Genomic DNA, 105,171 nt, shown 5'->3' with positions numbered 1-105,171 from the left:
GTCACCATGGTAACTGGTATAGTAAACCCGTATTTTAGAAGGTGTCAGTACCGTATCATTGGGAGTTTTTTGGTAATCATGTCAACCTGTTATATAAAAAGTGTGGGAACTGTCTAAAAAAATGGGTTTGAAACCGGTTAAAAACCACCATGTTTAAGTGTGTGCTAACACAGCTTGTTTTTAGAGTAAGTATTAATAATGGCCATTGGCTAATTATTCCAATGTTTTCTATGAACTCGTCAAGTATTGCAGTATTTGGAAGATGTTTGCTCTGTGTCATTGGTAGATCTAGTGGTTTAAACAGCAACCAACTTCTTTAAATTGTCTGATTTTAAGCATTATGCGTTGCATTAGAACTTGAAAGAAGTCCTGCAGATTGTGAGAGTTAATGGTCTCAGATAAACAGTTGGCGACATTTTTAAGTCACTAGTAGATTGAGTTGTCTGAAGAGTCACATTGGTAATCTGTTTATAACCATGGCAACCATTTTCAATAAAGAATACTTAAAGTAGTGAAACAACTCGTGGACTTTCAACTCTGTTTACTCTTCAACTGAGGTATTCTTTTGGTCAATTTACGGGATCAATTCCACTAAAACTTGTTTTCTAGTGTCATATAATTAATTATGTTTTCCTCCATTTCAGCCACAGACCATGAGAACGCTGGGTTTAATTGTCAACCTGTTGCCTGGTTTGTCTGAACAAGCCGATTTTGTGACCATCCTACAGGTTACACACAGCTAAACTATACTTGATTTTGCATGAATTAATTATTTATATGGTTGTATCAATCGGAACATTTCGGCCAGTATTCTACAGAATTTATCTCGAAGCTTGCTGGAGATGGCCGAGTTGTTACGAGTGTTAGTTGACCTGCAACAAGCTGAAATACGTTTCATCTTAAAATTTCAAAATAAGTTTTTTTCGGGGCAAAATTAAAGCAAAAGGAAGTTAACGTGTTTAGTATCCAAGACCTTGTCATACATGTCAAGCAATGGATGATTTCATTCAGTTTTCATTGGGACATAACTTGCTGCTGACTATATGTTTTACTATAAGTCTGTTTTGGCTTGTTGTGATTCATGTAATTCCTCCAAATGATATTGATTGCATTTAGAGCTTACATTTAACAATTTTACTTTTTTTTCTTATATATATTATGTTCTTTGAACACACATAAAGATTTTATGACTAAAGATAATGCTATTTTGTTAGATGCTTTTCGGTGGTTACTTGATATTTATCAGTGAAATAAATATGAAGTTTCACTGTATCGAACAATTAAATGAAAATAGCGCAAGCGCGCAGGACTGGGACACACTTTCAACGATGTTGTTTCCGAAATGATGTTACGTTTGCATACAATTTTGCAAGGTTTTCTGAAAAAGTGCAATGAGAATACAACCTACATTTTCAGCCAATGAAATTGCGAATATTTAATCTTTAAGTATTTAGATTAACCATTAACAGTTTTAACTTACGCATGTATTTAAAAGTTCGCCTACTGCCACTCATCCGATACACACTCCCTGTGTCAGATTTTGCGTTGACAATGTGTCAGCCAATGAGGTTGTATTCTAAGTCAGTAAGATGCCATGAAGTAATATTTTAATAACTAAGAAAAGCTTATTTGCTTCGATCATTCCGCCAATTCTTAATCATTAAGATTTTACTTCACGTTATGTAACTATTACCTAACTGTCAATCTTTATCCGTTTTAGGCATTTAATAAACAAAGAAAAGAAATTGTTTCCGAGTAAGATAGCAAAATATGTCACTTCATGAACACCAAAAGTAAACATTTCCCGCTCGGCTACTCTACTTGTGAAATATAGTTTTTAACGCTCTCTCGGTAAAATATTTTACGATCTTACACTGAAACAAGCTATTGTCAAATATTATATTTATCACGTGTAAAAGGTGAATATATGGATCAGTATCAATATCTGCAAAGCAGGGTGTACATAGTTCTATGCGTTTTACAAACAATTTCAGAGCTGACGGTCATCTTTGAGCATGTGGTATTTAAGTGTGTTTTTTATATAAGAACTTTGTTTTGTGTAGCAGAAATGGTTCACAGACACTCAAACATGCGAAGTATTTGGAATGCAGCTTAAACTGAGAACTCGGATCGAAATGATTGGATATTCAGTACATGGAGTAGGTGGTTACAGCGTCAGGTTACCCACTACAGGAGATCAGTCGCCTGTCCCAGATGATTTACAGACAACCACATAGGGACATGATTACGAACTATTGTTGTTCAAACAAGTATCATAAAGTCCAAGTCTAGACTCCGAGTCAGAAAACAACAGCACTTTTATTAAATTACAAGGTATCTTCTTCATTCTATTCATTATTGAAAAATTAAAGTGTATTATTGAACAATTTCGAATAGTGGTCAAATTCAGCATCTAATAAACTCAACTTGCAAAAAAAGACACAATGAATTGAGGACTTGCAGTTTTGCCACTTGAGTCTGAACTCAGACTTGAGACTGTTCATAAGCTTAGTCTTAATAACTGTAGCATTGGCCATTCAAGATTTTCGAATACAAATCGCTACCTACGTTGCCATAGACAATACGCTAATGAATAGCAAAGGGCATAACTAGCATTACTGCTTCAGCGAATAATGTCCCTAGCTTAACCGAAAAATCAAGAACAGACGAGCATTGGCGGTCGTTCTGCAGCACATTTGTTTTTTGTCAAGATAAAGGCAATGATTTGATGACAAACAAGGATTATAAGCCATAAAGAGTTTAAATATCTTAACAACGTGTACAGTTGCGTAGCCTTTATATTGAATAACCAACGTTAGTTTAAACTTAATTTAAGAAAATAACCCGAGTGTTGATACAATTTGCCAGTATACAAAATAGAATCACCGAGGCATATCTCTAGAATAAGGTAAGACTACTAATATGATGTTTTAAAAAAAAATAAAGGTCATACCAGAATTTAATTACAGCTATTGTTGTTCGTCACATAAAAGGGCACGGCAAATGTTAATAGCAAATTTTATTTTATTTGAATGTATTTTTATGTTTAACTCATTTGACTTGAAAGATAAGGAGGTAAAAAATAACATTATTTGTATCACCCTTTTAGATATTTTAGCTATGTGGCGACAAATTCCCAACTTGAAAAAGCGCAAATATTTATTTATCTGAACACAAATCTGTTTTGTTTGATCACTAAGGTAGAATGAGTTAATCATAAATAGGTATTTTTTGCATCAATTTATATTGTGCTCCTTTATCAACCTATAGTGTGCCCCTTTATCAACACATATTATGGCCCTTTATCAGCCTAAAGTGTGTCCCTTTTCCCGCCTAAAACCCCTTTATCAACATATAGGGTGCCCATATCTACCTATAGTGTCCCTCTTAATTAACCTATAGTGTGTCCCTTTATCAACCTATAATGTGCCCCTTTATCAGCCTATAGGGTGTCCCTTTATCAACCTATAATGTGATTCTTTATCAGCCTATAGGCTCTTCCTTAATTAACCTAAAGTGTGCCCCTTTATCAACCTATAGTGTCCCCCTTTATCAACCTACATTGTGCCCCTTTATCAACCTATATTGTGACCCTTTATCAGCCTATAAAGTGACCCTTTATCAGCCTATAATGTGACACTTTATCAACCTATATTGTGACCCTTTATCAACCTATAGTGTGCCCCTTTATCAACCTACATTGTGCCCCTTTATCAGCATATAATGTGACACTTTATCAGCCTATATTGTGCCCCTTTATCAACCTATAGTGTGCCCCTTTATCAACCTATAGTGTGCCCCTTTATCAACCTACATTGTGCCCCTTTATCAACCTACAATGTGACCCTTTATTAACCTATAGTGTGTCCCCTTTATCAACCTATAGTGTGCCCCTTTATCAACCTATATTGTGCCCCTTTATCAACCTATATAGTTCGCCTTTATCAACCTATATAGTGTGCCTTTATCGACCTATATTGTGCCTCTCTATCAACCTATATAGTGTGCCTTTATCGACCTATATTGTGCCTCTTTATCAACCTATAGTGTGCCCCTTTATCAACCTACATTGTGCCCCTTTATCAGCCTATAATGTGACACTTTATCAGCCTATATTGTGCCCCTTTATCAACCTATAGTGTGCCCCTTTATCAACCTATAGTGTGCCCCTTTATCAACCTACATTGTGCCCCTTTATTAACCTATAATGTGACCCTTTATTAACCTATAGTGTGTCCCCTTTATCAACCTATAGTGTGCCCCTTTATCAACCTATATTGTGCCCCTTTATCAACCTATATAGTTCGCCTTTATCAACCTATATAGTGTGCCTTTATCGACCAATATTGTGCCTCTTTATCAACCTATATAGTGCGCCTTTATCAACCTATGTTGTGCCCCTTTATCAACCTATATAGTGCGCCTTTATCAACCTATATAGTGCGCCTTTATCAACCTATATAGTGCGCCTTTATCAACCTATATTGTGCCCCTTTATCAACCTATATTGTGCCCCTTTATCAACCTATATAGTGCCCTTTATCATCATATATAGTGCCCCTTTATCAACCTATGGTGTCCCCCTTTATCAACACATATTGTGCCCCTTTATCAACCTATATTGTGTCCTTTTATCAACCTATATTGTGCCCCTTTATCAACACATATTGTGCCCCTTTATCAACCTATATAGTGCCCCTTTATCAACCTATATTGTGCCCCTTTATCAACACATATTGTGTCCCTTTATCAACACATATTGTGCCCCTTTATCAACCTATATTGTGCGCCTTTATCAACCTATATTGTGCGCCTTTATCAACCTATATTGTGCCCCATTATCAACACATATTGTGCCCCTTTATCAATCTATAGTGTGCCCCTTTATCAACCTATATTGTGTCCCATTATCAACCTATATGGTGCCCCATTATCAACACATATTGTGCCCCTTTATCAACACATATTGTGCGCCTTTATCAACCTATATAGTGCCCCTTTATCAACCTATAAAGTGCCCCTTTATCAACACATATTGTGCCCCATTATCAACCTATAATGTGTCCCTTTATCAACCTATATTGTGCCCCTTTATCAACACATATTGTGCCCCTTTATCAACCTATATTGTGTCCCTTTAACAACCTATATTGTGCCTCTTTATCAACCTATATTGTGCCCCTTTATCAACTTATAATGTGCCCCTTTATCAACCTATAATGTGCCCCTTTATCAACCTATAATGTGCCCCTTTATCAACCTATATTGTGCCTCTTTATCAACCTATATTGTGCCTCTTTATCAACCTAAATAGTGCGCATTTATCAACCTATAATGTGCCCCTTTATCAACCTATATTGTGCCTCTTTATCAACCTATATTGTGCCTCTTTATCAACCTAAATAGTGCGCTTTTATCAACCTATATAGTGCGCCTTTATCAATCTATATTGTGCGCCTTTATCAGCCTATATTGTGCCCCTTTATCAACCTATATAGTGCGCCTTTATCAACCTATATTGTGCCCCTTTATCAACCTATATAGTTCGCCTTTATCAACCTATATTGTGTCCCTTTATCAACCTATATAGTTCGCCTTTATCAACCTATATTGTGTCCCTTTATCAACCTATATAGTGCGCCTTTATCAACCTATAGTGTGTCCCTTTATCAACCTATAATGTGACACTTTATCAGCCTATAGTGTGTCCCTTTATCAGCCTATAATGTGACCCTTTATCAACCTATATTGTGTCCCTTTATCAACCTATAATGTGACTCTTTATCAGCCTGTAGGGTGTTCCTTAATTTACTTATAATGTGCCCTTTTATCAACCAATAGTGTGTCCATTTATAAACCTATAGTGTGCCTCTTTATTAACCTATATTGTGTCCCTTTATCGACCTATATTGTGCCCCTTTATCAGCCTATAGGATGTTCCTTAATTATCCTATAGTGTGCCCCTTTATCAACCTATAATGTGACCCTTTATCAACCTATAGTGTGACCCTTTATCAACCTATAATGTGTCCCTTTATCAACTTATATAGTGTGCCTCTTTATCAACCTATAGTGTGCCCCTTTATAAACCTATAATGTGTCCCTTTATCAACTTATATAGTGTGCCTCTTTATCAACCTATGGTGTGTCCCTTTATCAACTTATATAGTGTGCCTCTTTATCAACCTATGGTGTGTCCCTTTATCAACTTATATAGTGTGCCTCTTTATCAACCTATGGTGTGTCCCTTTATCAACTTATATAGTGTGCCTCTTTATCAACCTATAGTGTGCCCCTTTATAAACCTATAATGTGTCCCTTTATCAACTTATATAGTGTGCCTCTTTATCAACCTATGGTGTGTCCCTTTATAAACCTATATTGTGTCCATTTATAAACCTATATTGTGCCCCTTTATCAACCTATAATGTGACCCTTTATCAACCTATAATGTGTCCCTTTATCATCCTATATTGTGCCCCTTTATCAACCTATAGTGTGCCCCTTTATCAACCTATAATGTGTCCCTTTATCAACTTATATAGTGTGCCTCTTTATCAACCTATAGTGTGCTCCTTTATAAACCTATATTGTGTCCCTTTATCAACCTATATTGTGAACCTTTGTCAGCCTTTAGGGTGTTCCTTAGTCATCCTATAGTGTGCCCCTTTATTAACCTATAGTGTGCCCCTTTATCAACATACAATGTGACCCTTTATCAGCCTATAGGGTGTTCCTTAATCAACCTATAGTATGCACCTTTATCAACCTATAGTGTGCCCCTTTATCAACCTACAATGTGACCCTTTATCAGCCTACAGAGTGTTCCTTAATCAAGTTATAGTATGCACCTTTATCAACTTATAGTGTGTCCCTTTAATTGTCAGCCTCACTTTACCCTACTCTAGCCAAAAGGATATGCGGTCGGTAAAAAGCCAGACGGAAGGAACTGTGGCCATAATCACCGTCGGCAACCCAGCCTTCCCAAGTAATGTCGTCGGTGTGAGGCTGCAACAACAGCAGCAACAGCAGCAGCAGCAACGACAACAAGTCCCACACAGCGACCGATCCGGCCAGATTAGTCTCACACCATCATCCTATTGGCACCTTTCTTTGTGTATGCGAAAGGCGGACATATGCCTTTGAAAATTAACTTATAAACAAAAACTATCTTATTTAGATAAATCCATGTATTCTGATATTTTTATCGTTGTTTAGAAACATTACCACAAAGGCTCGGGTAAGTCATTGGGTCACACACCATTGAACCGCTATGAATTTTAATGACGGTAAAGTTGGAAGGTAGTTGGTAGTTGGTAGTTGGGGATTCGAATATTCAACTACTTACCAGTTGCCAGTTGGGGATTCGAAAAATCAGAGTTAGATGTTGTTGATGTGTATATGAAGCTTCTCGACTATTTCAAGTCGCCAGTCGGATATTCGACCATTTCCAGTCGATTAACCGCGAATGTTCAACTGCAAACCAGTCAGTAGTTGGGGATTCAGACTACGCCTATATATATATATATATATATATATATATATATATATATATATATATATATATATATATATATATATATATATATATATATATATATATATATATATATATATATATATGGTTTTAAAGGTCACATATGGGAAAATTAATCGACAAATGTTTCTTTATGCATGTACACATATGTATCTTTACGACAAACACTGTTTTAATTTACTTTTATTCGTATATTCGCCAGTCGGATATTCGACCATTTCCAGTCGATTATTCGCGAATATTCAACTACTTACCAGTCAGTAGTTGGGGATTCAGAATATGTCTATATATATATATATATATGGTTTTAAAGGTCACACATGGGAAAATTAATCGACAAATGTTTCTTTTGGCATGTACACATATGTATCTTTACGACAAACACTGTTTTAATTTACTTTTATTCGTATATTCGCCAGTAGGATATTCGACCATTTCCAGTCGATTATTCGCGAATGTTCAACAGAACACCAGTCAGTAGTTGGGGAATCAGATCATGTCTATATGTATGGTTTTAAAGGTCACATATGGGAAAATTAATGGCCAAATGTTTCTTTTGGCATGTACACATATGTATCTTTGCGACAAACACTGTTTTAATTTACTTTTATTCGTATATTCGCGTGTCGGATACTCGGCCATTTCCAGTCGATTATTCGCGAATATTCAACTGCAAACCAGTCAGTAGTTGGGGATTCAGATTATGTCTATATATATGGTTTTAAAGGTCACATATGGGAAAATTAATGGCCAAATTTTTCTTTTGGAATGTACACATATGTATCTTTGCGACAAACACTGTTTTAATTTACTTTTATTCGTATATTCGCCAGTCGGATACTTGGCCATTTCCAGTCGATTATTCGCGAATATTCAACTGCTAACCAGACAGTAGTTGGGGTTTCAGATTATGTCTATTTATATGGTTTTTAAAGGTCACATATGGAAATTCGACCGCCAAATATTTCTTTCTACAAGAACAAATATGTATCTTTGCTAAAAAGATTGTTTTAAATCACTTTTTCTCGTGTATTTGCCAGTCGGACATTCGACCATTTCCAGTCGATTATTAGCAAATGTTCAACTGCAAACCAGTCAGTAGTTGGGGATTCAGATTATGTCTTTATATATGGTTTTATAGGTCACATATGGGAAAAATTAATCGACAAATGTTTCTTTTGACATGTACACATATGTATCTTTGCGACAAACACTGTATAAAATCACTTTTTTTTTGTATATTTGCCAGTTGGACATTCGACCATTTCCAGACGATTATTCGCGAATATTTAACTGCTAACCAGTCAGTAGTTGGGGATTCAGAATATGTCTATATATATATATGGTTTTAAAGGTCACATATGGGAAAATTAATCGCCAAATGTTTCTTTTGGCATGTACACATATGTATCTTTGCGACAAACACTGTTTTAATTTACTTTTATTCGTATATTCGCCAGTCGGATATTCGACCATTTCCAGTCGATTATTCGCGAATGTTCAACTGAACACCAGTCAGTAGTTGCTGATTCAGAATATGTCTATATATATGGTTTTAAAAGTCACATATGGGAAAATTAATGGCCAAATTTTTCTTTTGGCATATACACATAATTATGTATCTTTGCGACAAACACTGTTTTAATTTACTTTCATTCGTATATTCGCCAGTCGGATACTTGGCCATTTCCAGTCGATTATTCGCGAATGTTCAACTGCAAACCAGTCAGTAGTTGGGGATTCAGATTATGTCTATATATATGGTTTTAAAGGTCACATATGAGAAAATTAATGGCCAAATGTTTCTTTTGGCATGTACACATATGTATCTTTGCGACAAACACTGTTTTAATTTACTTTTATTCGTATATTCGCCAGTCGGAATTTCGTCCATTTCCAGTCGATTATTCGCGAATATTCAACTGCTAACCAGTCAGTATTTGGGGTTTCAGATTATGTCTATTTATATGGTTTTTAAAGGTCACATATGGAAATTCGACCGCCAAATATTTCTTTCTACAAGAACACATATAAATCTTTGCGACAAAGATTGTTTTAAATCACTTTTTCTCGTATATTCGCCAGTCGGACATTCGACCATTTCCAGTCGATTATTCGCGAATGTTCTACCATCCAGTTTGTATTTGGGGATTCAGAATTTTAGCTGTTTATGGTTAAATTGTACACATGCATGGAAATCAAAAATATTTTATTCGTTTACATATATGTATCATTGTGATTAACATTACTTTCATTCCACAATTAATTAATTGGTTTAATTAATTGATTAATTAATTGTCCACAAATTGGCCACAAGTTACTATGTCGTGGCCTTAAGTTACTTAGTTTTGATCTGAGGATACTAAGTTGTGGCCACAAGCTACTAAGTTTTGGACTCAAGTTACTAAGTTTCGGCCACAATTTTCAAAGTCGTGGCAACACTTAACTAAGTTGTAACCACAATTTACTTAGTCGTTGCCCCAAGCTATTAAATCGTGGCCATAAGTTACTAAGTTGTGGCTGCATGTTTCTAAGTTGTGGCCACAAATAACTATGTCGTGGTCGCTAGTTACTAAGTCGTGGCCACAAGTTTCTAAGTCGTGGGCTCGAGCTACTAAGTCGAGACCACGAGTTACAAAGTCGTTGCCTCAAGTAACTAAGTTGTGGCCTGAGGTTACAAAGTTGTGGCCTAAAGATACTAAGTCGAGGCCACTAATCACTAAGTCGTGGCTATAAGTTACTATGTCGTGGCCTCAAGTAACTAAGTTGTGACCTGAGGTCATTAAGTCGTGGCCTTAAGTTACTAAGTCGAGGCCCCTAGTCACTTAGTCGTGGCCATAAGTTACTAAGTTGTTGCCTCAAGTTACTAAGTTTTGGCCACAAGTTAGTAAGTTGTAGCCTCAATTCCTCAATCATTCTTGTGGTTCGGTTGACATATTAAGGAAATCTCTATATGTACAGCTGTCTGTGCACTATGTCCAACAAGCTAAAACGACTTCACACTCTCATTTCTGGGCACTCGCTGAATGAAACCCCACCCCGCCCCGCCCCGCCCCCCCCCCCCAGTGTGAATATAAATAAAAACATACACTTCAGAATTTTCGGTGGCACGATTGATATACGCTGGCAGAACATGTTGCCATTATCTTTCTTTCTTTCTTGACTTCCGGCTTGCGTTCGTACCTCACCCCCGGGAAAAGAAAAAAAAATACGCAGCACCTTTTTGTACTTAAACGGATAACTACAGTATTCTATGGATCTCCTGTCAACAATGTTAGTAATTTTAATTTTAATTCTGTAGGAGGGCCGCATGCCTGAACTAAATAACTTACACCTTCTGGATCATGAGCACTAAAATTATGAAGACAGGTAAAACCTCAATCTCAAATTCTTCAAATTTGACCTTTCATAGCATTTTTTTCTGAAATAAAGATAAACACTTCATATACGTTTTTTATCCGAGTTAATGGAGATACATATGCGTGCTTGTTTAGTACTAAATCTGGTTGGTAGTTAGATTTTCGCGAACAACCGATTAATTTTCCCATATGTGAACTTTAAAACCATACATATAGACATAATCTGAATCCCCAACTACTGACTGGTTAGCAGTTGAATATTCGCGTATAATCGACTGGAAATGGTCGAATGTCCGACTGGCAAATATACGAGAAAAAGTGATTTTATACAGTGTTTGTCGTAAAGATACATATGTGTTCATGCATAAAGAAACATTTGGCGATTAATTTTCCAATATGTGACCTATAAAACCATATATAAAGACATAAACTGAATCCCCAACTACTGACTGGTTTGCAGTTGAACATTTTCGAATAATCGACTGGAAATGGTCGAATATCCGACTGGCGAATACGAATAAAAGTGAATTAAAACAGTGTTTGTCGAATCCCCAACTGGCAACTAGCATGTAGTTGAATATTCGAATCCCCAACTGGCAACTGGTAAGTAGTTGAAAATTCGAATCCCCAACTACCAACTACCAACTACCTTCCAACTTTACCGTCATTGAATTTTAATTGTATTGTAAATTATGATGTTCACGTTAACACTTTACCATTCCGGAGTCATTTAGTTAGTCCTTGTTCAGTCTTAGCCCTCGGTTTGTATTCACTTACTTCTTGAGTTTCAGACTCAGCAAAATGAATTCATAAATGTTTCAAAATATTATAAACTTTAACAAAATTTGTGTGTGCCTGATTGTAGAACAGATTTATTGTAACGGAAATAATTATATACAATAGTTGATTTTTGTTATTTAATAAAAGTTCTTTTCTGAGTATGCGTCTGGACTTTGACTTGAGACTGTTTGATTTAAAAGGGCCCTGGACAGGTGTTTGTGCTGAGTATGAGTCTAGACTTGGATCTGAGACTGTTCGATTTACATTGGCCCTGGACAGGTGTCTTTTCTGAGTATGAGTCTAGACTTGGACCTGCGACTGTTTGATTAACATGGTCTCTGGACAGGTGTCATTTCTGGGTAAGACTCTAGACTTGGACTTGAGACTGTTTGATTAACATGGGCCCTAGACAGGTGTCTTTTCTGAGTATGAGTCTGGACTTGGACTTGAGACTGTTTGATTAACATGGGCACTGGACAGGTGTCTTTTCTGAGTATGAGTCTGGACTTGGACTTGAGACTGTTTGATTAACATGGGTCCTGGACATGTGTCTTTTCTGAGTATGAGTCTGGACTTGGACCTGAGACTGTTTGATTAACATGGGCACTGGACAGGTGACTTTTCTGAGTAAGAGTCTGGACTTGGACTTGAGACTGTTTGATTAACATGGGCACTGGACAGATGTCTTTTATGTATATGAGTCTGGACTTGAACCTTAGACTATTTGATTAACATTGGCCCTAGACAGGCGTCTTTTCTTTGTATGAGTCTGGACTTGGACCTGAGGTGTATTATTTGTCAAGTAAAGCGCTCAATAAGAAGAGTGCAGGTAAGACAAAAAAAAACAAAGAAAACACTCTCGAACAAGATACACGTAAACCTCTGGCATTTTAAAAGCATTATTCCATTATAAATATGTATGTGTATACTAAAAATGTCTTTTAATTACTTCAGGACAATAATCGCCAACTCGATATGACTGAGTGACTGCCCAGTCAGCCCGACATTAACCCTGGATAGAGCGTCTTTTAACATTTCACTCACGCTGAACAGCAGCTCAGGACTTCCAGTACGGTCCACGATATTCTAGAAAGTGCTAATGCATAACAAGCTGAAGTAGATTAATTAATTACGCCAAATTCAATACTATGACTTGATTTTACTGAACCCAAATCAGTTGATCATGATGATCAGGATGATATTTTCCTTTAGTTAGAAAGTAAATATTACACAAAATATACCCAAAGTAAAATATTAATCCTCGCCCAATCATGTTGTAATGCATCAATCAATTGTAACCACGCCCCCATCCCCAGGTCCGGGGAATAGCGGGGACTTTGACTTTCGGTCTAGCCAATCCCGGGTAAAATTCCCGTCTTGGGGGGACAAACTGCTAGCAAAATTCCCCCGCACCCGGAGATACCTAAGTAAGGCCCATTTCCCGCTATTTTCGGCGCAAAAACCAAAAACCACCGCATTCACTCGGCACTTCGGGGCCGCCTGGAAGGTAAAAACACAGCCCATTTTCCCCGCTATCCCCGGTATACCCCCGGACCTGGGGGGGGGGGGGCGTGGTTACAATTGACTGGTGCATAAGGGATTAAGGGTATATCGAGGAATTTGGGCACAAAACCTCTTACATAGATTTTCTAGAAAGGTGTTATGCCTTTTTAAAACAATATGTCCATGTTATTGAAGAATTTTAAGTTATGGCTAATGAAGTCATAGAGTGAAGTCAAAGTGTAGTAATCCACAATTGTTCCTGGCTGTCCAGGTATGACGTCATGAAGTGACGTCAAAGTGAAGTAATCCACACTTGTGCCAGGCTGTCCTGGAATGAAGTCATAGAGTTAAGTCATAGTGAAGAAATTCACACTTGTTTCTGGCTTTCCGGGTATAAAGTCATAGAGTGAAGTTAAAGTGAAGTAATTCACACTTGTTCCTGGCCGTCCAGGTATGACGTCATTCAGTGGGGGTATAGTAAAGAAATTCACACTTGTTTCTGGCTGTTCGGGTATGAAGTCGTATAGTGAAGGTAGAGTGAAGTAATTCACACTTGTTTCTGGCTGCCCAAGTTTGACGTCATAAATTGAAGGTATAGTGAAGTAATCCACACTTGTTCCTTGCTGCCCGAATATCACGTCATTAAGTGAATTTATAGTGAAGTAATTCACACTTGTTCCTGGCTATCCGGGTATGAAGTCTTTAAGTGAAGGTATAGTGAAGTAATTCACACTTGTTCCTGGCTGTCGAGGTATGAACTCATTGAGTGAAGTTATAGTGAAGTAATCCACACTTGTTCATGGCTGTCCAGGTATGACGTCATAGAGTGAAGTTACAGTGAAGTAATCCACATTTGTTTCTGACTGTCCGGGTATGACGTCATTAAGGGAAGGTATAGTGAAGTTATTCACACTTGTTTCTGGCTGTCCAGGTATGAAGTCATAGAGTGAAGTCATAGTGAAGTAATCCACACTCGTTTCTGGCTGTCCAGATATGAAGTCATAGAGTCAAGTTATAGTGAAGTAATCCACAACTGTTCCTGGTTGTCCGGGTATGAAGTCATAGCGTGAAGTTATAATGAAGAAATTCTCCCATACATACATTTTACTGACCGTTCCAATGCGGTACCTAATAATCCTTGATAAACACGCCTAGTTTTGTTATATAGTATTTATGCAATGTGTTGTTTGTGAAGTTTTGTGATGTTGTTCCACGTTTTTTGTTTGTGATTTTTAGTTTTTGTGTTGTATGTCTTTGGCGTTTACCCAGTGCCATTAAACGGGGTTTATGTTTAAACATTGGCTACTGAGCTTGTTTCTGTCGTTTTTCATATAAATATTGATGGAGTGATGTTATAGTGAAAAATCACACCAGTGAAGAGATTCACACTTGTTCCTTGCTGTCCAGGAAGTCATTTAGTGAGGTTATAGTGAAGAAATTCACACTTGTTCCTGGCTGTCCAGGAAGTCATTTAGTGAGGTTATAGTGAAGAGATTCACACTTGTTCCTGGCTGTCCAGGAAGTCATTTAGTGAGGTTATAGTGAAGAATTTCACACTTGTTCCTGGCTGTCCAGGAAGTCATTTAGTGAGGTTATAGTGAAGAGATTCAAGATTCACACTTGTTCCTGGCTGTCCAGGAAGTCATTTAGTGAGGTTATAGTGAAGAAATTCACACTTGTCTAGGGGTTAAAGGAACTCGAAGTTTTATAATTTCTTGTCTCAGAATCAGCTAATTTTAACATCAATGTCTTCAATTTTCGTCATATTCGATAATCCCCAATAGAACAGATCTCGATTCTTTGATACACTGTCAAATATTTCATTTTTCTTAAAGTGTTTGTAAAGCATTTAGTAATAAAACATCGATTTTCGAATGTAAATATAAAAACTGCGATCGTTTTCCATGTCAATGTCTATTTTAAAGTGAGTCGCTCATGGTTTGTAAAATGCACTTGTTTTAATTACGAAATAAAGTGAAGACTGTTAAAAACATAAATATCAAAAGCTGGAACAAATTCAGCAAATGTTGATAGTTGCTCAAATATCGTCTTTGAAGACGACACCTTCCATTAGCGTTTATAACGCGATTGAAAATTAGTTACGGCTGTGGTGTTGCGTGATTGGTTGACTGACATTTGCAAGTGATGTTATCAATGTATCATTAACAAGTCGACATATCTGCCACTATTGTTAAAGTTCCGGCGGCCGTTTGGACTAGCCCGCTGTTTTCTTGACTTAACCGGCGAGGGTTCGAAGCCTACTAAAACGTAAATATATATTCATATTCTATAACTGTATTTGTTTCTGCAATTTCGGTATCATAGAGTAAAATAATGATAAAGTAAATGTTTTCAGATGCATTTCGGTGATTTCGTGGGAAAACTAATTTTTGGTCCAAGAAAATGAGCGAGTCACTTTAAAGTTATTTTAAAATGCTTCTGTAATCGGGCTCCTGTATGGGTCTTTGGTGTGCGTTTGTGGGTGTGTGTGTGTTTGTGTGTGCGTGCGTGCGTGCGCGTGTGCGTGTGTGTGCGTGCGTTTGTATGTGTGTGTGTATGTGTGTGCGCGCACGCGTTCGTGGCGTGCGTGTGTGGAAGTTTTTCCTCGAAAAGCAGACGATCTACATCAACCCTTTAAAAATATAATAATATTGAACCTCAATGTTTTTGCGAAAAATGCCAATCGCATCAACTCGGTCATCTCCAGCAATCTTCGAGATAAACCTCGTAAATAGTAGTACGGATATGTCATATCGGCCATCTCCAGCAATCTTCGAGATAAACCTCGTAAATAGTAGTAAGGATATGCGAAAGTGCGATGTGGTCAAATAGTATTTGTTCACGGCAGATCATGTTTCATATAGAGCTTACTTTTTCTCCTAGGCTGTGGATAAACCAACTCAATAAATTTGTCCGCCTGCGCTTAGAAAAGTGGTCTGGTGATAAACGTGTCCGCTTTCTATTATCATCATCATCATCATCATCATAGTCGTCGTCGTTGTCATCCTCATCCTCATCATCAACACCATCATCATCATAGTCGTCGTCGTTGTCATCATCTTCATCGAAGTCGTCGTTGTAATCGTCGTCACCATCGCCACCACCATCATCATCATCATCATCATCATCGTCGACATCATCATCATCATTGTCGTTACCACTATCACCAGCACCATCAACATCATCAAAGTTAGCATCATTCTAACACATTCTTATCCCAATCGTATTAAATACAAATCAAAAAATATTTTCAACGTTTTATGATAACTTCTTCAATTATAATCACATTGTGTGACATGTTAAATAATAGGCCATTGTTTATTCTATTATTTAGGTAATTAAATGTACTTATTGTTTGGGTACCTCTTAGCATTTGTCCATACATGATAGCATAATGTTAATTGTATGTAATAGATCATTAAACGAAAGAAGTCAACGTGTTATTGGTATAGTATATTTCTCTAATATAAAAAACAGTTGAGCTAGAATGACATTGTGAATAAAGAAATAGCTAAATATTCCACATTAATAAATAATCCCTTCGCGAAGTAAATACTTAAACATTAATCCAAATGACATCAATTTGAAACAGAAAATGAGTTCATTAATTAAGCGATTCTTTAAGTCGATCAAGTTTAATAAACCTACTATTGCACATGTTGATTACGGACTTTTGTGCTATAATTAAAAAAAAACGTTTCCATTCATGTTCAATATATTTAATAACACCAGCTCCAACGACATTGCTGTGTACAGTTAAATCTATTTTAGGATGCATGTTAATACACAATTGTAAATCAAATTAACTTTGAATACACATAAAAAGTGGTTGATAATAATTAGTTCGTGGAAAAGTGACATATAACATATTTCTATAATTAGAATGACACTTTCATTGATTGTTTCACTGTTTTTCATCAAACATGAATTCCCATAATCGATGCTAACATTTAACTTATTGTTCGCATTTTGGTGAATTTGAAATCAAGCAATTCACACGTATCGTCAAACTTGAGAACCTTGAATGACGGCGAACTGTCCATATGTTCTCGGATGTCTTTCATCTCACTGGCAGGTTTCACCGTGCAGTTCTGCATGTTGCATATAATGGGGTGTGGTATGTTCTTCATCGACTCCGCACCGCCCCCGCTGTCATTGTCACTTCCTCAAGTATAATATCGGTGATGGAGGCTGGAGGGAGGAGGTGGAGCTCATCTAGATATGTATGCTCTATGTCAAGGCTTTGTAACTGAGGGAGACTTGGTAGTGTATCCACAAGTAACTGGACATTATTAACGCAATGTAACTCAACACGTTGTAGTTTACTCCACCTTTGATCGTGTTTAAATAATCTAAATATGTACATTTCAACATTCGATGATACACCATGTAAGTAACATGTTGTAATATTTGTTGGATCAACCTGCACACCTGTTGTATTGTCTCCCCCTATACCCAGATATTCCAGCCTGTGACACTGGGACAGGTCATACTGCCCATCACGGTACCACAGTTTCACTGCTTTGAGGGAATCGGAGGAGGATGTGATCACCTCCTGCAGCTCTTTCTCATTAATTTGATCATTGCATTCAACGATGTAAAGTGACTGAATACGTTCCTTGTTTATCATCATCAGCTTTTTTAACACTTCGACATCCATGTTTATATTAAGAATCCAGAAGTGTGAGAGATAGAGCGGTATGTCATCATAGTTGTTCGCATTGGCTTCACAGTGTCCGGAGATAATCAGGTCCTGAAGTAGTTCACCCTCTCTATTCATTCGGAACTCCTCGGCCATTTTTTTCAAAAACAACCTCGGATGTATGCCGGTACATCAGTTGAAGTAGTTCGTAAAATTTTGAATTATATCATTAATTAATTGTAGTGTTTTAGAGTTGTATTTATTGATCTAAGTTTAAATTGATTGCCATTGAATTGTATTATTGCAAACATAAATAAGAATCCCAAGAGTTAAGTCACAAAGTTTAACTGCTAAATAAAATTACTACGCGATCTACTTGCGGCGGACTTAAACGTACCACTTTTTGAGTATGTAAACCGTCCAAATACATCCGAGGTTGTTTTCGATAAAATGGCCGAGGAGCTCCGAATGCCTCTCTATTGTCGATTGATGGTTGGAATGGTGGTATAGAACTATTGATCCATAAAGACATTTTTTCACCGAGCTCGGGCTTCATTCCACATATGAAAATAAATGTCTGAGAAACATCTCCCAAGATATTTTGCTTATTATCTTGTTTGTACTTGTTTGATAGCTGACTGTAGTCGTTTTCATTTAAACATAAATGAAGAGCCGCTAAAAACTCTTGAAGTGTTTTATGAAAGAATGAAAAGTGAGATGATCTCTTGATCAATGAGTTGGATTTCTTCTCCGTGAGTAAGCCTGACTTCAATGCAAATTCAACCTGCTTCCTGCTTAACAAAGCGTTGACTGTTTTGTTGCTGAAAACAACAGACGAATCTCTGCACTCTGAATACAAAGTTGTGTATGCTAACTTTGCCAGCGCAAGGTAAACCATGGTATTTTGCATGAAGCATTCATGTTCATTTAATACAGATGGTAGTTCAATTTTCGGAATTGTATGCTTCCGTTGCATATAACTACATCTACACGATAGCATGTTTATCACGCCAGCATAAATGTCACACTTTGAATCGGTTAACGACTTGCCCTCGAACCACAGGCACACGAGCTGGGTGATACTGATAGGTGCTGAGTTATTAATACATCTGATTTAATTCATGTGTGCAAAAAATCAGCATTTTCTCAATCCAAGTAAGATCACCCTACGGAATATGAGTTTTATATTATACTTTGCTTATTTATTTCAGCTTTGTTTCCATTAAAACACCATGACAATTCAATCTGTAAAAAAACATTGCTTGTACTGTATAGAACTTTGTGGATTTTGATAATTGTAAAGTTTCTGTAGAAACTGGTAAATATATATATATATTAAATTTCTTTTTGCGCCTGCATCATAAGCCTTTTTATTAGAGCTGATCGAATCCCTTCGTAGTTGGTTCAATTCAAACCCTGTAATAAAATACAGAAATTGTGTATGGCACATGAAAACTATACATTATTTTCAAAAATAATTTGAAAAATCGCACTTATTCCAATTTTAAAGTCTTTATCTGAAACATCATACCTCATAAGCCTTTGTTTGCTCAGTTATTGTTTTACATGTTGTATATTGAGATGTATTTATTTGTTTAATTTTGAAATTACATTGTATAGGTAAATTAGCGTATTTATGTGTAGATTTTAATTTGATTATTTGTACATATAATGTAGATTAAAAAGTTTTGACACGAGAATATAATACATGATTAAAATATGAAAGTATGGTAATTATTCCTTTTCTTATAAGCAGTTCACATTTCATGTTGAAACAAGTTCAAGAGGGAAGAATAATTTAGATGAGCGAAAAATGACCCACGTCTATTTTCTATTGCAACGTACCCTGACATTATTTCAATTAAGTAAAAAATATATAAGTAGCGGTGCAAAAGTTATTGGCGAGGGTGTGTATTGACAATACTAGCTTAAGTAGAAAAGACGCAACAGATCCTTTCAGGGATAAACACATGCACTGTTTGTTTATGTTTAGTTGGGTTTATCAAGGTCTGCCCGCGCCCATTGGCTGCATTATGGCTTGACCCCGCTGTGACGCCATCACGACTTAAATTGTGTTTAAATGCCTTAAGTGACATGAGATAGAAATGACAACAATTCGCAGTCAGTCCAGACATTGGAAGACTTGAAAAAACAGAGTGAGATTCAAGAGATCCGGGTGCGATACCCTAGCTCTTTGCGAAGAGACCTCTTGGTTCTTTAACGTGCTCGGTGTAAAGCACCGATACACGGGACACATCTTTTCTGGGTTGAACCAGTGCTGAGTACACCACGTTTCCAAGCACTAACCTTTAAATGCCAAGCGCCAGGGAAGGGAGCTACTTGTACCAACTTTTAACGTCTTTCAGTATGACGCGGACCGGGATAGAACCCACAACCCCCCGCTCCGTAGGCGGACGCCTTCACCACAAGGCCACGGAGACGGTAAAAAAACCATGCACTCGGGGTCGAGTGGTCTTAAATCATTGACCCTAAACCTCCACATGGAGACTTTTAATGCGTAATATATATATATATACGTGTGTGCGTGCGCGTGTGTGTGTGGTCGTGAGTGGGAAGATTTACATGTATGGCTACCTCAAATAAAAGATGTGGAAAACATCAGGTTTCACGGAGCGGTGAGGTCATATGTCTTTTATTCATGTCGGAAAATAGCTCATTGAGCTAATGTTTCTTGTTAACACATACCCGACTTTTAAGAAAGATTCTTGTATCTTGTCAATTTTACAATATTCAAGATTCAAACATATTGTTTCTTGTTACATGATAAGTTTAATTTACATTATATATCACGTGACATAATCATTTCTAATCAATTAATTGCATATTAAGTTACTCGATCATTCAATGATGAAAGTTTGTAGAATGCGATAGAAAATGCGAAGAGATGGTGAAAAATGGTGTCAAGCACAATTCAATCTTTTAAAATAATTGTTAATTGTATTGTTCAGACAAGACTCGCCATTTTAAACATTAATGATTTGAAGCAGACGGTCACTGCCGATTTGTAAACACAAGAAAGGTGGCACTAACACAACCAAATACATCACTTTTTCAGTATATGTTTTGAAAGTTTATTTGTAAAATATTCATGATGAAAATTTCTTTGTAACCCACAAAAATATGTTGATGCTTTATTGCTACGTTTACCTATCATGTCTACGATCGTGACAAAATTCGCGGAAACCGCCATTTTGTCAGAACGAATTTCGGAGTTATTTTATCAATGTACCATGTTTTATAAGTGATTTTTAAGCAAGGGCAGTGATTTTTATTGTCATTTTAATCTAAAACTTCAGCATATTAAACATTATTTCACCAAAGACAACTAAATTACAGCCAGGCTGAATATAACATTCGTACCCAGTTCCGATTGTACCAAACTAAGATTCGTCCCCTACATACTTGTTTTTTTGTGTATTTAGTTGATTTCTTTTAATGTTTAACTGCCTTTGTTTTTTTTCTATTCATTTAACAAGATTTTAGGAAAAATGTGTGACATTAGACTTAAGAAGACTCCAGACAAGTACAATCATACTACCACAGACAAAGAGACAAATTTTAATTTTGATATTCAAACACACCCTTCTAAATTTTGAGAGAAAAACAACAACATCTTGTTTAAGTCTGAAAATGATGGAAAATGATTTAATTGAGTATGAAAACAAAACAAATTCTAGGGGGAAAACCCCCCTCCCCCCAATCGCCCCTATACGACTCATGTAGCTAGCTTGCCCTTTTCAAAACTCCACCCTGCCCTTTTCAAATCCTGGCTGGAGCACTGTAAGTATATAAATTAAAGAGAAAATTAATAAACATATATACGCATGCATTAATAACAATATCAAAAGGTTAGACTGCTACATGTACGTTATTCATCCATGTAAGAACAATTTAAATCAATTTCTATTATTGCACTACATTGTTAACAATATTAGAACGTATAACAAATGCTTCATGAATAAATTTACACAACCGTAGGAGAACATTAGTATTATCTGTTTGCAAAAGTTCAATGAAATTCACAACACTTGGTTTTACATCTAGGAGGTTTAAATTACATGATACTCATCATTATATAATTATTTACAGTAGCGTTTATTTCCAAAACCGTTTCTTTCAATTTATTAAACCGATTTCAATAATGATGTTTAAATATAAAAAAATAGGCAAATTACATTTTAAAACTAGGCTGGCACATAAGACTACACTTAATTCAATTTTTATTATGAAGTTCTACATTATGGGAGATAATCGTTGCGTTGAAAGGAGAGTTACTTTTTCTTGTGTATTATTATTTCTTTCCGGTCAATTTCTGTTTTGTGAGTTACCTCCCATACATGAAACGCCAAGAATATACTTTAACGTTGAAGAGGAACACTGCAGACAGTTCCTTAATTTAAATAATGTAAGGAAAAGAAATTGCTCTTGATTTTTTCAGACAATATATTTATATTCATTTCCATGAATCAGAATCACCTATAAACTGAAATGAAATTGATTGTCACATTATTTCGCGATTATCTTTTTATTTCCGATAAAATTAGTTAACAGAAATTGTTGAAAATGAAACGTAAGATTAAGTGAAATCTGTCAAAATTCTTTGTTCACAGTAAATTTGAAGTCATGAAGCAAAATGCCAAATGCCATAGTTAAAAAATGTTATTGTGTTCACATGTGATCTTATCAATGTTTTTCCAAATGCAAAGGCGTTAAGAGCAGCGGCAGCGTGGGCAGTTTAAATATTTCAAGGATTCATGAAAAAATAAATTTGCCTTTTTATGTTGTTTTTTATATAATATGCCGAAAGACTGTTGCAGCCCTTGATACAATAATTTTTCACTAAATATAGTAATATAACTTGTGTCTGGTGTAGGTCACCTTGTAGTCTAAAATAATAGACAAGTTATATGGGATTCTTCCAATCCCTACCAGTAGGTGAGTAGTTCTTGGACACTTTTAGAGGTTTTATCGATAAAGTATCCTTATTTTAAAAGATATATGATATTCCAATGTTTATAACAAACTTCAGCTCTTCTTCTGTTGAAATAATGCAAAATCAAGTGAAATTAAACAACTTAAGTGCATTCTTATAGGCTCCGAATGTGGTGCTCAAAAGGGGTTAAATTTTAGTTTGACAGAAGTAGTTCTCGGACAATCCCTTAAATGATCAACAAAACTGGGAAACATGCGCTGAGGTGATTTTGTTTATTTAAAATATTTTTAAGTGGAATTTTCAAACCAGTAGCCATTGTCGCCATTTGCGACAAAATCGCAAAAGTGGCGACAACTTTTCAAATTTGGCGAATTTATGGCGACAACGATTTTTTTCTAAAATATTTTCTTAAAATGACGTAAGTGGTGACCATGCGGCCTGCATGATAATCGATTCTGTCACTGTCATAAATCAAGCGCATCTGCTGGTGCGACAACAAAAATTAATCCGATAATTAGGGCAAGCAGTCACGACCCAGTCAACACCTCGCTAATTATTGCAGAATTTTATTGCTTTCACGGATAAACAATGACATCCTTTAACTGTTATGTCTCTTATTAGCAAACAATTTTAATATTTAGCTCAACAGCCTTGTTGTTGCGTAATTATCGTGTTAGTTTTAAATATGCAAATCATAGAATTTTATGTTGTCGGAAAGTCACGTGATATGCAAATTTCATAATGACGTTTACGCGCTAAAAATAGACTTGCTTTCGGTTTTGTCGCAATTTGTAATTGCTATAAATGCAGCATTCTAAGAGTTCAAAAAGTGTCAAAAAGATTAACAGAAATCAAATAAATAGGATTAAACCCCATTTGATAAGGCTTCTAATATGTTGGCTGGAGTAAAGAGTAGGTAGACAAATTTCTATTAGGAAAGTTATGGCCCTAGTTTGACAATGTATATTTCTTTGAGTTTCCATTTATTTTAAATTTATCTCATAAATTCACAAATGTATTCTTTTATTGTATTCAGGCATTAGACTGAAATCAACATATTGATGTTTATGTCACATTTTTTGCAATATTTTTTTATTTATATACTAGTCCATATACAATGAATTTTGTCAACAGAATAACAATTTGCTATTAATATCTTGTGCTTCATGTACAACAAAATGTTATGATTTGCACGACAATGTGCTAATGAAATGCAATTTAAGGCTCTTAAAATGCTTAAACCCCATGAGCTTCAGGGGGCCTTGGCCCCCACAAGGGCGCTGCCCTGGACCCGTAAGGGGCCTATCGCGGCCCCCTTAACCCCCCGCGAAAAAGTGGCGACAACTTTTTAGAATCCAGGGGGAACCCTGTATATCTGATTATGTTCCATTAAAAACTAATCTAATTGTATATATATACATATAACAAGAAACTCATAAAAATGAAATAAATGGTATCTTTTTTTAGCACATGTGTAATGTAAATGCTCGACTTAACATGAATATTTTTGTAAATGCAGAATGTCGTCTGCATCAAAAAAGAAAGTATACCAAACAAATCAATTAACCAAACTGTTGCCCGTATTTGAAGTTGTGCTTTTTGCGCATGCGCACTACAATTGTGATTCCCAGCGGAGGTAAAATGTGATTTTGTAAACAACTGGGAACTTGGAATTTAAGGTCTTTTAATCCTTACCTAATGAAAAGATTTGGTACCTGTTGAAAATTTTCAAACACCTGATCGATTTAAATCAGGTGCTTGATATGTAACTTCCAAAATCAGGCGAAAATCAAGAGTGTCCGAGAACTACTAGTGTCCGAGAAGTACTCGCCTACTGGTAACGTCTAAATGGGTTTGTGCAAACACAGGTTTTAAAAAAAAATAAAAAAATTGAAATTGTATTTAGAGAAGTATTTTATGTTTGAAATAGATAATAAAGGTTTACATTTATATTTGACCATGTAAGTGCAAAGATATTTTACACAAAACAAGCATTAAAGGCATTAAAACACAGGATTTACCTTTCCAAAAAAATGAAACTTGACTGACACAGACAATTATGCCAGGACGTGTAACAACTCGACCATCTCCAGCAAGCTTTGAGATAGACCTTGTAAATACAATTGTGACAACAAGGCAATGGCCTTAGTGTTCCGATTGTTGTAAAACTGAATTTGCAAATTTTTACCTGTCGCAATGTTACAAACAGTATTCAGTTACATCAGCCTAAACCTTGATTTTAAGCCTCTTATTTAAATAAGCATTGTAATTCCCCATTATAACAGGTTCAAATCTTCTTGGTTAGATGTGTCCTACTATTATAAATTACAAAAAAGAAGCTAAACATCAGGTCAAAAAAGTCAATATTTCGGATCTTAAGTCATATATTTTTTTCGCACATGCCTCCCCCAAAAAACTCATTTCCGGTTCGTCTACCCATGAAGCAGCTAGATCTTACTCTTTTTATTCATCTTTAAATTAAAGATACAGTACGGTTATAAAATATAACGAATTGTACTACAAGTCAAACTCAGACACAACATTTATGCAAAAAACGAAAGTAGAGTTCTTGTTATTGGCAATGTTAAACTGAGCAGAAAAAGTTTAAATTAACATGATTGACAGGAATCACTTCGCCAAAAAAATACATACCAAAATTTGTAAGGTCCGGACATTTCCATGAAATTCCGTCTATTAAGATGTATTAGAGTACGAGCTGAATTCGGAACCTTACTTGTTTTTTCATCTTTTAGGGAATCATGTGCAATCAGGGGTTCACAAATAGTGATACACAGATTAACACGCTGAATAATCATGATATAATAGTTAAAAATAACTCTGAACATTTATTAAGAAACTGAAAGTAAATTTTCCGAAAGTCAAACGTAGCCGACTAATTTTTCACTGGACATTGTGACCGACGAAAACAAAAGTCAAAATGGAAATATTCCGAACATGTCCGACTGTCCAACGGACATTTACATTGTCTGGTATTTAGATGTGTCTCCATCAATCTCCGTCAAAGGAACCACCTATTGTTTATAAATGCATTGCAGTGGACAATGTCACATGCATGTATGTTACTTTGTGTTTTTGTCGGTTACTTACCGTTATAAATCTTTCCTAGAAATGCACCAGATCGCACCATTTATATAAGTATTTGTAAAATTTCCCCCTACCCCTTCTCAAACCAGCCCCTTCCGCCTCCTCAAAGACATACGGTACCTATGAACCTGCAGTGGGGAAGCGGCAGGCATATACACTGATCTAGGGGACTTGAGAAAGCTGATGATTATAACAATTCCGTTGAGACTGTAGAAAATTATCATGGGCTTAAAACTAGCAATAAACCTTCATGGGCTCTTGGTCTACTATTGCTGCAGATTTTGCATGGAGACCCCCCCCCCCCCCTTCCATAATGAGAATTGAATAAACATGGCATTTTATAATACATTAACAATTTAAGTATTAGGGTAAAAATTTACTTCTGTCTTGCAGGGATTCTCGCCGTTCCGAAGCTTTCTCCCGACTGAAACCATACTGTGTTCAGCTGACTAGAGAACATACTCGAGAAAACATTGCAGAGTTATTCAATGCGCTGCAGGCTGTGGACAATGTTTTCCTTCAAGACCTCCAGGAATATGTGATCTTTCCACTGAGGATAATTTTAAAACAACCAAAGAAATGGTATTATAAGTTAAACGTTCTCTTTAATCCTTTTATTGATTCTTCCATTGCACTCGCTGTTTTGGAAATAAATTTATATAACAACAATAATATTCCTTGGGCGTATAACAGTAACATTAGTGTGTTTTTTTAAATCAATAATGATTCAAGAAAATGGAGCTGAACTTGAACCCCCTGAGTCAGAGCTGGAAATGCTACACTTCTTTATAAATATATTGAGTTAATTTGATGTGATGTTTTGTGATGAACCATTCATTTCCTTTGGCCCTTCACCATTAATCTTCAGGCCTCGACATTAAATGACAACATTTGTATTCTAGTTCACAAGATCTGTACCTGGACCTGTACACGTGTATGGAGTATGTGTTGGGCCACACTCGCATCACCAGATGGGATTTGTTCCAGGACATATTTAACACAGCCACAACAATGCTCTCGTGTCCCACAGACCAGAGCAAAGGTATTACATGGTTTACAACCAGGCTTTATTCTTTCGGTCTGTTTCATGTTTCATGATATTGTCCAATTACTCCGTAAAAATCTTATTTTCTTTATCTACATGTAATATAAATAATGGATAGCAAGTTAATAGCCTGAAAGTCTGAATCAACAAACTTTTTATGGTAAATACCAGGGGTTCCATTAAGAATTTAAAACTGGAAGTAAGAATTTCCTGACATTCAATTTTGGAAGTTTTTCACTGAAATGTGGAAGTTTAAGTATCCAGAATACAATATCTTTTTCAACCATTTTTCAACAAGTATATCAAAAATCAAATAATTTGCAACCTTAACTTGCCAAATTCACACACTTACGGTATATTATAAAAATTTGTTTTACCTAAAACAGTTAAACTGATTAAAATTGTGAACACAAAAGCAATATTGACATAAGGTTTTGATATTTTGAACTTCCAAGCATTCAGCTTTGGAAGTTTTCTTCAAACTTATGGATGGAAGTATTTGTACTTCCAAAGGTTCAATTTTGGAAGTTTTAACCCATTTCTAGGGAGTAATATACTTCCAAACTTCCTTTAACGGAAGCCCTGAAATACGGTTTGTTATATACTTATATATTAAGACAGGCTATAACCTTTCAATAATAATAATGTAAAGTACATAATTAAAGTTTGTTCAAGAAGATTGAAATTTTCAATTCATGACAGAAGCCAGCTGACAGCTCTATAATGTATAAGATATAAGATTTGACTCTATTTTCCAGTTGCTAAACTAAGTGAGGAGCTAAAGCTTGCAATTATACAGACATTGAGGACTTTGGTGAAAAACTCTGAATGCAGGTAAGAGTAGACAAATCTAGCCAGTATATGAGCTGAACTGGTCTTATATCTGATGATCCTGTACCTAGCCAGACCATGACCAAGCCAGACTATGAGCTGAACTGGCCTTATATCTTATGATCCTGTACCCAGCCAGACTATGAGCTGAACTGGCCTTATATCTGATGATCCTGTACCTAGCCAGTCTATGAGCTGAACTGACCTTATATCTGATGATCCTGTACCGAGCCAGGCTATGAGCTGAACTGACCTTATAATTGATGATTCTGTACCTAGCCAGACTATGAGCTGAACTGGCCTTATAACTTATGATCCTGTACCCAGCCAGACTATGAGCTGAACTGGCCTTATATCTGATGATCCTGTACCTAGCCAGTCTATGAGCTGAACTGACCTTATATCTGATGATCCTGTACCGAGCCAGGCTATGAGCTGAACTGACCTTATAATTGATGATCCTGTACCTAGCCAGACTATGAGCTGAACTGACCTTATATCTGATGATCCTGTACCTAGCCAGTCTATGAGCTGAACTGACCTTATATCTGATGATCCTGTACCGAGCCAGGCTATGAGCTGAACTGACCTTATATCTGTTGACCCTGTACCTAGCCAGACTATGAGCTGAACTGACCTTATATCTGTTGACCCTGTACCTAGCCAGTCTATGAGCTGAACTGACCTTATATCTGATGATCCTGTACCGAGCCAGGCTATGAGCTGAACTGACCTTATAATTGATGATTCTGTACCTAGCCAGACTATGAGCTGAACTGACCTTATATCTGATGATCCTGTACCTAGCCAGACTATGAGCTGAACTGACCTTATATCTGATGATCCTGTACCGAGCCAGGCTATGAGCTGAACTGACCTTATAACTGATGATTCTGTATCTAGCCAGTCTATGAGCTGAACTGACCTTATATCTGATGATCCTGTACTGAGCCAGGCTATGAGCTGAACTGACCTTATATCTGATGATTCTGTACCTAGCCAGTCTATGAGCTGAACTGACCTTATATCTGATGATCCTGTACCGAGCCAGACTATGAGCTGAACTGACCTTATATCTGATGATCCTGTACCGAGCCAGTCTATGAGCTGAACTGACCTTATATCTGATGATCCTGTACCTAGCCAGACTATGAGCTGAACTGACCTTATAACTGATGATTCTGTACCTAGCCAGTCTATGAGCTGAACTGACCTTATATCTGATGATCCTGTACCTAGCCAGACTATGAGCTGAACTGACCTTATATCTGATGATTCTGTACCTAGCCAGTCTATGAGCTGAACTGACCTTATATCTGATGATCCTGTACCTAGCCAGTCTATGAGCTGAACTGACCTTATATCTGATGATCCTGTACCGAGCCAGACTATGAGCTGAACTGACCTTATATCTGATGATCCTGTACCGAGCCAGTCTATGAGCTGAACTGACCTTATAACTGATGATTCTGTACCTAGCCAGTCTATGAGCTGAACTGACCTTATATCTGATGATTCTGTACCTAGCAAGACTATGAGCTGAACTGACCTTATATCTGATGATCCTGTACCGAGCCAGTCTATGAGCTGAACTGACCTTATAACTGATGATCCTGTACCTAGCCAGTCTATGAGCTGAACTGGCCTTATTTCCGATGACCCTGTACCTAGCCAGGCTATGAGCTGAACTGACCTTATATCTGATGATCCTGTACCGAGCCAGGCTATGAGCTGAACTGACCTTATATCTGATGATCCTGTACCTAGTCAGACTATGAGCTGAACTGACCTTATAACTGATGATCCTGTACCGAGCCAGACTATGAGCTGAACTGACCTTATAACTGATGATCCTGTACCTAGCCAGTCTATGAGCTGAACTGGCCTTATTTCTGATGACCCTGTACCTAGCCAGACTATGAGCTGAACTGACCTTATATCTGATGATCCTGTACCGAGCCAGGCTATGAGCTGAACTGACCTTATATCTGATGATCCTGTACCTAGTCAGACTATGAGCTGAACTGACCTTATAACTGATGATCCTGTACCTAGCCAGACTATGAGCTGAACTGACCTTATATCTGATGATTCTGTACCTAGCCAGACTATGAGCTGAGCTGACCTTATATCTGATGATTCTGTACCTAGCCAGACTATGAGCTGAACTGACCTTATATCTTATGATCCTGTACCTAGCCAGACTATGAGCTGAACTGACCTTATATCTGATGATCCTGTACCTAGCCAGACTATGAGCTGAACTGACCTTATATCTTATGATCCTGTACCTAGCCAGACTATGAGCAGAACTGGCCTTATATCTGATGATCCTGTACCTAGTCAGACTATGAGCTGAACTGGCCTTATAACTGATGATTCTGTACCTAGCCAGACTAGCAGCTGAACTGACCTTATATCTGATGATCCTGTACCTAGCCAGTCTATGAGCTGAACTGGCCTTATATCTGATGATTCTGTTCCTAGCCAGACTATGAGCTGAACTGGCCTTATATCTTATGATCCTGTACCTAGCCAGACTATGAGCTGAACTGACCTTATATCTGATGATTCTGTACCTAGCCAGTCTATGAGCTGAACTGACCTTATATCTGATGATTCTGTACCTAGCCAGTCTATGAGCTGAACTGACCTTATATCTGATGATCCTGTACCTAGCCAGACTATGAGCTGAACTGACCTTATATCTGTTGACCCTGTACCTAGCCAGACTATGAGCTGAACTGACCTTATATCTGATGATCCTGTACCTAGCCAGACTATGAGCTGAACTGGCCTTATATCTGATGATCCTGTACCTAGCCAGACTATGAGCTGAACTGACCTTATATCTGATGATTCTGTACCTAGCCAGTCTATGAGCTGAACTGACCTTATATCTGATGATTCTGTACCTAGCCAGTCTATGAGCTGAACTGACCTTATATCTGATGATCCTGTACCTAGCCAGACTATGAGCTGAACTGACCTTATATCTGTTGACCCTGTACCTAGCCAGACTATGAGCTGAACTGACCTTATATCTGATGATCCTGTACCTAGCCAGACTATGAGCTGAACTGGCCTTATATCTGATGACCCTGTACCTAGCCAGACTATGAGCTGAACTGACCTTATATCTGATGATCCTGTACCTAGCCAGACTATGAGCTGAACTGGCCTTATATCTGATGATCCTGTACCTAGCCAGACTATGAGCTGAACTGGCCTTATATCTGATGACCATGTACCTAGCAAGACTATGAGCTGAACTGACCTTATATCTGATGATCCTGTACCTAGCCAGTCTATGAGCTGAACTGGCCTTATATCTGATGATTCTGTACCTAGCCAGTCTATGAGCTGAACTGGCCTTATATCTGATGATCCTGTACCTAGCCAGACTATGAGCTGAACTGGCCTTATATCTGATGATTCTGTACCTAGCCAGTCTATGAGCTGAACTGGCCTTATATCTGATGATTCTGTACCTAGCCAGACTATGAGCTGAACTGGCCTTATATCTGATGATCCTGTACCTAGTCAGACTATGAGCTGAACTGGCCTTATATCTGATGATTCTGTACCTAGCCAGACTATGAGCTGAACTGGCCTTATATCTGATGATCCTGTACCTAGTCAGACTATGAGCTGAACTGACCTTATATCTGATGACCCTGTACCTAGCCAGACTATGAGCTGAACTGACCTTATATATGATGATCCTGTACCTAGCTAGACTATGAGCTGAACTGACCTTATTTACTGATTATTCCTTTCTCCTGCTTGCCCTTGTCCAGAATAACTGGCCTCAACAATAATTTTATACTGAATGAAAATTGGGACATGATAAAAAAAAATAAGAAAGCAGTGCTGGAACTGAAAAAGCTGTATGTATGCTTTGTTAATTAAAAATCAATAGAATACAGCTTCTTATCTGACCCATGTTTTTATTAGAATTTAAATTAATTTTTCAGCCAATTCTCTAAAGGTCAAAGACATGTTTTAACTTTACATTACATGTTAGTCGCAGATTTAAAATCTTTTTACACAGTAGAAATGAATTGGTTAAAGGGATGTGTGATATTTTACTAAAGTAAATTATTAATTACAGTGTTGTCCAGCAGTTATATACTCTACTGTGCTTGCCACTATTGGGACATTCTGTTTCCCTTCTACTCAACATAGCGGAGATAGAGAGGGCAAGAAATCTGCGCATACTGGCAATGGAATGTCTCCTGGACTTCAGTCAGGCAGACACCAAATGTAAGGGACCTTCATCTAGGCTCAGTCATCGAAATTCGTCTTTTGGATCATCAAGCCCAAATTCATATACTGCTGCTTGGCAATACATTTTTGAACAAGCCCTGCTGTATAAAACCCAGAATATGAGCAAGCCAGGAAAGCATTTTACCAGTGCAGGACTTGCGGGCTTGTGCTTAATTCAACCACTGTAGGCTGCAAAAAATTTAAATGAACCCACTGTACAATATCATCTGGGCTGTGGGAACAGTCCCACCTTAATATTATGCAAGACAAAGAATTTTGTCACCTGTTTAATCTGACTTGGAATCCTTGAATGTCTCCTGGACTCTCGCCAGGCAGATTTGAAATTTAGGTTCACATAGTCAATTTCTAAGGAATGTGTAGAGGAATGCATATAATAATAGCTTTCCATTTTGGCATGTGTTACTTTCAGGTGCTTTATTACCCGGGCTAAATTATTACAGAAGCATCTGCAGATTTAAGATTGAAAAATTGATAAATTATGACTTTTTGGCTTTGGAAAGGGGTATGATACTTTTATTATGCAAGTAACATAAATATTTCTCATCAAACTTCACTCATAATTCTGCCTAGACATGTCTTTGGGTAATGAACAAGGTGTCCCCGCAAAACAGTTTAAACTACCTGAAATTATAGAAGGTATTAGTACAGTCTTGTATGCACCCCAGCAAACTGAATGTATTTCTGTTCACTTATGTTTTTAGTAAGCCAGTGTATGAAGGCAGACATAGGGAACATGTACGCATCATTCCTACCGGGGATATCTGTGACCCTGTGTAAGATTATCACTGGGGACACAAAGCAAGGATACGCTGTAACAGCAGTAAGTTATTATGACTTTAAACTGTTCTGTATGTCGGTTTTGAGATAATTGAGTCTATTATGTAGTAATTAAATCAATGAAACTTAAATTAGAAAAATGGCTGAAGTTAATTTCTTAAGCGGTTTATAAATACCAGCACATGGTAGCACATTTGTAATTAAAGATGTGTAGGATACATGTTATAATATTGAAATACATTCCTATATGCTTAGTATGAGCCCGAAATTTGTTTTTTCTTCTGTCTCTAACCATAGTGCAATAATAATAAAATTGCCACCAGTACTGGTTTCTATTCAGAAAAGTGACTTGAGCATGATTTTATTATTATCTATCAACTTTCGACACAATAAGGCTAAAATAAACTTAACTAAAAGATAAAGACGAAGAGGTTTGATAGTTAATGTTGAGTTCTTCTCAAAAGTGTATAATTTCAAACTTAAATGCATTTCTCTTGCTGTTTATTTTGCAGAAGGCGATCTATGTGTGGATGCGGATCATAAGCCTTGTATTGGATGATAAACTGCTGGAACTCTACTGCCAAAAACAGGCCAAGAAATCACAGGACCAGAGTGAGTACAATTTCATAGTCTTGTTGTTATCCTATGACACTAAGTCAAATACCATTCAATATAATTAATTGAAACTGGTTAAGACAAAATGTAGGGTGCATAGTAAACCCTATAAATTCCGACCTTAGAAGAAGTCATGACCCTTGTTTGGTGGGTGAAGACCCTCCCAGTTTTGCAATAGCGTTTGGTCTAGAGTGCACCTGTGAGCTCTTCTGTTGGTGTTTTTTTAGCCTTCATGTCCTCGATAGCGTGACAGTTCTTGTAGCGCCAGTGGTTAATCCTAAAAACAGGATTGAGAACCTTTATCTTAAAATAATTGTACTGTTGAAAAGATTGTACTTTGCTATGACATTTACATCAAAAAATGTTGGAAGTACTTTGAACTAAATATACTAGTAGATGACTTTGGAAACCTTTTCAAAAGGAAACTAAGACCCTTGACCCTGCTTTGGGCATGAATACCTCTTCATCATACCACCCAGATATTTGTTTGGATTGACAAGCATTTAGTATTTGAATGTGTTGATTTAAATAACTCGTAAGTGTCACGAGATATGCCCCATGGTCAACTGAGTGAAACTAACAAGCATCTTGAAGAGGTCTTGTTTAGAACCTCTCATGAAGTTTTGCAGTAAACCTTTTCTCGATAAGTGTTGAAAGAAAGACATAGATGATAACCTGCTGGTCGACCATTTCCTGGACATATTTCTTGAGATAAGCCTGTTTAAGTTACAGGCCACGTTGGTTATTAATGAGATCATGTTGGGGACCACTGGTGAAACAGGTTTGTATTCAAGTGGCACCAAAATAACACTCCATGTTTGTTAAGGTTTAAACAAATAAAACGTATGACATATGCAAAGTTTGGAATTTGTCCAAATGCAAATACAGAAAATATGGTCAGGGGTAGTCCAAAACGAACTGATTATAAAGCTTTTAATATATTTCAATATTAATAAATTTCAGAAGATCTGGATGATCGCCTAGCCGGCCTGATAGTGACACGAGACAGCACCTGGCTGTCCACTACGAGCAGTAATCTGTGTGTACTGGTGAAACAGGTGACCAACGTGAGGGCCCACTGTAACTGGAGGGTGAGACTGGGACTGGTTGAGTGTGCCGAGCATCTGCTGCTGCATTGTAACAAGTAGGCAGGAATTTTGTGTATCTTTTGTTTTTGTAGTTAAGGCTATCACTCAGCTTGAGGGGAATTTATATGACGTGAATGGGAGCTTTGCTTGGTATGGTCAATTGTTGGTAGTTGTTTATACGAGGTGATCAGACATAACCATTTGTAAACATAATTGGATACTTTTACTTATGAACAAGATATAATCTCTTCAATTGAATAGTTGACAACAAGCTATACATGTGTTATTTTGGATTGGGATAGTCCAAAGAGGATTGCCTCAGCTTATAAGAAATAATAATCAAAAGAATAGGTGAATTTATAAGTATGAATGTTTTTTGTGTCATAAATAATAAAATGATACATTTCTGGAGTTGAGTGACAGCAAAATTCAGAAAAGAAATGTGTGTTATCGCAGCAAAATTTGGAGAAAGAACGACCACACAATGATTATAAGAAAAGCCATCTTCAGTGTACCAATATATATATATATTTATTTGTATTATTTTTTTTTATTATCACTTCAGCTCCCTGAAAGAGTGTGTTCCCCATTTTCTTGAGATACTGGTTAGCCTTATTGGTGACGACTACGCCAAAGTGTCGGAGGGTAGCCGGCATGCTCTGGAGTTATTTTCTAGCAGTCAGGCAGTTGACCAGCAACATAGATTAACAGAGATACTGGAAGAAAATCTGCACAAGCTTGCGACATCTCTCCCTAGAAGGATACAGACTGCCGGTTTGTCAATATAGTTCATGATCTGTCTAACCCAAAAGCAAAATCTGGTCATTATCAAGTGGCTGAGTCTAAAAAAAGTAACCCCCCCCCCCCCCCCCACACACACACAATTTTTTTTTTATCTTGCTTGTGAAAAATGAGTTTTTGGTCTAGAAAAAACTGCAGGAATGTCTGTGTTAAGAATGAACAGGTAGTAAGATCTAGGTTAGGTTATTTCAATCATTAAAATTAGAATATGGATAAACGAGTCTTGATTCCATGTACGTTTGGCTTGAAAAATTAATTATCAGGGCCCAAAAATCTCCAAAAAAAAGAAGAAAAAATGACCATGCTTAATTGTATGACTAAGCTTATCTGTGTTTTTTTTCAATTAGCTAAAAAATGTAACTTAACTTAGTTTTACACAAAAAAGGGTTATCTTAAACATAATTTCCTTTAAAAGTCTTAAAACTCATAAAAGGAAAATATTACACATGTATTTCATATTATATCAAAAACAGCATGTTGAGCTTGAAACTTTTATAAGGAAGTAAGTTTGTAAGAGATTTGGACCCATCTGTTAGAAGCTTAAATTTTAAACTAGGCCGTCGTTTGTTTTATGTATATGCCTTCATGAGGGATTGTTCAAATATCTACTATTATGGTCAGGTAGTGCACAATAGGCACATACGTCTGTCTTAACTAGGATCAGCATGCAGGATATGATTTTTAAAGCACTGGCCATTCAGGCCAGTGGAATTATCTATTTTTTGAAAGAAATTCTTAAGGCGCATACAGATATTTTAGTACAAAACGCCAGAAAAGGCAAGCCCACGGGTGATGGAACTATAATTCTTATAGGCCGAGAAGAGATTTTATAAGCTTCAGGCTGCTGTGTTTTGCATAGAATCCAAACTGTCTAATGAATTCTCCTGACAATTTTTCTGGAGTGAATAGAAACACTAAATGTTAAGTGAATGCTTATTTTGTTTTATATTTCAGAGGAAGAAGACAAGTTGGCATTGCTGAATATGTTGATTGGGTATATCAGTATTCTCGGTAAGTCTAGAAAAAGCAATCTCCTAGCATTAATGAAAAATAACCTGGTTATAAATTGGTGAAAACAGGCAGTCATTGTTGTCTTTAATTTAATGTTGTTAACCTGTTATTTCTGTGTCATAAAAACAACAGATTTTATTTGATCTTCATGAAACTTTTTCAGGTCATTTGTCAGCATGACATTTTAGACCTATTTGAATATGGATCATTAGGTCCAAAACTAGTTCACTAGGTCTTACATTATCATAAAATTGTGTGAAAAAGTTTCTAATTCCTTTATCAAACTCATCTGTGTTCATTCAATCTTCAAGAAACTCCTCAAAATATTTCTCAGCATGATTTTGAGGACCAGTATGAAAATAGGTCATCTTGTGTCCTAAACTAGGTCAGACCAGTGTGAAAGACCAGTGTGAACAGCAGCATTTATTTTTTTCTCCATAAACATATATCCTGCTGTAAAAAAGCGCATAAGTCAAAATAAAACTCTGACTTAATTGCAGTCTCTGCATTTACACTTGTATTGTAATATGGTTTTATTTAACTGGTAAAAACTAATAAATCTAATTATTTACAATGGGCATAATAACAAACAAAACCATTAACATTTTATAATCTTTATTGAAAGAAAAGATTAATTAACAAGACATTATTTATAAGCACTGAAGTTATGTCATCTTTGAAACTACTCATTCTAGCTTGACTACACAGAAAATACATAAAACATGGTATAAGAAGCTGAAATTTCTCAAAATTTTAAGGTTAAGCCACTTCCCATTTTTTGTTGAAGAAGCCCCATATCTACATGTTTTTTAACCTCTATTTCACAAGGTAACAAGGTGAAGAACCTTCTCCTGTCTTTGCCACACCTGAAGAAACTTTCCCTGGCACTCGTACAGATACTAGAGATGGAGTGTTCCGATGTGAAGATCGTTGAAGAAAGGACAACAATAACTGGCCATGGTATACAATTAATATAAAAATGTGGAGGTTTGTCCTATGGTAGTTGTTATCACACATATTAATACACGGACTAAAAAAATGATAGGGTCAGCGCCTATTTAGTAGGTAGTGTCGGGTAATCTGAACCGAATGCTGAACCGAATGTAATTTTTATTAAAGCCTAGTTGATGAATTATCTCGACCAATATTGTATTTGGGGCACTTGAGTTTAAATCTGGCATTATAATCCAATTTTGTTCCTTGTTTCATGCGTGGTTTTCTGATTGAAAGTTCCATGTATTCCTTGAAATATACATGACAATCTTGATATTTTTAGCAAATATAACATCAGTGGAATACACATGACTTTTTATTTGTTACTCTTTTTGACCTGCTCTTTCTGAGGGCTATTCCATAATAATAATTGCCTTCCCCCATGGGTTAAATAATGGAATAGTTCTGATGGGTTTGTTTAAATACATCACTGTTTCAGTATCTTGGAGGAATATCTTACTTTTAATTTTTTAACAGGCAGCAGTGCGATACCAAGCAGCAATGTCACATCATGTGGAATAGTGCCCCCGAAGAAATACTTCAAAAGGTTCACCAACGAGCGTATATTTGACCGTGTTCGAGGGGTGTGTCAGTTGCTAGGTTACCATGGTGATGTGCACCTGCTGGTTGACCATTTCCTGGACATATTTCATGAGACAAGCCTGTTTAAATTACAGGCCACGTTGGTCATTAATGAGATCATGTTGGGGACCACTGGTGAAACAGGTTTGTAATAAAGTGGCATTCTCTTTGTTGGTATTAAGGAGGCATTATTCTCGATCCGTGCCTGTTTAACTTGTTTAAAGGGACTAGACTCCAGATGATACAATTGAAAGAAAAACAGAAAATTGTCAAAAATGTACATAAAATTGATATTGTATGCAACAGATTGAATCTTACTTACTGATTTATCTCATCACTAACTATACATGTATTTTTTGCGCGTTTTTCCAATATGAAATTTACTGGTTTTGTCTACCACATAAATCCAAGTAACCTTAAAAATAGCGTCGGTACACGTATCTGTACTAATCACTTGACTTTCACATGCTTAATATGCACACCATAAACTTGGAAACTGTTATATGCTATTTTTAAACAGGTAAACTCAGCTAAGACAGTGACAAAATACTATTTTTATCATGTAAAGTGATGTATTATCGGCCTTGTACATGCTTGTATTGACAATCCATTGTTTGTTCCGAGAAAATGCTGTATTTGCAGATTTTGGGACAATCTGGTGTCCAGTCCCTTTAAAGGATCAGTAGTTTGTCCTCCTAGTCAAATTTGTTAACTTCACATTTTTGTCTGCCCACCATCACAAACATCAGAATTAGATTTTCAGTTAAACCAGCCTTATATATCTTGATTTCAAGACTTTTTTTAAGGGAAACAAACCCTGGCTATGAAAAATAAAAAATTTGATTATGGTAAGCTGGGCTTACATTTAAATTGTGCTGGGCTTGCAGGCTTGAGCTATTATCAATGCCCTTAAATTAGAAAGGCTACAGGTTTTAGAAGTGCCAGCCCATTTACTGTCACAATATATTACAATATATCCTGAATATCTTTTTTCAGCTTACACAAATAATACGAAGAATGGAAGAAAATGGCAGAACCACAGCAAAGATGAGCTATGTACTGTTGTCAGGTAGTCCTTTTCTAAATTGTTGGTTTTTCAAAGCTGGAGAAAACAATAGTGATATACAAATATTAACATTGAACTTTTTAACACAATAATAAAAGTCAGGACATGCACATTGTCCCATTGCATTATTATTAAAAGCTCCTTAATCAACAGTAAAAAGTTGAAATATGTCTTAGATTAACAAGTCTTATTCTGGGGCTTGGCATGAAATATTTTCAACAAATATTTATTGTGCTAACTTTGATTACTGTTTATGTTATGTATGAAAGGAATATTAAAATGATATTATTAAACAGATTTGTCCAGATTCTGTCCTGCATAACACTGATAATACAAATGTACAATTTGAAATTCTTAAATTAATGCCTCACAATGTATTAGGTCGCTTAACCTGACTCAAAAAATGGGAAATGTATTCACAAACATGTATACTTATGATGACATGTTAATGGGTTAGATAAAAAAGCAATTTATAGTTAAATCTGTTTTATTGCAGAATGCTTGTTGACGAATATTTGAATCCTGCAAACTTCGACCTTGTCACATCATTGACTACAAATACGGGGGCGAGAGTTCAGACGCTTGATCAGCAGCTGAGGTCTTTGGCTATTACTTTACCCTCCCCAGTACAGGAAAATACTGCAGCAAAAATGAACAGAAATATCCTTCAGATATCTCTATTTCTAGAGGGATTTGGCAACTTTGCAAAAGTGAGTGTATCAAACTTTTGATTCTATATGTATCATGCATGTTGTTTATTAAAGCTGCACTTTCACAGATTGACCATTTTGACAACTTTTGGTACTTTTTGTCTTAGAATGGGCCAAGTGGTGTGTAAATGTCTGAAAACCAGTGATACAAGACGTCTTACAAATGATCAGATCTAGTTTTTTAATTTATGTTAAAAAATTGATATTTATATCTAAAGTGTTACAAACGCTATAAGAAAAATGAGTTTATGGGCAGATCTCAAACAATTGAGATCTGTTGTATTGTGAAACATCTGATACGACTAAATTGAAGGCAATGCTACCAAAATCAGCTGATTCCAAGACAAACACTTTGTCAAAGTCAAAACTGTCAATCTGTGAGAGTGCAGCTTTTAGGCCATGCCAGATTTTGGGTATGTTAAGTGTCATTTGGCTGGTAGGGTAGGCTACAATTATAAATAATTGCATTTAAATATGAAACAAGTTAAGTACCATTTCCAGGAAATTATAAATTTATTTGCTATAAAAATTGTATCAACCCACATTTAACTTTGTTTTAAATGGTTACATTTAAACTGTGGTCTGTTTCAATAAAGGTTTTTGTCTTAAATTGAAGTTATCGTAGAGCCATATTTTCATTATTTTTGCTACATAATTTTTTAATGAATTTTAAGCCCATATAAAATAAACACAAAATTGAGGAAATACAAAAGTCAGTGTGTTGTCTTTTGTCACATTAGTACAGATTTAATTTTTGTAGAAGTTTCGACTAAATTCTGGATTTCTTTTTCAAGAGCCTGTTCGATAAATTAAACAGATATTAAAGCTGCACTCTTACTTTAAAATAAGATTTACCATTGCATATACCAATCATGTATTTTATCTTCATTTTCAGCTATATTGTTACAATCTTGTTATCAGTAATTCATATGTTCAATAAATTTATGCATTATTTAGTAAGTAGTTAAAGGTTTATCTCTCATAGTTTATGTTTGTAATACATGTGTATGTATTGATTTAAATAAGAGTGTCACTTTAAATTTAAGAAACATTAGGGCACTTAAACAATTAAGCTCAATAATCCACATCTCACATACAGATACTAAAGACGAGTTTTGAACCCCACCTGATGTCAGTGCTGTATCCAACGTTGGAGAAACTTGGAGATGAGACAGCATACATCAGCAACACAGCTTTCATTGCCCTATGGGACATCTGCCATGCCTGTAGATACAGGTGGGTCATGTTTGGTTTAATGTGAGTTTAACCTCGTCTCCTTTATGCCCCCAAGGAAAGCAGATATAGTATTCTCATGGACAATCTGGGTGCGTCCTTCCATTACTATTTTGTCTATGCTGTAACTTTCGTTTTTAGCTCGACTATTCGAAGAATAAGGAGAGCTATCCTAGTCACCCGAGCGTCTGCGTCAGTGTCGGCGTCAGGCGTAACCACTTATGTTAAAGTTTGCGTACCACCTCAAATATTTTCAAAGTCCATTGACATATGGCTTTGAAACTTTGCACACTTCTTCACCATCATGCCCCCAACCTGTACAAAGGAGGAGGTAACTCTATCAAGCATTTTGACAAAATTATGCCTCTTTTTCTACTTAGAATTTATGTTAAAGTTTGTGAACCACCTCAAATATTTTCAAACTCCATTGACATATGGCTTTGAAACTTTGCACACTTGTTTACCATCCATACGCTGAAAAGCGGCGGAATAGTCGAGCACGCTGTCTCTGTGACAGCTCTTGTTTCATTAGACTTTCAATCAATATTATCAAAAATGTACAGTAGCACGGAAGGTGTTTTGCGCACAACATTTATGCTCACACCGTTGAGAGGTCGATTGGCTATCTCTGCAACAACACCATATTTGGGGCATTTTCATGTTTCTTTCACAGCTTGTTTTAAAAAAACAACGGTGATGGAAATGCCAATGACTACTTTCAGATCCATAGATGAGCTTATCAGAGAGAACGCTGACTACTTGATGAACTCTATCTCCTTACGCCTACGACACTTGGACAGAAACAGACGATGTCCCTTGGTCTTGAAAGTCATGTTGCAGTATAGCAGTGCAGAGTTACTGCCCCTGATTGATGATACGGTACAGGAGGTAAAAACTTGAGGAAGTTCTCTGTTTACAGTAATGAAAGTCAGGATATTGCCATAGAAATTGTTAAAGGAACTATTTCATGGTTTGTAATTTTTATAACGAAGTAAAGTGTGGTAAATCATTAGGAGTGTTAAAACTAAGATACTGCTGGCTGGAACCCTTCAACAAATGTTGATTTATGCTCAAATATAGACATTGAAGTCCACAATTTTGAAAAGTGTTAGCAACACCAAAGGCTATAACGTGATTGGTTGATTGACATTATCAAATCATGCTACCAATGTGTTCAATAAAAGTTAAAATATCCATCAGCTTATGTATTAGTCCTTAGAAATGGTATCAGTTTTCTATTTTTTTTATTGACTGTATTGGCATGGGTTTGCTCCCCACCACTACCAGTATTGTTTTTTTATACTTCAATTGTATTTTTTCTGCAATTTCGGTATCAAAGAATAAAGTAATAGTAATATAAGTCTCCAGATGGATTACTGTGAAAACTCATTTTGGGTGCAAAAAACATGAGCGAGTTCCTTTTAATATTCTCAACCGTAATGGAATAAGAGTTTAAAACGTAATTAATAATTGCCAATTTCAAATCTGAATTTGAAAAACTTTAAATCCGACATATTTGTATGGTAAAATGTTATTGATACATTTTATTTCAGATTCTTGATTCCCTGGATGACAACTATGCTGAAGAAGCTGCATTGTTTATGGGAGTTTTGAATGAGCTAGCAAAGGCAGTGGTTAGATGGTATCCTGAGAAGTCTGACCGTGGGAAAAGCAAAGCTGGTATAACAGGTGTTTCTGCTAATGGTAGAACTGCTGAGAATGATGCTAATGGTGAAAGGAAAGGTGCCACTAAAGGTTGCAGTGAATGTGGTGTAGTGTTAAATTTAAATGGAGAATTGACTGATACCTCTACTGATTATTTGACTGAAGCACAAAAGTCTCAAAACGAGTTTGGTGAAAGTGATGCACAGAATGATTTAAAACCTGAACAAGATAAAATTGATCGCCCAATACTAAAAGATGGTAAGCCAGTTGGTTGTAAGAAGTGCCATGTGGATAATATTTCAAAAGACATTCAGAAATCCAGTTGCTCGTGTAATAGTAATTCTGATGGTTTGAAAACAACGGTTGAAGTCTCATCTGTTGAGTACTTGGATGAGGACGATGAAATTGTCCATGGTCAGTTTGATGATGCCGAAATGACAAATTTCAACTTTCAAACCTCTGGTAATGATAAGGTTTCCAAGAAAAGAGTTCTCAATGGACCAGTTAATTGTGTAGACTGCCAGAAAACTCTGCCTACAAAATTGTGTGCCATGTGTTCAAAAGAAGAATTTAAAACTGACTATGTTGAAATAGAAGAAAAAAAGAAGAGCAAATCTGTTCAGAATCACATTGAAAATACTGGCAGTGCCCAAGTACATTGTGAAAAAGTCATGTGTGCATCTTGTAAATTTAAATCTAAAAGACCAGATTTGATTGGTCAGGACACTTCAGGAAGTGATGTCATTAATAAGAAGATTGAAGAACTTGCAGAGTTCTTTTCTAATCTCCTAAAGCTAGAAAAAGAAGCACTAGGGGAGATAACTGAAGAAGAATTGAATAATTTTAAGTAAGTTATTGAAAAGAATACTGTTTTTAAAATGGTAAACATATCAATCTGTTCACAGCAAAGTGAATATAAATCTTGGTCGGGATTGTACTTTCTGGTAATATTTGAAAAAGATATTGTATCACGAGTACAAAATTGTTTTTCCTGAGAAAACACTGAACAAAATTTACTAACATGATTAATCAGAAATAGATATTTCTTTTTCACAAAAATGATTGAGTATTGTTATAGCCATGGTGTTGTCTTCACAGTTCTTGTCTTAGTGTAAGCTTTACAGTTCGCTAGTATATCTTCATGGTTTAGAATTTGTTAATAATTTAGACCTTTTTATGTATAGCAAGCAACTTGTTTTAAGGTTTTCCTCTTTGAATTACAAAACGAACAATGCCAATATTTAAATGTTCCATACCGTTTAGTATCCTCAAACAATAACATATAAATTATTATATAATATATTTTATACCCTTTTAAATTTCCAGCCTATTAGCATTTAATGAAGACGAAGTGTAATGATTAAGAACTGCAATTTTAAAGCTTAAGGGACATGTTGTCATAATTTGGTTCCCTGCTGTCTTCGCCAGCTCTGCCTATCTAAATCATTTTATTGTTAATCAAAATGTTATTCTTTCACAGTCCAGACTCGTCTCAGCCAGATTCCACTGATTCCAACATGGATGAGCCGGAGACGAAACCGCCCCTGCCTTCCCATATAAAAGCTGTGAAAGAAGTTATGTTGCGGTGTAAACACATCATCTCATCGAGAAATCCCAGGCTTAGACTACTTGTGTTGGACACAGTCAGCCAGACTTGTGTTGCTTTAAGGAAGCACGAAGGTAAATGTAGCAGTAGTTAACTTTGTCACTGGCATGGAAAGTGTCCGGCTGAGCTTATCAAGGGATCAAATCCAGGATATTTGTTTTCCTCTAGAGAATGTGATGCATTTTGATTGAGACGAATTATTTTTCAGGCGAGATTTTGGATTTTCATTACTTGTTTTTTCCTAAGCAAGACTGCAATAATGACTGATATTATAGATCCATAATTTAATACTCACTAATAATTCAAGACTTATTATATATATACAGACATTGAAATCAGATGTTTGAATTGATAAGCATGATATGTTACACTAACAAATAATCAACAAGTCCTGCTGTATTGAATTTCGTATTCTAGCAAGCCTGTAAAGCAATATACCATTACAGAGCTTGTTTATAGGGACAGCTGACTTTAATTGGAAAGTTGCCAATCATATTTGATAATTGCTAAACAATTATCAACTTACTCTGCCATATTACTTTTCGTATTTCAGCATGCCCAAAAACCATTTTACCAGTGCAGGCCCCAATTTCTCAAAACTTATTAAGCTTAATGGGCTTAAGATGCTTATTTCAATTAGACAAATCACATCCTAAAATGTGATTTTGGTCAATAAAATATGGTTTATTGTGATAACCATAACAGTAGTTCCTATTTAAAGTCTAATAAGTCTTATTGAAGTTGTTATTACGCGAAATTAAGACAAAGAAAAGTACCCGGTAGTGTGATTAGCTTAATCCGATAATAAGAAGCTTAAGAAGTTTCGAGAAACCGGGGCCAGGGCTTGAGGTCTTGTGCTTATTTAGACCACTGAATATTTAGCTGGAAACTTGCCATTCATATTAAATAATTGCTCTTCAAACTTCTTTTGACTGACTTGTTTGGAAAGAAATTGTACATAATAGGACAATATTTCTCATAAATCTGGATTATCAAATTGCCCTCGAGTGCTTTCCTGTTTTAATTGGTTGAGGACCCCGATATTGTTGGTAGTCCAATAGATTTATATGCAATGGTCAAAAATAAGCACAAACCTGCAAACCCTGCTCTGGCAAAATGCTGTCCGGGGCTGCTCAAATTCTGCACTTATATATCAGGGGTTGTTGTTATTTTTTTATTTCAAGCATTTGTGTTAGAATTTGCACTAGTTCATCCAAAATTCTATTTTTGATTATTTATTGTCCAACACTGCATAGAACCCATTGCCATTCTCCTCATTACAAACATGGATGTATAATAACATGGATGTATAATATTGTTTTAATAATTTTTTTTATAAACAACAAGTGTATCAAATGTTTATTTATTATGTGATTTTATTTTGTATGATAGCTACCTCCCTTTCATCACAAAAATAGTTTATACCATTTGAGTTTAGCCAGATTCTGAATACAGCTTTAAAGAGACATATATCCCTTCATGGTCCATTTTGTTTGTAGAAGTCTGGTCTCCAGTTTGAGAGGCCAGGAGACCCTGGCCCTGGTAGGGCTCTAACACACCTATAAACATATTATTATTAAGACCTGTATTTCGATAGAAAGGTATTCATGATTTATTCATGTTATGATTTTACATTGTAGATGAGTTGCTTCCCTTGATTCACAAAGTTTGGCCAGCCTTCAGTCTGTGCTTTGCTGATGAGGAGAAACTGGTCATTATCAAGGTAAGAAATAAACTTGAATACAATATTGTAAGGTCCACCAATTTAAAACATCCTAATCAAATAAAAATATACATAAATTCTCATAACATTCTTATAATAAATATCTTTTTTTAAAGAATTGTTATGACGCTAAAAAGAGGGCATATTAAAAATCACACCACCTGTCCAGTTTTCTGAGTCTGGGCTGTTACGTTTTCATTCAGTGAGGAATTTTAAAATTACTTTGCACATTTGATGTTAGGTACATAAAGGTAATGTGGTGCTTGCAAAACCTATGACCCTATATCAAAGTTCAAGGCACACTTCCACACCTCAAGTTAAACCAATAAGGATATCTGCATAGATGCACAAGGAATATAGAAGGTCGTGTCCGGTCTGTAACTTTGTCATGCAGGGATGGATATTAAAATTACATGGCTCATGTGTTATTTACAACAAAAATGTAACATGTTCAAGACCCAAATCCCTATCTTAAAGGTCATGGCCCTATATACATGTTCATTACAGTGGAATGCTGCATTTATGCAGTATTTTTGGTTATGTGAGGTTTGCAACTTTGTCTTAATTAATTGCACATTCGCGCAGTACATAAAGGCGATTTGTTACATACAAGACCCATGACCCCACTTTAAAGTTAAAGGTCAGACTGGTATGCTGCATATATGTACATCAAGTATAGTTGGTCATTTCCAGGCTGTAACTTGGTCATGCATGGAATGATTTTAGACTGGTTTGGCACATGTGCTCATACATAAAAAATATATGCCACCTGCAAGATCCACTTCACTCCCTCAAAGGTCAAGGCAACACTTTATCATTATGGAATGCTGCACATATGCATATACAGTATTGTTGGTCGTGCCCAGGGTATAACTTTGTCATGCACAGAGTGATTTGTAAATAAATTAGCACATGTGTTTAGTCAATAAAGAGGATGTGTTGCATGCAAGACAAATGATCCTACCTCAATGTTCAGAGTTTAATCATTATAGGATGCTGCATATATACTGTATAGTTGTGTGTTGGGGCTTAACTTTGTCATGCACAGAAGGATATTAAAATAAAATGGCACATGTGTTTCGTGCATCAAGAAGACATGTCTGGTGCAAGCCCTATGTCCCTACCTCTAACTGCATCACTCCACCTCATTTGACGTCATGGGGGACAGCATACGCTTTAAGTTTATGACAGCAGAATGTTGTCAAGAAGACATGTCTGGTGTATGTCACTACCTCTAACTGCATCACTCCACCACATTTGATGTCATGGGGGACAGCATATGCTTAAAGTTTATGACAGCAGAATGTTGTCAAGAAGACATGTCTGGTGTATGTCCCTTCCTCTAACTGCATCACTCCACCACATTTGATGTCATGGGGGACAGCATATGCTTAAAGTTTATGACAGCAGAATGTTGTCAAGAAGACATGTCTGGTGTATGTCCCTACCTCTAACTGCATCACTCCACCACGTTTGACGTCATGGGGGACAGCATATGCTTAAAGTTTATGACAGCAGAATGTTGTCAAGAAGACATGTCTGGTGTATGTCCATTCCTCTAACTGCATCACTCCACCACATTTGATGTCATGGGGGACAGCATATGCTTAAAGTTTATGACAGCAGAATGTTGTCAAGAAGACATGTCTGGTGTATGTCCCTACCTCTAACTGCATCACTCCACCACATTTAATGTCATGGGGGACAGCATATGCTTAAAGTTTATGACAGCAGAATGTTGTCAAGAAGACATGTGTGGTGTATGTCCCTTCCTCTAACTGCATCACTCCACCACATTTGATGTCATGGGGGACAGCATATGCTTAAAGTTTATGACAGCAGAATGTTGTCAAGAAGACATGTCTGGTGTATGTCCCTACCTCTAACTGCATCACTCCACCACATTTGATGTCATGGGGGACAGCATATGCTTAAAGTTTATGACAGCAGAATGTTGTCAAGAAGACATGTCTGGTGTATGTCCCTTCCTCTAACTGCATCACTCCACCACATTTGATGTCATGGGGGACAGCATATGCTTAAAGTTTATGACAGCAGAATGTTGTCAAGAAGACATGTCTGGTGTATGTCCCTACCTCTAACTGCATCACTCCACCACATTTGACGTCATGGGGGACAGCATATGCTTAAAGTTTATGACAGCAGAATGTTGTCAAGAAGACATGTCTGGTGTATGTCCCTTCCTCTAACTGCATCACTCCACCACATTTGATGTCATGGGGGACAGCATATGCTTAAAGTTTATGACAGCAGAATGTTGTCAAGAAGACATGTCTGGTGTATGTCCCTACCTCTAACTGCATCACTCCACCACATTTGACTTCATGGGAGCCAGCTTATGTTTAAAGTTTATGACAGCAGAATGTTGTCAAGAAGACATGTCTGGTGTATGTCCCTACCTCTAACTGCATCACTCCACCACATTTGACGTCATGGGGGCCAGCTTATGCTTAAAGTTTATGACAGTTCTTCCTGAATGTAGGCATATTAGAAACTACATAATCCATATAATTGAATGGCACTTTAAGGGCATTAGCCACTTACTATGACTGCTTTTGTTATCAAAAGATTTGCGATGGTTTCAGGCCTTAGATGTGCTACAGACTATGTGCCGATGTGCAGGGGACTTTGTCCGACATCGGATAGTGAAAGATGTCCTTCCCAAACTTGCCTCTTTTCTCAAGAGCCAGGCTGAAATCAGGTAATGATTGCGGTTGTAAAAGAAGTTCTTTTAAAAGTATACCTACAATTAAAGTTTTGTTTGATATGCAAGATATTGCTCACTAAGCATCACATTTCACTTGATTGTGAATGCATTTGGTCTCTTAGATGAATCAACAGTACCTTTAAGTTTAACGTCTCACGAAGGACAGAGAAAGCAGAGACCCATGTTTTACCTGTCATTTCTTCTATTTTGGATCATTTCTGCTAATGTGGATCATTTCTGCTTATGTGGATCATTTCTGCTTATGTGGATCATTTCTCCTTATGTGGATCATTTCATGTGGATCATTTCTCCTTATGTGAAAAATTTCTCCCAATGTGGATCATTTCTTCTAATGTGGATCCTTTCTCCTAATGTGGATCATTTCTCCTTATGTTGATCATATCTCGTAATGTGGATCAATTCTCTTAATGTGGATCATTTCTTCTAATGTGAATCATTTCTCTTAATGTGGATCAATTCTCCTTATGTGGATCATTTCTCTTAATGTGGATCAATTCTCCTTATGTGGATCATTTCTTCTAATGTGGATCAATTCTCCTTATGTGGATCATTTCTCTTAATGTGGATCATTTCTTCTAATGTGGATCAATTCTCCTTATGTGGATCATTTCTCTTAATGTGGATCATTTCTTCTAATGTGGATCAATTCTCCTTATGTGGATCATATCTCCTAACGTGGATCATTTCTCCTAATGTGAATCATTGAATCATAATAATCATCTTATATTTTTTCCTAATATATGAATAATTTATCTTCATTTCTATCATATCTATGTGATTACGGTAATATTCAGGGTTCTCAATAAGTTTCGGTTGAACCGTCTCAAATGGTAAAGTAACCGACTAGCTTTTACTTATTCTACTGAAAATTCATTTAGTTTTCCAAATTTGAACCGGCCCCTTTTGCCATTTGAGCCGCGGCAGCCGGTTCTTATTGAGAACACTGAATATTAAACAAAAAGATTGTCAAAGCCTTGGTGACTGAATGATCATTGTACTGCAAAAACTTGAAAACCACATCTCAGCTCCATGTTATACCTTGATACAAAAATCAGTTCTCTCTACAAAAATCGAGCCAACAAGAAAATATAGCCAAAGAGTTTGAGCCAACAAGATTCAACTGTTGAAGTGTTCAAGCAATGTTAAAAAGCAAAAGTCTGGGCATAATGCATAGGGTCTTGATATGATTAAAATCATTTTGCGATATTTTATGGTGAAATAGTATATTGATACATGTAACCTTCCCATCAATAAATCAGAACCGATATATGTTTTCTAGCTTAGTAGGAAACAGAGTATAATATATTGATGGAAAATGCTTAAGGCGATGTAAAAATCAACCATTGACACTTTATGGGAGTTTTGTAATGTTGAAACATGTAGATGTGTTGGGAATGATATTAAACTTTTCTAGAAAGTTCATTTATTGAAATTTTCAGTAAATTGAAAATCTCACAAGTTTATACCAAAATGGTCCTTTTTACTGGTTAAGGCAGCCATTAGTAAGCTCACGCAAAACTTATTTTCCGTTGGATGGAAACATGGCACCTGTTTTTCAGAAATGCAAAAATATTTTATTCATTAGCTCGACTATTTGAAGAATAAGGAGAGCTATACAACTCACCCTAGCATCGGCATCACACCTTGGTTAAGGTTTTGCATGTAAGCACCTGTTATTATCCCAGCATATTCATCATGTATTGCATTAAAATTTCAGATATGTGTTCCCAACTATCCAAGCTTCTTGATAAATGAAAGTAGATACTAGTAACACTTATTTGAAAATAATGCTACTGATACTCAACCATCCAACCTTCTTAATTACCGGTAAACAAATTAGTTACTGTTAACTGTATCATGCATAAAAGACAAATTTTGTCCCTCTATGTTTTTACCGGTTAAGGTTTTGCATGTTATCTTATTTTACAGGGATCCATGCCATTACATCAAAACTTTGCAATCCTTAAACTTAAACGGCAGAATACAGTAGTTGAGCGCGCTGTCTCTGTGACAGCTGATACTGTTTTCACCCAAGAAATAGACAAAATGCAGACCAGTGCTTTTTTTGAAACCTATTTTTTTATTCTAAATAGCATTCATTGTTTCTGTCTCCTTTTGCCTGACAAGAGGTCAGTCTTCTGGACTCTCATGCAGACTCAGAAAAAGCTTTAGGAGTCTGTGCCAGAAATAAGGAGCCTCAGACCATGTTAAGGGTCGAATGTGGTTTGAGTAGGAATGCCCGCTTTTACTTGTATGAAGGATTTTGATAATTATATAGTATTGATATGCATAGGGTGCACTAGAAATTAGAAATATCACAGTTACCTAGCCTTGACTGGAAATAAATCCCATTATAAAAGGCTTACAGGATCACGCAATCTGATATCTCCAAAAGAGTATTTATGCATAAATCCCCTGAGAATAGACACGGTGGTGAATGGAGCTGGGGGTCATACAACTGAATTGTCTATTACAGTCTTAGTGCATAAATCCCCTGATAATAGGCACAGTGGTGGATGGAGCTGGGGGTCATACAACTTGATTGTTTATTACAGTCTTGGTGCATAAATCCCCTGATAATAGGCACGGTGGTGGATGGGAGCTGGGGGTCATACAACTGGATTGTCTATTACAGTCTTGGTGCATAAATCCCCTGAGAATAGGCATAGTGGTGGATGGGGCTGGGGGTCATACAACTGGATTGTCTATTACAGTCTTGGTGCATAAATCCCCTGAGAATAGGCACAGTGGTGGATGGGGCTGGTGGTCATACAACTTGATTGTTTATTACAGTCTTGGTGCATAAATCCCCTGAGAATAGGCACAGTGGTGGATGGGGCTGGGGGTCAAACAACTTGATTGTCTATTACAGTCTTGGTGCATAAATCTCCTGATAATAGGCACGGTGGTGGATGGGGCTGGGGGTCAAACAACTGGATTGTCTATTACAGTCTTAGTGTATAAATCTCCTGATAATAGGCATGGTGGTGGATGGGGCTGGGGGTCATACAACTGGATTGTCTATTACAGTCTTAGTGTATAAATCTCCTGATAATAGGCATGGTGGTGGATGGGGCTGGGGGTCAAACAACTGGATTGTCTATTACAGTCTTAGTGTATAAATCTCCTGATAATAGGCACGGTGGTGGATGGGGCTGGGGGTCAAACAACTGGATTGTCTTTTACAGTCTTAGTGTATAAATCTCCTGATAATAGGCATGGTGGTGGATGGGGCTGGGGGTCAAACAACTGGATTGTCTTTTACAGTCTTAGTGTATAAATCTCCTGATAATAGGCATGGTGGTGGATGGGGCTGGGGGTCAAACAACTGGATTGTCTATTACAGTCTTAGTGTATAAATCTCCTGATAATAGGCATGGTGGTGGATGGGGCTTGGGGTCAAACAACTGGATTGTCTATTACAGTCTTAGTGTATAAATCTCCTGATAATAGGCATGGTGGTGGATGGGGCTGGGGGTCAAACAACTGGATTGTCTATTACAGTCTTAGTGTATAAATCTCCTGATTATAGGCATGGTGGTGGATGGGGCTGGGGGTCAAACAACTGGATTGTCTATTACAGTCTTAGTGTATAAATCTCCTGATAATAGGCATGGTGGTGGATGGGGCTGGGGGTCAAACAACTGGATTGTCTATTACAGTCTTAGTGTATAAATCTCCTGATAATAGGCACGGTGGTGGATGGGGCTGGGGGTCAAACAACTGGATCGTCTATTACAGTCTTGGTGCATAAATCTCCTGATAAAAGGCACGGTGGTGGATGGGGCTGGGGGTCATACAACTGGATCGTCTATTACAGTCTTAGTGCAGTAATCCACTGAGAATAGGCACGGTGGTGGATGGAGCTGGGGGTAATACAACTGGATTGTCTATTACAGTCTTAGTGCATTAATCCACTGAGAATAGGCATGGTGGTGGATGGGGCTGGGGGTCATACAACTGGATTGTCTATTACAGTCTTGGTGCATAAATCCCCAGAGAATAGGCACAGTGGTGGATGGGGCTGGGGGTAATACAACTGGATTGTCTATTACAGTCTTAGTGTATAAATGTCCTGATAATAGGCACGGTGGTGGATGGGGCTGGGGGTCATACAACTGGATTGTCTATTACAGTATTGGTGCATAAATCTCCTGATAATAGGCATGGTGGTGGATGGGGCTGGAGGTTATACAACTGGATTGTCTATTACAGTCTTGGTGCATAAATCCCCTGAGAATAGGCACAGTGATGGATGGGGCTGGGGGTCATACAACTGGATTGTCTATTAAAATTTTGGTGCATAAATCTCCTGATAATAGGCATGGTGGTGGATGGGGCTGGAGGTTATACAACTGGATTGTCTATTACAGTCTTGGTGCATAAATCCCCTGAGAATAGGCACGGTGGTGAATTGGACTGGGGGTCATACAACTGGATTGTCTATTACAGTCTTGGTGTATAAATCCCCTGAGAATAGGCACAGTGGTGGATGGGGCTGGGGGTAATACAACTGGATTGTCTATTACAGTCATAGTGCATTAATCTACTGAGAATTGGAACAGTGGTGTATGGGGCTGGGGGTAATACAACTGGATCGTCTATTACAGTCTTAGTGCAGTAATCCACTGAGAATAGGCACGGTGGTGGATGGGGCTGGGGGTAATACAACAGGATTGTCTATTACAGTCTTAGTGCATTAATCCACTGAGAAAAGGCACGGTGGTGGATGGAGCTGGGGGTCAAACAACTTGATTGTCTATTACAGTCTTAGTGCATAAATCCCCTGATAAAAGGCACAGTGGTGGATGGAGCTGGGGGTCAAACAACTTGATTGTCTATTACAGTCTTAGTGCATTAATCCACTGAGAATAGGCACGGTGGTGGATGGGGCTGGGGGTCATACAACTGGATTGTCTATTACAGTCTTAGTGCATTAATCCACTGAGAATAGACACAGTGGTTGATCGGGCTGGGCGTCATAAAACCAGCTCCATTAAAACAGATTGACCATTACAGTGTTAATGCATAAATCTGTTGATAATATGCATAGTTGTGGGTAGGGATCATAAAACTAGCCCATTAATATCGGATTGTACATTACAGTTTTCATGAATTAATCCCTTGATTATAGTCACAGGGAGGGGTGGGGTCAAAGAACTAGCCCATTGAAGTCTGATATTTCCATTACAGTGTTCATGCAGGCTCCTCCTACCAGTTTACAGTGAACTACAAGCTACAGATGGCTATTCTTACAAGCATTGGACCAATAGCTCAACAGGTAGGGTTTGATTTGACTCACTTGTTATTAAGAAAAAGTCCAGGTATGGTCATAGCCTTGGTGTTGTTTCTTTGGCATGCTTTGCCATTGTTAAAAGATACTCAAATGAAACTGTGAACATACATTTGCCAAAGACAAATAGCGCAAGTAAAGCAAGGCTCATAACTCTGATTTAAATTGTTGTTGATTTATGCCCCTTTTTTGAAGAATGTCAGTTCAATGTTCAATTCTTTAATCACTAATATGTAACCCACTTCATTTAAGGAATGAATTGCAGGGTTGATGTCATTATCGGGGTATGAACGCAGTTGGGCTGGTCAAAGTGTGTGACGTGTACTTTGACCAGCCCGTTTGCGTTCATATCCCCGATAATGACATAAAACCCGCAATTTATTACTTATATTTACACCAAAAGTTCATTATATCATTCAGCAATTGTCAATATCATTCAACAATTGTTAAAACAATACCTCATTTCATTTAAGAAAATCTTTCAGTAATCCTTTCTTACACATTCTGTAAATGGAACAACCCGACTGTAACCGGAAACATTTTATCAAATGACGTCACATTAACGCGGGAAAAAGATCAACCACTTGAAATCACTTTTAATCGTAAAATTGAAACACTTATGACAATAATACATCTAACATATCATAAATTAACAATTTCTAATTTGTCGATTTATATTTTACGGACTTGCTGAGACATTACAAACAAAAACAAGATGAACAATTTTTAGCTCGACTCTTCGAAGAATAAGGAGGGCTATACTACTCGCGTTGCCGTCGGCATTGGCGTCCGGTTAAAGTTTTAGGGTTTGTTGGGATTTTCACTTATAAGTCCAGTACCCTTCATTCAATTGACTTAATTCTTCACACAGTTGTTCAGGTCCATCACATAATGAGGTTAGATAACTCCATATTATCCTTTATACAAATTAAAGCCTCTGATTGACTATGGAACTAAGGTTGAAGTTTTAGGGCAGGTTGGGATATTTATTAAAAACTTCTATACCATTCGTTCAATTAACTTAATACTTCACACAATTGTTCAGGACCATCCCACACTGAGGTTACATAATTCCATATTATCCTTAATAGAAGTTATGGCCCCTGATTGACTTAGGTTAAAGTTCAAGGGCAGGTTAAAGTTTTAGGGCAAGTTGGGATTTTAATTAAAAACTTCTATACCCTTCATTCAATGCACTTAATACTTTGCAGAATTATTGATGACCATCTTACAACATAACTCCATTTTAGCCCTCTAAATACAAAATATTGCCCTTGAATGATTTTTTTTTTAATTTTTCTTTTAATTTCTTTTAAAAGGCACATTTTTAGCTCGACTATTCGAAGAATAAGGAGAGCTATCCTAGTCACACTTGTTCACCATCATACCCCCAACCTGTACACAGGAGGTTCACCATCATACCCCCAACCTGTACACAGGAGGAGGTAACTCTATCAAACATTTTGACAAAATTATACCCCTTTTTCGACTTAGAATTTACGTTAAAGTTTGCGTACCACCTCAAATATTTTCAAAGTCCATTGACATCTGGCTTTGAAACTTCGCACACTTATTCACCATCATGCCCTCAACCTGTGCACAGGAGGAGGTAACTGTGTCAAGCATTTTAACAGATTTATGCCCCTTTTTCGACTTAAATTATGTTAAAGTTTGCGTACCACCTCAAATGTTTTCAAAGCCATTGACATCTGGCTTTGAAACTTTGCACCCTTGTTCACCATCATGCCCCCCAGCCTGTACACAGGAGGAGGTAACTCTATCAAACATTTTGACAAAATTATACCCCTTTTTCGACTTAGAATTTACGTTAAAGTTTGTGTACCACCTCAAATATTTTCAAAGTCCATTGACATCTGGCTTTGAAACTTTGCACACTTGTTGAACATCATACCCCCAACCTGTACACAGGAGGAGGTAACTCTATCAAGCATTTTGACAAAATTATGCCCCTTTTTCGACTTAGAATTTACGTTTAAGTTTGCGTACCACCTCAAATATTTTCCATTCAATTTATGTAAATATCTCAGCACATCATGTATTGCATTGAAATCTAATCTAACAGTGATCCATGCTAGTCTAAAATAATAGACGTGTTATACGGGATTCTTCCAATCCCTAACGTCTAAACGGGAATGTGCAAAAAACGGGGTGTTTTAAAAATATTGAAATTGTTTTAAGTGAAATATTTTATGGTTGAAATTGATCATAAAGAGTTAAATTCATATTTTACCATGTAAGTGAAATGTTATTTTGCACTAAACAAGCATTTAATGCATTAAAACAAGTTACCTTTCCAATAAAACGAAAGTTGACTGACACAGATAACAATTATGCGAAGGGGAACAACTCGATACAATCGTAATAACTCGGCCTCCTCACAACAAAGCTTCGAGATAGACCTCGTTATACAATCGTAACTACTCAGCCATGGCCGAAATGTTCCGAGCGATTTAAAACTGTGCCCTGAAGCCTTGCAGGTGCCCTTCATGTATATATCGTTATGTTTTGACAGAATGAAATGAAGAAAAGCCGTCAAACTCATAATTATAAGTTGGATATTTTTTTGTGTGCGTACGGAACAAATATAAAATAACATTATCTGGTAATATTTCTTGTTTTTATGATATTTTATAGACGCTATATGCTTTAACCCGGAATCCTGATTGGAACAACTACCCACTTTTGATACTAAACAATTTGTACGTGAAGGATTTGCCATATCAAAAATCTAAAATAAATCCGTCAACGTACAATTATTTGGACTATGATCCATGCATGTTTCGCCAAAACTTTTCAATCCATACACAGAAAAGCGACGGAATAGTTGAGAGCGCTGTCTCTGTGACAGCTCTTGTTATATTCCTAACCACATTTTCATAAAGGGAAAACAAGTTATTTGAATGACTTGCGTCATTGTTCGGGTGGGCTGGTGTTAGGGCAGCGTTAATGTTGCCTTATGTATTGAATAATTTTAGCTAGATTTGACATAAAGATACTAAACTTGGTATATACAAAGAGTTTATGGAGACCTTTTTATAGGAATGCGTTTGAGTCCTCTAGGCTTAAGGTACTATTAATAGAAAAAGGGTTGGTATTGAATAACTTAAGTAAGGGTCTTCATATTGGTACCAAATTTGGTATATAGGAAGAGTTTATAGAGACCTTTCCTGAGATTGTGTTTTTGCCCTAAGAGTTATGGTCTAGGTCAAGGTCAAAATAGAAATATGGTTAGTACTGAATAACTCAAGTAAGGGTTGACATAGTGTGACCAAACTTGGTATATAGGACAAGTTTATTCAGAGCTTTCATGGATTGCCTTTTGGCCCCCTAGGGTCAAGGTCACTGTTACTAAAAATAGATTACTGTTTTAGTTATGATTGACATACTGTGACCAAACTTGATATGTAGGAAGAGTTTATGGAGGTCTTCCATGGGATTGTGTTTGGGGCCCTTAGGATCAAGGTCACTGTTACAAAAGTAGAAGAAACAGTTGAAACTGAATCTCTTCTGCCAATCATTATGCCCCCTTTTGAAAAAAGTGGGGTATATTGTTTTGCACATGTCGGTCGGTCGGTCGGTCGGTCGGTCTGTCTGTCGGTCGGTCGGAATACCAAATGGTTTCCGATCAATAACTTGAGAACGCTTTGACCGAGGGACCTCATACTTGGTATGTGTATTGGTCATCACCAGCAGATGAACCCTATTGATTTTGAGGTCAGTGGGTCAAAGGTCAAGGTCAGTGTGACCTTTACATGAAAAACGGTTTCCGATCAATAACTTGAGAACGCTTTGACCCAGGAACCTCATACTTGGTATGTGTATTGGTCATCACCAGCAGATGAACCCTATTGATTTTGAGGTCAGTGGGTCAAAGGTCAAGGTCAGTGTGACCTTTACATGAAAAACGGTTTCCGATCAATAACTTGAGAACGCTTTGACCCAGGAACCTCATACTTGGTAGGTGTATTGGTCATGACCAGCAGATGAACCCTATTGATTTTGAGGTCAGTGGGTCAAAGGTCAAGGTCAGTGTGACCTTAACATGAAAAACGGTTTCCGATCAATAACTTGAGAACGCTTTGACCCAGGGACCTCATACTAGGTAGGCTTATTGGTCATGACCAGCAGATGAACCCTATTGATTTTGAGGTCAGTGGGTCAAAGGTCAAGGTCAGTGTGACTGTAAGCTGAAAAAAGGTTTTCTGATTGTCCATATTTTATTTTCTTATATAGTAGACAGTAGAAATTTATATGTCACTAAATGCATGAGTTGAAGTATCAGTTTTCAGTGAACATCTAGTTTAATTATGCCCCCCTTCGAAGCAGAGGGGTTATATAATTGCTTTGCACATGTCGGTCGGTCTGTTGGAAGACCAAAGCTTGTCCGAGTGATAACTCAACAATTCCCGGACCTATGGTCATCAAACTTGACATGAAGATTAGGTATGACCAGTAGATGACCTGCCTCATATGCATCAAATGACAAATCAGCTGTCATTTCAGTCCATGCATATTTCATTCAATTGTCCAAATATTTCTGGCAACTTGGCGCTCAGGGGGCATAATGTTTGACAAACATCTCTTGTTATAAACCTGGTTTTGTCACATTGCAATTCTTGTTCACTTTTCAATTTGATTGTTTTATTGCTTTTGACAGGCACATATTACATCGTTATTGTGTTCACTTCAAAGTCAAAGTGGTGTAGTGGAGCGCGCTGTCGTACGACAGCTCTTGTCATGTATATTGTTATGTGATGAATGCGCTCCGAACATATCTGAAGATGTTGCATTCATCGGATGATAACCGCAATTGCCGAAAGGCAGTTCTTTAAGGAATGGAAGTTGAGGTGTAAATATACAGAGATCAGGAGCTGTGACTAGATTGTTTCATTAATGCTTAAATCTTTTTTAATGAAGAGTCAAATCCATATCATTTACCATATGACCAGGAAGCATTCAGGTTATTTTGCAGGTACCAATTTTAAAGGCACCAAACTGACTGTTTATCGAGTACTCTTATTATCATTCTTGCTTAAGTCAAACACATTTTGGCCCAAGACATATTGTTTCTTCTATATCTATTCTTATCCAACCCATTTCAGACAGAGATCAGAGGCAGTGACCTTGACCTGATTGTCTGCAGTTGTCTCCCCTACCTCCATATCAGACAGCCAACCACACTGCAGAAGGTTTGTTATTGGTGACTGTGGGATGTCTTAATTTCAGAATGTCTCTTATGATATTTGGTTTTTGCCATTTTCTCAAGATTTTAATTTTTTGACTCCATTGTTAAAGCATAGATATCCACCCGTCAATTAATATTTTGAAAATTTTGGCAGGTCTTCTATAAAAGGAAAAAAGGTTAATGATTTGTTGTGAATGCCTTTAAATAAAAATGGCTATAGCTCATAAACAAGATATACAAATGAAAATTTGAAATGTACACACATGAAAATAGAGATTAAACACACACGTTTTGCAATGCCCATACCTCTAGCTTAAATAGTTGACAAGTTATGCCCCCTGTGGTCTTAAAAATCACAAATAGACGAGCAATAGTATTCTATACATGAAGCATTTTTGAATTGGCAACCTTATAGATACAGGGAATTTGTAAATATTAAACCCTTTAGGGCTTTCCTGAATTTATAGTTTTATTAGTCTTATCAAGTATACTTGGATCAATAAAACATCAATATTGAGTGTTCATTAATTAAAAGCCACAAAATGAATCACTAACTTCATGTATAACAGTTCAAGGAAAATGATTATAAAAAGCAATGTTTCAATAAATTGAAGAAAAATAGACAAGGTATTTCAAAGCTCTGGTTGCTGTTGCCTTCAGCATGAACAATTCTAAAACTGTTCAAGATATTCGAATAAATAGTGTACACATATTGCCAAGAATAACACACACATGTATAGCAAGGGTCATAACTCTGGCTTTAATTGTTGTTGAGTTATGCCTCTTTTTGACTTACAAAGCCTCCCAGCCAAACATCTGTGTATGCTCTGTGGCTCTCTTTGTTAGATGTAACAACTGTTTCAAACAAACTAAAAGGAAATACACAGTATAATTGTTTCTACTGAATGGTCAATGTACCATTTCTGGTCTTGTATTGAGTGCTTCTTTGTCTCATTTTTAGACTTGTATTGAGTGCTGCATGAGACTGGCATCAATTGCCCCAGACCTCCTATGGCTGAAGCTCTGTAGTGTGTACTGCCCAAAAGCATATATCCCGCCTGACGGCAACTTCATTCAGTCCAAGGTAAGATTTAGTGTGGTGTGGTAATGTTCTATCCTTCCAGAAAGGTTAAAGGGACTCGCTCATGTTTTGTAAAATTCACTCTTTTTGTATGACAAAATTAAGTGTGGCAAGCCATAAGGAGTGATAAAGGCCTAGTTTTAGGAATGTTTGGCATGATAATCCCCTGCTGTGCATCTCCTGCTAATTGCACTGGGGTCACAATAGGGGCCAATTTCCTGTGTATTTGTTTATTGGCTCAGGGCCATTTAGGGTCCATTTGTATAATGAAACATCCAAAACTGCACTCAGAATACTCAGATCGGAGATCTGATAAGACAATTAGGCAATAAGATTAAGATCAATAAACAGAGGTTGAGTACAAATACACGTTTTTTGTTGTTTTTTGTGGGGGAGGGGGGTCACTTATAGAAGGATTAAACTAGGCCTTTAAAACTAAGATACTGACAGCTGGAAGCCTTTAATATATGATGATTTATGCTCAAATACTGTCTTTTAATTCCTTGATTGTGAATTGCATAACCCGCCTCACCAACAGGCTTAAAGGTTAAGTTATCCAGGTGTTAAATAGATTTTTGCTACATGTAAGTTGAAAAAAAACAAAACTGGGATGATCTCTTTTTTATGATTTTAATTAAAACATACCTAATTAATGATCTTTTTCAGGGTCTTACGCAGCCAAGTTCAAGTAATCCGTACAGCGGAAATGTCACCATAGTGCTCAGAGAGACGGCTTTATTATGACACCATGGTTGATTCCTTTGAAAGAATTACTGAATTTTTGACTAGTCTATGTTTTTTTTTTTTTTCAAATGGTGGAATGAATGTTGGAGATGATTAGTTGTCTGTTTCCTAAACTGAGCCAGGTCACATGATTTTGGGACTCTGGACTAACATTTGCTTTTCTTGTTGTTTTTTTTATTTTCCAAATTCACTGACATTTGAGGAACCAATGTGATATCTTCACAGATATAAAGGATAATTGTTTGTTTTGGTTTAAGATCTGTGATTTTTTATGCGATTTACTGCCTTTAAAAGGCTGTTTCCCCTTGAGGAAAACTGTCCATTTTTCCCAAAATTTTATGATTTTTCATTTTTTCCCAATTTGATAAACAATTTTTTTCCAAATTTGATAAATGCAGATGACAGTCATGATTAAAAAAGCAATGACTTTCTTAAAATATAAACAAGACCTTAAAAAGACTTACTCTTTCACAGCATAATGTATACATAAAAAAGTTAAATCATGTAAAACATTTGCCATTATATTGGCTATTTTGGCCTGATTTTGTATTTTCCCCAGTCAACTTTTTTTTCCAATTTGCAAGGTACAGGCAGTAAAAATAATTAAAAAAAAATCACTGAAGATATTTAATATATTTCACTGAATGAGCACCAAAAGCTATATTTCACAAGTGGCTTTGCTAATCACATTAAATTTCACAAGTGGCAATCGCTATCTAACATTAAAACAAACAATATACGCTTTTATCTAATGCTTTGAATTTTAACTAAATTTAATTGATAGGAAAACCAGCGAAACTTTAATCCAATAATATATTACAGGAAAGGAAATTAAATGATGTCATTGCAATTTCTTACATGCATTTATGTTACCGTTTTTACAGTGAGGCAGGTAAATCGAAAAACATGAATATTAAGATTTCGATAAAGTTTATTGAGATATAATTAACTGTTGTATATCAATAAACCACCGGAAACCATGCAAATAAATGTGTTTACAAGTATCATATTGTAATGTAAAGATTGACAGCTTAATTTGATGCCAAACATAGAATCTTAAGACACAAAAGGAGAAACTTTTGATTATCTCAGTTTTTAGAGCTACTGGCCAAAGGCCAGAATAGCTTATGCGATGGTAATGTGTACGTAGTATGTGCATCCGTGCGTCCGTGCGGTCGTGCGTCCGTGCGGTCGTGCGTCTGTAAACAATTGCTTGTGAACACGATACAGTCTTCAGTTTTGATTGTATCTCAATGAAACTTGTACAGTATATAGATATCCATTAGAGCTCGGTTCCTTTCGAAAACCAGCCAGATCCGTCCATAAATGCCTAGATTATAGGCCATGAAAGTTCGTGCGGTCGTGCGTCTGTAAACAATTGCTTGTGAACACGATACAGTCTTCAGTTTTGATTGTATCTCGATGAAACTTGTACAGTATATAGATATCCATTAGAGCTCGGTTCCTTTCGAAAACCAGCCAGATCCGTACATAAATGCCTAGATTATAGGCCATGAAAGTTTTAAAGAAATGCTTTCTATTTTTAGCCAGGTCTGCATGAGCGAATTCTATTTTAGCCAAGTTTACACGTACATGTAAATTCAAGTCTAGAGTTAAGGGAGACAATTTGCAAGTCTAGGATTTTGAGACAATTTGCTTTTTGCTTCTGCAGCTGATTTTGTGAATTACTCTGCCTTGTTCTTGTTGAAAGCCCAAAGGCCATTTTTTAGCTTTAAGTTCTGTAGTTTGCACATTCATCTTAATAAAATTGGTTGTGAATGTTTAAGTTATGCACCTGGTGTCATTACTGGCCACACCCAGGGTTCACAGGTTTGGTATACATAAATCTGGAAAGGTTTGAAAATCTTTTTGTGTGTTCGTGCATCCATCTCAGCACAATTGATTGTGAATGTTTGTTCAAATTGATCAATGTTGTCCTAGGATGCCCTTGACTTTGACCTTTTGACCAACTTTTTATGCCCCCACAAAGTGGCGGCATATAGGGTTGCCCTTGTCCGTACGTACGTCTGTCTGTCTGTCTGTAAGTACGTACGTCCCGAAGATTGTTTCCGATCTAATTCTTGAAAACCGTTTGTCCAATCCTCACCAAACTTTAAACACATGTTTGTGACCATAATATCTTGATCAAGTTCGATAGTCATGGAAATCGCTTTAGTCATTTAGGAGTTACGGCCCTTTTTTGCCAAAAATACTTAAAAAATATATGTTTCCAATCTAATTCTTGAAAAGTATGTGTCCAATCCTCACCAAACTTTACATACATGATTGTGACCATAATATCTTGATCAAGTTCGATAGCCATGGAAATCGCTTTTGTCATTTAGGAGTTACGGCCCTTTATTTGCAAAAAAAGACTTGAAAAATACGTCCCGAAGATTGTTTCCGATCTAATTCTTGAAAACTGTTTGTCCAATCCTCACCAAACACATGTTTGTGACCATAATATCTTGATCAAGTTCGATAGCCATGGAAATCGCTTTAATCATTTAGGAGTTAGGGCCCTCAGATTATCCTGAATAATCATTATGGCTTATTTTCTGTGACAAAAAATCGAAGTGGGGGCATCCGTGTCCTATGGACACATTTCTAGTTTTAACTTCTAAAACTACAGAAATTTTTACTATGAGTAAAGTTTTGAAAGCATTTTTTTTTTTGTCAGATGACTTTTACTTGGCACATATTAAAATAGTTCATGCAACTAATCTGCTTACAATACTTTCTGTGCTCAGATGTTGAACTTGCTACGTTTTCAGGTAACCCAAACACAAAACATAAAAGTATATGTCTGTTGCCTTTTGCCCATACATACATGCTCTGGATTGATATGACCACAAAAGCCATGCCAGTAGAGCATAGGCCCTTTTGGACCTCTTGTTTTAACAATCAGTGCATTTGAAAATAGCATCATCAAAAATTTGTTCAGATAATTTTTGCAAGAAACTTGGTTACTATGGAAACATGACATAATATAAAATATTTTACTATTTTTTACAAAATATCTCTTTAAGGCCCAGAATCATGCGTCGTGTCATGCAGAAGTTGACACCAAGTGTTCTGTTATTGAACCTAAATTTGCGTATCTGTCCTCATGATATATACAACTTATTGTCATATGTTGGGCAAAATTCTTGTGATTCAACACATATTTTAAGAATAACTTGATGTGAAAATATATCTGTTTCAAGTTAATGATAAAATTCTATGTTTTAATTTATAATGACTTAATCATTTTTATGATTGCCATTATCTGTATTGGCCATGCTCGGATGGGCAGAGAATTGTTTTTCTTTAGATTTTCATCCCTACCTGCCTTTGGAATAAATTGCCTTTTAGATTAACTGTTTTTGAAGGAAAAAATCTTGGGGTATTGTCATAGTCTTTCTTACTTTTGCATTGTTGAAAGTCTTTATCATAGGGCATAAAAAAGAATGTTTGGTTAGGGTTACATCCTTTTCAAAAAAAGGCTTTTTGGGGGGGGGGGCTTTATATAAAAATTTCATTTTTCATCATTGGAGAATGGTGTTAAAGTAATCTTTTGTATAACGCATTCAAGGTTTTAAACTCCATATTGAAAAGCAAATTAGTTTTTCATTTTTTCAAACTGACTATAAAAACAGTAGGGTCGCCGCCTATTTTGTAGGTAGGGTCCAGTAACCCGAACCAAATGTATTTTTTTTAGGCCTAGGCCATAACTCAATAACTTAAAAATCATTGACGATATTTAAATGAAACTTGGTATGCATGATGCAAGAGACAATACACATCTGTATAGTAAGGGCAGTAACTGGCTTTAATAACTTCTGTTATGCCCCTTGTGTGACTGAAAAAAACATCAACAATAGATGAGCATTGACATTCGCTCTGCAGCTCTCTTGTTTTACTATAAAAGATGGATAAAAATAGAAAAATGGCACCAAGATTTGAATGTATCACAGTGAAACAGTTTCCTTGTAAAAAAAAAAGATATCCGTCCACCCCACCCTTTTTTAACAAAATGAAGAAAATACTTTGAGAAATATGTTTCTTCCATAAAATTTAACCCTGTTGCTGTTGAGTTTGTTTAATGAGATATATATGAATATTTTAATCTTCATAATGTTGACTTAAAGGCCTTTTTAGCTCACCTGTCACGTAGTGACAAGGTGTGCTTTTGTGATCACTCTTCGTCCGTCGTCCGTCCGTCCGTCCGTCCGTTCACAATTGCTTGTGAACACAATAGAGGTCACAATTTTGACCTAATCTTTATGAAACTTGGTCAGACTGATCATCTCTATAAAATCTAGGTCAAGTTCGATATTGGGTCATCTGGGGTCAAAAACTAGGTCACTAGGTCAATTAGTAGAAAAACCTTGTGAACACAATAGAGGTCACAATTTTAGCCTAATCTCAATGCAACTTGGTCAGAATGGTCATCTCTATAAAATCTAGGTCAAGTTCGATATTGGGTCATCCGCGGTCAATAATTAGGTCACTAGGTCAATTAGTAGAAAAACCTTGTGAACACAATAGAGGTCACAATTTTAGCCTAATCTCAATGCAACTTGGTCAGAATGATCATCTCTATAAAATGTAGGCCAAGTTCGATATTGGGTCACCCGCGGTCAACAACTAGGTCACTAGGTCAATTAGTACAAAAACCTTGTGAACACAATAGAGGTCACAATTTTAGCCTAATCTCAATGCAACTTGGTCAGAATAATCATCTCTATAAAATCTAGGTCAAGTTCGATATTGGGTCATCCGCAGTCAATAACTAGGTCACTAGGTCAATTATTAGAAAAACCTTGTGAACACAACAGAGGTCACAATTTTAGCCTAATCTCAATGCAACTTGGTCAGAATGATCATCTCTATAAAATCTAGGTCAAGTTCGATATTGGGTCATCCGCGGTCAATAACTAGGTCACTAGGTCAATTAGTAGAAAAACCTTGTGAACACAATAGAGGTCACAATTTTAGCCTAATCTCAATGCAAATTGGTCAGAATGATCATCGCTGTAAAATGTAGGTCAAGTTTGATATTGGGTCATTCACGGTCAATAACTAGGTCACTAGGTCAATTAGTACAAAAACCTTGTGAATACAATAGAGGTCACAATTTTAGCCTAATCTCAATGCAACTTGGTCAGGGATGTTCCTTGCATGAAGCTCTACCAAAGTTGTTCAAAGACATGGATTCCATGCGAAACTCTGGTTGCCATGGTAACCGATAAGAAAAACTCTCCTCCAAAACCACAAGGCCTAGAGCTTTGATATTTGATATGTAGCATCACCTAATGGACCTCTACCAAGATTGTTCAAATTATGCCCCTGGGGTCAAAAATGACCCCGCCCCGGGTCACGTGGTTTACATAGACTTAGATATGGAAAACTTAACAAATCTTCTCCAAAACTAGAAGTCCTAGGGCTTTGATATTTGGCATGTATAATTACTTTATGGACATCTACCAAGATTGTTCTAATTATGCCTCTGGAGTGATAAGAGGCCCTGCCCGGGGGTCGCAAGTTTTACATAGGCTTATTTAGTGAAAACTTAAAATCTTGTCTAAAACCACAAGGCCTAGGCATTTGATATATGGTATGTAGCTTTACCTTGTGGTTCTCTACCGAGATTATTCAAATTATGCCCCTGAAGTGATAAGAGGCCCCACCTAGGGGGTCACAAGTTTTACATAGGCTTATATAAGGAAAGTGTTTAAAAATCTTCTTGTCTGAAAATGCAAGGCCTACGCATTCAATATTTGGTATGTATCATAACCAAGTGGTCCTCTACCAAGATTGTTCAATTTATGCCCCTGGGGAGAAGAGGCCCTATCCTGGGGGGAGTCACAAGTTTTGCATAGGCTTATATAGAACAAAAAACTTCTTGTCTAAACCAACAAGACATTGGCATTTTATATGTGGCATAACCTAGTGGCCCGCTACCAAGATTGTTCAATTTGTGCACCTGTGGTGAAAAGAGGCCTCACCCTGGGTGTCACAAGTTTTACATAGGCTTATATAGGAAAAAACTTTAAAATTTTCTTGTCTGAAGCCACAAGGACTAGGTCTTAAATATTTGGTTTGAAGCATTGCCTACTGATAGGGTCATGTGGGGTAAAAAACTAGGTCAGTGGGACAAATAAAAGAGTGGCCTCTAGGGGCCATACTTTTCATTGGATCTTTATGATAATAGGTCAGAATGTTCACTTTATTTAGCAAAGCTACAGGTGAGCGATACAGGGCCATCATGGCCCTCTTGTTTAAGGAATGTTTGGCATGACAATCCCTGCTGTGCATCTCCTGCTAATTGCACTGATGTCACAGTAAGGGCCAATTTCCTGTCCATTTCTATAATAAAACCTCCAAAACTGCACAGCAGGATATTCAGATTGGAAATCTGATAAGACAATTAGGTTTTTGTTGTTGTTGTTTTTTGGGGGGTCACTTATAGAAGGTTTAAACTAGGCCTTTGAAAATTTACAATGTACTCCTGGAATTCAATGGTACTTAAAATAACCGTGAAATGCTTTAAATTGTGGTGAGTCAGTCATCATTGAAATAGCAGTAAGATGCTGTATTGGTGTATGATGGTTTATTTAAAATATGAGGGGGAAAATATGCATTCAATTGAATTGGATTCAGTTATGATTTTTGATACAATATATGAAATAACTTAAATGAATCATTTTGCCATCATGAAAAGCTGTTATTGTATATTTTTTATGACTATTTAAAGAAAGTGACGTTACATCCTTTATGAAAATATTTGTTTGTGAATACACATACAAACAACGCCTGGACATGTATGTGAATTACATTTGAAGTCATTATGTAACCAGCATGATGTTATGCCATGTTTGGAAAAGTCGTCTGGTATATGAATTCCATAGTCAAACATTATCGTATGTAGTGTAATATATATATAGGATAATTGTTTCTTTCAGCGTAAGATCGTGATATATTTCACTGAGTGACCACCGAAAGCTATATTTCACGAGTGGCGTATTTACTTTTGGTGTTCATAAGGTGAAATGTTTTGCAATCTTACACTGAATGAAACAATCACTTGAAAGCATATAATAAAGTTACTACAAGTCCAAAATAATGACAACTGGCATTGGATCTCATCAAAGCTGGCTCTAAAAATGGAATAAACATGGAAATATTTCTTCAAATTGGGGTCGACTGTCGTGGTACGACTACTCCTTTTCACAACATCGTAGCTCCCACGTCACATCTTAAAGGTACACGCTTACTTACACATAAGATTATCCACAATTAATAATATTGTTTCAATATTCCAAAAAGGATAACCGGTAATACATGTCAAAAACAATGGTCCTTATGAAGGATACCGAGTTTAATTTGAAAGAAATGAGCATAAAACATGGTAATTTGACCACAGTTTATCTTTTAGCATTCACCAATCATTTTTTTTTGCTTTCTGCTATTAAACACACTGTTACAATCTTGTTATCAGTCATTAATATTTTCCATAAATGCATTATTTAGTTAGTTATTCAAGATTTGTCACTTAAAATTTATGTTTGTTATACATGTGTATGTATTGATTTTGAATAAGAGTGTCACTTAAACAATATAATATGCATGGGGCGACCTTTTCAACTCTAGGAGGACTTAGTGGTGGTACCACTTCTCCTGTATGCTACAAGTGAGCTGTTTTGGTAGTTGGAATTTTATATGATATTGTATAATTACATACGGTATTTTTTTTTTGTATTTTTTTTTGGTATTTTTTGTTTGTTTTGTTTTATGTCTTGAATTATAGGTTGGAAATGTTTTGATGTTAAACAGTGTTTCCTGTATGACTGTGTTGTTGCATAAATTGCATTAAACATTATTTTAATGATAAGAATAAACTATGGAATTATATTTACGCTTTGTTTGTACCAATGCCCTCCAAGAACAGATATATTTTTATCAAACACTGAAGGAGCAGCAGTACAGTATACTGAATACAAGTCATGGTGTGTTAGCTTATTTATACTGACTTGGGACTTACCCATTCGGCGAGTGCTCCAATAAGACTGTTAGTCAATTTTTCGTGTTATTGAGCATAGTGCACAGACAGAATGTAACCCTGGTTAGAGCTTCCCTGGTTTTTTATCTCACCAGAGCATGAAGTGCTCAAGATGAGCTATTGTGATTGGTCTTTGAACATCGTCAGTCCGTCCGTCCGTCTGTCAAAAATGCTTAAAAACTCTCCTCTGAAACTACCTGGCCAAATTCAATGAAAGTTCACAGGAAGGGTCAACATGATTGATCAACAACAGCAACAACAACAAAATGACTGACTTCCTGTTTTGCTTTAAAAAAACATCTCTGAAACTACCACTCCAAATTCAATGAAACTCTACAGGAAGTATCCTGGGGTGACCCTCTACAAAAATACAACAAGGGGTCACGATTGATCAACAGCAACAACAACGAAATGGCCAACTTCCTGTTTAGCTTAAAAAAAAACAATCTCCTCTGAAACTACCACTCCAGATTCAATGAAGCTTTACAGGAAGTTTCCTTGGGTAACCCTCTACAAAAAAACAACAAATGGTCACGATTGATCAACAACAGCAACAACAACAAAATGGCCAACTTCCTGTTCTGCTTTAAAAAAACATCTCTAAAACTACCAGTCCAAATTCAATTAAAAATTTCCAAAAGCTTCCTTGGGTGACCCTCTACTAAATTACAACAAGGGGTCACAATTGATCGACAACAACAACATCAGCAACAACAACAAAATGGCCGACTTCCTGTTTTGCTTTAAAAACAATCTCTAAAACTACCACTCCAAATTCAATGAAACTTTACAGGAAGCTTCCTTCGGTGACCCTGTACAAAAATACAACAAGGGGTCACGATTGATCATCAACAACAACAACAACAGGAAAATGGCCGACTTCCTTTTTTGATTTAATAAGCATCTCCTCTAAAACTGCGACTCCAAATTCAATGAAACTTTACAGGAATCTTCCTTAGGTGACCCTCTACAAAAATACAAGGTGTCACGATTGATCATCAACAACAACAACAACAACAAAATGGCCGACTTCCTGTTTTTCTTTAAAAAAACATCTCCTCTGAAACTACCAGGCCGAATTCACTGAAAGTTAACAGGAATCGTCATTGCATGACCATCTACAGAAATACAACAAGGTAATGAGATTGATCAACAACAACAACAATAAAATGGCCGACTTACGTTTTTGCTTTAAAAAATTATCTCTGAAACTACCAGTCCAAATTCAATGATTTTTACAGGTAGCTTCTTTACATGACCCTTTGCAAATATAAAACAAGGCATCGTCATCAGTAAAGATATGTTCGAATTGCAACATTTTTATTAATGCTTTATCACAGAATTGTGACCCTTTCCCTAGGTGAGGGTTTTAGGGCCATTATGGCCCTCTTGTTTTAAGGTGCAGCAATAACATTTTGACCATATGTACAGTTTTGAAAACAAATATCAATGCCGTGGATTACTTTTATTGTACCTTTTTGACATCTTATTTTTAGCTTGACTATTCGAAGAATATGGAGAGCTATACTACTCACCCAAGCGTCGCCGTCGGCGTTGGCATCACACCCTGGTTAAGGTTTTGCATACAAGCACATATAGGTTAATATCTCAGCAACTACTTGAGGTATTGCATTGAGACTTGATACAATGGTACTCAACCATCCAACCTACTTAATTAACCAAGTTAGATAACTCTTGTTTGCATTTAATGCAAATAATTGCCCTTTATTATTCGACTTAGAAATTCTGGTTAAGGTTTTGCGTGCAAGCACACATAGGTTAATATCTCAGCAACTACTTGAGGTATTGTATTGAGACTCGATTTAATGGTACGCAACCATCCAACCTACTTAATTAACCAAGTTAGATAACTCTAGTTTTCATTTAATGTAAATAATTGCCTTTTATTATTCGACTTAGAAATTCTGGTTAAGGTTTTGCGTGCAAGCACACATAGGTTAATATCTCAGCAACTACTTGAGGTATTGTATTGAGACTCGATTTAATGGTACGCAACCATCCAACCTACTTAATTAACCAAGTTAGATAACTCTAGTTTTCATTTAATGTAAATAATTGCCTTTTATTATTCGACTTAGAAATTATGGTTAAGGTTTTGCGTGTAAGCACACATAGGTTAATATCTCAGCAACTACTTGAGGTATTGCATTTAGACTTTATACAATGTTACTCAACCACCCAACCTACATTTTTTTTTATTCGACAGAAATTCTGGTTAAGGTTTTGCATGTAACCACATTTAAGTCAATACCTCAGCGAATACATCATGTATTGCATTGAAAATTTACACACAGGCTACCAACCATTTAACCTTCTTCTTTAATCAAGTAAGATAACTCTATCTTTCAAATTATATAATTTTTGCCCCTTTATTATGCGACTTAGAAATTCTGGTTAAGGTCTTGCATGTTAGCACACATAGGATAATATCTCAGCAACTACTTGATGTATTGCATTGAAACTTTATACAATGGTATTCAACCACCGAACGTAATTGAATAACCAAGTTAGATAACTGTATTTTGCAAATAATGGCCCTTTATTTATTAGACTTAAAAATTCTGGTTAATATTTTCCATGTAACCACATTAATGTTTATATCTCAGCACATCATGTATTGCATTGAAATCTAATCTAACAATGATCCTTGCATGTTTTGCCAAAACTTTTCAATCCTTACACTGAAAAGCGGCGGAATAGTCGAGCGTGCTGTCACTGTGACAGCTCTTGTTGAATCTACAGTTTTGAAATTTGGATCATATGTACAGCTTTGAGAACAAATATCAAGCTATATTGATTACAAGCGTTAATCTCTTACTCAGGTGAGCGATTTAGGGCCATCATGGCCCTCTTGTTTAACGTGCACTAGTGTATAGCACTGTCACACAGGAACCTCATTTAGTATGACAGCTGGTCATGACTAGTAGATGACCCCTATTGATTTTGATATCAGTAGGTCAAAGATCATGGTCGCAAGGACCTCGAGGTAAAAAAGGATTCATTGGCGGTGAAATGGTTTCAGCCCAATAACTCAAGAACGCTTGCACCAAGAAACTTTATACCTGTATGCCAGTTGGCCATGACTTGTAGATTGCCACTACTTCTAAGATCAGTAGGTCAAAGGTCAAGGTATCATTGAGATGAAAAACACTGAATAATTATCACTTACGACCACACACTGGAGGAGACAAGTGCTTTTTTAAAAAAAGCAATCTATAGTTACCTTTTATGGATGCAATTTTATAACAAATATTCACCATCCCTCTTTTATATGATACAAGGATGTAGCATGTCATTCAAAAACTGTTGGCTTTGAGTCGTACGAATATTATCCGTTTTCAATGCTACAATACCTGTTTTTATAATGTTTTGATTTAAATATGTATATTAAAGGGAATTGTTCACATATTTTATGGTGACGGCGATTTGGTTTAGTTTAATAAATTACTTTCTTTTAGGAACAAACGGCTACTGACAAGATACTCAATTTAACATTATTTGTAAATCCGAGCTTAAAACCATTCAATTTTTAATAGCTTTTCTGAGGTTTTCGGCGAAATCGAGCAATTTGTATTAGCACAACATCCAAAGACATTAAAAAAAATATAATAAAAACATGGCAAAACCTATTATTTACCTTTGAAAAGGGTAGGGAGGGTGGGATTAAATTTAAACTATGAACAATGACCAATCGGTGCGCTTAACAATGAAATCAGCGCTAAAACAGCGCCACCTATCAGAGAATTATGGGAAAAGAGTGACGCCAAAGAACACTTAAAAATTACTGTATCTATGTCTAAATACTTAAATTATTAACGATAAAACTCTATTTTAACTTTTGGTGATGTTTTATCATTGAAATCAGCATTTAAATTACATTTCATAAGGTTTTTTTTCAATGTCTGCCTCTGTTAAACTTGAACGTGTCAATTATCTGTCAATCGTTATGTCACTAGTGAGCTAACACGGAACTACAGACCACTTGTTTGATATTTAACGATTGGACAAACCTTAATCTTTGTGGTTTTCCTTCCTAAAACTTTACTTTTACTTTATGGCCTTTGGGCTTATACACTCCTGTAAGTTTTAAAGGAAATGAAAATCCCTGACGAGCAAAATTAAGTTGTGTAATACTGTACAACTCTTCATCCCAGCACAGTATTCTATCTATAGAAAAACAACAAATTCAGCCAATAACCATCTCTCCAGACCTGGCCTGGTCAAAACTCATAAATAACAACTCCAAGAAGGCAAATTCTACCAAGTCCTTTATCAGAAGAAACATCGCATCAAATTTACGAACTATTTCTACTGATGTACCGGCATCCATCCGAGGTTATTTTCGACATAAACAACCGAGGAGTTCCGAATGAAGATGTTGGTTAAATCAATATCTTTTTCAATGAAGGATTTTCAATATATACAATGGCAAAAGCGTGGACATGTCAGGAAGATAGATTGATGGATTTTTTCAACATGAAATGTATAATTTACATGGTAACTTAAAATTAAGGCAAACAGTTGTCAAGCAATAAGTTTGAATTAATTAAGCCATGTCAATCAACATTATATGTTTAGGATATCACATCATTTAAATAAACTTTTATTTTCCTTTAATTTTGTGGACCTTGTGGTAGCATCAAGAACCAATATTTATGTAAAAAGCTACAGAAACAAGCTCAGTAGCAAAACGTTTAAACATAAACCCGGTTTAGTGGCACTGGGCAAACGCCAAAGACATTGAACACAAAATCACAAACAAGAAACATAGAAGAACAACACAAAACTCCACAAACAGCACAGTGCATACATACTATATATATAAAAATAGGTATGTTTATCAAGAATTGTTAGGTACCGCCTTGGAACGGTATGAAAAATGTAAATTTACTGGGGGTTTAAACCATTTTATGTGCACAAACCTCACTCTTATCCCAACAATCCTTAAGGCCACTCCTTTTTTATTTTTTGGTTTACAAGAATTTTTGGGAAAAATGTCCACCGGGTGGTCGAAAAAAAAGAAGGAAAAAAGTCACAAAACATACTCTTAAAGAGTGAAAATTAGAGAACATCATAAAAACATTGAAAATTGATATAATTTACTTGACATTTTAAATTTTTAACGTTCTATTAATGCATGTTTTAATACACTCAAAGTTTCAAAGTTCTAATTAAATACACAGTTTAAATCTTACATACTGTGCATATAAAACATCAATGAAATTGACTATAAAACATGTTTACATATGTATAAACTACACTTTTTATCAAAGATACATTGAATATCACTCAGCAAGACATTTGTTTAGCTTTAAAGGTATGCTAAAGCAAAAGTGAATACAGAACACTTAAAACTGACCAATATTAATTTGAAAAAAAGGACAAGGCGAATTTTACGCATTTAAATACACCAATTTCGCACTGTATTAAAACAAAACATTAAATTTTCTAAACATTGTTTCAGTTATTTCAATATTAGAAAATGTCAATAAAGTGAAATAATTACCCATTTTGTAAATAAGAAGGTAACATTTTATGAAGACATTTGAGCTTCAATATTGTGAAAACAATTCCTGTGAGTTTTAATAACCCTACCATGCGGGGTCCTAGTTGTGTGTAACCATGCTAAGTCTGGATATTTTTGGACCGGGATATATACCATGGGATGTTCACCAAATCCATTTTAAATTCAGATCTTGCAGCAAATTACAACATCAGTACATAAAAATCACATAGCAAAATAATAAATCTAGCATGTGACATAACTCTATGTACCAATGATAGTAAACTGAGAAATCCATAAGTATGTATCGGATATTTTCATCTTCTCCCAACTCCGCCATTTTGTGTATACATGCGTTCACAGGGCATCTATACTACTTGCTTGTTTATTTTTCATTTTAAAGAGTATTCCTTGGTTACAACAACAAATCTCATCTATAGTGAAATATCAAGTTCATAACAAATTGAAATGGACTTATTCAAAATAGTTTTCCGTGTTGTTTTATCTAAATGTTTTGCACAAAACTCCCGGCATTAGTAAATGTCATTGACACATGTGTTCAACTCTTTCATTGTTTTTACTCTACTATTAACCCAAACATGAATAAACATGTAATCTAGAATAATCACAAGCTTTACATTGACTCAATGACAAGTATTTCCAAACCATTCTGTGATTTCAAATTCATAAACACCACTGACCGAACTTGTGAAACTAGGTCACCGGTGTCAACTTAGAAATTTTACTTTCGATTTCACCACTCACACTTAGTGCACTTTTATTTGATATTTAACCATAAAATGTTTTTCTCACACATACTTTACAGATACTTGTGTCTACTAATTCGATGGCAGCCGCTGACACTTTTTTATCTATAAACAACAATATTTTCATGACCTAAATTGGCGGGGAAAAACAACATCACGTGACAGTTATTGTTTGTGTCGGCTGTTAAATTTGCAAATGCTTGTTGCTATTGTTATTTTAACAACTCCTGCATATTTTAATTAAATATTTAATACAAAGAATGACTACTATCGGCAATTCCGACATTGCCAACGGCGCTGCCATAACAGTTGACTGCCTCACATGCTATCACTATAAATTGGCGAATACGGCTAGGGAACAACAAACCAGTCCAGATCTACTGCATTCGTACTCTTATCTGTTTGTTTTTCTTTCGTTTCTCACCAAAATCAATACGGTCGGGAAAATAATTTTGAAAAAAAAATGAAATTCTTTTTTTTTTGTACTTTCCGGAAAATTAGACCCGCCGGTTTTGTAAACCAATTTATATAAAAGTAGTGGCCTTATAAAGATAAAATGCATAAGGTAAACCTTATCAAAGTATAAGTTTGTTATAAGTTTGCTCTAAATCATATAAAGGGGATCAAAAGCGTTTAGTTTGACAAAATAAGTGTTGAGAGTGGTTGAATATCGATGTGTTTGCCAGGTATAAACAGTACGAAGTAGGTGAAGAGACACAGGCTTGATAGCCGACATTTAGTCATATGCTGATGTCTTTGAGCATGATATATGGGACAGGTGAAAAAGAAATGCCAAAGGTATCATGCATTTCTCCATATTGGTAATCGGGGCTATTGACTATTTTAAGAGAAGAAATGTTCATTAGTAACTACTAAAGATCACTCTTGTGCATTCGAAGCCTTGCATGAGTGACGCTCAATAAGCGTTCACCGTCATTATTTAAATTAGGAACTGATTTATTATTCTTGTTAAGGTTTTCTGAAGGATGATAAGGACGGAGAAGAACGAACTGTTTCCGGAAGTCAATTTTATGAGGATATTGTAGATGGCAGAAAGGAATTCGACAACAACTGAATGATATAATTGTATACAAGATTTATTACGAGGATAAACATAATGCACCAGTCAATTTTAACCCCCCCCCCCCCCAGGTCCGGGGGTATACCGGGGATAGTCGGGGAAATGGGCCGTGTTTTTACCTTCCAGGTGACCACGCAGTGCCGGGTGCATGCGGTGGTTTTGTCTTCGCGTAGAAAATAGTTAAGGGGAATGGGCCTAACCTAGGGTCCGTGGGGTGCGGGTGCATTTTGAGGGGATTTTACCAGCAGTTCGTCCCTGCAGGGCGGGGATTTTATTCGGGCTTGGCTGGACCGAAAGTCAAAGTCCCCGCTTTTCTCCGGACCTGGGGGCCGTGGTTACAATTGACTGGTGCGTAATTTCGAAGATTGTAAGAGGTTGTATCACCACCTCGAGAACGAACAATAGTAAAAAAAGGCTGGTGTAAGATAATAAATATTCTTGTAAATATTGCAAAATTATACGTCTTCCTTCTTTTCTTTAGAGATATAAGTCCTAATTCAATATACAGATTGCAAAAGGAAACATGTGCTGCTCCGGAAATAAATCGTGCAACACCATGGTGAACTTACTTTGGCTCCTTGTCGTCTGTTTGCGTACGGTTGGGTTGTTCACATCTATTTATTCCAGCACAGGCCAAAAAAAATAATTGCATATACAACTTCAAGCGATTTACGATCTAGGATATATTTCAATGATCGCATGAGGTAAATACGATGCCTGGCCTTTGTTCTGACGTACTGAATGAGGTCATGTCATGACCAGGTAATATAGAGTGTGATGCTCTGTCAGATGTTTGTGAGTTGAAACTTACGTTATTTTAAAATTATCTATATAGGTAGGTGGGTGTGCCTGTCCGTTTGTCTTTTGGGAGCTGAGAATGTTCGGTTTTCACTGGAATGATCTTTTCCATTTCACCATTTAGTTGCTGACCAGCAACATAACGTTATTGACAATGTTATATAACGGTAATCACCTGCAAGAAGACGTATGTGTGGTTTTATTTCACGAACGAGTTCATTAACATAGACAAGGAAGGGAAGAGATATAGCGGCGGTTTCTTTTTGGCGTTTTTGTACACCCAGTTATGTGGGGGTTTTTTTCGGAAATCTTTTCTAAAGTAACCTTTTAGTAACTTTACAACATTTATAGCATTTTAATATATGCCCGTTTTTCAACCTGTGTTTGTTTTCCTTCAACCATACTTGTTCGACTTTCCTGTACATAGGTGATTTTGACCTTCGGCAATACATAAAAATACGTTTAAAGAGTCCGGCCCGGTTGCCCTTCCAGGACAAATAACAAATAACGCAGACATGGCTCAGTTTTCACGGGACTGGTACTTTACCGGAGCAAAAAGAGTAATTAAAAAGGTTCCGAATTGGCACTGAAAATTCATACGCTATTTAGAACATATATATCTGTTTTATAGAGTCCGCCCCTTTGCATTGCAAGCAAATATCAAAGTCCTGCAGAGATGGAACATCAGAGCCAATAAGAAAAAGCCTGTTAGGTACAGTTCGAAGGGTCTGTGCTTCTGAAGTTATTCAGAAGATTTGACCTTACAGATGTAATGTGCTCGGAGTGTACCGAGCGGCTGTACACTATTTTATCAGAACTCTTCAATAAACGACAAATATTAAACTATATCATAATTTTCCTCAAGGTTACTTAACCTTTTGATTGTGTACAAATGATTTTGATTAAGCTCCAAATAAATAATCACAAAATAATAATAAAAGAAGTTTTTTATAAGTAATTTTACTTTCGGTTAAATGTCTATGATCGACTTTTTAAATTGAATTTCAAACTCTTTAAATCTTCTGCTTTGCCGATGTTGTCGGTGAATTATCAGAAAGCTGGGTTTTCTTGAATAAAACACCGAGATGTAACTTTCAAAATCAAAATGCTTATCAATTATGAAATACCAGATAGCCGAGCTTTCTTGGTATATACATAAACTACGTTCACTTGCTTTCTTTGCGTCTGCAAGCTATAAATACGTTCCAACTACTACAGAGCTTTCTCTGAAAGATTTTTGAAGTTTCAACTTACTATGCCTCACAGGATAGCTGAGCTTTCCATCAAGAGCATATAAGTGTAGGCATCAAATTAACAATCGTATCTTTCAACAACAACCCGGTCCACTCCTCAGCTATTTACTATACAATACGTCAAAGCTGAACTTTTCGGTAAATATAGTTAATATATCAGATAAGTAACTACAAAGTTCAAGTTGATTAATACCAGCTATTTCTTGATGTTAACTGTATGGCAAACTTTTCGTTTAAATGTTATCCAGACCGTTTCGTTGAATTTCAGATGTATAAGTTGTTCAGTGATAACGAACTTATTGATCCAGGAATCAATGGTTCACCAACACTGCATTTTTAAACAAAATCTGAAAATGAAACTAAGAATAAGAGAAGAACGTGTTTCGGAATAGAATCACGAATGTCTTGTGACAGATTGATTTGTTGACATACGGACTCAAACGTTTTTTCGAGGTGAGGGTTAATTCATATCAAGGTTGAAATCCCATGTGGTGAGCTTTACAATTATATTAGTAGCAATCGCCAGTGACATTGAGTTGGTAATGTGTCCAAGTACATGTTAAGTGGAATATGAAGGTCTGTTAATAGTACCCAACAAATGACATATACTTTTAAGTGTTGTTCGAGTCAAAGGCATTTTATATCCTTATTTCAAGATCTTATACAAAAACACTTTTAGATTGAATGAAATTAATGACACCTCCGTGTTGGTCAGTTGATCTGATCTTTTAAAAGAAGTACAAAAGGCCGGAAGTAGCATCTTGAAATACTCAATGTTATGAGAGAGCTTTTTTTAGTAAAAGCTTAGATGTCAAAACTTATGTGAAAAACTACAGACACAAGCTTAGTAGCCAAAAGTTTAAACATAAACCCGGTTACATATGCTACATATGCTACGTTCAAAGATACGTTAGTTAGCTTAAACAGCTTGTTTTCGGCGTAAAACTCTGCACAGTTTAATCAACTATACTTAAACTACTTTTAATTGCAGTAGAAGCTTCAGAAGAGGATGTCAACAGTGATGATGTTTGACAGGAAATTTCATACATTTCACCGGAACGGTAAAAGCTTTTATAATCGACAACTTAATTAAAGTGAGCTTAATGATTAACTCCTTTTGTTAGAACTGATAATTTAAGACAAACCGAACTTCGTTATGCGTCTATTTCAATAGACATTCTAAGTCATGACTTGTACTTCCAGGATCAAGCATCTCCTGAAGAAGTGATAGTTACGTACTAACCAATACCACGGAAGTTTAGGGAGAAGAAAGAGCAAGCCAAATGAAGAACAGATGTATCGGGGAAGCTCTTCAGTATGTTAACGTCCTTTAAATATATCCTCGGCCACCCCAGCGTATCATAACTTATATGATACCCTGGGCAAATCAGCTGTAAAATCTCGTACTCATGAATAATTAATAAGGTGAAATCCAGCCGCTTGATTGGTCGCATGAGACACACATCATGCGGTGCGGAAATGACCGAGAAGTTACGGATGTAATCTCGGTTCGAAAAAATCCAATGAGATCACGGCTTACAAATTGTTTTAAGCAGGATATTGTTTAAAATGCTGATAGCTCTTCACAAAGGAGATTATTTCCTTTTTGTTATCGGCTATTTCATTGGCCGTAAAATACTTATGAATATTCAAGAATTACGAAGTTTCCCTAGCCAGTTTGCCCAGGGTATCATATAGGTTATGATACGCTGAGGTGCCGAGGATGATCAAATAAGGATTTTCCTAATGAAAACTATTTCACTTTACAATGCTGGTTTCCTGTACCAGAGGTTGGTATCGAACCGATAACCAGTTGACACGTATGCCATTGTTTTTTGTTTTTGTTTTTTCACAGCACCCCTCACCTGCGGAGAAGGTCCATACACAAGCACTGTACAGATTGGAAATGAGCTCTGGACCCTGTGTCATGGCGAGGAACCTGGTGTGTGTCATCCAAACAAAGGCCTACTGGAAGTCCGCCATGACGGAGAATGGCGTGCTGTGTGTAACGACCTATGGCTTTGCTATCATTTTAGTGAAAAAAATAAACGAGTCGCATGCAGAAGTCTTGGCTTTCGGTAAGCTATAATCTTAAGCAATTTTAGTGAATATGTTTAAAAAATCGAATTGAATGTTCCAATTAACAGCGCCAAATACATAAAACATCACTTCATTGCGTAGAAAATTTATTTAAAAGATATATGTCAAACTAAAGAAATGCATTATTTCATGATGGCGGCGTTATTTAGGATATAGTTGTTACTCTCAATTTCCAATTTGTCTGTGTTTTTGAAAAAAAGTCGGACCATTGAGATATACTTGGTGTGGTCGAAGGCGTCATGCAAAAACTGAAACCTTCGCCATAACTTAAAAACGGTTCAAGTTCTCCAAATGATGTTCAGTTTACATATTGCCAAAGACAAAACGCCTCTGTAAAGCAAGGCGCACAACTTGGATTTCATGATTTTTTTTAGTAAATTTTCATGTTCGACTGGAAGGACAAGAAAAGGCGAACGTTTGCAATAACCCAATCATGCTATTGTTTCGACAGCATATGTTGAAACTTTCAATTATACAAAGGGCACTGCTAGGACACTGGAGAAATCGAGAGACAGCTAAAGAAAAACTATTTTGAAATGTTTTATCACAACGAGAAAACCCTATCCATTGCATTGATTTTCCAAATTTGCTACACTTTATGTGCTGATGCAATAAGCCTTTGATTTGCTAGTTCAGGCCCAATATGCATTAATGTCTTGATTCTGAGCTTGCGAATTAAGACTCACAATTGTAGACTTGAATTTTGTTGTAAAATTGCTCTTACAAGTGTTATAATAATAAATTGCTGTTTATGTTATAGATAAACATGTTTTAACATAATACATTCATACTTTGATAAATCTATATTATGAAAGATATTTATAACACTTGAGAATCTGTATTTTTGACTCTAGACGTTAGTAAGCCCAGGTTATATGGCACATTTATTAAAATTTAAACGAAATTATTCAAAGAAGTTCATCGGATCCCATCATTTTGATAACAGAAATAGAACCAGGATATGCCTGTTGCTCCATTTGGCATAGTTCTCTTTACATATAGTAAAACCTAATATCACTTATGATACCTGTTTGACAGTAATGGTGTCGCAGCACGAGAATTTATGGCAGACAACATCACCGTTGCTGACAATGGCTACTGGCTCGATGAAATTCAATGTACCGGTCAGGAGTCCAGCCTCGTCGATTGTGTCAATCCGGGATGGGGAGTTGAAGATTGCACAGCCAAATCTACCATTGATAACCCAGAGTACATCGGAATCTCATGCACCAACTACTGCATCGACGCTTCTCTTTTTCCTTAAATAGAATACAATCTATTTTTTACACATGTAACGTCATAAGTGGTATCGAGTCCTGTGAAAAATAGGTCACACTTTTTTTAAACACTTTCATTATGAATTGTGCTTCATATAAAGCCAATTCTAACTATATTTTGAAACATTCCCTTTTAAATTGAACACATTGTTTGTTCTCTTTGGTTTAAATGTGTTTGCTTCTGTAACGTTTCTTCCCTAACTAGCTCGGACACGCTACATTAAATTAAACTATAAAACTATTCTCGGACTGCATTGTCCCAAAAATAAAGTATGGAATTAATAATATATATAAGTGATTAACAATGATTGCTTACAAAACCAATGATTGGAGAAATAATTATAATGGTTCAAAAATCAACGTTCAATTATCCCAAAAGCAAGAACGAACAAACAGAAACACTACAACAACTATGCTGTAACTTCAAACAGGACCAGCATACAAAACGCTTATAAACCAATCACAATATATCAGCGAAACCCACAGTCCTAAATGTATAGCTTTTACGGGGAATCAAACCATTGACCCTGTTCCGTCTGTATCGCAATGATCCAGGCTTACTAAGAGGCCAAAAAGAAACCCCACGGATGTCCGAACCTGGAAACTAGAAGCTGTAGCGCAATGCTTCACTTTAATTCTCCTAGCCTCCAATAGTTCAGAACCCGCCCTTCTGATTGGGAAGTGCGTTGACAAAAGTTCGAACGGATGTATGCTTTATGCTTGCTAAACATTGAACCTAAAAAAATACAATAAACAAAAAAAAATGGTATTTTATGTTTTTGTCCTTCAAACGACTTGTCGGAGATCCTTAATATCACAATGCGGTAATTTTTATCAAAATTGAATGGATCTTCTTCTGAAACACCAAATTGTTCAAAGCTGTGAGTTGAGTTTAAAGAAAGGAGAAATAATTTAACATTTTAATTTGTGTATTCAGATACCTTTCAGATATAGTAGAGAGACATTCCAAACTCCTTGGCCATGTTTTATCGAAAACAACCTCGGATGTATATGGACGGTTTACAATATCAGAAATCGATACACTTTAACTACGCTGAAAGTAGATCGCGTAGTAATTTCAAGTTAGCAGTTAAGACTATGGACACTATTATTATGAATCTTAATTATTTATACAATTATACACTTCACTGGCAATCAATTTGAACTAGGTACTAAACATACACGTAAAACATTACAATCAATAAATAATAATACTTTTATCAATTTTACGAGCTGCTTTCATTCTTTTGATTTACAAAAACGGCAAACGCTTTTTTCAAAAAGTGTGGAAGAAAAGTATTTCCATTATATTATATTTCCCAATGTAGACAAAACTAATTGTTGCGGTTATTTTAAAACGTAAATATCAGATGTCTCTCTGGGATCAATCAAACATTGATTGCCTTCTTCTCTGGTACTGCTGATTATGACACATAAAGGTTACAAACAAAAAGGTGATATAATAGATTTTGGGAATAATTGTGCAAACGGCGCTTTAATAAACATCCTTCCCGGAAGACTATTACTATTTTAGACGTGAAGAGAGAACCTCAGATTTGATAGTCAAGTGGCTTGTCACTAGACCACAGATTCGCCACTGAGTCTAGCATGCGACTGGTTAGACACTTGACTATTAATCAAGAAGTCCTCCTCTCACCACTAAAAAACTCGTCTTCCGGGAGGGACGTTAAGGCGCCGTTTCAAAATACTTCCCAAGACTTATATTCTCATAACCTAAATGGACCATAGAAGTGGGCAGTCCATGTTTGATTGATCCGAGAGGGACATTTGATATTGACTTTTTAAAAAAGCACAAAACAATTATTCTGTCCACATCGGAAAATATAAGACAATGGAAATGTTTTTTTTCCACATTTGGTAATTTTTGTATTATATACATAATATCACATATATTGTATTAGTTTGGAAATTTATATTTATATTATTCATATTATAAAATTATAGTTTTAATTTTTATGCCGAATTTGCAAATAAACTGGAAAAACATATATATATATATATATATATATATATATATATATATATATATATATATATATATAAAACTTATCGTCAAACTCCTTGGGCAATTGACATTTTGAACGTCTACCTAGACATAGAAATGATATAAATGAAAAGATCAGTTGAAAACATATAAAACATTGCAAATTCGCCGATAAAGAGATGAATGACATTTAACCGCAAGTTTTATTTCCGTGTATATACACATATTGACTTTTTACTTACTAGGTTACTCTTCCAACATTTTAACAATTGGTTATAATAATTGCGGAAAGCATGTGTGGCATACAGAGCTTTCGTTAGAGAGAGCACCCTCACCCACAGAACAGTAACATTTGTTTGTCTGGGAGTACCCTCACCCACAGAACAGCAACAATTGTTTGTCTGGGAGCACCCTCACCCACAGAACAGTAACATTTGTTTGTCTGGGAGCACCCTCACCCACAGAACAGTAACATTTGTTTGTCTGGGAGCACCCTCACCCACAGAACAGTAACATTTGTTTGGCTGGGAGGACCCTCTCCCACAGAACAGCAACATTTGTTTGGCTGGGAGGACCCTCACCCACAGAACAGCAACATTTGTTTGTCTGGGAGCACCCTCATCCACAGAACAGCAACATTTGTTTGTCTGGGAGGACCCTCACCCACAGAACAGTAACATTTGTTTGTCTGGGAGGACCCTCACCCACAGAACAGCAACATTTGTTTGTCTGGGAGGACCCTCACCCACAGAACAGTAACATTTGTTTGTCTGGGAGGACCCTCACCCACAGAACAGTAACACTTGTTTGTCTGGGAGGACCCTCACCCACAGAACAGTAACACTTGTTTTTCTGGGAGGACCCTCACCCACAGAACAGTAACATTTGTTTGTCTGGGAGTACCCTCACCCACAGAACAGTAACATTTGTTTGTCTGGGAGCACCCTCACCCACAGAACAGCAACATTTGTTTTTCTGGGAGCACCCTCACCCACAGAACAGCAACATTTGTTTGTCTGGGAGCACCCTCACCCACAGAACAGTAACATTTGTTTGTCTGGGAGCACCCTCACCCACAGAACAGTAACATTTGTTTGTCTGGGAGCACCCTCACCCACAGAACAGCAACATTTGTTTGGCTGGGAGGACCCTCTCCCACAGAACAGCAACATTTGTTTGGCTGGGAGGACCCTCACCCACAGAACAGTAACATTTGTTTGTCTGGGAGCACCCTCATCCACAGAACAGTAACATTTGTTTGTCTGGGAGGACCCTCACCCACAGAACAGTAACATTTGTTTGTCTGGGAGCACCCTCACCCACAGAACAGCAACATTTGTTTGTCTGGGAGCACCCTCACCCACAGAACAGTAACATTTGTTTGTCTGGGAGGACCCTCACCCACAGAACAGTAACATTTGTTTGGCTGGGAGGACCCTCACCCACAGAACAGTAACATTTGTTTGGCTGGGAGGACCCTCTCCCACAGAACAGCAACATTTGTTTGGCTGGGAGCACCCTCATCCACAGAACAGCAACATTTGTTTGTCTGGGAGCACCCTCATCCACAGAACAGCAACATTTGTTTGTCTGGGAGCACCCTCACCCACAGAACAGTAACATTTGTTTGTCTGGGAGGACCCTCACCCACAGAACAGCAACATTTGTTTGTCTGGAAGGACCCTCACCCACAGAACAGTAACATTTGTTTGTCTGGGAGGACCCTCACCCACAGAACAGTAACACTTGTTTGTCTGGGAGGACCCTCACCCACAGAACAGCAACATTTGTTTTTCTGGGAGCACCCTCACCCACAGAACAGTAACATTTGTTTGTCTGGGAGGACCCTCACCCACAGAACAGCAACATTTGTTTGTCTGGGAGGACCCTCACCCACAGAACAGTAACATTTGTTTGTCTGGGAGAACCCTCACCCACAGAACAGTAACATTTGTTTGGCTGGGAGGACCCTCTCCCACAGAACAGTAACATTTGTTTGGCTGGGAGGACCCTCTCCCACAGAACAGCAACATTTGTTTGGCTGGGAGCACCCTCATCCACAGAACAGCAACATTTGTTTGTCTGGGAGCACCCTCACCCACAGAACAGTAACATTTGTTTGTCTGGGAGGACCCTCACCCACAGAACAGCAACATTTGTTTGTCTGGGAGGACCCTCACCCACAGAACAGTAACATTTGTTTGTCTGGGAGGACCCTCACCCACAGAACAGTAACATTTGTTTGTCTGGGAGGACCCTCACCCACAGAACAGCAACATTTGTTTTTCTGGGAGCACCCTCACCCACAGAACAGTAACATTTGTTTGTCTGGGAGGACCCTCACCCACAGAACAGCAACATTTGTTTGTCTGGGAGGACCCTCACCCACAGAACAGTAACATTTGTTTGTCTGGGAGGACCCTCACCCACAGAACAGTAACATTTGTTTGTCTGGGAGCACCCTCACCCACAGAACAGTAACATTTGTTTGTCTGGGAGCACCCTCACCCACAGAACAGCAACATTTGTTTGTCTGGAAGGACCCCCCCCCCCCACACACACACAATATATGTATCATATGTAGGTAAATCTGTATATAAATAAGGTACTATTATACTTTTTTACATTTATAGCACAGCGTTTAAGTTTATAGCTAGTTATTTTCTGCATGTTGAGATATAAATAATGACTGTTGTATTTCATTTAGAGCTTCACCTGTAATATACAGCATTTTTTTCATCCGTGGCCATAGCTGCATATTCAAATACAACAACCTATTTATAATACAAGTATAACGTTTCCTTTACAGCTATAACTACATTTGGCTTTTTCTTATTGTAGCTGTTGTTGATATTTAAATTGGCGTATTAACAACAGTAAGACACACCATATAGCTCCAGTTGTAAATTTAAAGCTTCAGCTGTAAAAAACAACACAGACACAGCTGTATATTATAGCTGCAGCTATAGATAAAATATGACAACAGTGATAAATTACAGAATCAGCTATATATATATATATATATATATATATATATATATATATATATATATATATATATATATATATATACATCGGAGAAATCGCGCACGACGTCAATAGGAAGATCAAGTAAAAAATAACACTGTAAAACTTACTTTCTTAAATCAGACAACTAATGTTAGACTGCGTATATGTTAAATGGTTCTGTAGGCGCCGTCAAAAGGAAGCAACGTTTGCGCCCGCAGGGCACATACATGCAACACTTACACGTATACTATTTAAACTTAACATTGCATTAGTTGACTACTTTACTCGTTGGCAGGCGGTTGGCGGAGAAGCATGTCGAGTATTGTTCTGACACTGTTGGCTGTTTCGCTTGTTCAAGTCCTTGCTCATGGCAGGCATGATGCTCCCGGACTTAACCGTGGCCGAAGCTTCAGCTTTTATAGTACGTTCTTTTCTGTTATTGTTTGTGGAATATTGCCTTCATTCGTTTGATACGTTCACCATATATAATATAAATATTGAGGATAAAACTAGACATGATGACGTTAATGTTTACGATGGAAAATAAGATGAAAATGATTTTTATGTAGTATTGCTTCGTTGCAGGGCAATGCTGTTTGGACAACAGTTACAAGTGTATGCAACAAGGAACCAGAAAAACAACACCATGTTTTCTGTCCAAGGAAAAGGTTTGTGATGGAATTCCGCAGTGCCCACTATTGGACGATGAGCAAGCGTGCCCTAAAAGTAAGTTGACTAGATCTTTGTGAAGTGGAGTGTTTTGAATTGAAGGGGTAATACCATTTTTATCTGAATAGTGAAGGAGATTTTACAATCAAGATAGGTCGAGCCCGTTTTAATTGCATACCGGACATGTGTCTATGGTCATCTGACGAGAGTTAGATATTGTTTTTTTCAACTCCATGCCCCAGATAAGGCACACGCAACATCGTGCCAATGAAGAAAAATGATTTCACGCAATTTATATGACGACATAGGAAAAACCCAAGCAAGGAACCAACTCATACTATTGCAATGCACTGTCTTAAAAACTATTTGACGTCGACTGTAATTTCAAATTACCACGCGTCATGACGTTTGTAAAAACGACGTATGCGCCTTTTTGTTGAAGTATACAAACATTGTGTACCTGGCATATTCTTGTCAAAACTTTAAAATTAAGGATATACAAGGGAAAGTATTAACATTCGACCCTCGTGTAAAGTGCGTAGCAGGTAACGACGCACGTACAATCTGGTCAGAATTCCAGATCAACACCAAACACACCATGAAGATACTCATATTCGATAGCTGTCTGGAGCACATGACCCAGACAAATGCATATATTATAAGTATCTATCATGTGTTTTGGGTACGAATAGAAAAATCCGACCCGAGGTCACGCGCGTATTTCGCGTGTTTACTGACGTAATAAAGCGCAGCAATTTTAAAATACTATTGACGTCAAATAGTTCCTCTAAAAATCGCGTTTTTACGATTATTTATTTTCAATTCTACTAAAAAGTCTTGCATACTTATATACTTAATTGCGCTTTATTAAAATGGCATAGCATATTCATAAACCATACAATAATAGAAATAAGAAATGGCACGTTGTTGCGCGTTACTCATCTTATATGGGGGTGTAAGACGGGTTTTGCTACACTGGTCAAATGACCGCATACACACGTCCGGTATGCAAGAACACTCCTTCGCTCTCATCCGACAAGGTTTTTCTTTGCCTCGTATATCCCTATGAGATCACCTATTTACCCCATAACTTAAATGATATAGACTTTATAGTCGATTATTGATTTTTTGTCTTTCGAAACAGTGTGCCGAAAAGAAGATGCCGTCGCAAACAATGGAACTGTCCTTGCAAGTACAGGGCCCTTCCTTGAAGGCTCTGCCCTACCGATTCAGTGTAATGCGGGGAACATTCCTGCGATGTACAACGGGATGAACGCGTTAGTATGTCAGGCGGACGGATCCTGGAAAACCATCGGGGGATGCAAACCTGAACGTACGTAGAATGGAAACTGTATTCAATTTTGTTCTTCAATGGTTTTCCAAGTTTTAAGCATAATATTGGCCATTTCCGTTAAACTAATTGAATAACGTTCGCTTTATTCCATTACGGAGTGTACAATAACATATAGAGGATATTTGTTGAATTAAGTGTAAGATCGTATTTTATTTTACGAGTGGTCACAAAACGCCACTCGTGAAAATATTATTTTTCTGTGACCACAAGTGAAATAAAATACGATCTTACACTGAAATCAACAAATTTTCTTTTTATTTCATGCATTTATCGTGTGTGTTTTTTTCATTCCCCGCTGGAGTAATTTTTGTTTGCCGAAAGTCCCTTTCTGTGGCCTCTTTGCGAAGGGAAGTAACTGCTGCATAACCGCTATGTCAAAGTTACCTCCTTTTCGCGCGAACAGTCCGTCCACTAACAAAAAAGTTCACCGATATGTATGAAATTATACTCTTACTCCACGCTTACTCGCACACCCTAGTTATACAGTTATCACTGTCACCATGCAAATCACATGCCCATATTTCATATCGGTAAAGATTGTAAATTATCTTTATTTTTTGTAATTTAACCTCAATGAACCTTGATTATTTGAAATCTATCAAACAAATCCCATAAAGAGGGAAGTAAAGACATATTTTAAAAATGTAATATAGTTAATATAGTTGTGATTAAGCTATACTCGCTTATGGTTGCAGAGATCTATTTTGCCCGTCAAGGGAGATCACTGCGTAGGAGATTGGCCATTGCGCTATGTACAAGAAGCGAATACTACGCATGTGAAATTACTACGCGTCATGGCGGTTGTAAAAACGATAAATACATTTTGGGTGTAGTTTATAAACATTGTGTAACTCACATATTTTTTTCAAAACTTTAAAAATAAGAATGAACAAGGAAAAGTATCAAAATCCAACCCTCGTGCACAGTGCGTAACGACGCACGTGCAATTTAATCAAAATTCCAAATCCACATCAAACATCATGAAGATACTCATATTCGATAGCTATCTTGAGCACATGACCCAGACAAATGCTTACATCACTCCTTCGCGCTCATACGACAAGGTTTCCTTTGCCTCGAATATCCCAAATAAGGCCACCTACTTACACCATAACTTAAAAAAATGTTTTTTATTTCAAAACAGTGTGCCAAAAAGAAAATGCTGTCGCAAGCAATGGATCTGTCCATGCAAGTACAGGACCCTTCCTTGAAAACTCTTCCCTACCGATTCAGTGTAATGCGGGGTACATTCCTGCGATGTACAACGGGATAAATGCGTTAGTATGTCAGGCGGACGGATCCTGGAAAACCATCGGGGGATGTAAACCTGAATGTACGTGAGTCAATATTTTTTTTGGCAACAATTCTTGTCCTTTCAAAAATAAATTGTCCTACTTTGGAATAAAAGTACAAATTAAGTTTTAAGAATTACACACCATTGCCTTGTATATAGTCAAACAAAAGAAATTATCTGCAGTGAAAAGAAACTAGTAAAACCGATAATTGATTGATGAAAAATGCCATAAATTCTTTGTCCCAAAAGTGTATATTTAAAACATTATTCAAAAGAAAGGAATTATAAAATAAGGACAAATGTCATTTGTGTAATTATTTTGTAAAACCACATTAGTTTAAGTGATTAAATATGTACAACCCTTAAATATGACTATATTTTACGTGTTTCTTGATGTGTAAAGCGTGTACCTCATCTGGAGTTCAATGATGTAACATTGTGGAAAAGTCAGCCAATATATTAGTTATTTCCCTTGTATATGGATACGCCATTACCTCTTTTTGAAGAGTAGCCTTATACAGATGACCAAGGCGGAGCCTAAAAGAAGCTGATTTATGAAAATATTAAAATTAAGCCTTCACTGCGCTAAGGTAAATAAATATAATTGAATTTTCTCTATGATGTAACCACTTTAGTCTCATTTATGCAAATGACCAAGTAGTTAATTCATTGCACTTGTATTTTCTTGAACTAAAAGGAAAACATTGCACAGTCTGTTTAGAACCCCACATACATATCATGATGGTGCAAGTGAAGTAAAGGTTGAATATATCCATCCTGTAACATTCTATGATGTAACGCTGTATTTCGTTATATCAGGGAGTAGTTTTGTTATATCAGAGAACAATGGCAAGTGTACAACTATTTAAAAAATAAAATAAAGGTTTATGACATTTATATGTGTAAATATTGACATCATCAAGCATTTTCAACATGCTGAGAAAAACAACGAGCTCAATAATTTAATTAGTTTTAGTAAAAATATCGTAATTTCAATTTTGATGTTACAGCAAGGAATGTAAATTGTTATATGTCAAGGAACTTAATATAGTAAATACAATAAAGCATTTCTAACATACAGCTAATTGCAGTACATATCTATATTATGTTACTGTTAAATGCTTACCTGTATTAGGACGAGATTGATATAACATTGTTAACACGTTGTGGCATAAAGTTGATAAAACTGTTACAGCAAGTAATAAAAGTGGTACAGCAGATAACTAAAACATTTTTATTATCTGAATCATGTGATCATGCTGTATTTGGTATTAATTTGATATATTTGTACATTTCAGTTGCTTAGAAACATACAAGTAACTGCCTGCATATCAGAAATAAATAAATAGAGAAAGAAGAAACAAAAGGACCAGGTAATTAAGTTTTGAAGTCTTAGATGTACTTCAGTTTTCCACACTTGCAAAAAGGTCCCACCTGTCTTCATAAAAGTTGAGATGGCATTTTAGTGTCTTTTAAAATATCTATTGAAAAATATATGTTTACACAGTTGTTATACATGTGATACACCTTTGACGGTACAAAATACACTTGTGATGGAGTATGTGCTAAATGCAAATAACCAGGTTTTCCAAAGGTTTTATTAGATTGGTTTTCCAAAAGTTTGTATAAGATTTTGGTATATAGTGGTGCGAGAGGCTGGACTGGATGATACACTTAGGATCAAGGTCGCACTTAATGACCTTCGTCAAAAGTGTCATTGGTCAAAATAATGGTGATCAATTACTTAAATGATGGAAAAAGCGTAGAGTAACGACATTATTGTCTAGTAACACTTAATTTTATTTTAGAATGGGGATGTCAAACGCAGAGCGTCAAAGGAAGTTTCGTTCCAGATGGGATGAGGATGAAACAAGAAGAAAGTATTTGCAGGACTCTAAAGAAAAGAAGGACAAAACATTGGGGAAAAGAAAACAGATTACAGATATGACACAAAGAGAAAAAAGGCATCAAAGAAAGATTTGGCGAGTGCAGAAAAGGAAACTGAAAGAAAGAAGAAAGGCTGAACAAGAAAGAATATTAACACCCCCTTCTTCACCTGTGACACCAGAAAAGAGACAGAAAAGACAGATCGATGATAAACAAATGGATCCATATGACAGGAAAAAAGAATTCAAAACATACCTGCAAAAACTGGCAAAGTGTAGAACATTTTGTGAGCTGCAGACTGAATGCAAGCAGATCAATGATACAATTGGTGAACTTACCATTGACCCACATGAGTCAAACATGAATTATTTTACCTGAATGACGATTTCTTGCAAACTGGCTGGACTACTAGTAAAACATCCAAGCAGTATGCTCAGTATTCAGAGATGTTCATTCCAAATGAAAGGGAAATGACAAATGAAAACATAAAATCAATTTACAGAAAAGAGATTCTCAGTATCACAAAAGACAAATCATTTATGAGTATTTGGCAAGTTCATGCACTGTCATCAGTTCTCAAAACCCCTATTCAATCAGTATACCCTGAGCTAGGCAATAGAAATGTGAGGAAAGACATGCACAAACTGATCAAACCTGTTTCAGGAACCAATAAAGAACCCCCAGTTTTTGTAATGTGGACATCAAACAGGGATGATATGACTCCGTTACACTGGGTGCCAAATCACTTTGTGCCATTGTTGAAACTTCCGGAATGGTATAAAATAGATGATGAAAATAATAATGATTTGGGCGTATCTGACAATTACCAAACAAAACAATCACGTATGGAAAGACCAATTGAAGTTGAAAGTTCTGCACATGATATATCAAATGCTACGAAAGTTCATGTGTGTGTGATTTGACTGCAGAGATGGGAACGGCCAATGAAATCAGAAAAGCTGATGGAACGGAGTGCACATTCAAGGAATTCATGGAAAGCAGTGTTGACAGTTTAAATATAGGAATGGGTAAGGTAGACGGGGCAAATAATGGGACAGAAAGTGATAGTAAAGATACCAGTTCAAAGGTAAATGGGTCAAATGGTGGGACAGATAGTGATAGTAAAGATGTTGATGAGAAATTAGATGGGGGAAATAGTGGGACAGGTGGTGATAAAACAGATGATGATGCAAAGGTAGATGGTTCAAATGGTGGGACAGATAGTGATAAAACAGATGATGATCCAAAGATAGATGGGGCAAAAGAAGGGACAGATAGTGATAGTAAAGATGCTGATGTGAAGGTAGACGGTTCAAATGGTGGGACAGAAAGTTATAGTAAAGATGCTGTTGCAAACGATGATCGGGAACAACATGAGACAGAACATGTAAATACCGATTTAAATGACCATGAAGGTGTAAGTATGGGAGAGAAACATCGGAACAAGATCAGTGACATTGACACAAATTTTGACACATGTAAATATAAAGAGAAACATGTTCTTGTGAATTTCAATGGAAAAGCACATGTTGGTATTGTGAAAGAGACAAACTTGTCATCTGTATTAGTAGACTGTATGCGCCGAAATGGTAAAAAAGATAAAAACAGTTTCTGCTGGCCAATAAAAATAAGAGACACAAATTGGTATCGGCTTACAGATGTTATTGCTATTGTTGAATGCTCCAATATTCATGGACAGAGAAACAGGTATCAACTAGATGAAAAATCATGGCAAATGTATTCATCTCATTGTTGAATAAATATCGCAGCATTCAACAGTAGCAATGCCATCTGATAGTACACTGTAACATCTTTTACTTGACAAAACATTTTGTATGATCCATATTGTAATGCAACATTCATGATGTACAGAATTTGTTTGATGTAACAGTTTATTTCTTTCATGTTACAATACATTTATTGAAATAAGAAAAACATATATCCAAGTTTTGTTAACTTATGTTAATAGTATATTTTCTTGTTCACCGGATGTTGCTGAATTGTTTACCCTGTACTTTTGATGTTGACAAAACATTATGTATGATCCCTTTTGTAATGTGAAAGTATCAATCATACATTCATGAATAAAATTTCTTTGATGTAACAGTTTATTTCTTTCATGTAACGATAAATTTGCTGAAATAAGGAAAATATGTACCCAAGTTTTGTTAACTTATGTCAATAGTTTATTTTCTTGTTCTTCGGATGTTACTGAAATGTTCACGCTGTACTTTTGATGTTATGAAGTTAAATAAAAGATTTAAAACTTAAATTGTTTGTTCAAAATTCCATTCAGTAACAATACTAGTCCCTTATGTAACGTCGATTCCTTGACATAACATACCATGTTTTTGGACATTTATTTTGGTTATATTTCAAAAACAGTCAATTTTCCTGCTCAATGAAGAAGATCTATGTAAACACAATGACTGAGAATGGAAATGAAACTAAAGATGTTGTTCGCAGTTCAAAAGAATGAATTTTATATGTTATTTATTGTGAAAATTTAAATGCTAATGAGTACATAAGTAACATATCAAACACTGCGATGGTTTTGCAGATTTGTTTTCATTTATTCAAAAACAAGAACATTTCTGATGATAAGAGGTAATAAAATCCTAGTTTTGCTTTAATAATAGTTTATTAATCTCTATTTAAAAAATTTGTTACATCAAGGAAACTAATAATGGGTGGCTAATTACTTTGCCACATATAGTACTACACAGAGTTAATTAAGGGTCTATTTATGTTTAACTGTATCAGATTTGCCCATATAAACATGTAAATAGACCAAAGAATTGGTTCCAGAGGACTTATTTTTTCTTTAAATTGACAAATGAAAATGTTGCAAAAAAAATATTGACTCACGTAGAATGGAAACTGTATTCAATTTTGTTCTTCAATGGTTTTCCAAGTTTTAAGCATAATATTGGCCATTTCCGTTAAACTAATTGAATAACGTTCGCTTTATTTCATTACGGAGTGTACAATAACATATAGAGGATATTTGTTGAATTAAGTGTAAGATCGTATTTTATTTCACGAGTGGTCACAAAACGCCACTCGTGAAAATATTATTTTTCTGTGACCACAAGTGAAATAAAATACGATCTTACACTGAAATCAACAAATTTTCTTTTTATTTCATGCATTTATCGTGTGTGTTTTTTTCATTCCCCGCTGGAGTAATTTTTGTTTGCCGAAAGTCCCTTTCTGTGGCCTCTTTGCGAAGGGAAGTAACTGCTGCATAACCGCTATGTCAAAGTTACCTCCTTTTCGCGCGAACAGTCCGTCCACTAACAAAAAAGTTCACCGATATGTATGAAATTATACTCTTACTCCACGCTTACTCGCACACCCTAGTTATACAGTTATCACTGTCACCATGCAAATCACATGCCCATATTTCATATCGGTAAAGATTGTAAATTATCTTTATTTTTTGTAATTTAACCTCAATGAACCTTGATTATTTGAAATCTATAAAACAAATCCCATAAAGAGGGAAGTAAAGACATATTTAAAAATGTAATATAGTTAATATAGTTGTGATTAAGCTATACTCGCTTATGGTTGCAGAGATCTATTTTGCCCGTCAAGGGAGATCACTGCGTAGGAGATTGGCCATTACGCTATGTACAAGAAGCGAATACTACTCATGTGAAATTACTACGCGTCATGGCGGTTGTAAAAACGATAAATACATTTTGGGTGTAGTTTATAAACATTGTGTAACTCATATGTTTTTTTCAAAACTTTAAAAATAAGAATGAACAAGGAAAAGTATCAAAATCCAACCCTCGTGCACAGTACGTAACGACGCACGTGCAATTTAATCAAAATTCCAAATATTCATCAAACATCATAAAGATACTCATATTCGATAGCTATCTTGAGCACATGACCCAGAAAAATGCATACATCACTCCTTCGCGCTCATACGACAAGGTTTTCTTTGCCTCAAATATCCCAAATAAGGCCACCTACTTACACCATAACTTAAAAAAATGTTTTTATTTCAAAACAGTGTGCCAAAAAGAAGATGCTATCGCAAGCAATGGATCTGTCCTTGCAAGTACAGGACCCTTCCTTGAAGGCTCTTCCCTACCGATTCAGTGTAATGCGGGGTATATTCCTGCGAATTGCAACGGATTGAACGCGTTAGTTTGTCAGGCGGACGGATCCTGGAAAACCATCGGAGGGTGTAAACCTGAATGTACGTAGAATGGAAACTGTATTTGTTATGCAATGGCTTTCAAAGTTAAAAGAGTTTAAAGTGTAAAGCATAATATTGGTCATTGGCATTAAACTAATTTCGAAACGTTCGCTTTGTTCCGTTACGGTGTGTACAATAGCGTTACACAAGCTCCGCGCAGTGTTACGTCCCTTATTATAAGGGATGGCAACGAGTAGTAAAATTGGTACTCAAGTACAATCTTCCGATCGAGTACGCGGATAACTTGAATAGGTTTTCGGACCAGACATATTCGTGTATACATGTATCGTCCATGTACTTTTTGCGTTGGTCGTAATATTGGCCATTTTAATCTTTAAAAAGACTGTCATTAGGCCACAACAAATTGATCATTTGTTCTACGGATTTTGCCAAAAAAGTAGGAACGAGCGAGCGAAAATCAGAAAATCAAATCCAAAATAAAACAATTAAGGCAAATCAGAAACGAGCGCAAAGCGAAAATTAAAAAATATATATATTATATTTCTTACCAAAATTATCATACAAGTATGCCAAGAAATGCTTTTTAATTGCAAAAAAGATTCCCAGTGATGAAATGAAAAGATTTTGATTGTAGATACACATAAATCTGTCTCAATATTTAACAAAAGGCAAAACAATCCAGTGCTTTTCAATTAACTTTCATTGCGTGAGCAATTTTAACGTGGATGTATTGTAAAGATAGCATTCCTCACAGTAACGTGCAATTATTCGAAGACCAAAAAGAACAAAAACAGTATTCATTCCGTACTACTCTAACTGACTATCACAAAAAAAATATTTTAGACTAGTAAGAGTAATTCATCATGGGCGCAGGTGTTTTTTTTATTTTTATTTTCGTTTTTTCGAATTTTAGGTGCAGCAAATCCGACGAACAAATGATCAATTTGTTGTGGCCTTATGTAGCTAAGCAGAAAAATCAATAAATAGAAAACAAAAGTTGTTTCATGCTTTTAATTTGTCCTTTTCATTTCATTTTATACATACATATGTACTTCAATATAAGTGGAAACTAAAACTCGGATCATATTCGAGACTACACTCAATAATAAACAACATTCAGAATTACAATGAACAAATATTTGTTTTTAGTTGTTTACGAACTATCATTTAAAATGACAGGTTTCAAACTAAAATATAGTTGTTTACCTCATTAATATGAAGTTATCCACCAATCAATTGTGATAATCATTGCAAAAAATACGCCCATTCAGGAATCATAGCTCGTAACGGTCGTTACTAATGCGCTCGTCAACGTCTATTGTTTGGTGAAACCTCTCTAATTGGTAAACAATACAATTGTGTCAAATTATGCATGATTTTTAATAAAATAAAGATTTTTGCAGTTGATTATAGCTATAAGAAAAGAATGAACTTTCAATTTATGTATGAACTATTTTATGAAACATACTGTTACAATGAACCCACTTGGTAGGTATCGGTTAAATATTCACTTTGCCACATGTGCTAGTCTAGTAAATAGAGTTGTAGATCATTTTTCATTTTATATTAAGAAAACAAGAATATTTGTTAAAATTGCTGTATATTCTTTATGCCGTTGTTGTTTTCTCTTAACAGCACCCCTCACCTGCGGAGATGGTCCATGCACAACCACTGTAGAGAGTGGTGGTGTGCTCTGGAGACTTTGTCACGGCGAAGCACCTGGCAAGTGTCATCCAAACAAAGGCCGTTTGGAAGTCAACCATAAGGGAGAATGGCGTGGTGTGTGTGACGACCAATGGTTAAGCACTGTTTATGTTGCAGCAAATAAACATGTCGCATGCAGAACGTTAGGCTTTAGGTAAGCTATACACATAGGCAAATTTAGTACATGTGTTTTTAAAAAATGGTATTAAATGGCAACAAAATGGAGACTCGATTATATCATTAATATTTATGTGTCAATTTTACAGTGCTAAAAACATAAACCGCGCTATGTAGCGCGGCAATTTCAACGCTATTTATCAAATAACGTTACATCACATTTTTTATTTAAGTATTCAATAGTTACATGTCAAAACTAAAAAATGACATTATTTCATGTGAGCGACGTCATTTAGGACAAACATATAAATCTCAACCTCCATTTGTATGCTTGGCTGTATTTTGAAAGAGGTCGGACTATTGAGGCTTGGTGTCGTCGAAGGCGTAGGGCAAAAACTATTAACTACGCCATAACTCAAAAAACGGTTCAAGTTCTCCAAATAAAACTTAGTTCACATGTTGCCAATGGCAAAACGCCAATGAATAGCAAGGGGCATAACTTTGGATTTAACTTTTTTAAGTTATGTCCCTTGTAAGACTGAAAACACACAAACAAGCGAACGTATGCGTTCGCCACACGGCGCTCTTGTTTCAGTAGCATATCTTAAAGGAAGCTATTATAAATACAAAGGACATTACAGTCATACTGGAGAAATTAAGAAACAGCATTAGCCTTTGATTTGTTAGTACATGTACCATTCCACTATCCTGTGGAGTCTGAGTTGAAAATTTAAGACTTAAAGCTGCACTCTCACAGATTGAACATTTTAACAACTTTTTTTTGTCTTGGAATAGAGGACAATTTTGCGTAAATATCTGCAAACCAATGATATAAGATTGCTGACAAAAAAATAGATCATAGATTTTCATATACCCGTTCGAAAATTAATGTTTTATGTCTTAAACCGTTACTGACGGTTTAAGAAAAATACATAATATATCATTTTTTAACTTATATATAAAAATCTGCCGTCTGATTTTTTGTCAGCAGTCTTATATAACTTGTTTTTATGGAGGTTTGCAAAAAATGGCGCGTTCAAAGACAAAAAATAAAAAAAAAGTTGTCAAATCGTTCAATCTGTGAGAGTGCCGCCTTAAGCCTCAGAGTTGCATACTTGATTGTAAAACCCTTCTCACAAGTGTAATAATGATAAATTGCTTTATTATATGCCTATCAAATTCCTTTTCCATATCCAACAATGAAAATACAGCACGCCGTATTGAAAAATCCGTATCATGATACTGCCGTTTTCTGATTCCGTATCATGCGAGTACCGTGTGTAATCTCGGAACTACTTTCGCGTTGCTAAAAATAGCATGACAAAAAAAAACTGGTAAAACCTGTCAACTTTTAAAAACATTAAACTATCTTACTTTACTGACGCTCCAGAAGCGTGTAAATATTCAGGAACATGGTTCTCATGTTCTTCAAAGAACCATGAGGATAGGCATGAAGCAGAGAACACTCCCAGTCTATCTAGATAGCTACTTCAGTGAAATACAGTTATTGTCCATTTCGAAGTTCATAATTGTTGCATTAATGATTATCCATGTTTAATCTGTGTTTCTGAGTCTGAGTCGCACATTCAGACTTGAAAAGTTAGTGAATACGGGCCCAGGTTTTATGGTACATTTAATACAAATTAAACGAATTTATTCAAAGCAGTTCTTACGATCCCATGACTATAATAACAAAACAGAAACAGTGTGTGCATATGGCTCCACATGGCAAAACTCTCTGTACATATGGTAAAACCTAATAACACTTATCTTACAATTTTACAGCCATGGTGTCACAGCACGGGAATTTGCAACAGACGACATGACCATTGTTGACATTGGCTTCTGGCTCGATGAAGTAAAATGTGCCGGTAACGAGTCCAGCCTCGTCGAGTGCGACTATCCGGGCTTGGGAGATGAAGATTGCTCAACAAAAAATATGGAAACAAACCCAGAGTACATCGGAATCTCATGCACCAATTACTGCATCGACGCTTCACTGTTCCCTGTATTCTGAGACCTGTGGCAAATAGGTCACATTTTTAAAACAAACCGTGCTTCATATAAAGCCAATCATATCTATTATTGAAACGTTCTCTTTTCAATTGAACACATTGTTTGTTTTGTAATACTCTCAATGGTATAACATGTGTTTGCGTCAAAATGTCAGCGAATATACCCAATTAACATTGTGTTGTGGTTTCATGATGCTATATTTTTTAAATAAGAAAAATATTCAATAAATAATGCAACTTGGTGAATTCAATTTCTTGGTTTTAAAAATGCAAATATTTTATTTTAGAAACGCTGCAATCACAACAAAGCCACAATACATTTTTATTGGGAAGTTCTTTGACACAAAACTGATTTGTAAATTTCCCTCAAATTCTAATTACACATTTACATGTTAAAACATATGTATGTGTTATGCTTGCTAAATATTGAACCTCAAAACAAAATAAACAAAGGAAAATGATATTTTATGTGTTTTGTCCTTCAAACTACTTATGAAAGGTCATTGGGTAACTTTGTTCAAAATTGAATTGACCGACTTCTGAAACACCAATTTTAAAGAAATTTGTCAAAGTAGTTGGCACAGTCTCAATATCTCGTGTATTACAAGTATTTTCATATATGGCACAGTCTCAATATCTCGTGTACTACCAGTATTTTGATATATGGCACCGTCTTAATATGTCGTGTATTAAAAGTATTTTCATATATGGCATAGTCTCAATATCTCGTGTGAGTTAAGATTAAAGAAAAGAGAAATAATTTAACATTTTAATTGGTGTATTCAGATACCTTTCTGATTTGGTAGGGAGACTCCCTACGGTTATGTATTGTTAGTACAACAAATAAAAATATAACTATATCTCCGAAGAAAAGTAAAAGACACAAACAAACCCATAATTAACTCTTTATGCTAATTTCAGTGTATGAACGAATTTCAGTTAGTTTGAGACTGCAACACACGTGAATTCCTTTCTATGACAATGAACTACGATGTGACACTCCAATTAAAACAAATCGGATGTTATTGGACTGTTTACGATCTCAGAATCCGTTACTGCAAGTAGATCGCGTAGTAATTTCAAGTTAGCAGTTCGGCTTATGGAACCTACTCTTTTAAAAAAAAAAATCAATTAATTATGCAACTACACACTTCACTTGGAATCATTTTGAACTAGGCAGTAAAATTACAGGTTAAACACTGCAATCATTAAATTATATTAGTTTTATCACTTTTACGACCTACTTGTACTAGTGCACTGGCAATTATCCGCGGTCGATTTGGATCATTCGGAACTCCTCGGCCATGTTTATCGAAAACAACCTCGTATGTATGCCGTTACATCAGTTGTAGTTTTTTAATTATATCATTAATTAAATGTAGTGTTTTACAGTTATATTTATTGATCTAAGCTAAAACTGATTGCCAGTGAAGTGTAAACTACATTAAGTTATGTTTTTTGAGCGTGTAAACCGTCCAAATACATTCGAGGTTGTTTTCGATAAAAATGGCCGAGGAGTTCCGTATGCTATTTGGATAAAATCGTGTCATCATATTGAGTCATCCGCGAAGCCATTTTTCTTTGTTTACAAAAACAGCAAACAATTTTTTTGTCAAATGTGGAAGATACGTATTTCCATTGAATTATATTTACGATGTCGACAAAACTAATTGTTGCCGTCTTTTCGAAAAAGTAAATATCAGATGCGTCTTTGGGATCAATCAAACAAGGATTGCCTACTTCTATGACATGCCTGACTATGACTCATAAAGGTTACGGAAAAAAGGTGATATCATAGGTTTTGGGAATAATTGTGCAAACGGGGCCTAAAAAATCCCCCCCCACCCGGAAGACGATTTATATTTAAGAGGTGATAAACCTCTGGATTAAATGTCAAGTGGCTAATCACTAGACCACAGATTCGCCACTAAGTCTAGCATATACCTTAAGAAGGGCATTGCGGATTATTTTGAAGTGGCATTTGTTAGATCGGTATCATTGAATAACCATGAATTGCCCGCTTCCATCGCACGCTATGTTCTGAGACCCATAAAGGTTATAATAGTATTGGTGCTCTGAGATTTTTTCCCAATGCAATCGTTTATTATATGCAGACTGATAGAGTTTCTGATCATTATAATTGTAGCAAAGTTACATGTATATTATCGGTTTGTAATGCAGAAACAATCACAATGGTTGTATTCACATGCAATCAAGATATGGTAGGGATACATGTTCAAAATAATATACCATTGAACATAACGTAATGGGTAAAAAGTATGCACTAATATCTTAGTATTTTAGCCTAAATGGTATGGTGCAAGATATACACGGTAATTATTTTTTTACTGTACAGTTAATAAATTTATATGTCGCGAAAATTTATCGAGCTGTAACCCTGTTAAAATTACACAAACTATCAAATATTCCCCTCTCCACTTCTTCCTCTACTTTTATACACATAATCTCTTTTAGTCGATACAAAATCATGCACTTTCATCGTGATATAAACTACGATGCTCTCCCTTGTGAGGCTTATCATGGACTCATGAGCGGATCTGTTGACCTCTCCTCGCCACAAAAATACTAATCGCCTTCCAGGGCGGACGTCAATATAGTCAGCAGAACCTATGAAAATACCTATATTATCATGACCTTTGTGGGTCGCATAACATGTCTAGCAATGAAGGTAGGCAATTCATGTTGATGTTTTTACAAATATAAGAAGGAATGTTAAAATAAACCACAATGTCCTCCAAGGCAAGACATATGCTAGACTCAATGGCGAATTTCGGGCTAATGGCTAGAAACTTGACTATCAATTAAGCGATCCAAACCACTAAAATAGTTTTCGCCTTCCGGAAGGGCCGTTTCATAACATTTCCCAAAACTTATATTCTCATAATTTAAATGTTTTATTGATCTAGGAGGGACATTTGATATTGACTTTTTAAAAAAGCACAAAACAATTATTTTTGTCCACATTTGGAAAAAATATTAAATAAATTATATTATTATATATTTGTATTAATTATTTTATAAAATTATAGTTTTTATTTACATGCTTATTTTGCAAAATAATTTCGAGCAGAAAAGTTGCTTTTAGAAAATGTGGACTTAAAGTCCTAATTAATTATGCGGGTAAATTCTTCTATAGCCTACAGGCATATAAGTTACACCGCTTGATGCTAATTTGCGGAAAAGATATATATTTATTAAACTTATCGTCAAAATACTTGGGCAATTGACATTTTGAACATCTACATAGACATTAAAAATGATATGAATGAAATGATAAGTTGAACACATATAACTATAGTGAATTCACCGATAAAAATGTGATTGACATTTCAACTTAAGTTTTATATTCCTGAATATTCACATGTTGATATTTTACCTACAAAATTACTGTTATAATAAATGTTGAAAGCATGTGCGAGACAAATAGATGGCGGCGTTATAAGGGCCCCTTACTCAAAGAACAGAAACATTTGTTTGTTTGGTAGGACGCCCACCACCACCTAGATATGCTTGGCCATTTATCGTATGAAAGGGTCATTTTGGGTGTATTTATTTTAGTTGACATCAATATTCTATAAATACCTGAAGTTTTAACGGAGTGGGGGGATTGCCTTAAAAGGTACACTTTAACATACACCTGTACAATTATAAGGTATTATTATGATATTTAATTATATATTTATAGCACTACGTTCAATTTAATACCTAAAGCTATACAACATCTTAAGAAAGTATTCACGACTGTTGTATTTCATTTAAAGCTTCACTTGTACTATACAACAAATATTATGGCTACATCTGCATATTCAAATACAACAACCTATTTATAATACAAATATAACGTTTCATTTACAGCTGTAACTACATTTGGCTCCTTCTTATTGCAGCTGTTGTTGATAGCTACTTTTCAAGTAGCTGTATATTAGGCGCTAGCATGATAAAGCTGTATCTAATTTGCGCCAGAAAAGTAAATATACAGCTGTACTTTTTTCGACATAAGAAAAGATACAGCTGTATTTTTGTTGTCATAGACACTGCATTTTTGGCGACACAAGTATAGATACAGCTGTTTTTTGGGCGCCAGAAAGGTAAAGCTTAATCTGTAGTTGGTTTTGTTTTAGCCGTAGCCATACTATGGTGTACAACAAAAGCTTTAATTAAAGCTAAAACTGAAGAATACAGCTGTAGCTATATTTGATAGGTCAAGGTTTTCGTACTGAGACGTTTGAGCCACATGGTACTCCATTTTATTCCAGACTGTTAGCTCGTCAATCAGTGAAAGGGGAAGCAACACTTAAATCAAAAATAATTCGACACCGTCAGGAGTTGTATATCTAGGTTCGTTATCAGTTATCATGTTAAAATGAATTAAAATATGAGATATGTTTCCTTGTAACGTTATTCTTACTTCTTATGAATACCAAAAAAAAAAACAGCCAATTTTGTCTGATCTTCGTTAATCACTATGATTCCGCATTTTACAATAATCATACATGACATTCAGATTGGATTTCAGCCAGCAAACGAGTGTCATCAGTATATCAGAAAAGGAAAATCCTTAATTATACATACGTCCCCATCACTTAAACATTTGAAAGAGGCTATTGACATTGAGGCTAGATTTGATTACAAAAAGTCTGACATCATCCAAAAAGTAAATAATACTGGAGAATTCTCCCTGGCAGACTCCTGCTTGACAACAAAACAAATTGGAAAAAGTGTTAACACATGATTTTGCTTTACTATACATATTATGTATAAAACAAATAACTTTTCCATCAATAGTATACATTATAATTAAATAGAATATAAAATAATATAAATTAATAAAATATATTACGATGAACTGAATCGAATGGGTTTTTTTATAATCTACAAAAGCACAATATTTGGTTTTCTCAGCACTAAAGTAGAAATCAACAAGCATTTTAAGAGAAAATATACGATAAATTGTGCTATAAGTCTTTCGAAATCCCGTTTGTTCTTCACAAGGCAAGTTGTGTTTTTATTTTAATAACTGTTTAGCCTGTCATTTAAAGCATTGGTAAACAATTTACAAAAAGCAGCTAAGTCTAGTAATGCCTCT

At 36.3% G+C, this 105,171-nt stretch overlaps 3 protein-coding genes and 1 long non-coding RNA gene across 4 annotated transcripts; all 4 read left to right on the top strand.

The window, feature by feature from the left end:
* The first annotated feature begins 22,170 nt into the window (after nt 1-22,170).
* LOC128203424 (TELO2-interacting protein 1 homolog) lies at nt 22,171-65,746 on the top strand. Its single transcript, XM_052904833.1, has 24 exons — nt 22,171-22,247; nt 26,274-26,462; nt 26,783-26,922; nt 27,684-27,759; nt 31,871-32,022; nt 32,748-32,866; nt 33,336-33,435; nt 34,402-34,582; nt 35,092-35,300; nt 36,282-36,338; nt 37,167-37,298; nt 37,809-38,057; nt 38,910-38,982; nt 39,476-39,689; nt 40,789-40,925; nt 41,645-41,810; nt 42,476-43,434; nt 44,068-44,267; nt 45,834-45,916; nt 48,523-48,638; nt 53,859-53,946; nt 59,082-59,168; nt 60,126-60,248; nt 60,912-65,746. Coding segments are annotated over exons 1-24 (3,930 nt in total). The 5' UTR covers nt 22,171-22,245; the 3' UTR covers nt 60,990-65,746.
* A 21,401-nt stretch (nt 65,747-87,147) lies between these two features.
* LOC128246655 (uncharacterized) lies at nt 87,148-88,843 on the top strand. The gene is made up of 3 exons (XM_052964961.1): nt 87,148-87,268; nt 87,433-87,573; nt 88,661-88,843. Exons 1-3 carry the CDS (start codon nt 87,215-87,217, stop codon nt 88,787-88,789), a joined length of 324 nt encoding a protein of 107 aa, XP_052820921.1. The 5' UTR covers nt 87,148-87,214; the 3' UTR covers nt 88,790-88,843.
* A 1,188-nt stretch (nt 88,844-90,031) lies between these two features.
* Nucleotides 90,032-100,514, top strand: LOC128203642 (neurotrypsin-like). Its single transcript, XM_052905148.1, has 4 exons — nt 90,032-90,203; nt 96,079-96,267; nt 97,864-98,086; nt 99,835-100,514. The coding sequence occupies exons 1-4, from the start codon at nt 90,128-90,130 to the stop codon at nt 100,064-100,066; spliced, it is 720 nt and encodes a 239-aa protein (XP_052761108.1). The 5' UTR covers nt 90,032-90,127; the 3' UTR covers nt 100,067-100,514.
* On the top strand, nt 90,702-92,069 carry LOC128203643 (uncharacterized). Its single transcript, XR_008255993.1, has 3 exons — nt 90,702-90,754; nt 91,463-91,537; nt 91,973-92,069. It is a non-coding gene; the product is annotated as an uncharacterized LOC128203643 (long non-coding RNA).
* Nucleotides 100,515-105,171: the final 4,657 nt, after the last annotated feature.

Source organism: Mya arenaria, chromosome 9 (genome assembly GCF_026914265.1).
Source record: "Mya arenaria isolate MELC-2E11 chromosome 9, ASM2691426v1".
Classification (NCBI taxonomy): domain Eukaryota; kingdom Metazoa; phylum Mollusca; class Bivalvia; order Myida; family Myidae; genus Mya; species Mya arenaria.
Note: the sequence above shows the minus strand (reverse complement) of the source record. Positions and strands in the feature narration are given on the sequence as shown.

Excerpts from the sequence above, each read along its gene's own strand:
- LOC128203424 (XM_052904833.1), top strand. Across the intron at positions 32,867-33,335 it reads AAGGATACGCTGTAACAGCA|AAGGCGATCTATGTGTGGAT; the intron begins GTAAGTTATTAT and ends TTTATTTTGCAG. Across the intron at positions 59,169-60,125 it reads AGCCAACCACACTGCAGAAG|ACTTGTATTGAGTGCTGCAT; the intron begins GTTTGTTATTGG and ends TCTCATTTTTAG.
- LOC128246655 (XM_052964961.1), top strand. The coding sequence starts at position 87,215 with ATGGCAGGCATGATGCTCCCGGACTTAACCGTGGCCGAAGCTTCAGCT. Across the intron at positions 87,269-87,432 it reads CCGAAGCTTCAGCTTTTATA|GGCAATGCTGTTTGGACAAC; the intron begins GTACGTTCTTTT and ends GCTTCGTTGCAG. Across the intron at positions 87,574-88,660 it reads TGAGCAAGCGTGCCCTAAAA|TGTGCCGAAAAGAAGATGCC; the intron begins GTAAGTTGACTA and ends CTTTCGAAACAG.
- LOC128203642 (XM_052905148.1), top strand. The coding sequence starts at position 90,128 with ATGTACAACGGGATAAATGCGTTAGTATGTCAGGCGGACGGATCCTGG. Across the intron at positions 96,268-97,863 it reads CGGAGGGTGTAAACCTGAAT|CACCCCTCACCTGCGGAGAT; the intron begins GTACGTAGAATG and ends TTCTCTTAACAG. Across the intron at positions 98,087-99,834 it reads TGCAGAACGTTAGGCTTTAG|CCATGGTGTCACAGCACGGG; the intron begins GTAAGCTATACA and ends ACAATTTTACAG.